Source organism: Mobula birostris, chromosome 7 (genome assembly GCF_030028105.1).
Source record: "Mobula birostris isolate sMobBir1 chromosome 7, sMobBir1.hap1, whole genome shotgun sequence".
Lineage (NCBI taxonomy): Eukaryota > Metazoa > Chordata > Chondrichthyes > Myliobatiformes > Myliobatidae > Mobula > Mobula birostris.
The window spans coordinates 55,319,028-55,435,332 of NC_092376.1; the positions used below are offsets into that span (position 1 = coordinate 55,319,028).

Sequence of the window (116,305 nt, forward strand, 5' to 3'; positions counted from 1 at the left end):
CGGAACCATAAGGGAGGTAGTAGGCAGCTGGGGGAGGGGACAGAGTGAAACTGGGATAGGGAAGGGGGAGGGAATTTACTGAAAGTTGGAGAATTCGATGTTCATACCAAGGTGCTGGAGACTACCCAGACGGTATATGAGGTGTTGCTCCTCCAACCTGAGTTTAGCCTCAACATGGCACTAGAGGAGGCCATGTATTGACATAACCAAATGGGATTGGGAAGCAGAGTTGGTGGCAACCGGGAGATCCTGTTTGTTATGGTGGACGGAGCAGAGGTGCTTGACGAAGCAGTCCCCCAATCTGCATCAGGTTTCACCGATGCAGAGAAGCGAAAAGATGTCATTTTATGGATGTGGCCTCTCACACTATGGTTGGAGACAGGGTCCTAGTAAGGGAGGAAGATGTGACAGTCACCCACCAAAACAGAGAGAAACCATGCCAGAGCCCTCTCTGTCTGATCTGATGGCCAAGCAGATCATAGGATTAGTGAAGACAGCATCCAGTTCAGAGAAACAGCTGGCAGCGGCCTCCATTGCAACAACCTTGCACTCAATGTCAGTAAGACTGAAGAGCTGATTGTGGACTTTAGGAAGGGTAAGACGAGGAAACACGAACCAATCCTCTAGAGGGATCGGAAGTGGAGAGAGTGAGCAACTTCAAGACCCTGGGTGTCAAGATCTCTGAGGATCTAATCTGGTCTCAAATATCGATGCTGCTATAAAGAAGGCAAGGCAGCAGCTATATTTCATCAGGAGTCTGGACAGATTTGGTTTGTCATCCAAAACACTTGAAAACTTCTATAGATCTACTGTGGAGAGTTTTCTGTCAGACTGCATGACTGTCTGGTACGGGGGGGCTACTGCACAAGACTGAAAGAAGCTACCGACAGTTGTAAAATTAGTCAGCTCCATCTTGGGTTCTAGCCTCTGTAGTACCAAAGACATCTTCAAGGAGCGGTGCCTCAGAAAGGTGACGTCCATTATTAAGGACCCCCATCACCCAGGACATGCTCTCTTCTCACTGTTACCATCAGGAAGGAGGTACAGAAGCCTGAAGGCACACACTCAGCGATTCAGGAACAGCTTCTTCCCCTTTGCCATATGATTCCTAAATTGACATAGAACCCGTAAACACTACCTCACACCTTTTAATATATATTATTTCTGTTTTTGCATTATTTGTAATCTATTTAATATACATATTTATACTTAAAGTAATTGATTTACTTTTTTTTTCTTTCTATATTATCACATATTCCATTGAACTGCTGCTGCTAAGTTAACAAATTTCACTACATATACTGGTGATAATAAACCTGATTCTGATTCTGATTCATTGCCAGCACTGGTCAGCCACAAATATACAAGAGATATATCAGCAGTGCGATATGTTAATGGACACAGTGTTGATAACTGATTTATTCTTGCACATGATTGGAAGGACTATTTACACTACTAATGCAGGAAGGGAAACAAGAGAGCAGAGAGAAGTAAGCTTCAGGTAGCTGAGTTGGAGGGAACTGCAGTTTTCAATAGGCTTCTGTGTATCCAGTCCAAGCAATGAGGCTACTGTCCTGGGACTGAAAATATACTGTGCAAGATAGACACTAACATAGGGAAAGGAGCAGACAACGTGCCCACAAAGAGACTGCAGTCCCAAGCAGGGACAGGAGAGAGGACAATGCATGTGAAACATGTGGTAATGTATCAGAGTAGGGAGCCACACCAACAAGAAATGCCAGAAGTTGTGCCTAACATACCACCTGCAGAGGTAGAAGGGATTCAAGATTCTAAGTACCTGTATTATCAAAGTCTGTATGCAGTATATAACCCTGAGATCATCTTCCCACAGACAGCCAAGAAACAAAGAAAGAAAAACAATAGTACCCATTCAGAGAAATTCATCAAACCCCAAACACACAAAAAAGAGCAAATTGTGCAAACAGCAAAAACAACACCAGTGAAAAACACAGAATATAAAACGCAAATCATCCAACTAGAACAGGCATATTCAGTTCAGCTCAGTTTAGTTCAATAGCTCTGTGTCCAGTCCACCCCAATCAAAGTCGCACAAAATAACAACAACAAAATGAGTGATCAGAAGCTAGAAATACATCACAGCATGAACTAGAGACTCCAAACTACAAATGGCATCGATTGAAACTTGCCCAAGTCTAGGACTCCGGCACCATTCTCCAGCAGCGTTAAGGGAGGGAGGGAAGGAGGTAGGGAGGGAGGAAGAGGGAGAGATAGGGAGGGAGAGGGAGAGGTAGTGGGAGGGGGAGGGATAGGGAGAGGGAGAGGGAGAGGGAGAGGGAGGGGGAGGGGGAGGGGGAGGGGGAGGGGGAGGGGGAAGGGGAAGGGGAAGGGGAAGGGGAAGGGGAAGGGGAAGGGGAAGGGGAAGGGGAAGGGAGAGGGAGAGGGAGAGGGAGAGGGAGTGGGGGACAGAGAGAGACTGTCACCTGTAGACAACTTTCTCTGACGGCAGCAAGCGAGAGACTGGTAGGCAGCACTGAACACCTGTTCGATTTCCACTCACTCCTTGATGATTTTAATCTTTCCCAGCACTTTAATTGGTGAGACTAGTGAGAAAAGGAGTCAATCATGGGTTCACACCCCATCTCCAGGCCGCACACTTTGCTCAAAACCTCTCACAACCCCCTCAGAGACAACAAAGCACCAGATCACTCAATCAGCCTGAAAACTGTAGATCACTGTATCCATTCCCAGCACGTCATTTCTTAGTGAGGTGATCAAAACTTCTCACAACTCTCCAAGTATGGTCTGACCAAAGCCTTATAAAGCCTCAACATTACATTGTTGCTTTTATATTCTAGTTCTCTGGAAATTAATGCGAAAATTGCATTTGCCTTCCTTACTATCGACTCAGTCTGTAAGTTAACCTTCAGGGAATCTTGTATGAGGACTCCCAAGCCACTATGCACCTCTGATTTCTGAATTTGCTCCCCGTTTAGAAAATAGTCTACGCCTTTATCCCTTCTACCAAAATGCATGACCAAACACTTGCCTACACTATATTCCATCTGCCTCTTCCTTGCCCATTCTCCTAATCTGTCCAAGTGATTCTCCAGACTCACTGCTTCCTCAAAACTACCTGCCCCTTTATCTGTCTTTGTACCATCCACAAAATTTATCGCAAAGCCATCAATTCCCTCACCCAAATCATTGACATGTAACATAAAAGGTAGTGGATCCAATACCATCCCCTATGGAACACAACTCATTCCAGCCAACCAGAAAAGCCCCCTTTATTCACACTCATTGCCTTCTGTAGTCAGCCAGTCTTCTGTACATGCTAGTATCTATCCTGTATTATCATGGGCTCTTACCTTGTTAGCAGGCTCCTGTGTAACAGCTTGTCAGAAGTCTCTGGAAATCCAAGAAACAACATCTACTGACTCTCCTTTGTCTATTCTGCCTGCTATTTCGTCAAAAAATTCCAACAGATTTGTCAGACAAGATTTCTCCCGAAGAAAACCATGCTGACTTCAACTTACTTTATTGTGTGCATCCAAGTAGCCCAAAACTCATCCTTAATAATGACAACATCTTGCCAACCACTGAAGTCAGGATAACTGGCCTATAGTTTCTTGCTTTTTCCCTCCCTCCCTCAGAAAGAGTGGAATATCTTTGTGATTTTCCAGTTGTCTGGAAATATTCAAGGATCTAGTGATTTTTGAAAGATCACTATTAATGCCTCCACAATCTCTTCAGCTACCCCTTTCAGAAACCCGGAGTGTAGTCCATATGGTCCAGATAACTTATCCACATTCAGACCTTTTAACTTTCCAAGCACCTTATCGTGTAACTTAGTGACTACACTCACTCCTGCCCCCTGATACTCTTGAATTTCTGGCATTTCTGGCTTGCCTCTCTTTTACTCCTTATGTCTTTGAAACAACTTTTGGTATCTCCTTTTGTATTATTGGCTAGCTTACTTTCAAAGAATCATAGAAAACTACAGCCCAGAAACAGGCCTTTCGGCTCATCCAGTCCATGCTGAACCATTTAAACTACCTACTCCCAACGATCTGCACCGGGACCATAGCCTTCCTTTCCCCTGCCATTCTTGTACCTATCCAAACTTCTCTTGAACATTGAAATCAAGCTTGCATGCACCACTTGTGCTGGCAGCTCATTCCACCCTTTAAGTGAAGAAGTTTTCTCTCATGTTCTTTTTAAACTTTCCGCTTTTCACCCTTAACCCATGACCTCTAGTTATAGTCCCAGGCGAACTCATTGGGAAAGGCCTACTTACATTTACCCTATCTATACCCTTCATAACTTTGTATACTTCCATCAAATCTCCTCTCGATCTTCTATGTTCCAAGGAATAAAGTTCTAACCTATTCAATTTTTCCTTATAACTCAGGTCCTCCAGACTTGACAACATCCTTGTAAGTTTTCTCTATATTCTTTCAACCTTATTTACATCTTTCCTATGGGTAGGTGCACATAATAGTCCAAATTAGGCCTCACAAATGACTTGTATAACTTCAACATAACATCCCATCTCCTGTACTCAATACTTTGATTTATGAAGGCCAATGTGCCAAAAGCATTACAACCCTATCTACCTGTGACACCACTTCCCATAAATAACGGACCTATATTCCCAGATCTGTTCACTGTGTAAGACCTACCCTGGCTGGCCCTACCAAAGTACAACATCTCGCACTTGTCTGCATTAAATTGCATCTACCATTTTTCAGTCCATTTTTCCACCTGGTCCAGATCCTGCTGCAAGCCATGATAGTCTTCCTCGCTGTCTACTACACCCCCAATCTCAGTGTTACCCACAAATTTGCTGATCTAGTTAACCACATTATCATCCAGATCATTGATATAGATCACAAAGAACAATGAACTCAGCATTGATCCCTGTGGCACGCCACTAGTCACAGACTTCCAGAGAGGCAACCACCTACCACCTCTCTCTGGTTTATCCCACTAAGCCAATGTCTAATCCAATTTACTACCTCATCTTGAATGCCAAATGACTGAACCATCTTAACCAACCTCCCATGCTGGACCTTGTCAAATGTCTTGCTAAAGTTCATGTAGACAACATCCTGCCTTGCCCTCATCGCCTTTTCTGGTAATTTTCTCGAAAAACTCTAAAAGGTTGGTTAGACATGACCTACTATGCACAAAGCCATGCTGACTATCCTTAATCAGTCCATGTCTACCCAAATACTTATATATCCAGTCCCTTAGAACACCTTCCAGTAACTTTCCCACAACTGATGTCAGGCTCACCAGCCTATAATTTCCTGGTTTATGTTTAAAACCTTTTTTAAGCAGTGGAACAACATTGGCTATCCTCCAATCATCTGGTGCCTCCCCTATCAGTCACTAAGGATGATTTAAATATCTCTGTTAGGGCCCCGGCAATTTCTGCACTTGCCTCCCGTAAGGTCCAAGGGAATACCTTGTCAGACCCTGGGGACTTATCCACCCTAAGTTGCCTCAGGACAGCAAACACCTTCTCCTCTGTTATCTGTATAGGGCCCATGAAGTTGATGCTGCTTTGCCTTACTTCTATAGACTCTGTGTCCATCTCCCGAGTAAACACAGATGCAAAAAACTAACTTAAGATCTCACCCATCTCTTTTAGCACTACACATGGATCTTCCAGAGAACCAATTTTATCCCTAGCAATCCTTTTGCATTTACCATATCTGTAGAAGCCCCTAGGATTCTCCTTCACCTTGCCTGCTAGGGCAACTTCATGCCTTCTTTTAGCCCTCCTGATTTCTTTCTTAAGTGTTCTTTTCCATTTCTTATATTCCATAGGCACCTCATTTGTTCCTACCTGTCTATTTTATCTTTTCTCTCAGTTGCCTTCTGTTGTTTTTTTTTACAATTTTCTAGCTTCCCAGTAGCTATGGGTATACTGTATATGCCTTTTAATATTTTTATGTTATCTTTGACTTCCCTTGTTAGCCACGTTTGCAGCATCCTCCCTTTAGAATGCTTCTTCTTCTTTGGTATGAACTAATCCTGCACCCTTCAAGTTGCTCCCAGAACTTAAGAAATGGGAGCATGAGTAGGCCATCTAGCCCATTGAGCCTGCTTCACTATGGTCCATGATCTGGCCATTGACTCATCTCCACCTGCTTGCCTTTCCCCCATACCCTTAATTCCCCTTCGATACAAAAATCTATCCAACCTTGTGTTAAATATGTTTACTGAGGTAGCCTCCACTGCTTCATTGGGTAGAGATTCACCAGCCTTTGGGAAAAGCAGTTCCTCCTCAGCCACATTCCTGCTCATATCCCCTTCCAATCGACTTTGGACAGCTCCTCTCTCATGCCTCTTTTATTCCCTTTACTTCATTGTAATACTGATACATCTGACCTTAGCTTCTCCCTCCCAGACTGCAGACTGAGTTCTATCATATTATAATCACTGCTTTCTAAGAGTTCCTTTACCTGAAGCTCCCTAATCAAATCTGGTTCATTACACAACACCCGATCTGAGTTGCCATTTCCCTCGTGGTCTCAACCACAAAGTGCTCTAAAAACCCATGGCATAGACATTTGGCAAATTCCTTCTCTTGGGATTCAGTGCCAACTCTGAATTTTCCAATCTACTTACATATTGAAATTCTTCCATGACCATTGTAACTTTGCCCATTTCTAACTCTGGTTGTAATCTGCACCCCATATCCTGGCTACTGTTTGGAGGTCTATGTTCAAGCCTCATCGGGGTCTTTTTACCCTTGCAGTTTCTTAACTCAACCCACAAGGATTCTACACCATCTGATCTTAAGTCACTTCTACATCCAGTATTACAAAAGTTCTGCTTCCATGTTGCACCTCTAATATACTGCCAAAAAAGGATAAAAATAAAATAAAATAAAATAAAAATCACAAAGCCAACTCAAGGATGGGTTGAATTTTAATGTACTTCTTCCAAAATAAAATCATCCTAACGTGGAATAATTTCTTACCAACGGTCATTGATCTCAACACAGTCGCTTAATCTTTCCATTGTTTTGTGATGTTATTATAATTCGAACGTGTTTGGCGTAATCATGGATCACCGTGTGAAAAAAAAAGTAAGAAGCATCATTCTTCATACATTTTGCTGCATTTTCGTTGATCGAAGTAGCGCTGACAAACTGGGAGGACCAATGCTATCCCACAATGCTGCCCGACCGCGTTTGAAGACGACTGCGCGGCAACTGTAGCAGTCTGAGCATGCGTACTGAGTTAGCCTGGGATGAGGAGACGCGGTCGGGCAGCAGAGGATGGTAAAGAAGCGTCTGGCAGCTCTGTTCAGTGGCATTAACCGAAGAACGATGAAATTATTGATTGCACTCGCACTGCTAGCCTACGTAGCTTGTGAGTTTGTCCTCTAGACTTCATCTCTGCACCTTACAGTCACCTACGTTGTGTGAGTGTGGGGGCAAAGTGAGAATTGACTCTGAGGGGATGGGAAAGGGGCTAGAGGGGAGCGGACAGGAGGACTGCTGGTGTGAAAAGTGCTGCAGGACAGCGACTAGGAGGAGGTGCGGAGTGTAACAGAGGGTTGGGATCGGAGGGTGAAGGGTGTGTGGGGGCACTGAGTACTGAAGTGGAGGTGAATGGGTCTTTTTTTCTGTAAGGTTAGACGCCAGGCTGGAATCTGGGGCCTGATGACTGGCACTTTGTGGGGAGGAGAGTGGTGCTGGGAATTCGGTAGATGCTGGAGGGGTTGGAGTGCTGGACTGTAGATGCTATGGAATTGGATGATAGAAAATGGAGCTGAAGGCTAAGTGGCGGGAGGCTGAGGTGAGATTTGATTCTTAATCTGTCCACCTTTTCTCCTGTTTTGTCATGATAAAAGTTGGTTTAATAACTCCTGTAAGCACTACTTTGTCTTGAATTGCGTGGGCCTCCGTCATTTTGAAGGGGCCACAAAGGTATGAGTTCAATATTGTAATGTTAGATGATATTATTACCAAAAGTATATTTTCAGAATAGTTTTTGATGTCTCCTGAGGGTTCCAGACTTTCTACAAAAACATGCTTCTTTGTGTTCCTTCATGAGATTTTAATATTGCTGACAATACCAGCATCAATTGTTCAATCCTAATCATCCCTAAACAGCAGAGGCAGTTCTGAGTCAACTACATTAGTAGGTTTACATATAGTGCCAGGTCCTGTGGGCCCTTAATGACCTGATCATTCCAAAGCATAGCTCCCCCTACTAGTCTCCGCACTCTTGGATAGCGAATTCAAGAGATCACACTTTGCAGAAGTTGTTTTAACACATTTCATTTTTAAATGACTGTCCCTAAATCTTGCAACTACGTCACCATATTGGAGATTATCCCACTAGTGGAAACGCTTCCCAGATCCTGTTGTGCCCTGTAAGGATCTTTAATGTTTCAGTAAGGTCATACTCATTCTTACAAATTCCAAAGAGGACTATGAATGTTTTATATATATGTAGTCCATTGGTGTCTTTGTTAGCTTTACTGAGGCTAGCTTTAATACCAAATTTATTTAATTACTTGAATTTAAATTCCTCAGCTGCCATGGAGGGATTTGAACTCGTGTCTCTGGATCAATGGTCCAGAACTCTTGCTGTTAGTCCAGTAAATTAACTGCTACACCACCATATCAGTAAGTTCTAAAATATCATAATTTAATTCATGTTTTCAGGAGCTTGGGTTACTAATGCTCTGACTTTGTGTGTTTAAAGACAAAGTATCCAATTTGAAACTCGCCTACTGTTTTCCCCTCAAAATCATGCAGATTTTTTTCTATTTTAATACTTTATACTCTGCAGGATTTTGAAGGAAACAACAATGATGACTTACTAAATAAGCTTTAACATCCCACATAGTTCTCTTGTCAGTTTGTCTTCTGCTTATATGAGAAAATAAATTGGAATAAGTCTAAGCCAGTTGGCACCTCAAGGCTGCTAGATAGGAGCGTGGCTGGTTGGAGTGAAATCTCAACTTTCTATTCCTTTCTACTTACAGTAATCTTTCACTCTTATGCTTATGAAGAAGCCACTTACCTTTGCCTTAAAAATATTCAAAGACTTTTCTTGCATGGCCTTTTGAAAAAGACAATTCCAAAGACAACATTATTAGAGAAAAAAAATGCCTACTCTGTAGTAAATGGACACCCTCTTATTTTTAAATGATAGCTCCTATTTCTAGATTTTCTTCAGAAAGAGAATATTCTCTGACATCCAAGACCCCCAGGATCTTGCATGTTTTAACAATTCTTCTCTCATTTGTCTGAACACCAGTGAAAATAAGCTTGTCCTTTCCAGCCTTTCCTCTTAAGGCTATCTTGCTGATTCTGACAGTGAAACATTATTTTCATTTGCTTAAACTAACAGCTCTTTAATTTGCTCACTTTTTAAGTTCAAAGTTCTGCTTAAAGGAAGTGACTTCTTCATATAACTAATTTCCATAAGATGAATTTTTATGTTGATAAATTTTTGCTTCTTCAAAATATTGACATTTTCCTTGGTGTGATGCTCCTAAATGGCTACGGTCCAAACCAGTAATTATTAAATACATAGCTTAGCCACCTTTCTTCTGTAAAACTGAGAAGCCATTACCTTCTCAACTATTTTGAAAGACTTGTATATATGAGAATCACTTTTGGATCTTTGGTTATACAACTCTTTTCATCGTTGATTGACCTTCAGATTGGATTATCATGTCTGCATTGTTTGTTGGTGAAACTAAATGGGGTTGCCAAGACCAACAGTGCAGGCATAATACTCAGTGACAGTGGGGCAGTGGAGAAGATATTGTGGCAGGTGCAGGCACAGGCCTTCTTTTGTCCTCTGCCTCTGATGACTTGATCCTTTAAAGTTGATGATAGACACTTTTGGTCAAAGTGCACCAGCCCATTTTGTCTTGGGCACAAGTGTCTACCTCTTTTGCAGGATTGGCTTTATATTTGAGGCTGTCTTTTATATCATTTTTGTATTGCTTTCTTGGATATCCCTAGTTTCAGTGACCCTATACAAGAACTCCATAAAGGAGATAGTGTGACATACAGGAGCTGTTCTTATGGATCATAGAACTTGTCCAATACAATTGAGTCCTCAGGATTACAGCTTCAATGCTGACCATGCCAGCCCTGTCCAGAACTTCCATGTTGGTCACCTTGCCTACGAGTAATTGCAAAGATCTCATGGAAACACTCGTGTTGTTTGATGTGTTTCCTCTACAAAATTCAAGTCTCTGCCGTACAAAAGGTTAGTGAGTATGACTATTTTTGTACACTTTGATCATGCTTGACATTTCTGAGGTTCGTCACGCAAGTGCAAGCAACCAAGTGACTGGCCTTGTTAATTTGAGCTGTATTTCCATGTCAAGAGAGCTGTCAGAAGATCTGCTGCTTTCCTGATAATTAAAGTGATCGATTACCATTGATGGTTGTGTTGAAAGGATACGTTGAAGATCCTGGAGCAGGCTGGTGCTGGACCTCGGTCTTGTTCAGTCTGATTGTAAGGCTGAAGAATTGTGAGGCTTTGTCAGACTTGTCACTAGTAATTTGAAGGTCAAATAGCAAATGTGTCATAAGGGTGCAATCGTTAGCAAACAGTGCCTCAAAGATTAGTTTCTCAGATGTCTTGGTTCTTGCCTTTAGTCTCTGGAGGAACCGAGATGATCATATTGGGAGTATTGATGCAACACTGAGGCTCTGGCAGCATTTCCTCTGAGACATAGAGAATCAAATGGTTAAGGATGACCCATTCAAAAAATTTTCCCAGCAATGGAAAAGTAGGAGATATCTCAATTGTCTGCTTTGTTGCCTTTAAACAGGGACAGAGCTGCAGCATCTTGAAAACACGGTGGCATTCCCTGCCTCTCAAGTGCTGTTAGGATGTCCTGGCTGGCTTGGAGGCCAGTTCTTTGCAAGGTTCAGCAGGAAGATCACTCATGACTAATGTCTGGCTGGGACTAGTTTAGTTGATTGATTTTTGAGGACCGCCCCTGTCTACAAATGGAGTAACAGTATTTTTGTGCTGCTCTTAGTTTTCTTTCTCTCCCCCTAGTTTAAGCTTTGAATTTAAAGTTTTTACTTGTTGATTCTTGAGGGGGATCAATATGTCTATGTCTACAAGAAGTGGGAAGAATTTACCTGAACCTAGTGATAAAGGTAATGGGAAAGGAAAGGTGCAAAAGGAAAGATCTGATGAAATGCCATCGTGGGCTGAAGATATCATTCGGACACTGAATTCAATTAAGGATCAGAATGGATCAATTAAAGACCAACTGGAAAAGAATAGTAATGAAGTGAAGTCATTTCTGGGAAAGCTTAAACACCTGGAAACTCAAGTTATTTCACACGAAGAGGAATTGAAGGTAACTAAACAAAAGTTGTCTGAAGCTACAACTCGTTTGGAAAGATATCAAAATAAGATTATAGACCTGGAAACTAGGTCTCGACAAAGGAATATAAGAATTGTTGGCCTGCAGGAAGGAGCTGAAGATGGAGATCTAACGGCATACTTTGGTAAGCTTTTCCACACTTTATTTCCTACCATTCTACCAAAGCCGCCTGCTATAGAAACGGCACACAGGGCGTTTATCTCGAAATTGAAGGATTCTATTAAACCAAGATCTGTTCTGATTTGCTTTCATCACTTTAAAATTAAAGATCAAATAATGTGACAGGCAAGAAAACAGTTTTTAGGTTTATGGAATCTGAGCTCCGCTTCTACGAAGATTATTCAAGAGAGATAGTGGAACAAAGATCAAATTTTGCCCTGGTAATGAAACAAGCATATGATTAAAAACTTTTTCCGTCTCTGAGGTACCCGACAAGAATTAAAATTTTCTCTGCTAATTCTCCTCCTCATACTTTTTTTGATCCAAAAGCTGCACTGGATTTTGTTCAGGCTTTATCTGCCGCTGTCACCGACGCCGCTGTTGAATGATCCATCTGAAAGGCTGTTTGGCTATTAGTATATTATTCGCATTTTGGAAAGAAGATTTATGAAGGTCACTTGTATATTTCATTGAGAGACTAATTAAAGAAGACAGAGAGTTGTTCTTTATTGCATATTATTGGTTTTCCTTTGGAAAGATTTATGATTTAAGTATCTCTGTTCAAATTATCTCTGGGCATTCTATGACTGAGGGAAGAAGATAAGGCGATTTGTTCCTTTAATACTTGGTAGCTAATTGGTAGTTTTTTCCTACTAATAGGATTTTTTATATATTTTTTTCTGTTTTATTATAACATTTTATAATTGAATTTAAAGCTTTTTTAGGGAATTAATATTAAACTGAAACATGGCGCTGGTTTTTCATAACATTTTGGTTCTTTCTTGTTTATTAGTCGATGGAATGTAAATACCTTTTTTTGCTGAGACTTTCTTGTTTTTTCACAAGGTCACTTCTTTCTTACTAACTGGGGGAAGGGAAAGAAAACAGACAGAGCAGTCAGCAGCTTTGAATTCTATCGTAGATCGCTTGCCTCTTTCGGGTTTCTGGGTGTGGGTGGGTGGGTTTAGAGTTAGGAGTTTTTTCCCATTAGGTGGTTCCGGAGCATGCATATTTTTTATTTGGTTGTATTCTTCCTCACCGCCATCTTTGATCATCCCATATTGGTATGTGCTCTGTGCATGTATAAAGTAGAATGAAATTATAGTATGCTGTTCAAACGGATTAATATAATAAGTTGGAATGTACGTGGTTGGAATCATCCTATTAAACGACAGAAGACTTTTAAAATTATTAACCGATTCCAACCTGATATAATTTTTGCTCAAGAGACACATATCAGGGCGGGAGATCAAAATAGATTTTTTAGATGGTGGAATGGTTTGCAATTCCACTCTACTTCTCAGAGTAAAACAAAAGGTGTGTCTATTTTCATTAAACCTTGTATATTTATTCAAGAGGATATTGAATCAGATTCTAATGGTAGATTTTTAATTGTTAAAGGAACAATCTGTAACGAAAAGTATTTTTGGTTAATTTGTATGGTCCTAACTTAGATGATCCTTTTTTTCAAAAGGTATTTGCTTTACTGCCTGACTTAAATGAATATATGCTCATAATGGGTGGGGATTTTAATTGCTGTTTAAGTCCTATAATTGATAAGAGCTCAACCAATCAGCGACTTCCAAATCGATCCATGTCACTTATTAATTCCTTTTTGATTGATTGTGGGTTGATTGATTTGTGGAGGTATCTTCATCCCGATAATAGAGAATATTCTTTCTTCTCACATGTTTATCAAAAATATTCGAGGATCGATTATATTATAATCGATCCCTGCTTCTTGCCTAGTGTTAAAACTTGCGAATATGACGCTGTTGCTATATCTGATCATGCACCTCTGAGTTTGTCTTTTGAATTTGATGATGTCATTCTTGCCCGCCCACCTTGGCGCACGTCTCAAACATTATTGCAAAACTCTGACTTTGTCAGTTTCATTGAAACCCAGATAAAAGAATTTTTGCTTTTTAATGATATAGGGGGTATGTCTAAATTAGTTATGTGGGATACATTTAAAGCATTTTTACGTGGTCAGATTATTTCTTATTCAGCTAAACTTAAAAAACAAACTAAAGCAGAATTAGATAGAATTTCAAAACAAATTAAAGATTTAGATAATATTTATGCAATTTCCCCCAATACTGATTTATTTAAACAAAGGGTGGAACTTCAATCACAATATAACCTGTTATTAACTCATCCCATGGAAGGTTATTTGCTAAGAGCCAATTTTATATGTCTGGAGATAAAAATAATAAACTGCTTGCATCTCAATTAAAAATGGCTGCAGCCAAAAGGCAAATCATGAAAATTCGTAGGAAAGATGGTACCTTAGCTCAGGAATATGAAGAAATTAATAAGATTTTTCAAGATTTTTATGCTGAGCTATATAAATCTCAATGTCTGTTAGATTCCTCTAAAATGAATGCTTTTTTATGAAAGATTGTTTTTTCCTAAAATCTCGGCTGAGGATGTTCAAATTATTGAAGCCGAAATTCATAAAGCTGTTTTTTCAATGTAATCTGGTAAGTCCCCAGGACTTGATGGCTATCCTGTAGAATTTTATAAAAAATTTGGAAAGTTGCTCTCTCTGTATATGTCGGAAATGTTTAAGGACTCTTTTGTGAAAGGTGATTTACCTCCTACTTTTTATGAGGCTTCTATTTCTTTAATTCTTAAAAAAGATAAAGATCCTACTGACTGTGCTTCATATAGACCTATTTCATTACTGAATGTTGACGCTAAGATTTTGTCAAAGATAATGGCCAGTCGGTTGGAGAATATTTTGGGTAAAATTATTAGTAAAGATCAAACAGGCTTTATAAAGGGTCGCTATTCTTTTTCAAATGTTCGGAGACTATTTAACATTATATATTCATCCTCTCCTAAAGCTCCACAATGTGTTGTATCTTTGGATGCTGAAAAAGCGTTCGACCGAGTCGAATGGAAATATTTATTCAATGTTTTAGAGAAATTTGGCTTTGGTGTTAATTTTAATAATTGGATTAAAATGATATATAAAGCCCCTATTGCTACTGTTGTCACTAACAATCGTAGGTCTCACTTTTTTTCAGCTTTCACGGGGGGCAAGGCAAGGCTGTCCATTAAGTCCTTTGTTGTTTAATTTAATATTAGAACCCCTTGCTATTGCTCTTCGTGAGGCTAAAAATATCCATGGGATCTTTGTGAATGAGACCATGCATAAGGTCTTTCTTTATGCTGATAATTTATTGGTTTATATATCTAACCCTGACGAATCCATTCCTGCCTTGCTAAAATTATTTAATGAATTTGGAGGTTTTTCAGGATATAAAATAAATTTTAGTAAAAGCGAATTGTTTCCTTTAGATGATTCTGTCTCTATATATGATAATACTCCTTTTAAAGTTTCAGACTCTTTCAGATATTTAGGTATTATAATTACTAAAAAATATAAGGATCTTTATAAAGCCAATTTTGTTCCCTTATTAGACTCTATGAAGTATTTAGCAGATGTCCACTTACATTTTCACTTGTTGGTCATATTCATATAGTTAAAATAATGATTTCACTGGAATTTTTATATTTATTTCAGAATATTCCTGTTTTTTTGACTAGAAAATTTTTTGATCGGATTGATTCTATTTTCTTTTATTTGGAATAATAAAAGACCAAGAATTAATAAATGTCATTTACAAAAATTGAAAAAGGGTGGAGGTCTTGCTTTGCCTAATTTTAGAATGTATTATTGGGCTGTTAATCTGATCTGCGATATATGTCTTTTTGGTTATACTGGGTTGATAAGAGTGATCAGCCAATTTGGGTAGACCTGGAACTGAAAGTTGGAAAACAGTTTTATTTAACCTCGTTATTGGGAGCTCCTTTACTTATGCAATTAGGTAAAATTGTTAATTTAAACCTATATCCTGTGATTAAGTATTCTTTACAAATTTGCCTCCAGTTCCGCAATTTTTTTAATCTTAAAAAATTTAAACTTTGTAGTTTAATTTACCGAAATTACTTTTTTAAGCCTTCTTTGAGTGATCCAATTTTGTTACTTTGGAAAAATAAAGGTATTAATTATTTTTTGGATTTATTTAAAGAAGATAGATTGATGTCTTTTGAACAATTAATAAATATTCTCTTTCATACTCACACTTTCTGCAATACCTTCAAGTTAGATATTTTTTACAAAAATATTTAAGTAATTTTCCTTACATATTGGAGGCTGACCTGTTAGATACTATTATGAGTATGAATCCTTTGATTAAGGGTTCTATTGGAAGAATTTATAATTTATTATTACAATGGGATAAGCGTCCTTTATCTAAGATTAAACAAGATTGGGAAAAGGAACTTAATTTGACTTTTATGACGGAGGATTGCATGTGGATATTGAAGTTGGTTAACTCTTCTTCAATTTGTGCTAGCCATTCATTGATTCAATTTAAAATTATACATCGTTATCACTTGACAAAGGAGAGACTTCCTAAAATCTTTCCTAATGTTGATAGTCATTGTGATAGATGTAAGTCTGAGATAGCTACACCGACACATATGTTTTGGTCTTGTTCTATATTGGAACAGTTCTGGAAGTCAGTTTTCTCAACAATTTCTAAAGCACTTAAAATTAATTTACAACCTAATAAATTAACTGTGCTCTTTGGAATAGTTCCTCAACATATTCATGGTATTTCTGTGTCTGACCAACATGTTATTGCATTTGTTACATTGATAGCTAGGAGGGCCATTTTGTTGAAGTGGAAGGATACATCAGCTCCCACTTTGTCACAATGGTTCTCTCAAGTGATGCTATGTCTTAGTTTGGAGAAAATTAGAAGTCGAACCTTTGAACCTTTATTTGATTTTGAGAAAAGATAGGGCTCATTTGCTCGTTATTATCATTTGAGTTAATTGATATAATTTTTCCACGATCTGATTGTAAATTTTTTTAGTATATTTTCTTGCTGGCGGTTTGATGTTTATTTTTAGAAGCTTTTTGTATGACACATGACTCCGGGGTTGTACACCTAATGGATTCTTTTTTTTTCTCACTTTTCTGCTTAGTAGGTTTTTTTTGTTATCACAATTTTTTTTCAATCTTTAAGATAATGTTTTTTTTGAGGCATTGTAAGTGTTGTTACTTCGATGTACTCGTGTTATTTTTCCTGTATATACAGTAAAAAGATTTGGAAAAAAAAAGAAAGAAAGAATTAATTGATTTTTTTTATTCCATTCAGAGCTGACAGTAGGTCAGTGCCATCCAGAGTGGGCTTCTGTAGGACTACGTCCAGGGATGCAGGGTCAAGAGTTGAGGAGCTTTTCAGGAGGTTGGATAAATGCTCTCTTTGTATTTGAGTGACATGCTGCTGTCAGAGGAGAGAAGCAGAGTAATGCTGGTCTTCTGGGTGCATAAGCAGTTTTTGACAAGCTGGAAAAGCTCCTTTGGGCCAGCATAATACTGGACCTCATCTGTGTTGTGGGTTGATAAATTGTCCTGCATTTTTTGGAGTGTTCTTTAGGTTTTTCTCTTCAGATGATTGAAGTAAACATTCTTTGACACAGAGGTAATATTGTTCTGCCACTCAGAGGCATTGAGGTTTTCTTCTAGAAGTTTATTATCTCATCATTATTGTCATTAAACCAATCCTGGTGAACTCTCTGCTGAGGTCCAAGGACAATCTTTGCAAACTCAGTAACCATCTGTTTGAACTGGTTCTGCTTCTCGTTTTTGTCTCCGGTAAGTGCTCAATGAGTAGCCAGCATGACATCAACTTAGAACTGGTATTTCTCCCTTGGATATGAATACTTCGGCTTCACACCGTTGAATGTGGCTTGAGTAAACTTTGACTGCCTACGGTGCATAGGGACAGTGTGGAGGTTAATGACTGGTCTGTGATCTGTTGACCACTCTGGTTTTTCTTGAGGCTTTGGTGTTGCATTGAGGATATCCCACCTACAAACTATACCAATCTATGTAAATGTTTCAGCTTGAAATCATCCAATTGTATTTGTTGGCTAGCCTGAAGGTATGGTGGTGGCAGTGGGGTTGTTCTTAGTGTACATGGTCATTAAGAGCAGTCTGTATCTGTTTGTCTTTCCAAGCCATTTTAAGCCCATTATGCCTTGTCAGCTTTCTCACTTCCAACTCTGGTGTTGAAGTCACTAAGTATAGCGATTGCAAGAGTGGATTTCACAAGGGAGTCAAGGTTCTCATATATAAAACAACTTCCTTATTGTCATTGCAGCTGATCAGGTTGGGGGTGTAGACTCTGATGATGGTAACATGTTGGGAACAGTTAAGGAGGAAATGAGGCATTTGTTGACACAAGAGGAGACCTGGAAGTCTGTGGGTGAGCATGATGTAGACGACAAATACTCATGTTGTCATTTTCAGTTTTGCCCTTCCATAAAACAGTGTAGTCTCCCGCTCCTTTGAGATATGCAATTGTATTGATATCCTTTCTCCCAAAATTTATGTCTTCTGCATTAAATGTTGTCTGCTCTGACTATGTCCTCCTGAAATTTGATACTTCGTTTCAGTATTTCTGAGTTTAGTGTCACTGTGGACTTAAAAATGATGGCCAAATTATCATTGTAACTGGGAATATTTTTCTTTTGTCTTGCATTGTACTGCTGCCTCAAAACAACAAATTTCATGATGTATGTCACTGTTAATAAGCCTGATTTGAAAATGCCAGATGTGGCACTTTAGCATTCAAATAATATTTTATGCAAATTGTAGTGTTTTTGGAGGTTGAATAGATGTGGGTGCTACCTTGTGCTTCATCCAAGCCTGTTGCAAGATCTTACAGTTTTGCTCTTTAGAGCAGGGGTCCCCCAACCTTTTTTGCATTGTGGACCAGTTTAATATTGGCAATATTCTTGCGGACCGGCCGACCCGGTAGGGGGGGGTGGTTGCCAACGGACAAGAGTAGCAGTCAAATACGTTGTGTTTACCCAGAGAAAGACTACAATGACCATGAAGCCTTGCGCGGGCACCAGTGCGCATGCGTGACCTGCCCATGCGTGTACCTGCCGATTTTTTTTTTTCCCCCCCTGCAAATTGTTTTTGGCGATTCTGCTCGGGGGAGTGGGGGGTTGTTAATCACGACCGGAATATAGGTGATAAGTGGCTAATACACTCAATTTCGTTTCTAAAAGGGCTTATCTAATGAATTTAATATTAAACACAGCACATATTTTCCTTGCATGATTATAGTGGTAAGTCAATTATCAGGGGAGGACAGGGGAGCTTGAAGTAAGTATTGAACGAACTTCCAGTAGAAGTGGCAGAAGCAGGTTCGATGTTATCATTTAAAGAAAAATTGGATAGGTATATGGACAGAAAAAGAATGGAGGGTTATGGGCTGAGTGCAGGTCGGTGGGACTAGGTGAGAGTAGCATTCGGCACGGACTAGAAGGGCAGAGATGGCCTGTTTCCGTGCTGTAATTGTTATATAGTTGTATAATTAAGTCAATAGCATCATAACATTTTAAGTCACGTTTGGATATTAAACACAGAGCGCATATTTTCCCCGTATGAACATATAAAATCATTGCAACACACCAATATTGCTGAATCAGTGCAAGCCCTAGGCTTGTTTCCCTGCAACAAGACGGTGCCATCGAGAGGTGATGGGAGACAGCGATACGCGATATGTCCAGTCTATTCCGCAATTTAGTTTTCGTTGCATTCATTGCAGAGATATGTTGGAAATGGAAGCAACGTTTTCAGTGCTTTCATGGCTATCTCAGGATATTTAGCCTTGACTTTGATCCAGAATACCGGCAGAGATGTTATGTCAAACATACTTTTCAGCCCACCGTCATTTGCAGGCTCGAGGAGTTGATCTTCCTTCCGCGCTGACATGGATGACGCGTGGGTAATGACCTCACGTGCGTAATGGCTCAACAGTGTGTGACAGGGAATGAAGAAAGGTTTCCTCGCGGCCCAGCAGGGAATGAGGAAAGGTGCCGCCCATGACAGGGAATGAGGAAAGGTGCAGCTGACTCATATCGCCAAATCATATTGTTTCCTCGCGGCCCGGTAGCAAATGCTTCGTGGCCCGGTGGTTGGGGACTGCTGCTTTAGAGTCAAAATCGGTCAGCAGACAGGCAAAAAATAACAATAGAATTATAAAAATGTTAACAGCAATAAACTTTCTCTCATCAGTTTTGGTCAGTTATTCAGCTGGATATTAATCATTTGCATCAATGCCACTTTCTCATGCTATGACTGTTTTTATGATTGTTCTAGTTCTCAAAAGTGTATCTGTTTTGAATGTACTCCCATGCAGAAAACTCCAAAGGTCCACAAGCCTCTTGAGTGAAGAAATCTCCGTTTTGTAAATTACAGACTTGTATGTGACTCTCTAGAATGGAGAAGCAGCTTTTGGAAAACATGCTGTAAGATCTTCAAGAGCTAGTCTGAATAACTGGAAATTGTAGGACCTAATTGCTGATTCAGTCTCTACCTGGGGAGCTACCTTCTCATTGCAGGAATCAACCTGCAGAACATTTTTGTTGCTTTCAGGGCAAGTTTATCCTTGATTGAGGTGATAAGGCTGTGCACTGTATTGCAGGTGTAGTCTTGTCAAAATCCTGAAAGCAAAGATTTGCTTTGCAAAGGGAATGTCTTGTAGTGTTAAAGATTAAACTGGAACCCTGATTATTTTCTCGGATGAACGCAAAAGATCTTGTGGCACAATTTTGTGAAGAGCCAGAAAGAGTTACCTCCATCTTGGTCAATATTTATCTCTCCATCAATATCAGTTAAACATGTTAGCTGCTAATCATCACATTGTAAAAGACCGTGTACAAATTAATTGTTGTGCTTCCTATATCATTGCAGTTACTCTGCTTGAAAAACTGTGTTTTGGCTTTAATGGCATAAGCTGGTGAAAGACATTGTAATCTCACTTTTTAATCTTATTCTTGTATTTTAACAACTTTGCAATAAAGTCTCATCTAACATTATTTTCTTAATTGTTTATTGAACAGACGTGAGGAATTTCTGACTTGTTTGGTAATCCACCAGTTCCCCTGAATAGCAACATTCACTAGCCTACCTCCATTTTAAAAAGGACCTTTTTGCTCTTATCAAAATAGACATTTTTACATTTCTGTTCCTTGTTATGCCACCTGCTACTTGCAACAATGGACTCGCAACATTTTCACTTTTTAAAAAATTGTCAGCTAACTTGATAAGTCATTTGATTTCTTCCTAAGTCATTGTATGTTTATAAATAACTGAGACCTAATCACTGATTTTTGCAGCTTCCCAATAATTGCAACTTCCTGATCCAAAAATGCCACCTTTACAAGGTGGAAGGTATCAATTTACAGGAGCAAAGATGCTACTGGAATCCTGAAATTCAAAGCAAGATGCTTGAAATGCGTAGGTTCAAATATATCATTGGCATCATCCTGTTTTATACTAAATATCGATTAGATTATTTACAAACCATTTTGCTCAAAATAGAAACATGCAAGAATGATGAATTATGACAACAGAAATGCACTGCTTCAGACTTTTGGCTCTTTAAGAGCAATTCTCTCTTCCAAGCTGCCTGATATAATCAACTAGCCAAGAAGATAAGTAAGCCAATGCAAACTGGAAAAACATGACTACTTGTATATTATTGAGGTATCAATACATCATAGTCAACTAGAGATTTGCTAGCTTAATCCATAAAATCATCAAATGAGTTTGAGATGGTTTGAGAGGAGGAATTGTTGATATCTTGGATGAAGCCTCTGCATCAGGACTTGTTCCTCCAGAGTGAGTGAGTGTGTGTGTGTGTGTCTTTTTGTTTGTTTTTCAGGATAATTGCTACAATTTCTGTCTGGGAAAGTGGAACTATTCAATCAGGACAGATTGCACTTGAATTAGAATGGATCTACCATTGTTGCTAAAGGGTTTGTTGATGCTATTGGGTGGGGTAAACTAATTTTGGAAGGGGAATGAAACAAAGGAGCATGGTAGGTGGTAATATTGAACTAAAACTCCCCTGTAGTGGATGGAACTAAAAATGGTCGGTGATGAATGTGCAGAGGAAGTGTGGGAGGAGAGAGAGGGAGAAAGAATGTGAAGTGGACAAAAGGGCTGGAGGGGAGGGTTATCTAAAACTGGTGTGGAGGGGGCATCTTGGAAGCACCAGATGCAGTAGATGAGGTTGGAGAAAGTGCTCATGAATTTTTACTTCACCTGATGACCTGTTCAGGTCCCTGGATGGTGGAGATGGAGAAGGTTGACACCTGCAATTGTTGTGGAAAGTCCCAAGTGTCATGGAGTCTGAAGGGACGAGGGGCCCAGGGAGTCATGGCAAGAGTGGTCCATGCAGAATACAGGGAGAGGTAAAGAGAAGAAAATGGTGATGGGTTCTTATTGCAACGAGCAGAAATGACATAGCATGGTATGGTGGATGCAGAGCTTTATAGGGTGAAAGATGGACCAGGGAGCTCTATCTATCTTATAATATTGATGTAAGTATGAATACAGGAAGTGCAATTGGTAATTTTGCAGATTACACAACAATTGTTACTGGTATTATTATTGAGGAGGATGGTCCCTCACTACAAAACCAATCTGAATAAATTGTGTGGGGAAAACTGGCAAATAAGTATTTGATCCTAAATACAGGCAGATGCTGTGTCATGTAAGGTGCTGTCCTTAAGCTGACTCTCTAAGTCCGAATCATCCACTTCTGTAGCTACCCATATCATATCACTCTAACTTGGAAAATTTAAGTGAGCTAAGGCTTTTCTCTTTTAAGTGAAGGAGGCCAAGAGGAGAATTGATAGAGGTGTATAAAATGATAAGAGGCATAGATAAAATAGACAGCCAGTGCGCTTTTTTTTCCCTATAGTGGCAATAGCTAATGTGAGAGGGTGACTTTTAAGGTGATTGGGAGAAAATGTAGGGGGCATTTCAGAGGTAGGTTTTTTACAGAGTGGTAAGTTTATGGAACACAGTTTTGAGGTTGGCAGATACATTAGGGACATTGAAGAGACTCTCAGGCACATGAATGAGAAAAAAAGGAGGGTTCTATGGGAGGGAAGTATTCAAATGATCTTCAAGTAAGTTTAAAAAGTTGCACAACGTCATGGGCAATGTTGTAATGTTCTACATGTATACAAAACTAGTCAGGCGGGAGCACAATATGCAGTTCTGATTGCAATACTATCAGAACGACATAATTGCATTGGTGTGCGGGTGTGCACTTGTTCAGCAGAAAGTAGTGATAAAGTTTAAGGGAAAGGAAGATTCTCAAGATTCCTGTAAACAATGGATTCAGTACTGACTACGTCTGTGACTGCAGTGTGTTTGAATGATGTCTCACAGCTGCCTTCTTTGGAGCAAGATAATTAGGGTTTGCCCAGATCCACATCAGATGTCTCTGGGCTTTTCACACCTTTTGATTTTGACAAAAGGCAGTGCCTGATGGAAATTGGACAGAACATTCCTTTCTTAATTAAAGCATAAATTTGACAGATGTTCTTATCTTTGTAATTAAGTTGTGGCTCCAGCAAACCAGGTAGGACATTCTTTTCTTTAATTAAGGTGGCTGGAGTGTCGAACAAATTGAATGTCCTTTTGTACAATAGTCCATTGACTTGGCCGGAATGGTTATCAAACTGATTGTTCTTTTGTATCAGTGGCCTTATAACTTCTGACAATTCTGACATCGGGCAGTGAACTTGTAGAACCGCTAGGGAGATGAGAAAAGTTCTTTCCCTGATGTTGGGTCCAAGTTCACTTGCCAGCTGAGCTCGAAGAAATAAATGGGTGAAAAGATAAGTAACGATCTTTTTGTGCTGTCGTTATTTGATCTAGCAAAGTTACGTTTACAGTAGACTAGGACTGAGATTTCATTTGTGAAGGGAAACTGATAAACCAGAATTATTTTCCATGGAACAGAGAAGGTGGGGGTGGGGGGAACTTGATAGAAATGTACAAAATCAAGGGATGAAGAGAGTGAGAATCGTATTCCTTAATAAAGTTGTATATAACAAGATGGTACAGGTTTTAGGTATATGGTTGGGAACTTGAGGATGACTCTTATTCACCCAGACAGTAGTTGAAATCTACCTGAGGTGGCAGTGGAGATAGATAGCCTCACAGCACTTAAAAAAGATTTAGATGGGCTCTTGAAATGCTAACTCTAGAAGGCTATATAATAAGGGCTGAAATTGGTATTAGTGTGATATACTTTAATATATTTGCTCTATTACACTATTAAAAATGTTACTGTCATATTTTGAAAGTCATCAGCATTGGAAATTGCACTACATGTTCCAGGCTACTCAAATTGACAACTAAAAACATGTACTTTTAGACTAGTGAGAAGTTCTGTGCATGTGCAGGTCTGTTTTGTGATTCTTGTATGACAATTAAATCTATTTATCTATTTGCATGGTTTGTTTGGTTTTGTGTTCAATCTTTGTGTTCCTTGCTGTAGAAAGTTCAGGATATTGAGCTGTTGAAAGATGTGATGCTCCTTTTCTTCAAGTGATTTCAGTAAAGACGCTTCTGCTTTGCCTTACCTTAATTCCAAATGATTTGACAAACAAGGATATAAACAAAACACTTTATTCCCAACATCTATGTCATTAAATTTTTTTTCAATATAACAGCCTGCCATTTTTAGTAAAAATATTAGTTTACTGTATTCCACCAAATTGCACAGAGAAATCTACCTAAGCAGTAAAAAAAATGTGTATATACAGTAGATTATTAGAAGTGAGAAAGTAAGAATTAAAATTTAAATGCCTAAAATATGAGATCTTTATTTTCTTCCAGCAGGTTATTTGATTTAGAATTATTATTGGGTTAAACATTACAGCACTCTTAACCTATTCTAAGATCAATCTAACCCTTCCCTCCCACATAGCCCTCCATTATTCTGTTAAGGTGGCGTCAAGTTGGATTTTTCATTAAACCTTTTAGATGCTTGATAGAAATCTTTTAACTTTGTAGTTTTGAATACAGCCAATTCCTCCTTCCTTAAGCTTTGAAAGAGAAAACAGATTCAAAAGGTCTTTTGTATAATTTTTGATTTTAATACTGGGAGGTTATTGGGTTATTTTGGCTGGGGGCCAAATAGATATCCCAATGTGGCCTCTGACATACAAATTGGTTGGTGTTGGTAATTTTTTGGAGTATAAATACTCTGTTTTTCTATTGCAGCTGTCTGGGGAAACTTTGTCACCATGAGGTAATGTACAGTTTGTAACTATTTTCCTACAGTTCTGCTGAATATGGTTAGTTTGGTCATTTGGAATGTAATTTATTCCAAATGTATTAGAACATGAAGTTTTGCAAACCATTTCTTTAAATTCATGAATTTAAAATTTGAGGCTTCAGTTATTATATTTGGTAAAGAAGTTAATTTAATTTAAGGCCTGGAATATGTCAAATTCCTCAAGTATGCTTCGGACAGCTTATGAACTACGCATTAAGATCACGGATGGTAGTAAGCTAGTATGAATTAACTCATATTTGCATTTTTATTAAACTATAAATTAGTAAAAACAACCAAAAGTTTTGAGTTAACCATCAGAAATCCTGGGTATTTTGCTTAATTCTGATTAATATTGTCCATTGCATTAGCCAAATTACAGTATTCCGGGAGGAACTCAGAAGGCCAAGAAGTATCTATAGAAAAAAGATGGCATCTATGCTGAGTCCTGCTGAAGGATCTTGGCCTGAAATGTCAACTATACCCTTTTCCACAGATGCTGCCAGACCTGCTGAGTTCCTCCGGCATTTGTGTATGTTGCTTGGATTTCCAGCATCTGCAGTTTTTCTCTTGTTTGTTACTGTATTCCAGGATTAGTTGGTGTGAGCAGTGGTATCTAATCTCTTGAAACTCCAGATACTTAAAATGAGAATTTTTTTTTAAAACTGCAGGTACTGGAAATATATAAAAAGCAGAAAGTGCTAAAAAACATATCGGTCAATAAGCACCTGTGGAATGAAAAACAGTTAATGTTTTGGATCCAGGACTGGGAAAGAGAAAAGCAGTTTGATAAATCAGGAAGAACAGTTTATCAGAAAGATAAAATAACATTAAAAATATGAAATGTACATCAGAGCTGAAGGAAGTGCCCATCAGGGCAGGCACGTGAGTAAAGAGAGGAAAACTGAACTATAAGGCCACAGACTTCCTATTTACTGCACTTCTATCCTTGCCAGTCCTCATTCCGGACAGGCCAAAAATAGTGTTTACCTGGTCCTGACTTTCTACCACACCAGCCTTCACATTCAGCAGATCATCCACTGCCAGCTTCACTTTCAGCACTCTAGGCATCATTCCTTTTGCCACTCTTTGGTCTGCTGTTGCTCCTCCCACCAGCCTTTCCCTGGCATTTTCCCACAAAACCTAAGAGATACAGTACTTACCCTCTTTTTACATCTTCTCTTATGACCACCCAGTTACCCTAACAACCATGCCCTATCAGATATTTTTGTTTTTTTCCCCATCCACCCCCTCTCAAACTGCCACTTAAAACTAATCTGTTTTGTCTTTTTCCCAGTTCTGATAAGACATAGGAACATTATTAGCCCATCTGACCCATCGAGTCTGCTCTGCCATTCAATCTCGACTGATACTTTTTTTCCCCTCCTCAACCCTATTCCCCAGCCTCTTCCCCGTAGTCTTTGATGCCTTGCCAATCAAGAACCTATCAATCTCGGCTTTAAATACACCAATGACCTGGCCTCCACAAATTCACCACCCTCTGGCTGAAGAAATTTCTCCGCATCTATGTTTTAAATGGACATCTATCTATCCTGAGAACATCCTTTCCACATCTACTCTGTCTAGGCCTTTCAACATTTGAAAGGTTTCAGTAAGATTCCCCCCTCCCCCTCCTAAGTTCCAGCGTGTATAGACCCATCGAACTTTCCTTGTATAATGACCCTTTCATTCCCGGAATCACCCTCCTCTGAACCCTCTGCAATGTCAGCACATCTTTTCTTAGATAAGGAGTCCAAAACTGTTCACAATACTCAAGGTGAGGCCTCACCAGTGCCTTATAAAGCCTCAGTATCACATCTCTCTTGATAAAGGGTCTTTAACCTGAAATTAAAATCCTGTTCCCTTTTCCACAAATGCTGCTTTTGATTTTTTTTTTAGCATTTTCTGTTTTTTCTTCTTTTTAACATTTATTCATTGTGGTACACTTGACTCAGTTACTGATCGAATGAGTTGTACTCTATTATTTTATGCATGAGCAGCATTCCATTGATGTGAAAGTTTAAATGTGTCATTAAATTAAATCTGGTAATTTACCATATACTATGTGAAGAAAGGATTAATATTGCACTATAGTTTGTATACAGAAGGTAAACAAATTTACAGGCAATGTTTGAGTGAACACGGGAGATGTTTCCATTGTTAGGAGAACTGAAAAGAAATCGGTCATCATTGAATGACAGAACAGACTCAATGAACCAAATGACCTAATTCTACTCTTAAATGTTATAGCCCCTGAGGTGTCCAGTTGTCTTGTCACTTAAATTTTCCATCTCACTTCCACTGTGAGTTCTGTGTTTGGTTCTTGTGTTGTTCAAATGTAACCCAACGTAAGCTCAGAGAAGAGCTTCTTGCCTTCATATTGGGTACATTACAGCCCTCAGGCTCAGCATTGAATTAAACCATTTCTGATAGCCAGCTTTTCTGGTTTGTCAGAACGAGCTGGTTTTGATATAGGTGCATCAACATAGTATTAACTTGGGTTTCTTTCCACTAATGCTCCTTAACCTGCTGAGTACAGTAGATTCTGGTTAATTGGGACACATCAGGTCCAGTAAATTTTTGTCCAGTTAATCAGCTGCACCAATCATGGAAATAGTTAAAATGGCATAAGAAGGTGTAACTGAGTAACAAATTGTATTTACATGAAATACAGAACAAATTAGAACACCACTAATATTACTACAACACTATAAAACTGTAAACACGAGGAAATTTGCAGATGCTGGAATTTCAAGCAACACATAAAAGTTGCTGGTGAACGCAATAGGCCAGGCAGCATCTATTGGAAGCGGTACAGTCGACGTTTCAGGCCGAAACTCTTCGTCAGGACTAAGAAGAGCTAGTAAGAGATTTGAGAGGGGGAGGGGGAGATCCGAAATAATAGGAGAAGACAGGAGGGGGAGGGATGGAGCCAAGAGCTGGACAGGTGATTGGCAAAGGGGATATGAGAGAATCACGGGACAGGAGGCCTAGGGAGAAAGAAAAGGGGAAGGGGGGAAAAAGCCCAGAGGATGGGCAAGGGGTATAGTAAGAGGGACAGAGGGAGAAAAAGGAGAGAGAGGAAAAGAATGTGTGTATATAAATAAATAACAGATTGGGTATGAGGGGGAGGTGGGGCATTAGCAGAAAGTTTGAGAAGTCAATGTTCATGCCATCAGGTTGGAGGCTACCCAGACGGAATATAAGGTGGTGTTCTTCCAACCTGAGTGTGGCTTCATCTTTACAGTAGAGGAGGCCATGGATTGACATATCAGAATGGGAATGGGACGTGGAATTAAAAAACTGTTCACTCTAAGCACGGTGTCTACTACCACACAAGTGCACGTGAACTAACACTAGTGATAAAATGCTTGGTAACAGTCTCCTGTCTCAATTAAGCAGCAGCAGTGTCCCAAGACAGCAAAGGGAATTGGGCTATTTTCTCGATTAGTTTTTATTCTCTAAGAGTTGTCCCAAATAAGTGGCTGCCCTGATTAACCAATGGCCCAATTAACCGGAATGCGTTATATTTTCTTTCATTACCTACATTTATATTATTGTGTTTTAATTTTTCTCTTGTGACAGATCATTGCAAGAAGAAGGAGAACAAAAAATTGAGAGGAAAATAGAAGAGGTCAGTTAATTGACTTTTAATCATGTTCTATTATTTTGTGAGTTGAAGTAGAACACTTTGTTCAAACTAAACTATACTGATCAAAGAAGATTGACCATTGTGCTCTGGTTTGTGACTCTGAAGGTCTTATTTTTAAAATGTACTCAATTAAATGTTGGTGGTGACATAATATGCCAGCCATTGTCTATCCCTGTTTCTTTTGAGGGTTTCTGGAAACTAGAGTAATTTGCAGATTGAAGTGCTGACTAGATTATTTTGAATTATTATGCTCCTAAAACAAATTGTTACTAAACTGGTAATTTTTAATTGTAATTTTAAAAAGAATAGTAGAATTCATTTCAGATTGCTTTAGCAAGAATGACGTGTCAAAACCTGAAATAAAAACAAAGAAAAAAGTTGAGAGCACTGTGTTGGTTGGACAGCATCTGCAGAAAGGGAAGCAGAGTTAACATTGCAGACCAAATACTCTGCTGGAGAACTGGGAAAGGGGAATAAGAGGAATAAGCTGATTTCAAGTTGTAGTGGTGGTAGGATGAATGTCGTATCTCTGCTGGGGTGAGGCTATGTAGATTAGCTATAGATGAAGTCATTTGGGTGATGGTGAAATTAGGGTGCTTACATGTGAACATTAACTAAAGAAATGAGGGAAAGAAGGTAGAGGAAAATAATGGAGGGCAATACTGAAATGCAGAGATGTAGGTGATGCACAGTACCAATTCAAAAAAAAAGGAGGCAATAGTTTGGCTGGATGACCTACAGCAGAATTGTCCATTTCTGATGCAAACTGGATTTTTTTATTGAGTCTAGAAGACTACCATACCCATATCCTCAAGTTTGCTTCTGACTTTGTTACAAGACAGGTCAGAATGGAAGTGTGATTCAAAGTGTGACACAAAATTTAATGTCAATGCTGTAGTCAGAACTTGGACATCCCACAAAGTATGTTGACCTTGCTGCATTAACTCTCCCTAATGCTTGATAGATTAACTGTACTCCAGTTGTTTATGTTAATTTGGAATTGGTGATTTGACAGACTTAAGCAACACACATCAAAGTTGCTGGTGAACGCAGCAGGCCAGGCAGCATCTCTAGGAAGAGGTACAGTCGGCGTTTCAGGCCGAGACCCTTCGTCAGGACTAACTGAAGGAAGAGTGAGTAAGGGATTTGAAAGTTGGAGGGGGAGGGGGAGATCCAAAATGATAGGAAAAGACAGGAGGGGGAGGGATAGAGCCAAGAGCTGGACAGGTGATAGGCAAAAGGGGATATGAGAGGATCATGGGACAGGAGGTCCGGGAAGAAAGACAAGGGGGGGGAACGACCCAGAGGATGGGCAAGAGGTATATTCAGAGGGACAGAGGGAGAAAAAGGAGAGTGAGAGAAAGAATGTGTGCATAAAAATAAGTAACAGATGGGGTACGAGGGGGAGGTGGGGCCTTAGCGGAAGTTAGAGAAGTCGATGTTCATGCCATCAGGTTGGAGGCTACCCAGACGGAATATAAGGTGTTGTTCCTCCAACCTGAGTGTGGCTTCATCTTTACAGTAGAGGAGGCCGTGAATAGACATGTCAGAATGGGAATGGGATGTGGAATTAAAATGTGTGGCTACTGGGAGATCCTGCTTTCTCTGGCGGACAGAGCGTAGATGTTCAGCAAAGCGGTCTCCCAGTCTGCGTCGGGTCTCGCCAATATATAAAAGGCCACATCGGGAGCACCGGACACAGTATATCACCCCAGTCGACTCACAGGTGAAGTGTTGCCTCACCTGGAAGGACTGTTTGGGGCCCTGAATGGTGGTAAGAGAGGAAGTGTAAGGGCATGTGTAGCACTTGTTCCGCTTACACGGATAAGTGCCAGGAGGGAGATCAGTGGGGAGGGATGGGGGGGACGAATGGACAAGGGAGTTGCATAGGGAGCGATCCCTGCGGAATGCAGGGAGACGGGGGGAGGGAAAGATGTGCTTAGTGGTGGGATCCCGTTGGAGGTGGCGGAAGTTACGGAGAATAATATGTTGGACCCGGAGGCTGGTGGGGTGGTAGGTGAGGACCAGGGGAACCCTATTCCTAGTGGGGTGGCGGGAGGATGGAGTGAGAGCAGATGTACGTGAAATGGGGGAGATGCGTTTAAGAGCGGAGTTGATAGTGGAGGAAGGGAAGCCCCTTTCTTTAAAAAAGGAAGACATCTCCCTCGTCCTAGAATGAAAAGCCTCATCCTGAGAGCAGATGCGGCGGAGACGGAGGAATTGCGAGAAGGGGATGGCGTTTTTGCAAGAGACAGGGTGAGAAGAGGAATAGTCCAGATAGCTGTGAGACTCAGTAGGCTTATAGTAGACATCAGTAGATAAGCTGTCTCCAGAGACAGAGACAGAAAGATCTAGAAAGGGGAGGGAGGTGACTGGGAGACCGCTTTGCTGAACATCTACGCTCTGTCCGCCAGAGAAAGCAGGATCTCCCAGTGGCCACACATTTTAATTCCACATCCCATTCCCATTCCCATTCTGACATGTCTATCCACGGCCTCCTCTACTGTAAAGATGAAGCCACACTCAGGTTGGAGGAACAACACCTTATATTCCATCTGGGTAGCCTCCAACCTGATGGCATGAACATCAACTTCTCTAACTTTCGCTGAGGCCCCACCTCCCCCTCGTACCCCATCTGTTACTTATTTTTATGCACACATTCTTTCTCTCACTCTCCTTTTTCTCCCTCTGTCCCTCTGAATATACCTCTTGCCCATCCTCTGGGTCTCCCCCACCTTGTCTTTCTTCCCGGACCTCCTGTCCCATGATCCTCTCGTATCCCCTTTTGCCTATCACCTGTCCAGGTCTTGGCTCTATCCCTCCCCCTCCTGTCTTCTCCTATCATTTTGGATCTCCCCCTCCCCCTCCAACTTTCAAATCCCTTACTCACTCTTCCTTCAGTTAGTCCTGACGAAGGGTCTCCGCCTGAAACGTCGACTGCACCTCTTCCTACAGATGCTGCCTGGCCTGCTGCGTTCACCAGCAACTTTGATGTGTATTGCTTGAATTTCCAGCATCTGCAGAATTCCTGTTGTTTGTTGTTGACAGACTTAATTTTTGATTATGCTATCCTGACAAAAAGCTAACATTTCATATTAATGCCCCCATTGGTGTCTATTTGCCTTTTATTTATTTTCCCTGCTTTGGCAATAAAACCAAAGAGCTTTCAAGGTGACCTTTTATCCGCTATACATGACTCATAGAATCCTGATGTGGCCATTTCCTCTTTGAGTGTGGTGCTGTTGGTTCTTCAGTTTGTTCTAGCCCATTTGTGACATATGCAGCTGTAGTCTTGGCCTGATATACTAGTAAGGATCACTCGAATTACTACCTGTAACTTTAAAGAAAGTGATCACTTAAAAGTTGAAATTTATGGCTTTTCTCTTCATAGTGATTTATCTAATCTTTGAGAGCTCCTAAATACGTTAAAAGAAGAGCTTCAGAATAAATCTTTCCTTCTAAAGCCCAGGATTATCATAGGAATAACTCATGAGTGCATGCAGTAGGAAATGCCATTATTGTTTGTGTGAAAATCAATATAAAATATTAGTGCATATGATTCTTAAAATATACAGTTGATTCCAGTTAGTTGAAGAGCAGTGTATTTTGGCCCAATTAAGCAGCTACTTCAATTAGCTGAAGTTGCATGGAAGTAGCTAAGGTGTAAAAAAAGACAAACTACCATTTAACTGAGTATTGAATTATGAATTTAAATGAAATACAGAATAAATTAGAACACTACCTATACTAATGTACATCAGTACTATAAAACTGTATTAGTTCCCAATAGTTATTATTGATGGAGGAATTCATCCAGTGTTCAGAGAGGGGTAGCACCTTAAGTGAAGGGCCCTGTTGTGTCCACCCTGGGCAGTTTGCTCATCTTTGGTCCCTACCGAACACTCAGCTCTCACTGAGGATCCAAGTAGGTGTTGCATGCGACAGTGATCACACTGGTACACTGCTTTGACAGATGGGCTAAACCAAGTGAGGGTAGCAGTGGGCCTCATACAGGTGTTTTTTGCAAATACATTTAGGTTCACAAACAGTGAAAGATTCTTGACTGTTGTGAAACTAGGACAAATGCGTTTGAAATATAAACACGAGAAAGTCTGCAGATACTAGAAATCCAAAGCAACACACACAAAATGCTGGAAGTACTCAGCGGGTCAGCCAGCATCTAAGGAAATGAATAGATAGTCAACAATTTGGGCTGAGACCCTTCTTCAGGACTGAGAAAGAAGGGCAAAGATGCTAGAATAGAAAGGTATGGGGAGGAGAAGGAAGCTAGCTGCTAGGTGGTAGGTAAAGTCATGTGGGTGGGAAAGGTCAAGGGCTGAAGGAGGAGGAATCAGGTAGGAGAGGAGAGTGAACCACAGGAAAAAGGGAAGGAGGAGGGGGGCCCGGGGGACTAATAGGCCAGTGAGAAGAGGTAAAAGGTCAGAATAAAGGATTGGGGGGAATTTGTTTATCAGAACAAAAAAATCAATATTCATGCCATCAGGTTGGAGGCTGCTCAGACGGAATATAAGGTGTTACTCCTCCATTTTGAGGGTGGCCTCATCTTGGCACAAAAGGAGGCCATGGACTGACATGTCAGAATGGGAATGTGAATTAAGATGTTTGGCCATTGGGAATTCACACTTGTGGCAGATGGTGCAGAGGTGCTCGACAAAGCGGTCCCCCACTTTACGATGGGTCCAACAATGTAGAGGAGGCCGCATCGGGAGCACTGGACACAATAATCTTTGAAATATGATTTTTTATAATACTGATTGTTAATTTTAGCCTAAAGTAAAGACTTACAGATTTCTCTTTAAATTATTACATTTCATACACTGGAATGAGCATAATTTTAAAAGTGATGTTGACATATTTTCACTTTTCAGGCTATGATGCCCTTGAAAGAAAAAATTAGGGAAATAGAAACAAGGTAAATAATGAATCCATTTACCTAAATGAGATTTTGTGTTTTCAACTGAAATCAAGTAATGAGGCTGAAAGCATTTTTGTGGAATATAAATTCTGGCAGAGATCATTTGTTCAGAAAGGCCTACTTCTAAAAAAAACCTCTGTAATTGGATTTTGTTAATCTAAGTTCCATTTTATACTGTTACCTGGAATGAAGCAAATTCACTTAACGTTAGAAGTAATGCTGATTGGAAATGGGAAGTATGACAGAGCTTATGTTGTTCTGAAATGATCCACCAGTGCTAATTCTATATTTATGCTAATTGTAACAGATTTTATTTTATCATGTGCTTTTGATGTCACTTCAAATTATCTTAAATTACTTTGAAAGTTAAATTTTTGAAAAATTCTGTTTGTTTGGATTGGTATTTTTTGACTGCTTGGTGCTTTTTTTGGTGTGTTTTTAGGCAAAATTTATTTTTGAATGTGATGTCTTTCTCATGATGTCTCAAATGTTTTGACTTCTAACATGAACTGTTTTTCATTTAGCCTACTATCTTTGAATGATTTGTTGCATTATTGACACTTAATTTCGCTGAGAGTTATGGACTAGTAGTATGTTTCTAATCTTTTGATTAATTTTGATGGGCTAAGTTTTGATTATTAGTGTCACATATGAAATTACTCCAAACTTGTCACCAATCCTTAGCAGTCCTCTGAACCAGGCATACCTATTTACAAGCAATGTTTTGCAGTTCTTTCATGCTGTATTGCAAAAAGCGTCAGTGTGATTTACAAATGTAAGGAAAATGAGTGATACTTTGGTGGATGTTTTAATTGATATCCTTAATGTAAATAAATTATTAAAAAGATTCAGAAATAAAATGGCTGATCTTTCATTTCTATGAATGGGAGTTCTTGTCTGATCTACTCATTCCATATGCTGTTGTTATTTTTAGTAAATTTTAATAGATGAGCTTCAATGTTGTCTGACAAAGATACTCAAACATAAAGTACAGGTACTTAATCAGAATGTAAAATTAATTGTTGGTAGTTGTTTTTGTATTAATTGAGTCAATCAGAAATATTTTTTGTTTCCAATAGTATGTTACAAAAATATCCTCCGGTAAAATTCCTTTCTGAAAAGGATCGCAAACGAATTCTCGTAAGTTGCCTTTTTTATTTCCTGTTTGTCCATCAAAGCAGTTGTTTATTTAATGAGTTATATTTAATAAAGTGGTTTATTAATTTTGCATTTCTTTAGTTGGGAACAAAGTACTATAAATATTTGCACTATACGGAGAGCAATTCATTTTTACAATTTATTCACTTTGCATGCTAAATTTAACTGACAGTCTGATTTGATTTGCATATCGCTCATAAATGTGTACTCATTAAATGGGGTTCAGTCACCAGTCTGCCAACCGCGCTTTGAACTTTTATTTTCTGTCATCTTATCTTTCAGTTAGGTCTCCCCCATGCCAGCATCCCATCATCAGAGAGCAGCCTTGACACCACGTCTTAATTTTGTGTGCAGGTAACAGCACATTTGATTTTTTACATTCATGTATTATGTTTTTTTTTATTGCAGATAACTGGAGGTGCTGGATTTGTAGGTTCTCATCTTGCTGATAAACTCATGATGGATGGCCATGAAGTAACTGTCGTTGACAACTTTTTCACAGGACGGAAAAGGAATGTTGAACATTGGATTGGTCATGAAAACTTTGAATTAATCAATCATGATGTGGTGGAACCATTATATATTGAAGGCAAGTTATGATCTATCCATGTTTGTGGGATTTCTTGTGGAAAAATGGCTAATCAAATCACTATTTTAGGGTAGTTCTTTCTGCAATATTTTAAGAGAAATTGGTGGAAAATGGAAGTAAAAATTGGGATATGAATAGTCAGGAGTATAGATGTATTTGATCTGTTTGTCAGATTCTGAATGTACATAGAACGTAGAATAGTATAGGTCCTTCGGCCCACAGTGTCGTATCAACCTCTTAACCTACTCCAAGATCAATCAGATGCTTCCCTCCTGCATAGTCCTCCATATTTCTTTCATCCATGTGCCTAACTGTGAGTATCTTAAATGCCCCTAACGTATCTGCTTCTGCTGCCAGCACGTTCCACATGCCAACCACTTTCTGTGTGTGTGGCGGGGGGGGGGGGGTGTAAAACATTACCACTGACTATACTTTCCTATACTTCCCTCCGATCAGCGTAAAATTATGCCCTCTTGTTTTAGTTATTTCCACCCCAGGGATAAAAAGATGCTGGCTATCCATTCTATTAATGCCTCTGATCATCTTATACAAATCTATTAAATCATCTCATCCTCTTTCTTTCCAATCTAGGTTGCATCTTGGTAAATCTCCTCTGCACCCTCTAAAGCTTCCATATCCTTCCTATAGTGTTGCGACAAGAACTAAACATTAAACTCCAAGTCTTCCACTTCACTTTGTCTACTGTCATAACAGATCAACAGCAGATGCTATATCATTAGCTCTTCACTCAATTCTGGAACATCTGGACAATGAAGATGCATTTGTCAGGATGCTCTTCATTGACTACAGCTCAGCATTCAACACTATTATGCTCCTGAAACTAATCACTAAGTTCCAAGAGCTAGGCCTTGATTCTCCTTGTGCAACTGGATTTTGATTTTTTTTTTGCAGTTTCCAGCCAGTATGAATTGGCAACCGCAGCTCCATAATCACCATCAGCAGATATGCACCACAGGGCTGTGTGTTTAGACCCCTTCTCAACTCACTTTATACTTAATGATGTAACTGGCTAAGTACAGTTTCAATGCCATCTTTAATTTTGCTGACATTACCACTGTTGTTGGCTAAATCAAAAGTGATGACAGATCGGCATCTAGGAGGTTGAAAATCTGGTTGAAGAGTGCCACAGCAACAAGTTCTTGCTTAATGTCAGCTAAACCAAAAAGCTGATTATTGACTATAGGAGGAGGAAACCAGAGGTCCATAAGCTAGTCCTCATTAGGAGATGGAGAGGGTCGATAACTTTAAATTCCTTGGCATTATCATATTGGAGGATCTGTCCTGGGACCAGCATGCAAGTGCCATCACAAAGAAGGCACGGCATTGCCTCTACTTAGAGATTTGTACAGATTTGACATGTCGTCTAAAACTTTGACAAACTTCTATAGGTACACAGTGGAGAGTATTCTTACTGGTTGTAGCAGGCCTAGTATGGAAACACCATGCCCAAGCATGGAAAAGCCTACAAAAAGTGATGGACACAGCCCAGCCCAGCCCATCACAGGCAAAGCCCTCCCCATTATTGAGCACATCTACAAGAAAAGCTGCCTCAAGAAAGCAGCTTCCATCATCAAGGACCCCACCATCTATACCGTGCTCTCTTCTCACTGCTGACGGTCGGAAGGAGGTTCAGGAGCCTTGGGTCCCACACCATCAGGTTCAGGAACGATTATTGCCCTTCAACTATCAGGCTCCTGAACCAGATTGGATAACTTCAGTCACTTCAACTCAGAACTGATTCCACAACCTTTGGACTCACTTTCAAGGACTCGACAACTCAAATGCTCAGTATTATTTATTTACTTATATTTTATATATTTGCACAGTTTTTCATCTTTTGGACATTAGTTGTTTGTCAGCCTTTCTTTGTGTGTAGTTTTTCATTGATTCTATTGTATTTCTTTGTTCTACTGTGAATGCCTGCAAGAAAATTAATCTCAAGATAGTATATGGTGACATGTGTACTTTGATAATAAATTTACTTCAGATTTTGACGTTTTAGAGCTGCAACATTACCTTGCAACTCATGAACTCAATCCAACTAGTGAGGTCATAACTAATTTGTTTTTTTAACCTTGGGCACTTACCTACCTATTCCCACATCTCTGAATCTTTTGGTGTCCAACAGTTCACCAGTCCTGATCTAGTATGAAAAGTGATTAAACATTCACAATATCAGGAATCTTTTCCTCCCACCAAGTCCCTCCTAATCGTGGGGCACTCATCCCAGACAATAAGCCTCGCATTTAGAAGTAAATTTGCAGTATTGGTGTTTTTATCGATGTTACAAAGGGCATCTTCATTGACTTTGAGGGAAATCTTGAATGCGCTGTCCTACCACCAGGCATCAATGTTGCTGCAATACCAGATGATGCTACAGCAATAGCAACACCTCCATCTCCCCTAACTTTAGCGAGGATCAAGTTGATGATAAATGTCTTGCCCGTTCCTCCTGGTGTATCAATGAAAATCATCGAAGAGAGATTCCTTTCCAAGCAATCGCACACATATTCATATACTTCTCTTTGCTCATTATTCAATAAGGGTTCCTGTGAAACAAATTCCTGCTATTTGTTGTATTGCCATTCATGCAATAATTCCAGATTGCCAGCACTTTGAGTAATTGTATCGTTTCTTGGTGTTGGCAAGTTATATTCTTCAAGTGTTTTGCCCAAGTTCTCAAGTTTCTCTTGGAATTACAGAAGAGCTTGTCCATGATGCCTCTCATCAATCAAGATATTAGGATCATTGATAGTTCTGCTGTCCATTTGTAAGAAATCTTCAGACATTGCCTTCTTGAACCGGTTCCATAATTGCTGTGGATTGTTGGTATCAGTGGTCGTTAGCAAGATGACAAACAATTCTCTCTGCTCTGGGCATTCTTGTTCTCTCTGCTTCTTCCATAGTTTGCTGCTAATGATCGTCAGCTTGCAACAATCCTCTCTCTCTGCAGACGTCTTTGAATGATGGAAGGATATCTCCATCTTGTGTTTTCAATGATTCGAAAGATACTGGCCCCTTTATGTGAAGAAGTCGTCGTCTCAAATAGTAGAGGTCACCACTTCGTGGAGAAACGGCATACACTCGACCCAGAACATTTGCTTCAAAAATCCCAGAATACTCCTCCACTCTTTTCCCCATTCTCCTTCTTTCTGTGTAGAATCTGGGAATATCCGCATAGTACAGGGTTCTTGCAAATGGATTGCGAGTGCAAAGATCCATGAATTCTGTTAAGGTGATCCTTGCCATATCATTATTCAGTTGCACAGCAGCATTATCTTGAAAGAATACTTGATGCTGTTGGGGAAGGTGCACTTGAAGGCAAACAACGGCTGGTTCCCTGTCGTGAACTGGAAACCCAAGTATCGATCCGACAGCTTCAGAGGGCCCGATATATCTGCCTGTCAAATACTGTGTGATTTCGTTTTCTCTATTCACTCCAAAAATTGTCCGATCGCTCCCCTTCGTGGTATACTTGATCACGTATTTAATGGACTTGACAGATGAGTCTATTTCTACCTTTAGATGACAATTGAACAGCCTCAATAGTTGGGCATTATAGGGGACCACGCATTCAGAAATTATAGTTTGACTTTGTCGTCCTATTTGATGATCTTCGAATCCTCCCATTTCCACAGACTGTCTCCTGTACGCAGGATATGAATCATCCCCACATCTTGTATGCTCAATGAATGGCTTTGGGTACCCCTTACTGCATGTACCATGTTGTCAACACGGTGATTTAGTGGTGCAATACGGACCATGTATCATGTGCTTCAAGACTAATCTATGCCAGTTGTTGTCATTTTGGAGACGTGCATGCCTCTCCTCCTCTGTCTCTTCTCTCATCTTTTTTGTCCTGACTCTTTGATCCTGGAGTCGTGCGGCCCTGGCCTCATCCGATTCTTGTTCTCTCCCTCTCCTTGCTGCTTCCCGACGACGTTTGGCATAATCTCTTGACCATAATGTCCCCCTTCTCTTTCCACGTGGCATAATTAGGCTGACCGTATTTTTTTTTACCTTAATGCTGGATAGAAGATATGAAGCAGTAACACCAAAGCCTCCAGGATGCTGATTTCTCTTGATGATGTGGTTGGTGCTGTCCTAAATGTACGTGATATAGTCACCGTTATCCTTTGACTGCAGCAAAGGGTTTGATGGGTGTTTCAAAGTACTTCATTACAATAAGGTTTAATTATCTCTCATTGATGGGTCGCAGTTTCATCTGTCCCAATCCTGCACATGCTGATAGTGATTAACAGAATGTGACCGCTTGAAATAGAGCTGCCCTGCCCTTTTGCTGCAGTTGATGTTGGTGTTGCTGCTATGAGCATCGTGAGGCGCTGCTGGGGCAGGCCGTGCGCATGTGTCGCGGTTTTCATGAAAGCTGGAATCGGGTGTGGAAAGCGGGGCCTGTTGACGAGTGAGCAACTTTTTACGAATGTAACTCTGACCTTTGCATGCATTCTGTAAGCGCATTTTAAGTCCGTTTAGTCAAATAAGTGCCACTTTAATGCACCATTTGGGCTAATTTGAGGGCACAAACAGATAAACAGAATGAGAATTTTAGTAATGTATAGATAGATATTATAAAATGTTAATACAGTTAACTTCCATTGTAATTCATTCAACTCAACAACGTGTGTATGTATGTATGCATATACATGACTTTCAACATGCTATACAAAGGAACTTAGTGGATGAATGATGTGTATGAAACTTGAGTTATGGGAAAGGTGGAAAATGAGATTTTAAAATTCTGAATGTTTTGAGAATGTAGATGAAGTGGGTATTTGCGGGAAGTTCACTTGCATAATCTGAATGTTCAGTTAAGTTGCAGTTGACACTTTGGTTTAAAAGAAGTTGACCTTAAAGTAGTTTGTGACAGATTGACATAAAATATATATTCTGTTCTGATGTTGCTGCTAATGCCAGGACTTAGTTGTGTATCTTTGCCGATGTCCCTGTTTCCACTGCTAGACTTAGTTATTATGAGCAGTGACATCTTCTGTTCTGACAGCTGCCCCTCTGCTTTTTCAGTGGCTCCTTATGGAGTCCAGTGGGACTACCCAACACCCAAACCGTAAAATCAGCTTGTGCTGGGTTAAATGGTGCAAGCTCAACAGCCCTTGGTCATGTGAATGGGACACTTTGACAACTGGGAGAAATATTAGTGGATATGTTTTTAATAATTTAAGGTCTTGGGATTTTAAGTGCTTTTGTGTGTATATGTGTATGTTTCTGTTTCTGCTTTTTAAATGTAAACCAAAAATTATCTTATTTTTAACACTTCTTCCCAAGTATCTGGGGGAACAAGGTCTCATTTATTAGATATGAAAGTCCAGCTGTCTGTCTGTGCTGAGACAATGTATCCACAGTGTTGGCCGTATTGAGGTGGTGAGCGCCAGACTTCCACTGGAAAATTTTTGCTGTGGTCAGGCTGGAGCAAAGGATACAGTGCAGAGGGAGGCAGTTAATAACTTTTGAGGTGGCATGTTTGGATTTATAATGCAAATTCTAAGAATAATTTGATGTTACTAGGGATTAGCTTACATTTTCCATCAGTTTTCAAAAATAGTTAACCTTATTTACAAACTTATTGGATTCGACTTCTTTACATTGCTACACAAGACTTGTTTGTTTTCTTGATGGGAAAAGTAATTATGATCATTGTTAGGAAAAGATCAGATGAGTAATTTACAACGTCAAATTAAATTGCTTTTGCAAATGAGGAAGGGGTATTGCTAAATATATCCCTGAGTTTACTTTCATAATTAATTAATTTATATTTAAAATAGTGGATCAGATTTATCATCTGGCTTCACCAGCATCTCCTCCAAATTATATGTATAATCCAATCAAGACACTGAAGACAAATACGATTGGGACATTAAACATGTTGGGTAAGATTGCTTGTTCACTTTTAATTCTTAAAACATCAAAATATATCAAATACTTTGTTTTATTTACACAGAAATGTCTTGCATATTATTGGATGAATTTTTCGTAGAATGGTGTAATAAAATGTGAAAATACTTTATTACTTTTAAGCAAGTGTCAATGTTTTGTTACCGATTTTAACATTTGTTTGCTGAACATAAGTTAAAAACTAAGTTGAGAGATAAAATATTTTTGTGTTCAGTTGAAAATTTTATCGAACTTAATGCAATAAACTTTTTTGTCAAACATAGGATAGCAAAACTGTCCTGGCACTAGATTTTGTGAAATAGGGGAAAAACAACACATCATAAGCAGTGTGCTTTTAAAGTATTGCTGTAATAATTCCAAAACTTCTGGTGTCCATATTATTACTCTAAGAAGAAATGAACTTCTGGTATTTACACATGTAAAAATAAACATGGAAATCTGGTGCTTTCAGTGGTAATTCAACTGCAGTCAATGTAGAATCAGGTATTTTGCATGCTCTTTTTGTAAATACATTATAAATGTTAAGTCATATTGAATGACTCAAGATTGAATTTTAATATCTAATCAAGACTTATTACCATTAAATAACAACCTCCCCAAAATTGAAAAGGTCATGAGCAGAGTCATTTCCTTCAACTAAAATGCTCTGGTTTCTTCACACAGTCCAAAGATGTACCAGTTGGTAGGTTGATTGTTCATTATCCTGAAAGAGCCTGTTCTTCTCTGTACCTCTAAATAGATAAATAAAAACAATGCTTCCAAATTCTCTAGTTTCAAATTTAATAAATCATTTCCTTATTTTTTTCATTTTCACCTTAATCTTGATTTTATGTTGTTCTATGTATACAATTTAAAAAGAAACTAAAATTAGGTTTTATTATTTGATTAGCTCTGTGCAAGTTGAAATAAAATTCACTTGTTAGTTTATCTCACGAAAAATATCCAGATTCCTCATTCTATTAATTAATTGATGATGATCATGATAATGGGCACACCACGACTAACAGTTGGGTCCTGAATTGGGAATGCAGAAATCTTCAGTGGAATCTGATGCCATTTGCTGTTAAGTAGCCTACTAGTTGTAAATCTGACATGACTGGGCAATCTGACCTCACTTGAAAGCAGTAAATTAGAGTTTTAAAAGAAGTTGGCTGGAATGCATGTATATTAGCATTAATTTTTTTTAAAAGACCACATGGTATAACTATACAGACCTTCCCGGCCTCAATGAAATAGTGAGCAAGGCCGGCTCATCCTGGTCTGTCCCTTGTAATTCGATCTTGTTGTTCAGACCAGCCACGACTGTGACTCATTGTGGAAATATTAAATTTCATATCGCAGCTTGCCTGTTTGGGCAGAGGACAAGAGGAATGCATAAATGTGAGAAGTAAATGACTTATGAAAAGGTGAGAGGAAAGGGGAAAAATGATTGAGGGGGGAAAAAAGAAATCCTAATATTTAATAATCAGATTTCTAGGTTTGAAACTTTAGAGTGGCCCACTTGGGGAGCAATGTCTGCTCCAGGCCCAACTAAAATTGAGCATTAGACTTATTTAAATTTGACCAAAGAGCTGTGGATCCCTGTGCAATCCAGACAAATGTTGCTTGTCACTTTCAAGAAGTGCACTGCTAATGGTGAGCCCCAGTATGTTCTCATTGAATTGAGGACATGATTTGAAAACCCACCTTAAGGCCAATCTGAAGTTGATCCATACTTGCATATACTTTCTTTTTTATTAATGAAAATTGTTTTTAGTCAGGTATGTGTAGTAATATTAAAACAAATCATTCGGATGTAAATGTACTGAATGCAACTGATGTCGCACAAGCTGACCTGATGTGACCTGCCTAACATCAAATGTAGTGAAATAGGTACTTTACCCAACTGAACTAGACACATATAATCAAGTTCCAGTGCTCTGGCAACACACATCAAAGTTGCTGGTGAACGCAGCAGGCCAGGCAGCATCTCTAGGAAGAGGTACAGTGGATGTTTCAGGCCAAGACCCTTCGTCAGGACTAGGGTGATGGGTTGGGTAAGGGGCGGAGGTGTTGATCAGTCTGACAACTTTGGTGAAGTAAGTGGATGCTGTGTAGCTTCTTCCCTGATGAGAGTGGGACAAACAGCTGGTACCAATTAATAATATACAATGGATTTCTGTTTGTTTGACAATTAAAGAAGTGTGAATTTCTTTTACAGGATTAGCAAAACGTGTTGGTGCACGCCTTCTATTAGCATCTACATCTGAAGTATATGGAGGTAAGTTTTAATTTACATTTGCACATTTACTGCTTTTTCACTAATGTAGTAATGTCTTTTTATGAAGTTGGGTTTCATTTAATTATGTGATAACAGTTTAAGTATCAGCAGCCTCAGGTTTTGAATGCTGAGGGTTGTTCAAATTTACTTTATGCATGTAGTAGTGAAATAATATTAAAAATATAACCAAATGAAAAGTAATCTTATTAGTACATGCGCCTAAAAGTGGACAAGTCCCTGGACCTGATGCGATGCATCCCAGTATACTGAAAGAAATGGCGGAGGTAGCAATAGATACGTTTCTGATAATGTACAAAAGTTAGCTGAACTCAGGGCAAGTTCCAGCAGGTTGGAAGACGATGACTATCATACCCCTGTTTTAAAACAAAATGAAGCAGCTAACTATAAGTCGGTTAGCTTAACATCTGTGTCTGGAAATTGCTTGAAGCTATCATTAATGTCAAGATTGTTGAATGTCATTTCCAGTACGTAAGTGTAAAGGAGAATGAATGAATTAATTGTTACTACGGATCTGATGCAACACAAAAAAAAGACACAATTTAAAAAACACAAATATAAATACATAAGATAATTTAAATTACATTGTATGTACATAAAGTAAAGCTGGGTACAGGCGTGTCTGTACGTAGTGACTGACACAAAACTGTAAAGTCGTTGGGGTGTGGTGAGGTGGGTTACTGCGTGGAGGTGTTGATCAGCCTTGCTGCTTGGAGATAGTAACTGTTTTTGATTCTGGTGGTCCTGGTGTGGATGCTACATAGCCTCCTCCCTGATGCGAGTGGGACAAACAGTGCATGAGCTGAGTGGGAAGGAATAAGTGAAGAATTAAGGAAGAAATAGTGATACATTTGGATAGAAGTAGTTCAATTAGGCAGACACAGCATGGATTCATGAAGGGCAAGTCTTGTTTGACAAACATACTTGTGTTCCTCGAGGATATAATGAGTGTAGTGGATAGATGGAAATGGGTAGATATGGCATACTTGGATTTCCAGAAGGCATTTGATGAAGTGCAACATAATAAACTATTCATAAAATAAAGATTCATGGAATTGAGGGTAATTATTAGCATGGGTAGAAGATTAACCAATAGGGGAGAGAGAGTGTGGATCTGTTTCCCTCTGTGTGTGTGTGTGTGTATACACAAAGTTAAACACCTCAAAAATTACCTGAGATGGAAGGTTCTTTCAAGGTTTTTCATGCGTTCTTATTTGTGAAACTGCAAAAAGTTAAGTAAAATACATATGAAATCAATACAGAATCTTTGCGAGCCTGAATGTACTAATACTATCGATTATCACACAATAAGTGTTAACCAAGGTAATACACACATGCAGCACTCCATAAGTATGCCCTATGGACAAGAGTAAACTCATGGTGCAACAATATCTTAATGATAAGCGATAAACATAATACTCCAAAATATAACTACTAAATGTTTAATGATGTTAACAAAACTGAAGACTCAAATATTGCTGTTTCAAGGGCAAATAAAGAGTAGGTGGAGCTGGATGCCTTTCCACTGGGTGCTTCTAGTTGAAATCCAAATTAATCCGCACAGGAAATATTAAAACAGCTTACATCAGGAAGTGATGTTCCTGCATATTGAACTGCATATAAAACGAACTGCCTCTCCAGAGACCAAAATACTTCCTGCCTGGGATCCATAGGATGTCAAGCTTAAGTACTGAAACTAAAATTCAAATGATCATCTCATTAAATCTTTAGCAAGAGAAGGAGAGTATCAGACTAGTCTTGAAAACAGTCTTACTACAAAATCTTTAACTGTCGTCACTTGGAAAATGTCATCCTTGATTACATGATCCTGATAATGTCTATGAGAAGATAGGTGAGATCTAGTTTGGGAGTAAGGTTTGCCTTGCCCAGGATGAATCCAACTTCACTATGTCCAGCAGCGTTTGTTGCCTTCAGGTACCTTTGTGCTTCAGTCCTGAATTCCTTCTCTCAATAGCTGTCGTCTTAAGGCCATAGATTGCCACAGCTGGTGAGGAACAGTTACCAAATATGTGAACTCTCATGCGGTACTCCAGAATCTTGTTGTCCAGTTGGTGGTCACAAGACCACAATAATCAAAGGTAGTCTTGATCTTTTCTCACTAAGAAGCTGTGGAACATTTGGTTGATGTCTGCCATTACTGCAATAGACTCAGTGCATGAGGACCCCAAGCAGACTGTTATTGAGCTCTGGACCCTACAGGAGCACATTATTCAGTGATACGCCTTTGAACTGTGCACTTGGATCAAAGACAGTTTGTATTTATGCAAGTTTCTGGAGGCGGTAAATACCAAAAATGGGTAAATAACAGTTTTCTTTGTTGGGATTTGGTGGAGGTGCAAACCTAGCATGAACTCCACATAATGACCTTTCGTTTCTGGTTTCTTTCTCAGTGTGAGACTGAGGAACATGAGGCGACTAAGAGCCTGTCCTGTTGTTTGCTAGGAGTTGTGGAGAGCGGAAAGGAAGGGTAACTACCCATTGTGACTCATCTTTGCTAAATTCTTCGTTCATGATTTGAAGCAAGACCTCATCTTTGATTGAGGTCCCAGCTTATAGTCATCTTCCGAGTGATAGAAGACCAGCTTGCCTAAATCTGGTTGAGCAAAAGTTAAGTACTGTATGTCAGGTGCTTACCTATAATCTTCTCTTTTGTACAGATTCCTCTCTCACGGCGTCTGAAATGACTTGGGTGCCATTTCTCCAGGATATTAATCTTAAATTTGCAGACAATGGGCTGATAAGCATCATTGAGGCAGACTTGAAACAGCATGACCCAACCCAGGTCCAATTGTTGGGTGTAGGGTGCGTCATGCTTACTGTCAGGCTGTTCACATAGCTTATGTGCACTTATGATATCCCTGCCAAGCAACAGGTGAATCTCCGCAGAAGAGTCAAGTGGGGGAATCTTGTCATCAATGTCCTTAAGATGTGAATGACCGCGTGCAGCTTTAGGAGTTGGGATTTCATCCCTGTTGTTGGGATTATGGTTGCACTCAATGAGGGTTGGCAAGGGTAAGCAGACTTGCCCTCCTATTGTCTCTGTGACAAATCCACTGGCTATTCTTCCAGAAACTTCTGATGTTCCAGAACATGTCCTTAGAGTGTATGGGGAAACAGAAATTTGAATACTGAATGTGTCACAGTATAGTCATTTTGCCAAGGACACATTGTTCTGATTATCTAATATCACATATGCCCTTAGATTTTGTTCAGGAGGTCCTTTCGGGTAGATGTTGACTAGGCATATTGAGAGCAAGATTTGGCTTGGAAGCCTTTCCTGCATACCTCTGTGCATGATGAAGTAGCTACATCTGATAGATGCTCAGCTAGCATCCCCCCATAGTCTGCTGTGGGTGTGCTGGAACCAGTAGTAGCCAAGCTGCTGGCCCTGAATGAATTTCTGGTATGAGCTGGATACTCTTGTACTTAGTTTAGTGTATGGTAGCTTTAGTCTTTAGCTTGGTGTGTTGTTGAAGCACAACATTTGAAACATATTGAGTGCTCAATTGGGGAGCGTCTTCCATCTGTAGGCATTTTTTCTCTGAATCCTCTACATTTCCTTAAAGGGTGAGGTTTCTTTTCCACAGGGATTTACCAGTCAGGGTTTTCTACTTCAGTTTTGTTGACTGTGATAGAGGTTCTTGTTTCCCAAGGTTTTGCTGAAGACTTCTCTCTGAATGACATGTTACTGGAAGTTGAGAACATAAAGCTAGGGTCATTTTATATTTCTGTATGGTGGCGGATGAATTCAACAAAAAATGAAAATGGTGGATAGTGGACATGATGCGTTGTTTTCTACTTGAAACCTTCAGCTATCCACTGTTCTTGCATGTTGCTTGGCGGTTTCTCCTCTATAGGGTTTGTTCTCTTGCAGCAATCCAAGAAACTCAGTCCCAGTAGGTAACCCTTTTTTTTTGTGGCCAGCAGTCCCAACAACAGATCTGCAAGCTCCAGTAGCTTCCGTGGTTCTTTGTGGAAGAGCTTTGGAGAAGTATTGAGTCTGCTGAACAGAGATTCTTCGATTGCCTCTCGAGAGCCATGACATTTGTCCAGCCTCTGCCCCAGCATTTGCAAACCCATAGCTGGATTACTTGCATTGCCCTAACCTTTTCAGCATGTTGCAATGACTCCCTATCAAGCCACTTATAGAGGAGGTCTAGCTCTTTGTTAGGTCTGAGACTTAGTCCTTCCATGGCATTGTGAAAGCTTGACTTCTAGGACAGATAACTTGCAGACTGGTTGTCGAACAACTCAACAAGCCAGATACCAAGCCAAATCTAATGCACCTGTGGCTCCTGATTGAGGACATTGTGGAAAATGATTTGCCAAATGTTCGTCCTGGGAGGGATGTAAGCTCAGCCTCTGCTGATAGGGTTGGCATCAGTAGCAACTTCTGATGTCTTTGCTGCGATGGAACTGCAAAACGGGAAGTTGTAGGTATTTGCTGTTGTAGACCTTGACTTTCAATACCTGCACGATGTAAAAGACATGTTCGCTGCGTGGTGTGGGCAGCTTCTTGAAGAGCTGGAACACTTTTATAGCCAAAATGTGTTTGGACTTGCTTGTTCTTTAGTAAGCTGCACTGGCTGTTGTGATGGCAAAGCATGACTGATTCTGGTTATAGACTTTTTTTATTAATTTTTTTATGTGTTTCTACAATAAAACTACAAAAAACAAATGACAAAATGGAGATTTATACAGTGCGAAACAAACAAATCCAATATATAATTCATAACAAAAAAACACCCAAAATAGAATTATGTAAAATTAGTATCCACCCCAACCTCCCACAGAGGGGAAAAAAAACCCAGGCCAACCATTTTTGTGTGTAAAAGAAAATAAAAAATTAATCGGAGCATTCAACCACAGAGAACTGTAAATATATACAGGTGTCCCCCACTTTTCGAACGTTCGCTTTATGAAACCTCACTGTTACAAAAGACCTACATTATTACCCTGTTTTCACTTTCAGAAGGTGTTTTCACTGTTACGAAAAACAAGATCAGCGCACGATAAAAAAATCAGTGCCCGATAAAAGGCAAGCGCGCGCCCCGAGCAGCCACTCTCCCCCGGATTCGGAACTGCATTCTTGCCGGCATTGCTTAAACGTGTGCCTGTGAGCAGCCGTTTGCAAGATGAGTTCTAAGGTATCGGAAAAGCCTAAAAGAGCTCGTAAGGGTGTTATACTTAGCGTAAAACTAGACATAATTAAGCGTTTCGATCGTGGTGAACGAAGTAAGGACAAAGTGAGTTTGGCTTGTGGAAGCTGACGAACATAACGTTGAAGAGGTTTTGGCATCCCATGACCAAGAACTGACAGATGAAGAGCTGATGCAATTGGAAGAAAAAAGGATACCAATCGAAACCAAATGAGTAATGATAAAGTACGACTTCAATTTTGAAAGGGTACATCAGTTTAGGGGATATTTGCAGGATGGTTTGAGTCCTTACAAAGAACTGTGTGATTGAAAAATGTGCGAGGCTCAGCAGTCAAGCAAGCCTTCCACATCAGCCACAGCAGACAACGAACCTCGACCTTCGACATCGAGGCGAGCAGTCATAGGAGAAGATGAGCTGCCTGCTCTAATGGAAACAGATGATGAGATGACACCCCAGTGTCCCACCACCCCAACACCCAGGCCACGGACAGATACCGTACCGATTCGCAGAGAATGCAACGGTAGCCGGGAGGTACACAGCACATTTTTAAGAAAAAAGCTGAAATAAACATTCTAATTAATTAGGTGCCGCTGACACATAATTGTCGGCCCAGATCAGAGACGATGCAATCGGCAATCGCCTCTGATCTGGGCTGACAATTACGTGTCGGTGGTACCTAATTTAATTAGCATGTTTATTTCAGCTTTTTTCAAGATGTGCTGTGTGCCTCCCGGCTACCACTGGACCCCTGTGTGCTTTGCGGCAATGTATCGGTCGGCGGCCTGGAGGGTGAGGACTACTGCACCACCCCAACCTGCGACGACTCGGCCTAACACACCATCATCAGTGTGCTCGGCAAGCTGTCTTCCCGATTCCGGTAAGTGATACTACACTGTATGTACATTATTTCTACGTAGTCATAGTCATACTTTATTAATCTCAGGGGAAATTGGTTTTCGTTACAGTTGCTCCATAAATAATAAATAGTAATAGAACCATAAATAGTTAAATAGTAGTATGTAAATTATGCCAGTAAATTATGAAATAAATCCAGGACCAGCCTATTGGCTCAGGGTGTCCGACCCTCCAAGGGAGGAGTTGTAAAGTTTGATGGCTGCAGGCAGGAATGACTTCCTATGACGCTCAGTGCTGCATCTCCGTGGAATGAGTCTCTGGCTAAATGTACTCCTGTGCCCACCCAGTACATTATGTAATGGATGGGAGACATTGACCAAGATGGCGTGCAACTTAGACAGCATCCTCTTTTCAGACACCACTGTGAGAGAGTCCCGTTCCATCCCCTACTTTATATAGGCTGTGTATTTTTACGTGTTATTTGGTATGATTTGACAGCTTCATAGCTTAAAGGTTACTGGAGCGCTTGCGCCGTGTTTTTGCCAACAGCGCTTGCGTGAAATTTTCGCTTCAGCAAACAGTGCAGTAATGATTGTGGAAAAGTATTTCTGCTTTATATAGGCTGTGTGTTTATCATATCATTCCTGCTTTTACTATATGTTACTTTTATTTTAGGTTTTATGTGTTATTTGGCATGAATTGGTAGGTTATTTTTGGGTCTGCGAACGCTCACAAAATTTTCCCATATAAATTAATGGTAATTGCTTCTTCGCTTTACGACACTTCGGCTTATGAACCGTTTCATAGGAACGCTCTACCTTCGGATGGCGGGGGAAACCTGTATAGGAAAAAAGAAACCAAACTGATTTCTGCATACCTCGACACTGTTATATCACCCCTTGTTCAATCCCTTCCGACCTATGTTCGTGACACTTCTCACGCTCTTAAACTTTTCGATGATTTGAAGTTCTCTGGCCCCCACCGCTTTATTTTCACCATGGAAGTCCAGTCCTTATATACTTCCATCCCTCATCAGGAAGGTCTCAAAGCTCTACGCTTCTTTTTGGATTCCAGACCTAATCAGTTCCCCTCTACCACCACTCTGCTCCGTCTAGCAGAATTAGTCCTTACTCTTAATAATTTCTCCTTTGGCTCCTCCCGCTTCCTCCAAACTAAAGGTGTAGCTATGGGCACCCGTATGGGTCCTAGCTATGCCTGCCTTTTTGTTGGGTTTGTGGAACAATCTATGTTCCGTGCCTATTCTAGTATCTGCCCCTCACTTTTCCTTCGCCACATCGACGACTGCATTGGTGCTGCTTCCTGCACGCATGCAGAACTGGTTGACTTTATTAACTTTGCCTCCAACTTTCACCCTGCCCTCAAGTTTACCTGGTCCATTTCCGACACCTCCCTCCCCTTTCTAGATCTTTCTGTCTCTGTCTCTGGAGACAGCTTATCCACTGATGTCTACTATAAGCCTACTGAGTCTCACAGCTATCTGGACTATTCCTCTTCTCACCCTGTCTCTTGCAAAAACGCCATCCCCTTCTCGCAATTCCTCCGTCTCCGCCGCATCTGCTCTCAGGATGAGGCTTTTCATTCTAGGACGAGGGAGATGTCTTCCTTTTTTAAAGAAAGGGGCTTCCCTTCCTCCACTATCAACTCCGCTCTTAAACGCATCTCCCCCATTTCACGTACATCTGCTCTCACTCCATCCTCCCGCCACCCCACTAGGAATAGGGTTCCCCTGGTCCTCACCTACCACCCCACCAGCCTCCGGGTCCAACATATTATTCTCCGTAACTTCCGCCACCTCCAACGGGATCCCACCACTAAGCACATCTTTCCCTCCCCCCTCTCTCGGCATTCCGCAGGGATCGCTCCCTACACAACTCCCTTGTCCATTCGTTCCCCCCATCCCTCCCCACTGATTTCTCTCCTGGCACTTATCCGTGTAAGCGGAACAAGTGCTACACATGCCCTTACACTTCCTCCCTTACCACCATTCAGGGCCCCAAACAGTCCTTCCAGGTGAGGCAACACTTCACCTGTGAGTCGACTGGGGTGATATACTGCGTCCGGTGCTCCCGATGTGGCCTTCTATATATTGGCGAGACCCGACGCAGACTGGGAGACCGCTTTGCTGAACATCTACGCTCTGTCCGCCAGAGAAAGCAGGATCTCCCAGTGGCCACACATTTTAATTCCACATCCCATTCCCATTCTGACATGCCTATCCACGGCCTCCTCTACTGTAAAGATGAAGCCACACTCAGGTTGGAGGAACAACACCTTATATTCCGTCTGGGTAGCCTCCAACCTGATGGCATGAACATCGACTTCTCTAACGTCCGCTAGGCCCCACCTCCCCCTCGTACCCCATCTGTTACTTATTTTTATGCACACATTCTTTCTCTCACTCTCCTTTTTCTCCCTCTGTCCCTCTGAATATACCTCTTGCCCATCCTCTGGGTCCCCCCCCCCCCCCCGTCTTTCTTCCCGGACCTCCTGTCCCATGATCCTCTCGTATCCCCTTTTGCCTATCACCTGTCCAGGTCTTGGCTCTATCCCTCCCCCTCCTGTCTTCTCCTATCATTTTGGATCTCCCCCTCCCCCTCCAACTTTCAAATCCCTTACTCACTCTTCCTTCAGTTAGTCCTGACGAAGGGTCTCGGCCTGAAACTTCGACTGCACCTCTTCCTACAGATGCTGCTTGGCCTGCTGCGTTCACCAGCAACTTTGATGTGTGTTTGCTTGAATTTCCAGCATCTGCAGAATTCCTGTTTAGGGAAAAAGAAAGTACAGTGCTGTCTACCAAAAGTATCGTGTAATTCACAACAAAAAACCGTATAACTTACAAAAAAAAAGCTGAAAATAAGGGATTGTAGCATACAGAAAAAAGGATAAACTTAACCTAAAGAAAAGTTACGAAAATATTCAAGAAAAGGTCCCCACACCTTATGAAATTTTATGTCTGAATTAAGAAGTGAATAATTAATCTTTTCAAGGTCTAAACAGGCCATAATATCACTAAGCAATTGAGCGTGAGTGGGTGGGACAGTATCTTTCCACCTAAGAAAAACCTACCATCTAGCCAAGAGAGAGGCAAAAGATAATGTTCGACATTTAGTCGGACTCAAATGCATATCTACTTCACCCAAGGTGCCAAAAACAGCAACCAGAGGGTTAGCAAACATGAGGAATTCTGCAGCTGCTGGAAATTCAAGCAACACGCATCAAAGTTGCTGGTGAATGCAGCAGGCCAGGCAGCATCTCTAGGAGGAGGTACAGTCGACGTTTCGGGCCGAGTCTCTTCGTCAGGACTAACTGAAAGAAGAGATAGTAAGAGATTTGAAAGGGGGAGGGGAAGATCCAAAATGATAGGAGAAGACAGGAAGGGGAGGGTGGAGCCAAGAGCTGGACAGTTGATTGGCAAAAGGGATATGAGAGGATCGTGGGACAGGAGGCCCTCTGTCCCTCTCACTATACCCCTTGCCCATCCTCTGGGTTTTCCCCCCTCCCCCTTTTCCCTCCTGTCTTCTCCTATCATTACTGTAATACCAAGATAAGTGAATTAATTGTTAACTACTTTAAAAGGGAGGTCATGGAATACTAAAGCTTGTGCCTCTGTTAATTGGAAAGAGTTCACTCTTATGTAAATTAAGTTTATAACCAGAAAGCTGACTAAATTTATTGAGAAGTGAAAACGTTAAGGGTAAGAAGGTAGTTGGGTTTGATATAAAAAGTAAAAGATTGTCAGCATAAAGGGAAACTTTATGCTCAACACCTCCCCTCCAAATCCCCATCAATTCAGCACAGCTACGAAACGCAATGGCAAGTGGCTCTATAGCTAAGTCGAAGAGTAAGGGACTTAAAGGGCATCCTTGACGAGTACCGCGTTTAAGGCTGAAAGACTGGGATAGCTGAGAGTTGGTCAAAACAGAAGCAGTGGGACATGAATATAGCAATTTAATCCATGTAGTAAAACTTTGTCCAAAGTCAGATTTTTCTAAAACCGCAAAAAGGTAATTCCATTCGACACGTTTGTGCGCTTTCTCTGCATCAAGAGAAATAACACATTCAGGAGTCCCAGTTGAGGGTGAATACAAGATATTAAATAAGTGCCATATATTAAAAAAGGAAGATGATCTTTGATAAAACTAGTTTGATCTTCAGAAATAATAGAGGGTATAATGTTCTCTAATCTATGAGCCAAAACTTTAGCCAAAGTTTTAACATGAACATTTAATAAAGAAATCGGCCTATACGAAGAACACTCTGTCAGATCTTTACCTTTTCTGGCTAAAAGAATGATACATGCCTCGTTAAATGATGCAGGCAGTTTACCATGCTTAAATGAATCAGATAGAACTAAAAATAATTGAAACGAAAGTGGTAAAGAAAATGATTTATAAAATTCTGCAGAAAAGCCACCAGGTCCAGGAGATTAACCCGACTGTAATACACAGATGGCAGATGATATTTCCTCTAATGATAATGGTTCATTGAGTTTTGCTTTAAAGTCAGGGGAGAGCAAAAGGGATATTTAAACTATTTAAAAAATGCTCAACCGAGATATTCTCATTTAAAGATTCAGAAGTATAAAGTCGAGAATAATAGTTCTTAAATGTGTCATTAATATCAGAATGATTCGAAGTGACGTTCCCGTTTCCCATTCGAATTCTTGTAATTTTTTAGCTTTAGAGCATCTTTAGTTCGTTAACTAAAAACTCACCGGACTTATCCCCATGAATATAAAAACGGCTCTTACTTTCAAGAAGTTGGCGTTCAACTGGCGAGTGGAGATGAGGTCAAACTTAATTTGAAGTTCTACTCTCTTCTTATACAATTCAGGATTTTTGGTCTGGGCATATAATTGGTCTGTTGCTTTAATTTGACCAATCAAGTCTAAACACTCTAAATAGGTCTTTCTTTTCGGATTCACAGTATATGAAATTATTTGACCCCTCAAATATGCTGTCATGGCATCCCAGCCAACCTGGGATGAGATTTCAGATGACACGTTAGTACTTTTAAAAAAAAGTTATCTGGTCCTTCATAAATTTTACAAAATCATTATCCGACAACAAGGTCAGATTAAAATGCCAATGTTTGTTCGTTTGAGGAAAACCAGGGAAATTTATGGACAGGGTAACTGGGGCGTGTTCCGAAATCACTATGATAATCGCAAGAGCGAACAGATGGAATCAGCTGATTATCCATTAAGAAACAATCAATTCTAGTAAAAGCATGATGGACATGTGAAAAAAAGGAATAATCTCTCTCAGTAGGATGGAAAAAACGCCACACATCAGAAATACCATAATTAGAAAGGAAAGAGTGAATAGATAGAGCAGATTTACTAGGGAGTCTAGGAACAGAGGAGGATCGATCCAATACTGGATCTAACCAACAATTAAAATCACCACCCAATAGGAGGGAATATAAACTCAAGTTAGGCAATAAAGGAAAAAAAACGATCAAAAAAGTCCACATCATCTGAATTGGGAGCATAGAGGTTAGCCAAGACTACCCTATTATACAATTTCCCAAAGACAATAATAAAATGACCATTTGTATCCGAAATTTTGTTGTGAAGCTCAAAGGGAACATTCTGATTAATAAGGATCAAAACCCCCCCCCTGGCTTTAGCCGGTAAAGCAGAATGGAAGTGCTGTCCCACCCACCTAGACATACGGCGAGAGTTATCAAAACTATGAATATGTGTTTCTTGCAAAAAAGCAATGTCAGCTTTGAGCTGCTTGAGATGTGAAAACATCTTCCTTCTTTTAACAGGATGGTTCAATCCCTTAACATTCCAATTTATAAGATTCAACGGGCTAACCATTGTCATATTTTAAAAAAGCATATAGGGTAGTAGGCATAAATATGAACAAACATTCTAATAGCAGCTCTGGGGCAAAAATATAAAACAAGAAAATCAGGACAAAAAGAAAGTCCTGAGTAACAAAGAATAACTAAGGGTTGTTTAAATAGTGTTGGCACTAGGAAACCCTCCCCCCTCCCCCCACCAGTCCCAAAGCAAGAAAGCTACCTAAGAACAGCAGCAAGTTCTTCAGAAAAAAACTACCCCTAAACCCAACTTCTAGTTTCTGAATATCTTCATGAGCTCTGTTTAATTAACAGTTCACAAAAAAAAGAGCTTATGCACTTTGAATTAAAATTTTACATAAAGAAAAAAAAAGAAAAAACAGTACTATCAAAAAGTATTAGATTTAACTTGAAATAATAATCCAGAGTACCATACCTGCGAAAAAAATAAAAAATAATTCAGTAATTAAAAATTAAGTTTAAAAAGAAAACAAAAAAAAACAAAGAAAGAAGAAAAAGTACCAATCGGCCATTTTAAATAATCAAATCGAGTCTGAAGGAGACGCCATAGCAAGGAGACTTTCAATAAATTTCTGAACCTCTTATAGCAGAGTTAAACCATTTTCAGTAGTTTAAAAATTAAATTTAAAAGGAAAACAAAACATAAAAAAAACAAAGAGAAAAAAAATAGTAATCGACCATTTTAAGTAATCAAATCGAGACTGAAGAAATCACAATGGCAAGGAAACTTTCGATAAATTTCTGATCTTCTTATACCAGAAATAAACCATTTTCAGTAATTTAAAAATTTAATTTAAAAGGAAAACAAAAAATAAAAAAACCAAGGAGAGAGGAAAAAAAAGTAATCAGCCATTTTAAATAATCAAATCGAGTCTGAAGAAATCGCAGTGGCAGGGAGACTTTCGATGAATTCCTGAGCTTCTGTAACAGAGTTGAACCATTTTTTTGTCCCCAGTACTAAAAGTTATTCGGAGATGGGCAGGGTAATGTAGTGAGGGCCTGAATCCACAATTGTAAAATTCTTTCATAACACTTTTGTATTCGGCACGCAGCCTCAAAACTTGAGGAGCATAATCTTCAACAATACGAATGGGATGGCCCTTGTAATGCAATTTTCCTCTCCGATGTGCTTCCATAATCAAAAGGTTTTTCACCTGATAGCGATGAAAACAGAGTATAACTGGGGGTGGCCGGTAGCCCAATTAAAATCTCACAAGGTAAAGAGGAAAAAAATTCAACAGGAGCTCTGTTTTTGATAGCCTCTGGCAGACCGAGGATTCGTAGATTATGCTTTCTGCTCGACCTTCGAGATCAGCTATTTTCGATGATAACTTGGTGTTGTTCTCACTCAAATTAGAGCAAACAGCTTCCAGCTGCTGAACACGACATTTTAAATCTTCAGTTTCTAAGTCAAAATGAGAGAGATGAACGGCATGATCCTTCACTTTGGAATTGATTTGATCCAATTTTGACTCCAACAAATTGAAGGAAGACTTACATTCAGACTTAAGTTCAGATATAATCTCTTGACGGTGCTGGTCCAGAATGGCGATAATGTCGGTGGAGGAGCCAGAGGCAGTCGCAGAGACTTCTTTTTTCCCAGCTTTAGAGGGCTTGAAGGCCATTGTAGGACAGATGTATTCACAGGCAGGTAGGAGAACCAAAAAAAAAAATTAGCAGTCTGGGGCAGAAAAAGGAAGATAAGAAGTGCGGAGGTAAGAAATGAAACGGAGCGACAAATTGAAGCAAATAACCTATCGCCCTCTTACCAGAAGTCCCATTCTGGTTATAGACTCGACAGTGCCTAAGTCAGCTACTGCTCCATATACCATTGCAGCTTCAGCTTCATGGTCTTCCTTGAGTGCACCTAACATAGCGTTTACAGGTGCTCTCGCCATGTCTATACAAGCTTTCTCCATTTGCATCTCAACATTGTGTTTAGAATAAGCTGCTCTCATTCTTGCCACTTTGGCTCTGGAGCAAGCTCGTGCTGTAGCTATGCTAATCGTGAATTTCTTTGAGCATTACAATGACACGATCGATCCGCCATATTCTGACCTGTCTTCCAGGTCTTGGTGATCAGCGCTACTCAGGTCGGAAGCTGACATTGTGTACAGCATTCAGATGCGTCTGACGTCTGGGCGATGCCTTTGAAGGGGAGTTATCTTTTCACTCTGTAGCCCTCAAAGCTATGCGGTGAGTTAAGGACTTTCTCAAAAATCACCCGAGATCGAAGCTTCCTTCAGGGTTTTTAATTAGATCTTGCTTGTGAAACTTGTTAAAAACTTATTAAATTCAATACAGAATCACCATGCACCTGAATTCTTGCAATCAGTGTTAACCAAGGTTATTCTCTCTTGCGTGCTCTCTCACTCACAACACTCCATAACTATGCTGTGTAACTGAGTTTAAACGCTTGACGCAGTGATATCAACAATCAGCAATAAACATAATACTTTAAAACATATAGATGCACCGTAAAAAGCATTCTTCTAGGGTGCATCACAACCTGGTATGGAATAAGCTGCAGAAGGTCGTGAACACAGCCCAGCACATTACACAAAGCAATCTCTGTCCTTGGACTCACTTTACACCGCACGCTGTCGGAGCAGTGCTGCCAGGATAATCAAGGACATGACCCACCCAGCCAACACACTTTTCATCCCTCTTCCCTCCAGGGGAAGGCTCAGGAGCTTGAAGACTCTTACGGCCAGATTTGGGAACAGCTTCTTTCCAACTGTGATAAGACTGCTGAACGGATCCTGACCCAGATCTGGGCCATACCCTGCAAATATCCGGACCTGCCTCTCGGTTTTTTTTGCACCACCTTACTTTCTCTTCTATTTTCTATTTATGATTTATAATTTAAATTTTTATTATATTTGCTATCAATTTGTACTCCAGGGAGCGTGAAGCACAGAATCAAATATCGCTGTGATGATTGTATGCTCCAGTATCAATTGTTTGGCGACAATAAAGTAATAAAGTAAAAGTGTTAAAGTACATTACTAAATGTTTATCAATAGTAACAAAACTGACTCAGATATTGCTGTTTCTAGGGCAAATAAAGAGTGGATTGAGGTGGGTGTCTTTCTATCATGTGCGTCAAGTTGAAATCCAATTAACCCATACTAGAAGTGATATAGAAAAATGTTTTATGTACAAGAAGTGATGTTCATGCAAAACAAACTGCATACAAAAAAATTGCACCTCCGGAGACTAGAGCAATGGATAAATAGGTGTTTCTCAGTGGTGAGTGGAGTGGCACTGGTGGCAATGCTGGGCCTGTCACTGTTCACGATATTCATTAATAATTTAGAAGAGGGGGCTGAGTGTAACGTATTTAAGTTTGCTGATAATACTATATTGAATGAAAAAGCAAATTGTGCAGAGGATGTGCAAAGTCTGCAGAGAGATATAGATAGGTTAAGTGAGTGGGCAAAGGTTGTCAGATGTAATGCAGCCTTGATAAATTTGAGGTTATCCACTTTGGAAGGAAAAATAGAAGTTCAGATTACTTAAATGTTGGAAAATTGCAGCATGCTTTTGTGAGGGACTTTGGAGTGCTTGTGCATGAATAGCAAAAGATTGTTTACAGATGCAACACATTATTAAGAAGGCAAATGGAATATTAATCTTCTTTGCTAGAGGGATTGAAATTAAGAACAGATTGGTTATGCTGCAAGTGTACATGGTACTGGTGAGGCCGCACCTGGAGTACTGAATGGAGTTCTGTCCTCCTTACTTGAGGAAAGACATCCTGCCTTTAGAGCAGTAGGTTCACAAGGTTGTTTCTGGAGATTGGGGATTACTTGTGAGGAGCGATTGAGTTGTCTGGGACTGTGTTGCTGCTATTCAGAAGTCTAAAGGGCATCTTATAGAAATATATAAAATTACGAAAAGGATGGAAAGATGTTTCCACTGATAAGTGAGACTAGAACCAGGGGACATAAGCCTCAAGATTTGGAGGAATAGATTTAGGACAGAGATGAAGTGAAATTACTTTTCCTAGAGAGTAGTGAATCTGTGGAATTCTCTGCCCATTGAAACATTTAGAGGCTACCTCATCAGATATGCTTAATGCATAGTTACATAGATTTTTAAATAGCAGGGTAATTAAAGATTATGGGGAAAAGGCAGATATGTGGAGCCGAGTCCATGACCAGATCAGACACAATTTTATTGAATAATGGAGAAGACTCAATGATCCAGGTGACCTAGTCCTGTTCCTATTTTTTATTCTTTTGTTTCTAATGTACATTACTAAGAGCTCAGCATGTTTTCCCAGGAACACAACACTAATGAAATCAAAAGCAACGCACACAAAACACTGGAGGAACTCAGCATCTATGGAAATGAATAGATAGACAACGCTTTGAGCCGAGACCCTTCTGCAGAACTGAGAAGGAAGGGGAAAGATGCCAGAATAAAAAGGAGGCTAGCTGGAAGGTGAAAGGTGAAGCTAGATGGGTGGGAAAAGTTGAGGTCTTACAGGGGAGGAGGGGACCCAGGGGAAGGTAATACAAAGCTGGAAAGAATTAAAAGGTCAGAGTGGGAAATAGAAGAAGATAGGGTGGGAGGATTTGTTTAATGGAAGGAGAAATCAATATTCATGCCATGAATTCATGAAATCAGTGTTAAGAGATCATAGTACTGCTGTTTTGCAAACTTGGTGTAAACATCTATTCTGGGGTGAATACATATTCTCTGCTAGTACTGCTTCAAAATGACTTGCCCAAAGCTAGGTGTGGAGACGCTACCTGTGAGAGCTAGCATTGGATAGACTGGGGGTGGGCAATGCAAACCTTTGGTGGTGAGATGAGGTCAGTTGATTGATGCATTTAGTGTGGGACTACTCCAACTTCTGTGACAATGTGTGTGGTAGCAGAGGGTTGGAATGGGCTGACTTTGCCAGCATATTTCAGTTGTCATTTATAAGGATTTTATGATTTAGGAATAATAGTACTATTAATGGCCCTTTTGTTTATGTTCCAATTTGTGGCAATTTTGGGTCACCTTGGAAATAGATGATATGAAGCTATAATACTTAGAGAGCTGCAGATGATCTTTCATTCAACATATTGAAAACTGAAGGGATCTGGAAGATGTGGGTTAAGATGGCAAAATGGACTGGGCATAGAATTGATCTGATTGAGTGGTGGCACAGTTTAAGGAACTAGAATTTCTACTACTAATATTCCTTTTTTAAGGAAAGTTAATGCAGCGAGTTGACTTTCCTCTGAGGCAGTGTGCCACAAGGAAGCAAGTCTACAGAGTCTATAGATTTTGCATGTTGCAAACAATTCTTGTGCCAATCAAGGGTGTACTGTATTCTCAGACATAAAAACAAGAAAGACTGGAAACACCGAGTAGGTCAGGTAAAATACATGGAAAGAAACTATTTTTAACCCGAAACATTCATTCTTTTCTTCCGTCCTATAGATATTGCCTCCCCTCCTGAGTCTTTTGGTTAAGATTTTCAGCATTTGCAATTTCTTGGGCTTGCAGCTCTTCTTGTGAAAGTCGTTATTACTTAGTTTTTTGGAGTAAATATCTTTCAAAATTATATGGGAAATCAGCCAATCTATAGTGCAATATTACAAACATCTGAAACCCTGTTTTTGTCAGCAATCGAGATTAAAGCAATTTTCCCTTTTATCAGGCTTTGCCCTGTTTTTACCTAAATGACAAAGATAGGATGGTTGGCCAAGAGGTATTGCAATAACAACTTTACATTCAACGTCAGCAAAACCAAAGTTCAGATTGTGTACTTGACATAAGGAAGGTCGGGGAAACACGCACCAGTCCTCATTAAAGAGTGTTGGATTCTGATGTTTTTATCTAAGGTTGTTTCAGAAGACAGGAAGGAGGCACAAAACTTGTTGCTTTGCAATTGCTTTGTTACACGTTAATAGAACCATAAAAATTGAAAAACGGACAGTGATGGAGGTCTGGTCTCGTAAGTGAAGGGAGAAAGAAAAGAAGATGACATTGTCACATGGTCAACTTTTTTTATACTCCATAGATGAGAAACATTCCACTCAAATTTGCAAATAAAAGCCAATCACATAACCCCTATCCAAATAATGAAGCACCAGAGAAGCTTTCAGAGTTTTCCAGAATGATACAAACGTAACCACTAGGGAACACACCAAACTACTGCACATAAATATTGTGACCAGTAGGAAAATAATCAAGAACTACCTAAGTTATGGAAATATCAAAGGCTATATGTTCTTCAAAGTATTTACTGGATTATATCATTGTTAGATAGATTAGTAGGCACATTTGCAGGAGTTTGAACTATTTTATAATTATGACTGATGTAAGTAAAATGGATGGAAGCTATGATAAAGCATATCAGTATGAATATTTGTACTCATTGTAAGTCAGGGGAATTGGCAAAAACATAACCGCAACAAATAATACGAGAATAAACTTCATAATGAACAATAGTTGTCAACTTGTTCTAAGCCTTCTGGTTGGTTCATGATTTGCTCACTGTAGCCAGCAATTACTGTGTCAGAAATTACTAGCATGTTAACCACCGTGCTTATTGTCCTCATGAGGTACCACTTTTGCTCACCTGCAGTGGCTGGCATGTATCCAATTACTTTTGCCTTCTACCTTCACTGAGCCCGATATTAATTTCAGTGCTCGTCTTGGTTTTTTCAGATCTGGTTTTTTTAATTAGCAGTGTTGTAGTTCCTCACTCCTAACTTCCATCCAATGATGTACTGATGCCAGAACTAGGTGTCCTCTCAGACAATTTGAAATTAGAGAAGAAGCATTTACCTTTCAGTTAGTTTAGGCCCCAAAAATTTCCACTTCATTTGTGATTCTTCCATGTCCTTAAATTTCACAACCATTGTTTTGTTAACTATGCCAAAATTGTTGGATTCTGTTTTTAATCAAAAGTTTCTTTTGGAAGGCAGAAAGGTGGTACAAATCTTGTTGCTTCACTATTGTTTTATTAAGCATTAATAGAACAAAGAAAATTTTAAAAGCTAGGTCTAGTCTAGTAAATGAAGGGCAAGAGAAACAAAAGAATGAAAGATGATGGTGTCGCCACATGGTCAGCTTTGTTTATACTCCATGGAAAATAAACCTTCCATTCAAATTTGCAGGTAAGAGTCAGCCAATCAGATAGCCCCTATTCAAATAACGCAGCACCAGAGAAGCTCTAGAGCTTTCCAGAATGATGTAGATGTAACCACAAAGGGGGTTACAGCTGCATACACATACTGTGACCACTAGGAAACTTACTAAACAGTTATATGTATATAAGTAGTTTAAAAAAAGACCAGCAGTAATTGGTTAAACTGCAAGGAAGATAACAATTAAATAGCCTAATCCATTAGGAGTCAGCAGTGGAAAGGGTGCAAGTACCTGGGCATCAACATCTTAGAGGATCTATCCTGGCCCAACACAGCGATCATAAAGAAGGCATGCTGTCTACTTTGTTAGGTTTTTGAGGAAATTTGGTATGTCACCAAAGACTTAGAAATTTCTAAAGATGCATGGTGGAGAGATGGTTGCATAACAGCCTGGTATGGAGACTTCAATGCACAGAATCACAAGAGGCTGCAGAGAGTTGTTACCCTCAGCTGGCTCCATCATGAGCATGGCCTTCCCCATCATTGAAGACATCTTTAAGAGCCGTTCGCTCAAGAAGGCGATGCCTATCACTAAGAACCCTCGCCATCTGTGATATGACCTCTTCTCTTTACTATCGGGGAGAAGGTACAGGAACTTGAAGACCCACATTCAGCAATTGAGAAACAACACATTACCCCTCCGCCATCAGATTTCTGAACACTATCTCATTACTCCTTTTTCTTTACACTGTTCATTTTTGTAATTTGTGATAATTTTGTCTTGCCTGTGCCACTGCTGCAGAACAGCAAATTCTACAACATATAAGTCAGTGATACAAAATCTGATCTGAGGTAGCACAGTGTCCATGGAGCCATTGAGGCCTTTGACTCTCTTCCATCTTAAGTGGAATATTCAATTATCTTAAAAATCATACATTATTATCATTGCATATGAGTGGAAGGTAGTTGCATGTTACCTTATATTTACTTGCATTATTATTTAACATGAAAATGATCCTAACAGATCCTTTAGATCAGTGATAATATCTTGGACAATGATTGGGAGTGTCAGGTATAAAACCAGTCAACTACATATCAAGCTTAAGCGTAGGTTCTAAATTTAAAACATCCAATTAATTGCAGACTGAAACTAAGAATTCTGCCACCTGTGTGGTTTTGCAGTGTTGATTATTGCATGATGATTGAGTCCTGAAGAAAGGTCTCAGTCTGAAACGTCGACTGTTTACTCATTTCCATAGATGTTGACTGACCTCCTGAGTTCCTCCAGCATTTTGTGTGTGTTGCTGACGATTGCATGGTTTTGTTATCAGAGGAGGCACTATGGAATAAGTGGGAATGAACTGTCCTAAATAAATGATAAGTAATGAGAGGTGCAGCAAAGGACAGGAATCTTGGAATTAAATGTCAGTTTACTTGCATAAGGATTGCAGCAAGCACATTCCCAATGAGCCGGGTACCCATGCACAATTTCTAACAATGTATTCCTCTTGACCCCACCTATCAATTATTCATCTGCATTAATCTGTGTCAGTGAAAATGAATTCTTCGATAACAGTGGAAATGAAAAAATAAATTATTGTCCAGGTTCTGATTTTGTGTAAATTTGTTCTCTTCCCCCCCCCCCCACCAATATCTGAATTTTTTTGTGGCTATGATGAGTATTTAATCTACAGGTTAAAGTAGTACTCCCTTATGAATGCAAATCCCAATGGTAATAGGCAATGGGATGGATTTATAATATATGATTTTAGAGCAGAGATGATCCTTATCTCCACCAGACGAGAATTTAGTCATGCACCTGCTGGCTCCAAGGTAGTTAGTGTGAAATGTTAAGATTTATCATCATCCTGGCTTGGAATGGGTGAATGCTTCTGGTTTTATTCCTGTTCTGTGCATAATTGGTGCTCTATCCTTAAAAGTTTAAATTGAATTCCCACCTCTTTTGGTACCTAATTTGGTAGCTGGGTTGTTTCTTTAGAACAATAGAGGAAGATTTGGTTTGATATGACTTTGGCCCTTGTATTATAGACCACAATGTGTGTAAAAGTTTTGTAGGTAGAATAAGTGCAGTTCTTTCCTCTGTGACCATTACAGATGTATTGCACATTGTATGTAAAGGTAGCTTGTTTGAATTTAGCTCAGGACTATGAGTTTAATGTTGCCCAAATATGTGCTTTTGCTAGTGTCCAATTCAAATTGAAAATTATTGTAATACGTGTTGACAAAAATTACAGCTCTTACAACCTCTTTCTTAGTATCTGGACTAGTCAAGTAGAAAAATACATTTTAATGTCCCTGACAGAATTTTATAAAATGTAATGGTTAATCTAATTTCAGCTAATAGTATTTTTTTTAATCAATAAAGATCCAGAAGTTCATCCACAACGCGAAGATTACTGGGGTCATGTAAATCCAATTGGACCAAGAGCCTGCTATGATGAGGGGAAAAGAGTGGCTGAAACAATGTGTTACGCCTATATGAAGCAGGTTAGTATATAGCTTGGGTATACATTGATTACTTTTGCTAAACTTTACAATTTAGGTAGTCCTGGAACTTAGAAATGTGACACATTGTGAATGATACTTTGAGAATCTTTTATGTATTTGGAGTCCATACTTGGTGTATGTAGATATTCTGATGTATGTGTTCTATGATTTGAAACGTCACTTTGATCTATGTTAATTGTGCAGAGGTCTGTATGGTCTGTTAATTGCATGTTTCATTTTTATAACATTTTAAATATTGTTTAAGGACACCAGTTTCAGTTAGTTATATAATATCCTTCAACCCTTCATGTTTAGATGAGTGGCAGTTTTGCAATGCTGTATAATTAATAATATGATATGTTTAGATTAATATAGCTTTAAATATTTTTGGCCAATATGTACATTTATATTTTTTATTTCTTGATAATATTAAGGCATGTTTTCCATATCAATATTGCAGGAAGGAGTAGAAGTTCGGGTTGCTCGAATATTCAATACATTTGGTCCACGCATGCATATGAATGATGGCAGGGTAGTGAGTAACTTTATTCTACAGGCTCTCCAAGGAGAAGGTCTGACAGTGAGTACAATTTGTCAGTTTTGCAATGGCTTGTGCATGCAATTTGGTATATTATCCAAAGCTCATGGGGCTTATACAGCAGTTCTTTTCCAGACATTGGTTTTTTCATAGTATAAAGATATATAGGAGATACCAATTTTGTTGCATTTTATCTGTTTAGATTAGAATTGAGCTACATTTAACTGAATTATTAATCTTTATAATTTGACAAACCCATGTTATTGGCCACGTGTAACAATATAGTTTCTTGTCAATGTTGAGCCCTTGAAAGGTGGAAATAGATTTATATATTTAATGTCATAGGTATTAAAGGTGAATCATGAGCTTTTAAGGAGATTCAGAGTAATATACTAAGCAATCTTTTGAAAGTACAGGAGATTTTGGAGAGCCTTCTATTTTCAAATTTTCATTTTAGGAAAATGGATGATATTTTACCCAGCTTTTTAAACAAAGGCATCACTAGAATTCATAAATCAATCTTTTTTTCTATTTTTCTGCAAAAAAATTCCCTTTATATTTGCGATTCATCTTGCTCATTACCACAATTATGTGTTGAATAATCCAGTTTTCGCTAAGTTCTGCCCATTCAAATATAAACACATTTTTCCCACTTACTGTCTAGGTGGCCACCACCTCTCTTTTCAGCCTCTGTCTCCTGTACCTTCCAGACAAGGGAAGTTAATTTTGATACTATGGGCATAGGTGCCAAGCCTAAGTACAGCTTTGGGGGAGCAGGACCTAGGCGCCATCATAACTGGCGGGTAAGTGTCAATGGCAGTTATCCCCATCGCCTCTGTTTCTGTGATTTTTGCAACATGACAGTGAGATTAGTTTCACAGCACTGATTGATGGCTCAGGTGCTGAAATAGAAATATAAACAAGTTGCTCATTTGGTTATCTCCCAACACAACCATGAATTCATTGCATTCAGCAGGGCAACAGTGCTACAGGGTCACTAGGAAGGCTGTCACCGGATCATTGTTACTGCACAGGTATCCAGACTTGCCTATTGTTCTGAAAGCACAAGGTTAAGCCCCACTACAGCAGCTGGGGAAATTAAGTTCATATAATTAAATAAATTTAGAGAGGAAGATATGGCACCGGTGAAGGTGATCATGAAGTTTAGTGGCTTGTTATAAAAACTCGTCGGATTCATTAATGTGTGCCTTGCCTGTATTTGATTCAAGACATGCGGTTGCAAAAAAAGGTTTGTGAACCCTTTGCAATTACCTGGTTTTCTGCATTAATTACTCATAAAATGTAGTCTGATCTTCATCTCAGTTAAAATAATAGACAAACACAATAATGCTTAAACTAATAACACACTAACAGTTCTACTTCTTGTCAATACTGAGTACACCATTTAAATAATCAGTCTAGGTTCAAAAGAGTATGTGAACCTCTGGGGTAATGCTTTCTACAAAATCTATTTGGAGTCGGGTGCTCCACTCAATGCAGTGAGATTAGAGGTGTGGGTTGTAGAGGTGCCCTGCCCTATAAAAAAGACACACAAAGTCGGGTTACTGACAGAGCAAGCTCTTGTCAAGAAAGATCTGTTTATGTGCACCATGCCTTGATCAAAACTACTTTCAGAGGACCTTAGTAGAAGAACTGTAAAGATGCACGAAGCTGGAAAGGGCTTCTAAATTGTCTACAAATGGAGGAAATTCAGTACTGCTGCTACCCTACCTAGGAGTGGGTGTCCTGCAGTGATCACACCAAGAGCACAATGAGCAATGCTGAAGGAGGTGAAAAAGAAGCCAAAGGTTAACAGCAAAAGACCTGCAGAAATCTCTAGAATTTTCTAAAGTCCCTGTTCATGTGTCCACAATAAGAAAAACACTGAACAGGAATGGTGGTCATGGAAGGACACCATGGAGGAAAAACATTGCTGCACATCTCAGGTTTGCAGAAGACCACCTGGATGCTCTACAATGTTCTGTGGACAGATGAGACAAAAGTTAAACATCTTGGCAGAAATGCACATTGCTATGTTCGGAGGAAAAAGGCAATGCATACCAACACCAAACCTCATCGTAACTGTGATGCAACATGGTGGAAGGAGCATTGTGGTTTGGGGCTGCGTTTCTGCCTCAGGGCCTGGACAGCTTCCTGTTGTTGATATCAAGACATTTTACAAGAGGATGTCGGGATAGCAGTCCTACACGTGAAGATTAATAGAAGTTGGATGATGCAGCATGGCAATGATCAGAAACACAAAAGTAAATCACAGCAGGATAGTTTAAAAAGAAGAAAATTCGCGTTTTGCAATGGCCAGGTTAGAGTCTGGACCTTAGTCCAATTGAGATGCAGTGTCGTTACCTGAAGACCTACCTGTTCATGCAAGGTATCCCAGAAATATTGATGAGCTGAAAGTGATTTATATGGATGAATGGTCAAAATTTTCTCCTCGCCTCTACGCAAGTCTGATCAGCAGCTACAGGAAATATTTGGTAGAGGTTATTGCTGTTAAAGGAAGTTCTACTGGTTATTAAATACAAGAGGTTTTTCCAGCCTGGACTGTGAATGATTATACAATGTGTTCAGTGAAGACATGCAAAGTACAATTGCTTGTGTATTATTAGTTTAGGCAGATTGTGTTTGCCTATTATTGTGACTCATAAAATGTGGTCTGATCTTCATCTGAGTAATTAATGCAGAAAACAAGGTAACTGCAAAGGGTTCACAAACTTTTTCTTGCAACTGTACCAATGTGAATGTCACTTAACTGTTTTCTGTAGTAGCCTACTAGCCATTCAGTTCAGGGGCAATGTATGATGGCTTGGCCAATGATATCTTTATCCTTTATAAGATTAGGTTAAAATGTTGAGCCAAGACTAGAAATGACAACTATTATTCTAAAAGATAGCTGAAAAAACTGTAAATTCTACAGTGAAGTAATCCAGTCCTTTAATGCGTTTTGGAGGAAATGTAATATACAGTGCTTATAAAAAGTATTCCAACCCTTGGAAGTTTTTATGTTTTTTTTTGTTTTACAACATTGATTCACAGTGCATTAAGTTTGGCTTTTTTGACACTGATCCACAGAAAAGGCTCTTGTGTCAAAGTGAAAACAAATTTCTACAAATTGGTCTAAAACTCAAAAGAATTGATTGCATAATTACTCACCTTTGGCAGCAGTTACAGCCTTGAGTCTGTGTGTATAGGTCTTTATCAGCTTCGCATATCTGGACACTGCAATTTTCCCCCATTCTTCATTACAAGACTGCTCAATCTCTGTCAGATTGCATGGGGATAATGAATGAACTGTCCTTTACAGGTCCAGCCACAAATTCTCAATTGGATTGATGTTTGGATTCTGACTTGGCCACTCCAAGACTTTAAATTTGTTGCTTTTAAGCCATTCTTCTATATGCTTGGGGTCATTATCTTGCTTGGAAAACAAATCTTCTCCCAAGTTGCAGTTCTCTTGCAGACTGCATCAGGTTTTCCTCGAGGATTTCCCTATATTTTGCTGCATTCATCTTACCCTCTTCCATCACAAGCATTCCAGGGCCTGCTGCAGTGAAACATCCCTACAACATGATGCAGCCACCACCATGCTTCACTGTAGGAATGGTGTGTTTTTGATGATGTACAATATTTGGTTTATGCCAAACATAACATTTAGTCTGATGGCCAAAGAGCTCAATTTTGCTTTCACAGACCATAGAACCTCCTTCCAGCTGACTTAAGAGTCTCCCACATGTCTTCTGGCAAACTCTAGCTGAGATTTCATGTGAGCCTTTTTCAACAGTGGCTTTCTCTTTGGCACGCTCCCATAAAGCTGCAACTGGTGAAGCACCTGAGCAGCATTTATTGTATGCGCAGTGTCTTCCATCATAGCCACTGAAGCTTGCGACTTCTCCAGAGTTGTCATAAGTCTCTTGGTGGTCTCCCCTCACTAGTCCCCTTCTTGCACAGTCACTCAGTTTTTGAGGATGGCCTGCTGTAGGCAGATTTACAACTGTGCCATATTCTTTCCATTTCTTGATGATTGACTTAACTGTGCTCCAAGGGATATTCAGTGACTTGCAAATCTTCTTGTATCCATCTCCTGACTTGTACTTTTCAATAGTCTTTTTGCAGAGTTGCTTGGAACTTTCTTTTGTTTTCATAGTATAGTTTTTGCCAGGATACTGACTCACCAGCAGTTGGACCTTTGTGTATTTTTACTACAATCAATTGAAACACCTTGACTGCACACGTGATCTCCATTTAACTAATTGTGTGACTTCTAAAACCCAACTGGCTACACCAGTGACTTGGTGTGTTATATTAAAGGGGTTGAATACTTATGCAATCAGTTATTTGGTATTCTATACTTGTAATTAATTTGGATCACTTTGTAGAGATCTGTTTTCACTTTGACATGAAAGAATCTTTTTCAGTTGATCAGTGTCAAAAAAAAGCCAAATTGTGATTCAATTATGTAAAACAATAAAACACTGAAAATTTCCAAGGGGAGGTGTTTTATAGGCACCGTTGGGGAAAATGGGAGGTATTTGAAAATCTTCTGTTAGTACAGGAGTGAGATAGATTGGCTGGATGGGTGGTGTTGCAACAACAACCTTCCACTCAACATCAACAAGACCGAGGAACTGATGGTGGACTTCAGGAAGAGAAAATAGAGGGGACACCAGTGCTTATTGAGTGTCAGGAAAAAAGAGTGAGCAGTTTCAAGTTCCTGGATGTTAACATCGCTGAAGACCTATCCAGGGCCTTAACATATTGATGCAATTACAAAGATAGCATACCAGCAGCTATATTTCATGAAGAGTTTGAGGAGATTTGTATTTCACCAAGCTCTAACAAATTAGTACAGATGTATCATGAACAGCATTTTAGCTGGTTGCATCACCCTCTGGTTACGGAAGAGCCACTGCACAGGATCAGGTAAAGCTGCAGAGGGTTTTAAACTCAGCCAGATCCATCAATTGGCACATGCCTCCCCACCATCAAGTGCATCTTCAAAAGTCGATGCCTCTAAAAGGCAGCATCCATCATCAAGGACTTCCAGTACCTAGGACATGCCCTCTTTTCATTACGACCATCTGAGAGGAGGTACAGGAGCCTTGAAGGCACATACTCAAAGTTTTAAGAACAGCTTCTTCCTCTCGATCCGAATGGACTATGAACCCACACACCTCACTATTTTTGCACTACTTATGTTTCTCTTTATAATGTGAAAGCCCTCTGTTTCCTTGGCCTGCATAAGTCTAGGGAATACACCCTCCGGTCCCGCCAAATCCATGTTTGTGTGAATGCTGCACCTTACTCCATTGAATCATGGTCCCCAATGGGTCGAACCCTACGAACAGTTCTCTCTAGCATCCTATCTCTTCATCTCCAGCTGAACAAAGACCCCAGCTCACACCAATGAGAGGCACACAAAAGAAACCCGCTTCCCAGATTGGACGGCTCACATTCCAAAGCACCCATTATCTTTAACCATAACCCAAACACTACTGCTACAGAAAGCAGTGTTAGCAGTGAAACCTTTACCAGAGCATTTCAAATGTATAGTATTGCACTGTACTGCTGCCACAAAACAATAAATTTCATGACATATTTTAGTGATAATGAACCTGATTCTGGTGTAAAGCTTGATAATATCTTTCCCGGCAGAAGAGATTGAAACTTGAGTGATACTGAAAGTTGTAAGCTTGATGAATTGCTAGAGACAAACTACATATTAAACCAAGGGCAGTAATGCCAATTCACCAACACACCTACTATTGGTTGTGCTAACTTTATTAAATGTTATGGTTATATCTCTCTGGCAACCAGGGGGTATTCAATTATCATCCTGTCTTGAGCCTTGCAGACAGTAAGGGAGCCTTCGGGGTCAAGAGGTGAACAGCTCTCGGAATATTCAAGAGATCTCTTGCTCTTTCCAGTATTTTGATACAGCTGGCTTAGTTAATGTTTTGGTTGTGACTGTAAAAGTTGTGGGCGTTTTAGTGATGTTGGCCTTTTTTGATCAAGCCAGAAGTGGGTGGCAGGGAGTACCTATGCGATATTACAGTTTGAGCACCCATCATCTAAAATGCTTGTTGTCAGAAGTGTTTCGTATCTTGGAATATTTGCTTCTATATAATGAGATACCTTGAGGATGGAACCCAAGTCTAAATACAAAATCCATTTAATTTCAAGTTTAATTATCATTCAACCATACATGATTTCCCATGAATGCAGGCAAGTGAAACAGCATTACTCTGCGGCCAAGGTGAAAAACACAATAGCAATAGTCATACATAGCACATATATGGCAGTGTAAAACAGTCACACTAAAAAACTATAGCCTAAGTCCCTGAGTGACATGTCCTGTTAATTGATGGTGCGTGATATGTACAGCCTTTAATATACCATGAAGGTATTTTGATATAATGTTTTAATAATTTTGTGTAAGAAAGAATAATGTGTACATTGAAATCATCAGAATGGTAAGTTAGCACTACCTTGGCTGCCCAGGTGGACAGTCATTGGCTACTTGGCATTTCCATCATTTCCAGCTCTGAATTTATGTGCTACTGGTAAGCAGTCTTTGTCTTACACTTGTTCATCACATGTATGTACTGATGCACCCGTTTAGCCTGTTAGATCTTCATTAGTGACTTCGTGATTTTCATTCCTGTTTTGTCATCAGTGGATGCTTTATCACCATAAATCTCTTCCTTTAAAAAAAAATGCTGTGCTTTTTCTTAAATTTCTGCAATCAGCCTTCTGAATATTCACTATTACTTTCAATTTTTAATTTGTTGTGATAGGTCTTTGCTTGCTTCATGATCAGCATACCATTAAAGTGGTATATTTTCATTCTGATACTGAGGAATCCACTCTTTCAATACATAATCAAGATCTTAATTTTTTACTTTATGCTGAATTTTTCTGTTTTTCATTAACTTCTGTTCATTACATGTGAGGTCACTTCTTGGAACTCTCTGTTGTGCGCAGAGATCCAGGCATCACCTGGTACCTTCCCAATGCCTTATGGAATTTTCCATTTGTGAAGTCATGTGAGTGGTCAAAAAATTTTTGGATTTTGGACTTTCAAACAAGGGGTGCTCAAACTATATTGTGATATGGTATAACTGCTTATTTGTCCCTTGTTAAAGCAAGCCTAAATGTTGCCAAAGCCAAGATCTTAAGTTCTCTAAAATCAGAGAAAGTTATCTAGCCGAGTAGTAGGACTCCATCAAACAGTTCTAGTCCTAATTTTGTAACAACAGGCCTTTTACAGAATAAATGAAGAAACTTGTACTTTGAGCTATATTTCACTGTATGTTTCAATATACATGTACATTAAATGAATCCAAGAAGTATGCAGGCTTAAAGTTCAAATTGATTGCTTTCAGATAATTGAAATTCAGTCATTAGTGCGAGAACACAGTCTATGGAGCAAAATGGTATAACATCCTAGGATTGTTTTGTGTAGCTCTAAACATTTCATAAATATTTTAAAAGGATTCATATATGTAAACATTTTTATTAATGTTCATAACGCATGGCCAAGTGGTTAAAGCGTCGGTCTAGTGATCTGAAGGTCGCTAGTTCGAGCCTCAGCTGAGGCAGTATGTTGTGTCCTTGAGCAAGGCACTTAACCACGCATTGCTCTGCGACGACACCGGTACCAAGCTGTATGGGTCCTAATGCCCTTCCCTTGGACAACGTTGGTGGCGTGGAGAAGGGAGACTTGCAGCATGGGCAACTGCCGGTCTTCCATACAATCTTGCCCAGGCCTGCGCCCTGGAAATCTTCTAAGGCGCAAATCCATGGTCTCACGAGACTAACGGATGCCTATTCATAACCTTGTAAATTGCTAGTGATGTTAAAACAAACAAAACCTCTGAATTAGTAGGAAGTCATCAGTGCCATCCTTGGAATGTTGGTTTCTTTATCTCACCATATTCTAAATAAGCTTTTGGCTTGAACTTGATGAATGCCCTGTTCCTAACGAGCATATTGTTATATCAGCATAAAGGAAGAAAACGCAGGAAATACTTAGCTGATTGGGCCACATCATCGGGAAGAGAAATTGTGTTGTGATGAAGGGTCTCATCCCAAACTATTGGCTCTTTATTCCTGTCCATTGATGCTGCCTGACCTGCTGAGTTCCTCCAGCATTTTGTATGTTAATCTAAATTGTGATCAGGTTAAGTTTCTGAATTTTTATTTGTTCTGTCAGGTGAAATCAACCTTGGCAGACAATGCAAAGGTTTTGGCAATCTATCCTGGACTTTATTACCATCACTCTAGAACATATTGAACTATTCTATCGCGCAGTGTGCTTCAGATTGTTCAGTATGTTGAAAAAATATGCTGAAATCTCACAGGTATTTTGGTGCATGGGTATTATAGGAGATTGGGGAACACAATGTCCATTCATTTGGATTATTAGAACAAAAAATACTGTAGGAATTATTTTTATGAAAAACTTGATTCATTTTAATTTCCCACTCATTGGAGTGGAAGAATATTTGCTGCATCCTCATGACTTGTATGTAATCCTTTAAGGTTTTTGGGTAGACTTTTAGGTAATATCAACTTGTTTCAGGGAACTTGATCATCAGACCTTTGTGTCTCCGGGCTTTCTTTGTCCATTCATCTTAGACTACTTGCACATGCTTCTTTATCCCAAATATAGAAAGATTCATCAGAGTACCAGAACAACTGGTTATATAATTTTACTTAGAATTTGATATCTCTCATCCAAATGTGTGAAAACTTGTGCATGTGTTATGTGATAAAATACATCACTGTTGAAGTTAGTAATTACTAAACTTCCCCAAATATTCTTTAGAAGGTGGTGGTGAGCCACCTCCTGGAACTGCTGCAATTCTTACGATAACAGTACTCCCACATTGCTAATAGGGAGCTCCAAAATATCAACCTTGCAGTAGCAAAGCAGAAATACTTTTGTAAATCATGATAATGAGACACTTGGTGACGATATTTAAATCGATGTTCCCACCATATGTCATAGACTTGTAAAATGCCATCAAGAATGGAATACTAATCAAGTGGTTGATTTGTCCTTGATGTTAGCTGTTGATGTTACTTATCCAGACAAGTGGAAAGTATTTAACTGTAATGCCCTGGTTCATATCTTTCCTGTTATGCTGTAGGTATTTCACTTAGCAGCTCTGTAAGAGAGGCTGTTCTGCTTTCAGCCTGTTTGGGTTACTGTTGAACATGAGGGATGGTAATGGAATGTGTGCCATCCAATTAGCTGGAGGTTTTCTTGGTCAGGGATAATAAGGTTGAGCTTGAGGTTTTGTTTTGTTTGAGAGGAGATGAGGAGAGAAGATGCTGGGGAAAACTGGTTGTAGCATACGATCAGTGGGAGACCTGTTTATTTGAGATGGATTGCAAGTGAAGTTCAGAAGGTGGTGTGTGCTTTCACGTAGACCGAGGGTCCAGTGCGTGAGTGACAACGAAGTTCAAGATGAGCTCCAACTTGTGGGTATTTGACTGTTTAATTAGAATGGACCCTTTTCTTTTTGTTATTCATTACTAACCTTTCAGTTAAGATTGATAAATATAATTCCTTTAATTGTATGCAGTGTACTGTCTGTTATTTTGTGGCATTAATTGTAACAGGGTAGCAAATGACACAGCATCCACACAAACAGGTTTGGGATAGGATCAAGCACGGCTCAATCTCATGAGTTTGGAGGGGCCGGAGGTTGTCTTTCCTAGACTTACACAGCCAAGGAAACCGGGGTGTTTCATTACCAAACTCCTGACTCGCCATTTGTAGAAAATCTTTCTGTAGTTGGGAGGTGAATTACCATGCTGCATGGGCATTAGGTTCTTCTTAGCCTATTCAATATATTTTAAATGTGTGCCATTTCCTGTTAGAAATAGCAGCTGACAAAAGGGGCACCTGTGACCTTTGTGATTGATGGGATTTTTCCTTGGGTGAATGGTGAATTTCAGTCAGAGCAAGTACTGTCAGAGAATGAAAGAGGGAGCAAAACGGGTAGAGCATGAAAATAAATATTAACTTTTAATTTTGAAGTTTAAAGAATGATTGAAACTTAGTTTAAATAGTTAATGTATTTATGCCAGAGAGATTGATTTGCATTGTGATAAGAGGGATATTTTTGTTAGTAATTATAAGCCCTTGCTTTTTGCAGCATGATTAATGGGCAATGAATGTGCAAGTCCAGTCATTTTTTTTATAAATAATAGGAAGGTTAGTAATAATAAGCATTTGTGGAAAGAATGAGCAGAGCAGCATAGATTAGTCAACAAGTTTGAAAGATTTACAGCTGCTATATCTCATCCCTTCAAAATGCCAACCAGTTTGAACATTTATATGGCTTAATGTTTTAAACTAGGCATTTTTTTTCCAACAAGATGTAGTCGATTATTCTCACATATTCATAGGGAGGTTGCATTGTGGGTACAAATGCTTAATAAATATAATACATCGTCTTGAGTTTTTGTTCGTTCAAGGGATGAGAGCTTGGCGGGCTAAAGCAGCATTTAATTGCCAATTCCTAATCAGTCCAACATATAATTCTCCATAACTTCCGCCACCTACAATGGGATCCCACCACTAAGCACATCTTTCCCTCCCCTCCCCCCCCACCCCCGGCTTTCCGCAGGGATCGCTCCCTACGCGACTCCCTCGTCCATTCATTCCCCCCATCCCTCCCCACCGATCTCCCTCCTGGCACTTATCCTTGTAAGTGGAACAAGTGCTACACACACCCTTACACTTCCTCCCTCACTACCATTCGGGGCCCCAGACAGTCCTTCCAGGTGAGGCGACACTTCACCTGTGAGTCGGCTGGGGTGATATACTGCGTCCGGTGCTCCTGATACGGCCTTCTATATATTGACGAGACCCGACGCAGACTGGGAGATCGTTTTGCTGAACACTTACGCTCTGCCCACCAGAGAAAGCAGAATCTCCCAGTGGCCACACATTTTAATTCCACGTCCCATTCCCATTCTGATATGTCTATCCACGGCCTCCTCTGCTGTAAAGATGAAACCACACTCAGGTTGGAGGAACAGCAGCTTATATTCTGTCTGGGTAGCCTCCAACCTGGTGGCATGAACATTGACTTCTCAAACTTTCGCTAATGCCCCACCTCCCCCTCGTACCCCATCCGTTATTTATTTATTTATCTACACACATTCTTTCTCTCTCTCTCTCTCTCTCTATCTCTCTCTCTCTTCCTCTCTTCCTCTCCCTCTCTCCTATCTCTCCTATCTCTCTCTATCTCTATCTCTCTCCCCTCTCATATCCCTTTTGCCAATCAACTGCCCAGCTCTTGGCTCCATCCCCCCACCCCCCGTCTTCTCCTTTCATATTGGATCTCCCCCTCCCCCTCCCACTTTCAAATCTCTTACTAGCTCTTCCTTCAGTTAGTCCTGACGAAGGGTCTCGGCCCAAAACATCGACTGTACCTCCTCCTAGAGATGCTGCCTGACCTGCTGCATTCACCAGCAACTTTTATGTGTGTTCCTAATCAGTCTTGATGGTTTATTATTATCACGTACTACGATACAGTGCTTGTCTTGCATACTGTTCATACAGATGAAATCATTGCACAATGCATTGAGAGAAAATGAATAAAACAATAACAATCCAGAATAGACAATTGGATCATATGACATGTGAGCAGAGTTAGACCATTCGACCATTGAGTCTGCTTTGTCATTCGATCATGGCTGATTTATTATCCTTCTCAATACCATTCATCTGCCTTCACCCCCTAACCTTTGATGCCCTTACTAGTCAATAACCTGTCAATCTCCTCTTTTTAAATATACCAATGACTTGCTCTCCACAGCTTTTTGTGGCAATGAATTCCACAGATTCACCACTGTTTTGCGAAAGAAATAATGAATCAAGTGTAAAAGCTACAGAGAAAGTGCAGTGCAGGTGAATGATAAAATGCATGAGGTCAAGTCCATCTTATTGTACAAGGTGGCAAGCTGTCACCTTGAACTGTTACAATTCTTGAGGTGTGTGTATATCCAGAATGGTCTTAAGTTCTAAGATTTTGACTCCGCAACAGTGATATATTTCCAAGTCAGGATGGCGTGTGGCTTGGGATACATTTCCATGCTTTTACTGCTCCTGTCCAACTAGCTCTTAGAGATTGTAGATTCAGAAGATGCTGTCCAAAGAGTCTGGTGTGTTGTTGTGGTGGTGATGGTATAACCTGCTGCTACTGTGCATTGCTGGTGAAGTAAGTGAATGATTGTTGATGGGATGCCTAACAAACAGGCTCCTATATTTTCTATGGTACCTAGCTTCTTGAGTGTTGTTGAAGCTGCACTCGTGCAGGCACGTGGAGAATATTCCATCATACACCTGATTTGAGCTTGGGAGATGGTGGACAGGCTTTGTAATTTGGGAAGTGAGTTATTTGTCACAGGATTTTTGTTTAGACTCTGACCTGTGTTGTTTTATTTTGCAGTCATATTGTGTAACCAGAATAATGATTGTGAGGAACTTGGTAATACCATTGAATGTCATGGAGTGATAGCTGGATTTTACCTTATTCAATACTTCTAAGCCTGGCCTTTGTGTAATCTGAATGTTACTCATTGCCTATCAGGCCAGGCATGGATATTGTCCAGGTCTTGCTGCATTTGATAGGGGACTGCATTACCTGAGGAGTTGCAAATAATCGTGAATATTCTGCATGCATCAATGAATCATTATTTCTGACCTTTTGATTGAAGAAGCAGCTGAAGATAGTTGAGCCTAGGACACAACTCAGAGGAATTTCTGCAGAAGTGTCCTGTAGCTGAGATGATTGGCTACCAGCCATCATATGCCGTGGTAGCGTAGCGGTTACTGCAGCACTATTACAGCTCAGGCTGTCGGAGCTTGCAGTTCAATTTCTATGTTATTTGCAAGGAGTCCTTACATCCTCTGCATGGAATGAGTAGGTTTTCTCCGGGTGCACTGGTTTAGCCAGAGCACCTTGATGCCATACTCAAACAAATGCGGCCTTGAAGTTCCTGGATATAAATTGTATGTAAAAGGTCTAATAGCCAATTATTTCTGTTCAATGTCCTATGAAAAATCTATAAATTTGTTTTAAAAAATTCTAGTATCCAATTAAACATCGGCATTACAATAAACTTTTAATTCCCAATTTTCAAACTAAATAACAGAAATGCTAATAAAAATGAAAATATTTAAATGTATAGCTTAATTGCGAGATTGACTTAAAGGCATTAGTTGTTTCACTATCAGTTACTTTTATCACAATTTCCATTTTCCTCACTTTTTTGTTTATTTGTAATGTATTTCCAACATTTTGTATGTGTTGATGTATTCTTTTATTTGAAAAACTCAGTAGATCAGGCAGCATTTGTGGAAATGAAAAAACAGTCATGATGAAGGGTCTCGGCCCAAAACATCAATTCTTTTTCTTACGCAAACAACAGGAATTCTGCAGATGCTGAAAATTCAAGCAACACACATCAAAGTTGCTGATGAACGCAGCAGGCCAGGCAGCATCTCTAGGAAGAGGTACAATCGACGTTTCAGGCCGAGACCCTTCGTCAGGACTAACTGAAGGAAGAGTTAGTAAGAGATTTGAAAGTGGGAAAAAATTCTTTTTCTTAGATGCTGCTGGACCTGCTGAGTTTTTCCAGCATCTTGTATGTGTTGATGTATTCCTTATATTTGTACAAATATAAAGCCACTAACCATTTTTTTTTTCTAGTAAAGTTTTCTGGTAATAACTTATGAGTGTTGAAGCACTTCAGTAGGTACATTTAATGTCAGAGAAACACAGAAACATAGAAAACCTACAGCACAATACAGGCCCTTTAGCCCACAAAGCTGCACCGAACATGTCCTTACCTTAGATATTACCTAGGGTTACCCATAGCCCTCTATTTTTCTGAGCTCCATGTACCTGTCCAGAAGTCTCTTAAAAGACCCTATCGTATCTGCCTCCACCACTGTCGCCAGCAACCCATTCCATGCACTCACCACTCTCTGCGTTTTAAAAAAAAAAATACTCCTGACATCTCCTCTGTACCTACTTCCAAGCACCTTAAAACTGAGCTCTCTCGTGTTAGTCATCCCAGCCCTGGGAAAAAATCTTAAGAAAGAAATTAGAAAAGCTAAAAGAAAGTACGAGGTTGCTTTGGCAAGTAAGGTGAAAATAAATCCAAAGGGTTTCTACAGTTATACTAATAGCAAAAGGATAGTGAGGGATAAAATTGGTCCCTTAGAGAATCAGAGTGGACAGCTATGTGTGGAACCAAAAGAGATGGGGAGACTTTGAACAATTTCTTTTCTTTGGTATTCTCTAAGGAGAAGGATATTGAATTGTGTAAGGTAAGGGAAACAGGTAGCGAAGTTATGGAAACTATGATGATTAAAGAAGAGGAAGTATTGCTGCTTTTAAGGAATATAAAAGTGGATAAGTCTCCGGGTCCTGACAGGATATTCCCTGGGACCTTGAGGGAAGTTAATGTAGAAATAACAGGGGCTCTGACAGAAATATTTAAAATGTCTTTAGAAACGGGGATGGTGCCAGAGGATTGGCGTATTGCTCATGTTGTTCCATTGTTTAAAAAGGGTTCTAAGAGTAAACCTATCAATTATCGGCCTGCAAGTTTGACGTCAGTGGTGGGTAAGTTAATGGAAAATATTCTTCAAGATTGAATTTTTTGAAGAGGTTACTAGGAAAGTTGACGAGGGTAAAGCGGTGGATGTTGTCTATATGGACTTCAGTAAGACCTCTGACAAGGTTCCACATGGAAGGTTAGTTAGGAAGGTTCAATCGTTAGCTATTAATATTGAAGTAGTAAAATAGATTCAACAGTGGCTGGATGGGAGACGCCAGAGAGTAGTAGTGGATAACTGTTTGTCAGGTTCGAGGCCGGTGACTAGTGGTGTGCCTCAGAGATCTGTACTAGGTCCAATGTTGTTTGTCATGTACATTAATGGTCTGGATGATGGGGTGGCAAATTGGATTAATAAGTATGCAGATGATACTAAGATAGGTGGAGTTGTGGATAATGAAATAGGTTTTCAAAGCTTGCAGAGAGATTTAGGCCAGTTAGAAGACTGGGCTGAAAGACAGCAGATGGAGTTTAATGCTGATAAGTGTAAGGTGCTACATTTTGGTAAGACTAATCAAAATAGGACATACATGGTAAATGGTAGGGCATTGAAGAATGCAGTAGAACAGAGGGATCTAGGAATAATGGTGCATAGTTCCCTGAAGGTGAAATCTCATGTGGATAGGGTGGTGAAGAAAGCTTTTGGTATGCTGGCCTTTATAAATCAGAGCATTGAGTATAGGAGTTGGGATGTAATGTTGAAATTGTACAAGGCATTGGTAAGGCCAAATTTGGAGTTTTGTGTACAGTTCTGGTCACTGAGTTATAGGAAAGATGTCAACAAAATAGAGTACAGAGAAGATTTACTAGAATGTTACCTGGATGTCAGCACCTAAGTTACAGAGAAAGGTTGAACAAGTTGGGTCTTTATTCTTTGGAGCATAGAAGGTTGAGGGGGGCTTGATAGAGGTATTTAAAATTATGAGGGGGATAGATAGAGTTGACATGGATAAGCTATTTTTCCATTGAGAGTAGTGGAGATTCAAATAAGAGGACATGAGTTGAGAGTTAGGGGGCAAAAGTTTAGGGGTAACACGAGGGGGAAATTTACTCAGAGAGTGGTAGCTGTGTGGAACGAGCTTCCAGTAGAAGTAGTAGAGGCAGGTTCAATATTGTCATTTAAAGTAAAATTGGATAGGTATATGGACAGGAAAGGAATGGAGGGTTATGGGCTGAGTGCAGGTCAGTGGGACTAGGTGAGAGTATGCATTCGGCACAGACTAGAAGGGCCGAGATGGCCTGTTTCCGTGCTGTAATTGTTATATGATTATATGGTTAAAAAGCCTCTGACTATCCACACGATTAATGCCTCTCATCATCTTATACACCTCTATCAGGTCACCTCTCATCCTCCGTCACTCCAAGCAGAAAAGGCTGAGTTTTCTCAATCTATTCTCATAAGGCATGCTCCCCAATCCAGGCAACATCCCTGTAAATCTCCTCTACGCCCTTTTTATGGTTTCCACATCCTTCCTGTAGTGAGGTGACCAGAACTGAGCACAGTACTCCAAGTGGGGTCTGACCAGGGTCCTATCTAGCTGCAACTTTACCTCTTGGCTCCTAAACTCAGTGCCATGATTGATGAAGGACAATTCACCGTATGCTTTCTTAACTACAGAGTCCTTTGAGTGTCCAGTGGACTCGGATCCCAAGATCCCTCTGATCCTCCATACTGCCAAGAGTCTTACCATTAATACTATATTCTACCATCATATTTGACCTACCAAAATGAACCATCTCACACTTATCCAGGTTGAACTCCATCTGCCACGTCTCAGCCCAGTTTTACATCCTATCCATGTCCCGCTATAACCTCTGACAGCCCTCCACACTATCCACAACATCCCCAACCTTTGTGTCATCAGCAAATTTACTAACCCATCCCTCCACTTCCTCATCCAGGTCATTTATAAAAAATCACCAAGAGAAGGGGTCAGAGAACAGATCCCTGAGGCACACCACTGGTGACCGACCTCCATGCAGAATATGACCCATCTACAACAACTCTTTGCCTTCTGTGGGCAAGCCAGTTCTGGATCCACAAAGCAATGTCCCCTTGGATCCCATGCCTCCTTACTTTCTCAATAAGCTTTACATAGGGTACCTTGTCAAATGCCTTGCTGAAATTCATATACACTACATCTACTGCTCTACCTTCATCAATGTGTTTAGTCACATCCTTAAAGAATTCAGTCAGGCTTGTAAGGCACAACCTGCCTTTGACAAAGCCACACTGACTATTCCTAATCATATTATACCTCTCCAAATGTTCATAAATCCTGCTTTTCAGGATCTTCTCCATCAACTTACCAACCACTGAAGTAAGACTCACTGGTTTATAATTTTCTGGGCTATCCCAATTCCCTTTCTTGAATAATGGAACAACATCCGCAACCCTCCAATCCTCAGGAACAACTCCCATCCCCATTGATAAAGCAAAGATCATCACCAGAGGCTCAGCAATGTATATAATCTACATCCTGCAATTCTTTTTCTTTGCAAACATCCAGGAAAACAGAGGAGTGCCCCAAAGAATGAATTACAGTTAAATGTTAGAACCCCAAACCCCCCCCAACTCCCCACTCCCATGCATAAGCAGCAGCAAAGCAACAACCACCCCTCCCTCCCCACCAGCAAAAAAAGCATCAGTGCTCCCCCACTGAGCACTCAAGTGTGCAGCAAAGCATCAATAAAGACACAGACTTGCAGTACCCCAAAGTCTACTCATTCATCCAGTATTCGACATACCACATTCCCTCTCCCTCTCCCTCTCCCTCTCCCTCTCCCTCTCCCTCTCCCTCTCCCTCTCCCTCTCCCTCTCCCTCTCCCTCTCCCACCCCCTCCCCCTCCCCCTCCCCCTCCCCCTCCCCCTCCCCCTCCCCCTCCCCTCCCCTCCCCCTCCCCTCCCCCTCCCCCCCTCCCCCCCTCCCCCCCTCCCCCCCTCCCCCCCCTCCCCCCCTCCCCCCCTCCCCCCCCTCCCCCCCTCCCCCCCCTCCCCCCCCTCCCCCCTCTCCCCCCCTCCCCCCCTCCCCCCCTCCCCCCCCTCCCCCCTCCCCCCCCTCTCCCCCTCCCCTCTCTCCCTCTCTCCCTCTCTCCCTCTTTTATTTATATATATATATATATATAAAAGGGGAAAAGGTGTTGCTGTGAGGGGAGACATAACAAAACATCTCGCTTATTTATGGTATTAAAAGTCTGTTGCGTCGCTTCTTCCGAGCTCTGGGCACACAACCGGCAGCAAGCTCGCTGCTTTCAATCTACCGTCTCCCACAACAAAATAGTTTTTGCAGCGGCACCGACCTCGAGTCCGCCCACCTCCAGAGCCACGAATTCCCTGAACCCTGGAGGCACGCTAGTCTCCTAGGCCGTGACCTTGGCATATCGAATACGGCCTGTCGTGAGACCCCTGAGAGCAGGTCCCATTTCTGCTAAGAACCGAAGGCAGCATGTAACTCCAGGTCAGGGTCTTCAAAGGAACCCTGAAAGGGAAAAATAGAAATATTAAATGAAGATACTAAAGCATTTGATTAGAATGTCAACATTCCATTAATCTGTTTGTGAGTTTATGTGAAACTATCTATTAACTTTAAAAGATTTTACACCATTTTCTTGGTCATTTAAAAAAATGAAGATCTTATTTAGTTCAAAGTAGATGACTTGATCACATTGAGTTCCATTGGACAAAGTTTTACTTGTTTATTTAATTAAGGTTGTCCATCTGCAGCATTCACCACCCACTTTGTAGCAGTGTAATGTCAGTTGAAGCTATTGATATAATCACTATTCTGGTTTCCAGATTATTAAATAGAGAAAAATAGAAGTCCCGTTAATCTTGCTTACATCCTGAATAATTTCTAACCCAATATCCATCCACGCTCATAATTTGCCAGAATTCATAGACATCGTGGTTTTCCATATTACAGAGAATTATTAAATAAAAGGTGGGTTACATTAGTTGATATGGGAACAAAATGGCAAAAATTGAGGATTATCTGAAGTATGAAGAGAATATTTTAATTTGCATCAAAGTTATTTAAACAATGTGCTAAGATAGAGATTAGAAATTCAGAAGAAATTCTGGTAAGTTTTTGAAGCCAAAGGCAGAGGGATGCAGCAAAAAGGTTCAAAACAAGAGTTTGATGTTTCCTAGAACAAGCACGGAGGAGATATATTTAATGCTGACCTTTCTATTGTAACTGCCGTGACTCATACCTATCTCTTTGGTAACATAAGATATAGTTGAATACTGTATAAATAACCAGATGTATCTAGAGTGCAATCAATTACAGAAGTTTAAAATTTTTTAAAGCTTGTACATCCTTGTTTACAGGTGACACTAGTTAACATTCATTGAAAAATATTGAAATCTATTTGCTCTTATTCCCTGCCTTTTTAATCATCATTCTACCTGTATTTGGTTTACATATTTGTTTAAAATTACTTTGTAATGTTTTGTGTAGTTAAATAATTGACTACTTTCCAGAAGTCCCATTTATTCAGTTCGTTTATTCTTGAAGAAATAGCTTTGATGCATTTTTACATGGACTAGATAGCTCTTTTATTTAAATGTAACAATTGACTGAATAGAATTGCGATGTCCAGTAAATCCAGTAGAAAAGAATGTACCAGACATCTGCCATCCAGTGTATAGAAACATAAAATATTTCCCAATTTCGTTTCTGAAAGACCCTGAGGTCAAAGTTCAAAGTAAATTTATTATCAAAGTATGTGTATGTCACCATATACAACCCTGAGATTTGTTGACCATGGATGTCACGTCCTAGCTGTCTACATGATACATAAGCCAGGATGTCCCTATGGAGAGCAGCTGTTGCCCATGTAATAAACATGAGAAAGTCTGCAGATGCTAGATAGCAGGCTTCCCCTCTCCTCAGCAGCTGATAAAACCAAAGGAACAGCAGAGATGAATACAGTTTAGCACCAGCTGTGTTGCAGGATTTGCCATTCAGCATTGAATTCAATGTAGAGACTCCAGCTCTGGATTTTTCCTCAAGGTGTACTCCCAAAATCTTCCCCATGGGTGGGTATAGCTGCAAGGCAGTGGCGGTTTGAGATCAGAGTTTTCCTTCTCCTAGGTGAGCTGCCAACCACAGCTAATGAGCTCCATCTTCCCAAAGTGACTGGTTTTAAGACACCAGTAACCCGTCTTTGCCCCTTTTCCTGTCAGTAGAAACTGTTCAACCAGGCTTAGTGGCTAAGCCATTCTTGAAGGCCAGGAGCTGGAACTGGTTGTCAGAGGCTAATTGAGACGCACACCACTGGGAGCATTTAATAAGTAGTGGGAGCTTATGCCCACTACCACCCCTGGCTATAACAACCTCAAGGAACCTTTTTTAAACCCCCCCCCCCCCCACACACACACACCTTTTTAGATAGAATGCCCCCACCTACCCCAACGTCCTTGGTTTCCTAACTTATGGAAACACTTCACTTCTATCTAACCTAGTATTGTTCCTCAATGTTTGGGAAAACTTGGATAAATTACCCCTTAACATTTGAATTTTCAGAGAAGGCCAATTGGTGTATTCTGTCCTTGGCATTTAGCTCTTGCAGCCTAGGTTATCATTCTGGTAAAACTGCTCGGCTTATCTAAGGCTAATTTGTTCTCCTAAGGTGTGGTGGCTCAGTATGCTCCAGTAGTGCATGTCTAACCACAACTTAAATTCTCCTGCTTTGCATTCTATTGCCCTTTTGATTATTGCCTGTACCCCTCATGAATGTAATATGGATGAGCTTTTGTTTTTTAAACCATCTATTAATAATTATGATATGTCCTTTTAAATTCCAAAGTGGATGACCTATCATTTGAGTACTTCAGAAAAACATTTTCCACAATTTTGCCATTTCACTCTTTAAAATATATCTCTTCCATCTATGCTGTTTACTGTGCAACTTTTGTGACATTGGTGAACGCTGGTATTTGCCCTTCCTTCTGTCCCATCCTCCAAACAGTTTTTTAAAAAGTGCATCGATGCAACATGATAGATTCAGCTGATATCCATTAATCCTCTATCCAGCTGCCTATTAGATGGAATCTGAAATTTCAGTCATAAACAGTCATATTTTTGGATAGCAAGAAAGCTCTTAGAATAAGATGGATTTTAAAATGTTACTCATTGTTAGAATGCCTTCAATTTATAAACTACTTTGTGTGCTTGGTTTTATTTTTTAAGTAAATTTGTAGGCAATAGGATTTTTTTGTGTTATTGTTCACAGGTTTATGGTTCAGGCTCTCAGACTAGATCTTTCCAATATGTGAGGTAAGCTATGTTTCATGTGTAGCATGTCCTTATTTTGATAGATAAATGAGATTAATTTATCAAACATTTATGCATATTAAATTTGCATTTGTTAGAATAATAAAACACACTTGGGTCAAGAAAGGTCAAAAGAAAGTTTGGAAGAATAATTAACGTGGGGAAAAAGTGGGAACTTCTATACACACGAGATTATCACAGTGAGCTGGAGATTTGGGAGTTGAGACAGAGTTGTGTTTGAGGTGGGAGTCATCCTTATGTGAAGAGATTTGTGGAAGCATGCCATTCATGTTCTTTGTCAGTGAAAATGGAAACAAGTACACTCTTCAAGTTTCATACGTTAGTGTGAGGGGAAGTTCAAGTCTTGATAGTAAAAGGGCCGGGAAAGGCCCACCAATTCTTCAAAAGAAATGCCCAGGGCCAATTAATTGCAGGAAAATACTGCAACTCCTGTGACAACGGGTTTCATTGTAAATTAATCAGGAGCAAATAATGAAGCACTGTGGTGTCAGATGGTCACAGTATTAAGGTTGTGAACTAGATATTTTTTTCCTTCAATAGAGTAGGGGATTGTAGGCTTTGCAGTTTCTTTACCATAACACTTGGATTTCCTTAAAGATCAACAAAGTTAGTTAAGGTTCTGTTTGAAGCTGTTGTTTAACATTGAATAGCTTTTCAGGGTTATGCTCACACTGACTGCTTGCACACAACCATCAGAACCTCGTTCGCTCAAAATTTTACATATAATATATGGATTAACATAATGTAAGACTTGACATCTTTTTACGATTTTGTCATACTTCACATTTTCTCAGTAAATTGCTATTGGGCATAATTATTATAATTTGCCAAAGAGTTATTTAATGGAATTTTGAAGTCTTCATACTTTACAGAAAGCTGGGTTTGAACTTAATTTATTTTATACTAAATGTGCGGTACATTTGATTGTATGTTTTTAGAACAAAATTATGTGCATTTGAGCTATAATAGTTAAGGATTATTAAGTAAAATGATTTAATAGAATTTAAACAACATATTGTCTCATTAGCTTTTAATGCACCAGAGATATGTTTATTGCAAATGTAATTAGCAGATTCTTTGTGGCACTGTTCATGAGTCAGAATTTTGTACATTCATTTTATTGATACCAATTGAGAGCTGTTATAGAAAGTAAGAGTGGCAAGTAACAGGATGTACATTACTAAAGGCAATGTTTCCTGAGTCAGATTTGTTATCACTGGCATATATGACTTGAATACCAAGCTGTAATATTGCAAATTTGAAAATTCCTTCCAATTTATTAAAACCCAAAATGTTCTATGAAATATTAACCATAAATATATTTGGTACTTATATGAATATTAAATTACCTTTTCTACATGAAGTTAAATATGGATTGAAACTTGAAGTAAATGTCAGAAAATTTTGTTTACGTTGAGTTAAAAAGCTATAAAAGCTGTTAAATTGTCCAGTGTTATCTAATTTTATTTCAAATTACAATGTTTTCATGTTCACTTTAACTACATGTTTAGATTGTTGATAAGCCACATGAAAATGCAACAAATTTCATTTTAATATTTAAAATTTGTTTATAGCGACCTTGTGAATGGATTAGTGGTTTTGATGAACAGCAATGTCAGCAGTCCCGTTAATGTGGTATGTAAAGCTTCAGTAAATCATAGTCCAAGTGTTCATTTGAAATCATGGATTTGACAGTGCTATAACTAAAACTGGATAAATCCTATGATAGTTTTGTCATCCTAAATGTTAAAACCTTATGTTCCTAATTGTATTCTATCAGCAAATAATAATGTAACTTACCAACTTGCAGTAAAGGGACATAAGAATGCAGTTGCTCAGTTCTTTAAAAGGGACAGATTCATGAATCTGTTTATGTCTTTTACAATGTTTATGCTCTAAAGTATTATACATGTTGTTCAAGTGCAGAATACATAGGAAAAGGAAAGATTAAGCTGCATTTGGTGTGCAGTAGGGTTTTCATATGTTTATTTTGGGACAATTGACAAGATTTAAGGAGAGGATGCACACAACATTAGAAACTTTTATAAGGAGAGACTGGAACAGTGACAGAGACACCTCTCTAAATTAGACTTGGGGATTAAGGATGAATTAGATTGATGTTCATACAAATAGAAAAGTGGTACTTGGCCTACTTTATCCCAACAAATATCTGAATAGGGAGTTGAAACCATTACAGGGAACTGTGTTTGGCAGTGGGCGAAACTGAGAATTTGGCACTGCAAGTCCATTGCGCATTTTGTTTTTCAAATAAGCATTTAATTATATGCATACTATTCTACTGAGAGCAGCACCATTTAATTCATGTGCATGTATGTGGCAAATGATTCAGCATGGATTCATATTTGTTCTAATAATGTGTGAAGTATTTTTGTAATTTAATTAAAGTGTATATTGCTATTAAATTCATTCATAGCAAGTGTGCAAATAAAGTTGTTGTTTAAGTTGGCAGTTGTCTTCAAATGCAAACTGTTTTCTTTTCACAGGGAAACCCAGAAGAACACACCATTCTGGAATTTGCCAAATTAATTCGGAGCCTTGTTGGTAATTTCATTCTGCTTATTTGGGTATCTGGTGAGGAAAGGAATGTCATTCCAGGGGAATAAATCATTTGATCCATCTAATCAACTACAGTCTTTTGGCTAATAATATAACATACTTTGTCTTCTAATCCTTGCAATCAGCCTGTGCATATACTGAGTTTTCAGAAATTACAATGATTGCTTTCAGAATTTTCTCATCTATTTTCTTTGGATTTATAAGGCTCCAAAGCCATCTTAATCATTCTATATCCACTGAATATCTATAGGTTTTTCCACCACTAATTGCTTGTCTTTAGCCATTGTCTTAATTTCCATTTAAATATTTTCTTGTCTATTTTTTTTAATGTCACAGTTTTTTCATTTTGTCTTTACCACCATCAGACACGTTCAGCTTTTGATGGTTGGTTCTCTGGGGAAAACCTTACTTCAGGAAAAGTCCAACCAGGCTTTGCATGTTCCTGTAGGCAACGCTCAGCTGAAGTCAACCTGTTCTGGATTTGTCAATGGATCCATCAAATGTCCCAGTGGAAGGTTTATCTCATTTAATAGGGTACCTTAAAATGCAAGATTTTCCAAAGGAATAGTTTGGGGAGAAACAACCTATATCTGTATCCATTGGATATTTGGATAAATATTTAAAATTGAGGATATTCAAAATACTGCAGAGAGATCAGGCTGGTAAGCAGAGAATTGACACATATATTGGAACAAAAGGCCATCAGGTAGTGCACATTCTCTTCTCTAGTATTACTTCATAATTAATAGGGGAATAATATTACTAACATTTTCTGTGTTACTCTGTCTTTGTAAGCATTTTGCTGAGGCTTGTGGCTGATGAAATTTTCCCCTTCTTTAGGACTCTTGGCTGCAATGGAAAGCTATGATCACTGTCATCTTTATTAGCTTAGATTTGGTTCTATGTCCCTGATGGATTAAGATTTGTACTATTGAGGTCTTTAAGCAATTGGAAATTTTGTGTAATGACTGGTGATTTTCCCAAGATATTGTGAGTAGGGCAAAAATTTACTTCCTTTTCAGAATATGTTTTTATATATCTTTCAAATGCCTGCAAATTTAACTGCCTTATTCTTATCTAAAACAAAGCCAGGGACACCTGCAGTGAGGTCACTTCCAATCCCACACTGGTGCCTCTGGATTCTTTTAAAGACTGGTCTTTAGCTGCTTTTGATTTCTTATCTGCATCCTACAGCATAATTCAAAAATATCAGGTTCCATACAAACACTGACTAAATACAGCTCTACCTTAGCATCACTTCTCTTGACCCTCTATAACTGCACTTTGCCAGGCATCCAGTATCAGAAGAGCAGAATTATTTAATAATTAAATATTGGGGGTGCGGGGCGGGATTGAACGCCATTATCTTCAATCCCATCAGTTACTGTCTACGTTTTTCTGAAGCTCAGTCAGAGTTTTTCGGTTGTAGAGCCAAGTTATGCTTTTGCCTCCATAATATCTCCATCACCAAAATACCCCTCTCAGCAATACTTTCGTTCTCTCTGGACATGATTCCAGTATTCTGCTGGCTGGCATTCTTTCCTCCAGACTGCTTATTTTTTTCACTTGTGCATCTGCCATTCACCTGTCTGATAGTACCTGAAACATGAAATTCTCACCCAGTGCTTTGTACACACAACCCATGTCTCTTTAACTCTGGCCTTTAACTCTGTTTTTGTTGTCCACCTTTAATTCTAGCCTATTGCACATTCCTAATTAATATTGCCTCATCTGTAACTGCTTGAATACTCTCCTCCTCCCCCCCCCCCGTCCTCCTTGTATAAAAAAGACACATCATCTCACTGTTTTTTGGATACAAAAAGTAATTGTAAAAAAGTGTGAATGAGACTCCCAGTGAGAATGTAAATGAATCGAGAAATTTGAACTTAGAGGTGTTGATAACTCATGGGTTCACTCTATTCAAAAACTATCACTTAACCAAGTTTTACTTTGTATGTCACCTTTAATCTGATAGCACTCCTGTCAAGCATCATAGGGAATTTTGCAGTGCTAAAAACTTCCAAGTGCAAATGTTGATGAGCTATCAATGCCACTGCAAATGTTATTTTGACTATAGATTCAGAGTGGTATGTGGAAACCAGCCCTTTAGCCTATCAAGTCCACGCCAAACAATACCCCACACATTTTCACTAATCCTCTACATTATTCCTTTTTTTTATCTCCCATATTCTCATCATTCCTCTCCCACTCACTTACAGCTAGGTGCAATTTAAAGTGGTCACATGTCTTTAGGAACTAGAGGAAGCCCACACGATTGCAGAGAAAATGTGCAAACTCGACACAGGTAGCACTTGATGTCAGATTGAAACCAGATCTCTGCTATGTGGAGTAGCTGCACAACTGTGTTGCCCTATATATTTTTTATGAGATATGCAAATCAAAGGTTGATTTCACCACTGGTGCCAGCAAAGTAAAAGTGCCTCAGTACTAATTAAAGCGAATCAAAGTACCTGGCTCTCAAGGAACTGTACGAGACCATCAACACGCTGGAGACTGCACACCCAGAGGCTGCCTTCATCGTTGCCGGTGACTTTAATCGAGTGTCACTGAGGAAAATCTCTCCAAAGTTTTGTCAGCACACCCAGGTGAGCACTCATGGAGATAACACACTTGATCACTGCTACACTGTCTTCTGCAATGCTTACAAAGCTCTCCTTCGCCCAGCTTTTGGAAAATCAGATCACTCTTCAATCCTGCTTCTGCCGACATACAGGCAGAATCTGAAACAAGAGGCGGCCATAGTTAAAACTGTCCACTGTTGGTCTGACCAATCGGCCTCCATGCTGCAGGACTGCTTCGATGATGTCAACTGGAATGTCTTCCATGATGATGATGCCTCCGAGTTCACTGATGGAGTCATGTGCTTCATCCAGAAGTGCATCGACGATGTTGTCCCCCAGAAGTCTGTCAGGGTCTTCCGAACCAGAAACCCTGGATCAGTAGTTCCGTGCGAGCAGCACTTACAGAGTGACATCGCTGGCGATCAACTAGAGCTCAAGAAAACTTGCTTTGATCTGTGCAAGCTATTGAGGCTGCAAGACAACAATATAGGGAGATTGAGTCAAGATTCACAACGAATAGCACACGTGACTTGCGGTGAGGGCTGCGTACCATTGCAAACTTCAAACCCAAACGTTGTGGTGCCACCAGCGTTGTGGCCTCTCTCCCAGATGAACTCAATCGTTTTAATGCTAGGTTCAATGTTGCTAACTCTGAGCCTCTGAGAAAAGCCACCACTACAACCTGCAACCTGGTCATCTCTAAGGCTGAGGTACGCAGATGTTTCCAATACGTGGACAGTCACAAGACTGCAGGATCGGACGGCATCCCGGGGCAAGTACTTGGGGTGTGTGCAGCACAACTGGCACGTGTGTCTACGTGCCTGTCACACTCACCTCAATAATACGCAAATACTTTGAGAGGCTGGGCAAGGATTACACCTGCAGCATGCTACCACTCAAACTGGACCCCCTACAATTCGCCTACCAACACAACCGATCGACAGATGACGCAATAGCCACTGCTCTACATACTGTCCTTACGCATCTGGATGCTTATGTGAGAATGCTGTTCTTGGACTACAGTTCAGCATTCAACACCATAATTCTATCCAGGCTCAACAAGAAGCTCAGAGACTTCGGCCTTAACCCTGCCTTCGGCAGCTGGATCCTGGACTTCCTGTCAGATCGCCAGCAGGTTGTAAAAGTGGGCTCCCTCACCTCCAAACCTCTGACTCTCAGTACAGGAGCCCCTCAGAGCTGAGTACTGAGTCTCCTCTTTTACTCCCTGTATACCCATGACTGTATTGCCACCCACAGCTCCAATCTGCTAATTAAATTTGCCCCAACGACACTACATTGATTGGCCTTATCTCAAACAATAACGATGTGGCCGACAGGGAAGAAGTCATCTCTCTGACACAGTGGTGTCAACAAAAAAAATCTCTCCCTCATGCCGCAAAAACAAAGAAGCTGGTTGTGGATTATAGGAGGAATGGAGATGGGCTAACCCCTATTGACATCAATGGATCTGGGGTTGAGAGGGTAAACAGCTTCAAGTTCCTTGGCATCCACATCACAGAGGACCTCACGTGGTCTGTACACGCCAGCTGCGCGGTGAAAAAGGCACAACTTTCACTTCAGACGTTTGAGGAAGTTTGGTATGGGCCCCAATATCGTAGGAACTTTCGACAGGGGCACAATTGAGAGCATCCTGACTGGCTGCATCACTGCCTGGTATGGGAACTGTACCTCTCTTAATCGCAGGACTCTGCAGAAAGTGGTGCGGGCAGCCCAGCACATCTGTGGATGTGAACTTCCCATGATTCAGGACATTTACAAGGACAGGTGTGTAAAAAGGGCCTGTAGGATCATTGGGCACTCAAGCCATCCCGACCATAATCTATTCCAGCTGCTACCATCCTGGAAACGGTACCACAGTATAAAAGCCAGGACCAACAAGATCGGGGACAGCTTCTCCACCAGGCCATCACACTGATGAACTCATGCTGACTTGAGTGTACTCTACATTACATTGACTGTTCTACTTATTATAAATTACTATGATTGCACATTTAGATGGAGACGTAACAAAAATATTTTTACTCATGTATGAAGGTTTGAAATGATTTAGAAGGAATTACAAATTCCCATGGGTCTGGTCCATGGGTTGAGATTCTGAATTGGAGAAAGGCCAATTTTGATGGTATCAGAAAGGATCTGATAAGTATGAATTGGAACAGGCTGTTTTCTGGCTCAGATGTACTTGGTAAGTGGGAGGCTGTCAAAAGTGAAATTTTGTGTACAAAGCTTGTGTGTGCCTTGCAGGATAAAAGTTGAAGATAACAGGTTTAGGGAACCTCGGTTTTCACAAGATATTGAGGCTATGGTTAAGAAAAAAAAGATGCATGGCAGATAGTAATAAATGAGGTACTTATGTACTTATGGAGTATAAGAAACGCAAGAGAACACTTAAGAAAGGAATCAGGAGGACTAAAAGAAGGCACGTGGCCAAGTGGTTAAGGCATTGGTCTAGTGATCGGAAGGTCGCTAGTTCGAGCCTCAGCTGAGGTGGCGTGTTGTGTCCTTGAGCAAGGCACTTAACCACACATTACTCTGCGACGACACCGGTGCCAAGCTGTATCGGCCCTAGTGCCCTTCCCTTGGACAACATTGGTGGCGTGGAGAGGAGAGACTTGCAGCATGGGCCAGTCTTCCATACAACCTTGCCCAGGCCTTTGCCCTGGAAACCTTCCAAGGTGCAAATCTTGAGGTTTCCTGGTGGACTAGGTGTAGGAGAATCCTGAGGATTCTACAGAAATGTTAGGAGCAAAAGGATTGCAAGGGACAAAATTGGTCCTCTGGAAGATCAGAATTGTAATCTATGCGTGGAGCCAAAAAACATGGGGGAGATCTTAAATGGATTTTTTGCATCTGTATTTATTCAGGAGACAGACACAGAGTCCAAAGAAGTGAGGCAAAGCAACAGCAAAGTCATGGACCCTATGCAGATTACAGAGGAGGAGGTGTTGCTATCTTGAGGCAAATTAGGGTGGATAAATCCCCAGGGTCAGACAAGGTGTTCCCTTGGACTCTGTGGGAGGCAAGTGCAGAAATTGCTGGGGCCCTGGCAGAGATTTAATCATCCTTAGTGACAGGTGAGGTACCAGAAGATTGGAGGATAGCTAATGTTTTTCCACTGTTTAAGAAAGGCTTTAAAAATAGACGAGGATATTATAGGCTGGTGAGCCTGACGTCAGTAATGGGAAAGATATTCCATGATCAAATATGAGTATTTGGATAGATGGGGTCTGTTCAAGGATAGTTGGTATTGCTTTGTGCATGATAGGTCGTGTCTGACCAATCTTCTAGCGATTTTTGAGGAAGTTACCAGGAAAGTTGATGAAGCCAAGGCGGTGGATGTTGTCTACATGGACTTTAACATGGCACTTGACAAGATCCTACGTGGGAGGTTGATCAATAAGGTTCAGTTGCTTGGCATTCAGGTTGAGATAGTAAATTGGATTAGACACTGGCTTTGTGGAAGAAGTCAGAGAGTGGTAGTAGATGGTTGCTTCTGATACCAGAGGCCTTTGACTAGTGGAATGCTGCAAGGATTGGTGCTGGGTCCATTGTTTGTTATCTATATCTATGATCTGGATGTTAATTTCGTTAACTGAATCAGCAAATTTGCAGAAGGCACCAAGCTTGGGGGTGCAGTGAAGAGTGAAGAAGACTATCAGAGTTTGCAGTGGGATCTGGACCAACTGGAAAAATGGCAGAGTGAATTTAATGCAGACAAATGTGAGGTGTTGCACTTCAGTAGGACCAACTAGGGTAGGTCTTGCACAGTGAACGGTAGGGCACCGAGGAGTGTGGTAGACAAAAGGATCTGAGAATACAGTTCCATAAATCATTGAAAGTGGTGGCATAGGTAGATAGGGTCATAAAGAAAGCTTTTGGCACATTGGCCTTCATAAATAAAAATATTGAGTACAGGAGATGGGATGTTATGTTGAAGTTGTATAAGACATTAGTGAGGCCTAATTTGAAATTTTATGAACAGACTTGGTCACCTACTTACAGGAAAGATGTAAATAAGATTGAAGTGGCGAGAGTGAGCAGGTTCAAGTTCCAGGTGTCAAGATCTCTGAGGAACTAACCTGGTCCCAACATATCGATGCAGTTATAAAGAAGGCAAGCCAGCGACTATACTTCATTAGGAGTTTGAAGAGATTTGGTATGTCAACAAATACATTCTAAAACGTCTGTAAATGTACTGTGAAGCACATTCTGACAGGCTACATCACTGTCTAGTATGGGGGGACTACTGCACAGGACTGAAAGAAGCTGTAGAGGGTTGTAAATTTAGTCAGCTCCATCTTGGGTACTAGCCTACAAAGTACCCAGGATATCTTCAAGGAGCGGTGTCTCAGAAAGGCAGCGTCCATTATTAACGACCTCCAATACCCAGGGCATGCTCTTTTCTCACTGTTACCATTGGGTAGGAGGTACAGAAGCCTGAAGGCACACACTCAGTGATTCAGGAACAGCTTCTTCCCTTCTGCCATCTGATTCCTAAATGTATACTGTAATTGATTTACTTATTTATTATTATTATTTTATTTTTTCTTCTGTATTATGTACTGCATTGAACTGCTGCTAGGTTAACAAATTTCATGACACATGCCGGTGATAGTAAACCTGATTCTGATTCTGAAAGAGCACAGAGAAAATTTGCAAGGATGTTGTTGGGTCTGGAGGACCTGGGTTACAAAGAAAGATTGAATAGGTTAAGGCTTTATTCCTTGGAACATGGAAGATTGAGGGGAGATTTGATAGAGGTATATAAAATTCAGGGGTATTAATAGGGTAAATACAGGCAGTTTTTTCCCTCTGAGGTTGCGTGGACCTGCAACTAGAGGTCAAGGTGAGAAATTTAAGGGGAATGTAAGGGGAGACATTTTCACTCAGAGGGTCATGAAAGGATGGAACTAGCTGCCAATGCAAGTGAGGTTGATTTCAACGTTTAAGAGAAGTTTGGATAGGTACATGGATGGCAGGGCTATGGTCCGGGTGCAGGTTAAATGGTTCAGCATGGACTAGATGGGCCAAAGGGCCTGTTTCTGTTCTGTACTTTTCTATGACTCTGACCCTATCTCCTAATCTGGTAACTCACCTGTAGCTAATGAAGAGCCCTAGCAATATGCTCTGTTTGTCATAGTATTCTGGGATAGCTTCCAGTAGGCGCTAGGGATTTATCCATGTTAATCAATGCCAAGTGTCTCGAACACTTTCTCCTTCCTGGCACAGATATATTCCAGAATATTAATGTATCCCTCCCCATATTCCCCATCTTCCTTATTGGTATTGTCTATGGAGAATGAGATGTATTCACTTGGAATCCTACTCTTATCTAGTGGCTCCTCACATGGATTTCCTTTTTGGCCCCTGAAGGAACTCTTTCCATAAGCAGCAAGATAGTACTTATCGATTTTTAGGATTCTCCTTAATTTAATCCTGCTTGCCAAAGTCTTGGCCCTAAATGAGACCCTTGTGGAACTAGTTATGTTTGATTTACATCAGTTTTGATTACCATGGTACTTCAGGTTACGAATGCAAGAGTGCAGTTATTTTCAGTGCTTTCTGTAAATGTGATATGAAATATTTGGAGATGCAAGTTAAAGCCATTTTCACAGCTTTAACTCATCCTCATTGTACCAGAAAAAGTAAGCCACTTGGTTATTCAGTCTTTCTTTTTAGTTCAAACTTAATAGCGTTATGTTGGAGTTGAGGTGTATTATTTTTTTCTCTCCAGCAGGGAGCAGAAGTGAAATTTTGTCACTTCCAGAAGCACAAGATGATCCCCAACGAAGAAATCCAGATATCAGAAAAGCTAAATTATTGCTGGGATGGGAGCCTGTGGTAAGGATATATTGATTCCTCTATTTACATGACAAATCATGTAATTGAAAGTGTGTAATCATGAAGGAGGTACAGAAACCTGAAGGCACACACCCAGCGATTCAGGAACAGCTTCTTCTCTTCTGCCATCGATTCTTAAATGGATATTGAACCCATGAATGCTACCTCACTTTCTTAAAATAATAATTTCTTTTTTTCCACTTTTTAATTTATCTATTTAATATATATACATTTACAGTAATTGACTTATTTATTTTTTCAATATCGTGTTTTACATTTTGCTGCTGCTGCTAAGTTAACAAATTTTATGACATTATGCTGGTGATATTAAATCTGATTCTGAATTGAAATCATATTATTGAGAACTTTTTTTCCTAAGTGTTCTAAATCATTTTTGCTGGTTTACATCTAGTTGGCTGGATTTGCCATGACACTATTATTTTTATCTAGAAATGTGCTAAATGACAGTCAATGCTGAACTTAAATTCTACAATCAGTTTCTTGAGATGTGGTCCACAGAAGTTAAGCAGGAGTAATTGGCAGGTGCAAATTGGGAAAGGTGCAATCATTTTGTAGCCAGATTATCCTTCCTTGGGTAAGGAGGCCAAAGCCACACTGTTCTCCAGATGTGCTGTCAACAGGGCTGTGAATTACTGTAATAAGACATCCTTGCTTCTGCACTAAAAAAAATCTATCACAATAAGTTTCCCTTCTTTACTGCTTGTTGGTGGCAGGAATGCTTAGGTCCCTTTTGTACATCAGTATTTAAATCTGTTACCATTTAAGTTATTTGCCTTTCTGTTTTCTTGTAATTAATGGATGTCTTCACATCTACCTACATTTCTTCAATTTTTTCTAAATTATCTTAAAGTCTGTTTCTATCCTGCTTGCAATTCAGTTTCATGTTGTCGGCAAATTTAATTATGTTAGCTTTGTTTCCTTTATATACTGTATTAATAATGTTATATATAATATTACATATATTATTAGTATATACTGTATATAAAATGAATTTCAGGGATTTAACCCACAATCATTGCCTGCCATTGTGTAAAAGGCCCATTAATTTATATTATGTGGAACAAATTTCAGTTCATGCAAGCAGATAACTTCTGATCCCATGTACTTTAATTTTGCACACTAATCTCTTGTATAGGGCTTTATCAAATTCATCCTTATTACAGTCAGTTGGCTTCTATAGGCAGGCCATATTGTTCACATGCCCAACCTTAGCCTCCTTAAAGTGATTCCAAGCTCAATCACAAAAAGTAGATGTATACCCGGAAAGAAAGGTCCCTCTCACAGCAAGAATCATGGGCACCACAGTTAGCGTAGTGGTTAATGTGATGCTATGTACAGCTGGGACGTGGAAGTTTGGAGTTCAATCCTAGAGTCCACTGTAAGGAGTTTCTGTACCTTCTCCCTGTGGAATGCGTGGATTTTCACCAGGTCTTCCAGTTCCTGCTCACAGTCCAAAAACGTACCAGGTAGGTTAATTGGTCATTGTAAATTGTCCCATGAAGAGGTTTGGGTTAAATTGGCGTTGCTGAGCAGTGTGGTCAAAGAACTGAAAGGGCATTTTCTGTGCTGTATTTCTAAATAAGTAAAAATAAGAGTTAGGAAGGGGATGAGGACACTGGGCCCCCAGTCACAACTGCCACACTTCATTTGCAGAAGCACAAGGACCAGAGGTGAGAAGTGCTTTGTTCAGAAATCCTCCTTGAAATGTAGTTTCTTCACTGACTCCGAAAATCCCTAAACCGCTATCATTCAGAGTAGAGGAGGAGTCATTTGCTTTGGTGCACATAGAAAACCCATGTAAACAGCACAAGGCATGCATGATCTACAAATTACTTGCCTAATTACTACAGTCTATCCTTACAAGACCCTCAATTCTAGGCAATATCGTGAATCTCCTTTGCATTTTTTCTAATATTACCTCATCCTTCCTGTAGTGTAGTGACCAGAACTGTATACAATATTCTCTGTGTAGCCTGGCTATTGTTTTGTGCAGCTGCAAAATGCCACCCAAGTCTTTTTTTTTAACAAAATGCTTTGGCCAGTGAAGGCAAGTATATGGAATGCTGTTTTCAGAGAGCTATGAACTCACACCCCAAGCTTCACCTATATTGCAACACTTCTGAAACCCCACCCATTTACTGCATATATCTCATTAATACATGATATCTGAAAAATGATGTTTGGTAACACTGAATATGGCATAGGCAATAGGATTAGAGCAGTTCAACTGTTGTACTGGAAAACCAGAGCTAGCTGCATCTACTGTACAACATAATGCTGGCCTTTGCATGGCAATGTAGAAAATTGCAATCCAAGCTACCTATTTAGCACCAGATTGGTTTACTCTGTTATAGTAAAAATGATTAAAGCTGTTTTTAACAGTAGTTTCAAAAGTGCCACTGTTCGCCATTTGCGGGTTTCAGGTAGCAGGAGCTGTTGCTTTTTGCAAGAACAGGAGACATAGAAAGCGATACCTGTTGGGATTCTGTTGTAATTTGAATGGGTAATTAGTCAATTAGCAAAGGATAATAAAAAGAGGTTAGGTTTAAATGGAGGGGCCATTGTGTGAGCGGAGAGGATTAGAGTGAGGAACTGGGACATTGGCTGTAGAGGTATAAACTAGGGTGAGGATTTCTGTTAAATTTCTTTTGTCTTTCTTTATTATTGCATAGGTAGAGCAGTGTTATGCTCCTCTTGCATGATGTGGAAGGTCAGAGAGATCACCAGTGTCCCTGATGACTACACCTGTGAGAAGTGCATGTGGCTGCACCCCTTTACAAACAGCGTTAGGGAACTGGAGTTAGAGCTAGATGATCTACGGATCATTCAGGAGAATGAGGAGTTGATAGGCAGGAACTACAGCAAGGCAGTCACACCCAAGTCACAGGAGGCAGGTAACAACTGGATGACTATCAGCAGAGGGAAAGAGAATAGGTAGAGAGTGCAGAACTACCCCTGTAGAAGTTCCCCTCAATAACAAATATACAGTCGGCCCTCCATATCTGCGGGTTTCTCATCTATGAATTCAACTAACCGTGGATCGAAACTATTTGGAAAAAAATTCCAAAACATTCCAAAAAGCGAAACTTGAATTTGCCACGCACCGAGCACTACGCTGAATCAACGCGAATGAACTGATATGTAGGCATACCCCGCTGTAGCCTCCCGCCATTTCACAGATCCTCAGTCTCTGTCCAGCACTCGTTCCTTGAGCATTGTTCGCCTCGCATCTCGTTCGTTCGCTACTTGTACTGTGAGCGAGAGGAAGTAGTTTAAGGTTAGTAAGGGATGGCTGGCTAGCTATGTAAAGCGCTACAGCTCAAGAACTTAAAAGATCACGGGAGAATCGGCATCAGCTGATGCCGAGGCAGCATCAGCGTTCCCAGAAGAGCTACGGTGGTTGCGTCTGTACTGAGCATGTACAGACTTTATTTCTTGTCATTATTCTCTAAACAATACAGTATAACAACTATTTACATAGCATCTCCATTGTATTAGGTATTATAAGTAATCTAGAGATGATTTAAAGTATACGGGAGGATGTGTGTAGGTTATATGCAAATACTATGCCATTTTATATAAGGGACTTGAGCATCCACAGGTTTTGATGTCCACGGTGGTCCTGGAACCAATCCCCTGCGGATACCGAGGGACGACTGTAGTGCTTTGGATACTGTTGAAGGGACTACCAGCGGACAGCCGTTGTGACCAGGTCTTTGGCCTAAATCTCTCATTGTGGCTCAGAAGGGAAAGAAGAAGGGGAAAGCAGTGGTGATGAGGGATTCCATAGGTTGGGTAACAGACAGGAGATTCTTTGGACGTGAAAGAGACTCCCAGATGGTATGATGTCTCCCAGGTGCCAGGGACAGGAATGTCTCGGATCGATTCCGTGGTATTCTTAAGGGGAAAGTTGAGCAGCCTAAGTTGTGGTACGTAGTGTTACCAATGATATAGGTAGGAAAAAGGACGAAGTCCTGAAGAGCAAATTCAGGCTGGCGTGGTACCATAGTGATTAGCGTAATGCTCTTACAGTGGCAGCGACCCAGGTTCAGTTCTGCTGCTGTCCATGTAAGGAGTTTGTACATTCTTCCCATGAGTTGGTTTCTCTAGGTGCTTTGGTTTCCTCCCACATTCCAAAAAGTGTATGGGTTACATAGGCTTGTTGGGCCAGAAGGACCTTTTACTGTGCTGTATCTCTAAATAAATTTTTTAGAAGGGTACTAAGAAGGAAGCTAAAAAGCAGGACTTCAGGGAGAAATCTCTAGATTGCTACTTATGCCATGTGCCAGTGAAGGTGAAAATAGAATATGGTAGATGAATGTATGTCTGAGGAATTGGTGCAGGGGATACTGTTTCAGATTTGTGGATCATTAGGATCTCTTCTGGGGAAGGTATGACATTCACACAAAGGACGGGTTACACCTGAAGTTGAGAGGATCTCCTTCATGCAAAAGGCTTAGGTGGGGGAGAATCTGTTAGGTGTGTCCAGGAAGGATTCCTGACACAATAGATGAACAGGCTGACTAGAGGAGAGGGCATATGGATCTAGTACTAATCAATGAGCCTGGTCATGTGAGAGATCTCAGTGGGTGAACATTTCAGAGATGACCACAACTAGAACTGTAGAGGTTATTTAGGGAGCACTTGCATGGAGTCCTGGATTCATTTGTCCCTTTGAGGCAGGGAAATGATGGTAGAGTGTGGGAACCATGGTTGACAAAAGTGGTAGAACGTTGATTGGCACTAAGGAGAAATAAGCATACTTCTTATGAAGCAAAGATCACACAGGGCTCTGAGAGTTACAGCATTATGAGAAGGAGCTTAAGGAGGGACTGAGGAGAGATAGAAGCGGACATGAGGAGGCCTTGGTGAGTAGGATTAAGGAAAACGCCAAGGTGTTTTACACGTGTGTGGAGAACAGGAGGATAACTAAACTGAAGGTAGGGACTGATCAGGAATGAAGAAAGAAGTGTGTGCCTTGAATTGGAGGAGGTAAAGGGGATCCTTAATTAATTTTTCAGTATTCATCACTGAGAGGCACCTTAATGAACATGTGGACAGTATAGAAAAGTCTTAATGTGCTAGAACCACACTCACATCCCCATCTACATCAACGGAGCTGTAGTGGAGTGTGTATCAAGCTTCAAATTCCTTGGTGTCCACATTTCTGAGGATCTCACCTGGTCCCTGAACTCCTCCATCCTGATCAAAAAGGCGCAACAGTGCCTTTATTTCCTGCGGAGCATCAAGAAAGCTCACCTCTGTCCCAGGATACTGATGGACTTTTACCGCTGTACCATTGAGAACATACTCACCAACTGCATCTCAGTGTGGTATGGCAATTGTCCCGTATCGGACCGCAAAGCACTCCAGTGTGTGGTGAAAACTGCCCAGCGGATTATCGGCACCCAATTGCCCACCATTGAGAACAGCTACCATAAACGCTGCCTGGGCAGGGCGAAAAGCATTATCATGGATGCATCTCACCCTAACCATGGACTTTTTACTCTCCTCCCATCCGGTAGGTGCTACAGGAGCCTCCGCTCCTGCACCAGCAGGCACAGGAAGAGCTTCTTCCCTGAGGCTGTGACCCTGCTGAACCTCATATCACAGCGCTAAGCAGTATTGCACCCATATTTTACTGTCTCAGTACTTTTATATTTGTGTGCTGTAACACTTACTTTTTATTCGCAGTTATTTTGTAAATAACACTATTCTTTGCATTTCTGGTCAGATGCTAACTGCATTTCAATGGCTTATATCTGTACTCGGCACAATGACAAAGTTGAATCTAATCTAATCTAAATCTAAACAAGTTAATGTTAAGAAAGAGGATGCACTGGAAATTTTGAAAAGCTTTAGGGTAGATAAGTCCCTATGACCGGATGGGATATACCCAAGGGTACTCTGGGAAGCAAGAGAAGACATTGCTGCAACATTGGTAATGATCTTTGCGTCCTCACTGGCCATGACTAGTACCAGAAGATCAGAGAATGGCAAAAATTATTCAATTGTTCAAGTAAAGGAATAAGGATTATCCTGGGAATTGTAGACCAGTGAATCTACAAAGTGATAGGCAAACTTGGGGAGGATTCTAAAGACAGGATTTACAAGCATTGGGACTAGTGTTCCTCCGGGATCTATTCTGGGACCACAGCTCTTTGTGACTTCTATAATGACTTAGAGAAGGAAGTGGAAGTGTGGATTAGTAAGTTTGCAGATGGCACAAAGTTTGATGGTGTTGTAGATAGTGTAGAAGGTTGTCCTTGGTTACAAATGGACATCGATAGGATGCAGAGCTGGGCTGAGAAGTGGCAGATGGAGTTCAGTCTGGAAAAATGTGACATGGTACACTCTGAAAGTTGGACATGAAGGAAGAGTACAAGGTTAAAGGCAGAATTCTTAGCAGTGTGGTGGAATAGAGTGACCTTGGGGTCCACGTTCATTGATCCCTTGAAGTTGTCATGCAAGTTGATAGAGTGGTTAAGAAAGCATATGGTCTGTTGGCTTCATTAGCTGGAAGATTGATTTCTAGAGCCATGTGGTACCATCCAGTTCTATAATATTGTTAGGCAACACTTGTGTTCAGTTGTGGTTGCATCATTATAGGAAGGATGTGGAAGGTATAGAGAGGGTGTAGTGGAGATTTACCAGGACATCTGGATTAGAGGAAGTGTCTAATAGGAAAAAGGTTGAGTGACCTAGGACTTTTCTCTTTGGAGTTAAGTAGAATGAGAGGAAACTTGATACTGCCTTCCCAGAAGGGCAGCAGCTAATGCAAGAGGGTGTACTGTTAAGTGTTAAGGTGATTAGAGCAACCTATAGGGGTTTATTAGAAATAGGTTTTTTTTTGCACAGAGAGCGGTAAGTGCATGGAATGCACTGCCAGGGTTGGTAGAAGCATATACATTAGGAGCATTTAAGAGACTCTAGATAGGCACTGAATAAGAGAAAAATGAAGGTTTTGATTGAGCTTGGAGTCGGTTAAAATGTCAGCACAACATAGTGGGCCTGTACTGTTCTGTGTCCAATGCACCTACCTGATCCTGGTTTGCATTCTGCTCGGATTACTTGGCTCCAGGTTTCATTGCACCCTTAGTACAATGAGCTTGTGTTTCAGAGGTGAAGTGAGAATCACTGCCACAATGATTGACTTGAATATGGCATGAAGATCTCTTGGTGGAACTGTGCTAACATTCAGCATGCATTAATAAGTGGCAAGTAATAAAGTCCCACAACAATGTAAGCCAATAATCATCACTAGGGGGAGTGTCTAACCTTTACCTTTAACTTGCAGTGGCATTGTTACTAACGCCAAGTGCATACCATCATTAATCAGGTTACCATTGAGTAATTACACCTTATTGGACCTGGGGGGCGGGGGGAGGAATATTTTCACAGGCAGGTTTGTTAGGTCTCTCGGGGAGGGTTTAAACTAATTTGGCACAGGGGTGGGAACTGGAATGAAAGGACTCAGGATGGGATAGGATGGATGGTAAAAACACAAAAATGGCATGCAGTCAGACCGTCAGGAAGGGCAGGCAGATGATAGGATAAAATTGTAGCCAGCAGGGTGAATATCAGTGCATTAGGGATGCAAAATCAAAAGAGTAGCAAACACAGCACTCAATGTGTTGTATATTAATTTTGGAATATAAGAAATAAGGTGGATGATCTTCTTGCATTATTACAGATTGTCAGGTATGATGTTGTGGCCATCACTGAATCACGACGGAAGGATAGTTGAGGTTGGGAGCCGAATGTCCAAGGTTACACGTATTGGAGAGATAGGAAGGTAGGCATAGGGAGTGGCGTGGCTCTGCTGGTAAAGAATGGCATCAAATCAGTAGAAAGATGTGACATAGGATCAGAAGATGTTGAATCCTTGTGGGTTGAGTTAAGAAACTGCGAGAGTACAAGGACCCTGATGGCAGTTATATACTGGCCTCCCAACACTAGCTGGGATATGAACCACGGATTACAATAGGAAATAGAAAAGGCATGTCAAAAGGGCAACATTATGATAGTCGTGGGAGATTTTAACATGCAAGTCAATGGGAAAAATCAGATTGGTAATGGATCCCAAGAGAGTGAGTTTGTTGAATGCCGACAAGTGGCTTTTTAGAGCAGTTTGTCATTGAACCTACTAGGGCTTCAGCTATACTAGCTTAGTTGTTACATAATGAACCGAAGGCGATTAGGGAGCTTAAGGTAAAAGAGCCCTTAGGAGCCAGTGATCACAATATGATTGAGTTCAACTTGAAATTTGATAGGGAGGAAGTAAAGTCTGACATAGTAGTATTTTAGTGGAGTAAAGGAAATTACAGTGGTATGAGAGAGAAGTTGGCCAAAGTAAGGTGGAAGGAGCTGCTGGCAGGGTTGACAGCAGAGCAGCAATGGTGTGAGTTTCTGCGAAAGATGTAGTTCGCAAACAAAGAAATACTCAAATGGCAAAACAGTACAATCGTGGCTGACAAGGGAAGTCAAAACTAATGTAAAAAACAAAAGACAATGCATACAGCAAAACAAAAATCAGCAGGAAGATATAGGATTGGGAAGCTTTTAAAAACTTAGCAACTGAAAGAATCATTAGGAGGGAAAAGATGAAACATGAAAGCAAGCTAGTAAACAATGTCAAAGCAGATAGTAAAAGCTTTTTCAAGTAGGTAAAAAAAAAAGAGATGAGAGTGGATATGGGACAAGCTAGAAAATGAGGCTGGGGGGCAAGGAGATGGCAGATGAACTAAATGATTATTTTGCATCAGTCTTCACTGTGGAAGACACTAACAGTGTGCCAGATGTTGTAGTTTGTGAAGGAAGAGAAGTGAGTGCAGTTACTATTACAAAGGAGAAGGTGCTCAAAGGCTGAAAGACCTAAGGGTACGTAAGTCACCCAGACCAGATGAACTGCATCCTAGGGTTCTGAAAGAGGTAGCGTTAGAAACTGTGGAGACATTAAAAATGATCTTTCAAAAATCATTGGACTCCAGCATGGTGCCCAAGGACTGGAAAATTGCAAATATCACTTCACTCTTTAAGAAAGGAGGAAAGCAGCAGAAAGGAAATAATAGACCAGTTAGCCTGACCTCAGTGGTTGGGAAGATGTTGCAGTCAGTTGTTAAGGATGATGTTATGGAAAAGTGTGTATGGAACTGGGAGAGATAGCAGAGGTGCTTAATGAATACTTTGCTTCAGTATTCACTATGGAAAAGGATCTTGGCAATTGTTGGGATGACTTCCAGCGGATTGAAAAGCTTGAGCATATAGATATTAAGAAAGAGGTTGTGCTGGAGCGTCTGGAAAGCATCAAGTTGGATAAGTCTCAGGGACCGGACGAGGTGCACCCCAGGCTACTGTGGGAGGCAAGGGAGGAGATTGCTGAGCCTCTAGCAATGGTCTTTGCATCATCAATGGGGACGGAAGAGGTTCCAGAGGATTGGAGGGTTGCAGGTGTTGTTCCCTTATTCAAGAAAGGGAGTAGAGATAGCCCAGGAAATTATAAACCAGTGAGTCTTACTTCAGTGGTTGGCAAGTTGATGAAAAAGATCCTGAGAGGCAGGATTTATGAACATTTAGAGAGGCATAATATGATTAGGAATAGTCAGCATGGCTTTGTCAAAGGCAGGTCGTACCTTATGAGCCTGATTGAATTTTTTGAAGATGTGACTAAACAAGTTGATGAAGGTAGAGCAGTAGATGTAGTGTATATGGATTTCAGCAAGGCATTTGATAAGGTACCCCATGCAAGGCTTATTGAGAAAATAAGGAGGCATGGGATCCAAGGCGACCTTGCTTTATGGATCCAGAATTGGCTTGCCCACAGAAGGCAAAGAGTGGTTGTAGACGGGTCATATTCTGCATGGAAGTTGGTGACCAGTGGTGTGCCTCAGGGATCTGTTCTGGGACCCCTCTTCTTCGTGATTTTTATAAATGACCTGGATGAAGAAGTGGGGGGATGGATTAGTAAATTTGTTGATGACACAAAGGTTGAGGATAGTGTGGAGGGCTGTCAGAAGTTACAGCGGGACCTTGATAGGATGCAAAACTGGGCTGAGAAGTGGCAGATGGAGTTCGACCTGGATAAGTGTGAGATGGTTCATTTTGGTAGGTCAAATATGATGACAGAATATAGTATTAATGGTAAGACTCTAGGCAGTGGGGAGGATCAGAGGGATCTTGGGGTCTGAGTCCATCAGAGACTTAAAGCTGCTGTGCAGCTTGACTCTGTGGTTAAGAAGGCATATGGTGCATTGGCCTTCATCAACCGTGGGACTGAGTTTAAGAGCTGAGAAGTAATGTTACAACTATATAGGACCCTGGTCAGACCCCACTTGGAGTACTGTGCTCAGTTCTGGTCACCTCACTATAGGAAGGATGTGGAAACTATAGAAAGGGTGCAGAGGAGATTTACAAGGATGTTGCCTAGACTGGGGAGCATGCCTTATGAGAATAGGTTGAGTGAACTCTGCCTTTTCTCCTTGGAGCGACGGAGGATGAGAGGTGACCTGATAGAGGTGTTTAAGATGATGAGAGGCATGGATAGTCAGAGGCTTTTTCCCAGGGCTGAAATGGCTAACACGAGAGGGCACAGTTTTAAGGTGCTTGGAAGTAGGTACAGAGGAGATGATAGGGGTAAGTTTTTTTTTACGCAGAGAGTGGTGAGTGTGTGGAATGGGCTGCCAGCGACAGTGGTGGAAGTGGATACGATAGGGTTTTTTAAGAGACTCCTGGATAGGTACGTGGAGCTTAGGAAAATAGAGGGCTATGGGTTACCCTAGGTAATTTCTAAAGTAAGGGCATGTTCGGCACAGCATTGTGAGCTGAAGGGCCTGTATTGTGCTGTAGGTTTTCTATGTTCTATGTACTTGATGAGACAGGACAAGATAGGACAAAGTCAGCATGGTTTCCTTAAGGAAAAATCTTGCCTGATGAACTTGTTGAATTTGTTGAGATTACTAGTAGGCTAGATAAAGGGGATGCAGGGAATGTTGTATATTTGGACTTTCTGAAGGCCTTTGTCAAGGTGCCACGCATGAGGCTGCTTACCAAGTTAAGAGCTCATGGTATTAAAGGAAAGTTACTAACATGGTTGGAGCATTGGATGATTAGTAGGAGGCAGCAAGTGGGAATAAAAGGATCCTTGGCTGGTTGGCTGCCAGTGACTGTTGGTGTTCCGCAGGGGTCAGTGTTGGGACTGCTTTTTATGCTGCATGTCAATGATTTAGATGATGAAATAGATGGCTTTGTAACTAAGTTTGCTGATGATATGAAGATTGTTGGAGGGCCAGGTAGTGTTGAGGAAACAGGCAGGCTGCAGAAAGACTTAGACGGATTACGAGAATGGGCAAGAAAGTGGCAAGTGAAATACAATGTTGGAAGATGCATGGTCTACTTCGGTAGTAGAAATAAATGTGCAGACTATTTTCTAAATGAGGTGAAAATCCAAAAATCTGAGATGCAAAGGGATTTGGGAGCCGTTGTGCCGGACACCCTAAAGGTTAACTTACAGGTTGAGTTGGTGGTGAGGAAGGCAAATTCAATGTTACCATTCATTTCATGAGGTCTAGAATACAAGAGTAAGGATGTGATGCTGAGGCTTTACAAGCACTGGTGAGGCCTCACCTTGAGTATTGTGAACAGTTTTGGGCTCCTCATCTGAGAAAAGATGTGCTGGCATTGGAGAGGGTTCACAAGGATGATTCAGGGAATGAAAAGGTTATCATACGAGGAACGGTTGATCGCTCTGGGTCTGTACTTGCTGGAATTCAGAAGGATGAAGGGAGAATCTCATTGAAACCTTTCGAATGTTGAAAGGCCTAGACAGTGTAGATGTGGAAAGGATGTTTCCCCATGATGGGGGAGGCTAGGACAAGAAGGCACAGCCTTAAGATAGGGGGGTATTCATTTAAAACAGGTGCAGAGGGTGGTAAAGCCAAAGGGTGGTGAATTTGTGGAATTTGTTACCCCAGGCAGCTGTGTGGCCAGGTCATTGGGTGTATTTAAGGCAGAGATTGGTATGTTCTTGATTGGACACAGCATCAAAGGTTAGGGGGAGGAGGCCAGGGAATGGGATTGAGGAGGGAAAAAATGATCAGCCATGATTGAATGGTAGAGCAGACTCGATGGGCCAAATGGCTTAATTCTGCTCCTACGTCTTAAGGTCAGGGAGCAGGGATGTGATGTTGAGGCTCTATAAGGCGCTGGTGAGACCTCACTTGGAGTACTGTGGGCAGTTTTGGTCTCCTTATTTAAGAAAGGATGTGCTACGTTGGAGAGGGTACAGAGAAGATTCACTAGAATGATTCCGGGAATGAGAGGGTTAACATATGAGGAACGTTTGTCCGCTCTTGGACTGTATTCCTTGGAGTTTAGAAGAATGAGGGGAGACCTCATAGAAACATTTCGAATGTTGAAAGGCATGGACAGAGTGGATGTGGCAAAAGTTGTTTCCCATGATGGAGGAGTCTAGTACGAGAGGGCATGACTTAAGAATTGAAGGGCGCCCATTCAGAGCAGAAATGCAAAGAAATTTTTTTAGTCAGAGGGTGGTGAATCTATGGAATTTGTTGCCACGGGCAGCAGTGGAGGCCAAGTCATTGGGTGTATTTAAGGCAGAGATTGATAGGTATCTGAGTAGCCAGGGCGTTAAAGGTTATGGTGAGAAGGCGGGGGAGTGGGACTAGATGTGAGAATGGATCAGCTCATGATAAAATGGCGGAGCACACTTGATGGGCCAAATGGCCGACTTCTGCTCCTTTGTCTTATGGTCTTATGGTTTTATCTTGGTTACCAGAACAGGTTAGAGCTGGATTTCCTGAGGAATGTGGCCCACCTGACCCCCAAGCACTTCCCAATATTTAAGGGAGACAAATCAGAAGTGTGATGGAATCCTCTAATTGCCTAGATGTGTACTGTACCAAACTCTCAAGAAATACAACATCCAGGACGGGCAGTCTGTTTGGTTCATGCCCCATCTAAGAAACTAAGTATTTATTGTCTGCTCCACTGGTATACAACAGCTGCTGGGTGACCCTTACCGTCCAAGATGTGTCACCTTCTTGTTGCCTCCATTGGGTAGGAAGTACAGGAACCTGAAGACACACACTCAATTCATTCAGAAATAGCTTCCTTCCTTTTGGATTCTGAATTCTGAATGGTCTCTGTGCACTGTCTTGTTATTTCTTTCTTTTTGCTTTATTTTTATAATTTATAGTAATTTATTGTTTGTTCCCTGTACTACTGCTGTAGAACAACAAATTTCATGTCATCTAAGTCAATGACAATAATTCTGATTCATCTATAAAATAGACTGTGGTTACTTACCCAGATTACCTTGACTGCACCACTTACATCCACAGCCTCTGCCACCAAAAGTGATAGTGGGTGCGTCGGAAGACCTCTGCCTGCAGGTTTTCTAACACAACATCGTACACCATACTGACTTAGAGGTGTATTTCCTCTCCTTCATCTTTGTGAGATCAAAAGCCTGAAACTCCTTCTCTAACAGTAGTGCGAGTGTACCTTCAAACAAAGATATGCATTTGGGCATAAGCAGTTCCCTGATATTTTAAAAAATTGTACCTTTAGTTTCAATGAGGGGATGCAGCATTTGTCTATAAAGCATTCCTATATTAATGTGATAAAACGCAAGAGATGCGTGGGGTTTAATACTACACATTTTACATTTTCTGTGGTTTCATTACAAGACGTAAAGAAGTAACAATATTTTTACTTATTTCCCACTTTCTCTACATAGGTTCCCCTGGAAGAAGGCCTAAACAAAACAATTGACTACTTCCGTAAAGAACTAGAATATCAGGCAAATAATCAATATATCCCAAAACCGAAACCTGCTAAAACAAAGAAAGCCAGAGTGAGACATGCCTAATGGACTGGAGGAGATTAAGCCATCAACACCCCAGGGAATAGAATGAAAAATTAGTTATTAAAGAACCTTTGAAAAATAATTAAAATTGAACTCTAATTTGTAGTTTGAGCTTGCTTCTACAGATGGATGTGCCTACAAAAAAAAGAAGAAAATTCAGATCTTGCCTTGCACTTTTTAATCTATTTTATTTAAAGTGGCATTGCATTCTTGGGTAGCTTTATGTGTACTTAGTTTATTTTGTTTGTCTTTGAACTATTTTTTTCATTGATGTGAAGGATTTTGCATTTTAAAAAAACCTGTTTGAAGTAGGCTTACCTAAAACAAGAGGTACTGCTTTATTTTTACCATGATCATGTGCAATGATTTTCAATCAATCTAACAGTGTGGTTAGGTGCAATCAGTAGTTGATCTTGACATCTAAGTGGTTCCTCATTCACAAACTTTTGCTTGTTCATTTTTAAGAGTTGTAAAAATGTTCTAAAATTAGGGAATATATTTCTTTTTGTAAGATCTATTTGTTATATAAGAGTTTAAAAAGAAAGTAGTTGTCTCAATCACTGCTACATGGTATATGTGCTTGGAGGGAGAAGTGTGTGAATATACGTACGTATGTATTTTAAGTGTTGATTTAAAATATGTTGGTGGGATATCATATTTAAGCTATTTTTTACATGTAGAATTACAAAAAATTGTTATTTGTATGTCTTGTTTTGTGAGATGTTTATATCGTCTTAAAGTTGTTAAAATTGGAAATGTCAATTTACTTTTGCCTAAGTAGTTCCCAATTTAAATGAAAATTTAAAAACTCATTGGTGATTGTTGTCATTCTTCTATTTTTTTTTCAACCAGTAAATAAAACTGGGAAGAGATGGCCTGGTCTCAAATTTACAACCAAACAGATGATGAAGGCAACTTTTCATGGGATCCTCCACTTTCTTAATTGGTTTAATGTTCACAGTAGCTTGGAGTGCAGGGACTGATCTACCTGGGTGTCTTTCATCTTCCTGAAACCAAATCTGTTTATTCTAGTTCTAACTGTCAGAAAAATGGTCGAACAGAGCTTCAATCCTTAGAGAAACTGGATTTATTAAAACATGCTTAAAGTCACCTAATTCAAATTCCCATCATGAGATCTGGTCATTGTCAGAATGCCTTTCAGGTCCAAAGTGATTAAGCTCACTGTATTAAACTCCTATCTTGTTTATATTTCACTTGTAACCTCTGTCTCCCATTTATACAACTAACGGTCCCTCCAAACTTAATATTATATCAAAACTTAGTTGTTTATCTCTCACTTCCTTTCCCTTTTGACCAGCTTCCAAAGAGAAAGAAAAATACTTTGTGCAAGTCCTTTGAAACACTAGTTTCATCCAGACCATTGTAGAATGTTCTCTTTATTTCTGCCATCTTTTATCCCTATTGGCCAATGATGCACAGAATCCTTGCAATCTTGTATATTTGTGGTTTAAGTTCTTTTTAGGTATTTGGAAATCATATCTATAAACACATGCTGTAGTCAGCTAAAATCAAAAATTCCTCCAGGTTAGATAGTATGACTTGCTCTTTGTTAATCTATGCTAACTTTCTAATCAGATGGTAATTTATAAAATGGCACTATCCATTGGATACATTTGATATCCCCCACAATTTGTATGAAATACAGGTCAAACTGTTGTTTTCCAAGAACTTCAGCCTAAATTTTTTCAAATCTCAAAGTATATTCCCCAAAGTAATAACTAAGACAGCTGTAGTTTTCATGGTTCAGATTATTGTGACATGGAAGCTGTATATCCTTGTGTTAAAAGTTTGTAGCCTATCTATTGGACATACCAGAATGCTATTTTAATCATTCAGAAACTCTTGGCCAAAATATCTTGAAAGGATTGAGTCTGAATATTTTCTTTTTACACTGTGTTTCAATCATTCTCCTTCGTATGCTCAGTTAGAAATTGTTTCAATGTATGAGGGAAGACTATATTGCTCATTGTTTTGTTTATCTAACACTTGTCAAAGCAAGGTTTATTCATGTTTTGGCATGTTCAGTAGAAGCGCAGAAGCTGAAATTTATCACTGCAGATTTCTGGATAAGATAAGTACAGTAAAACTGAAACACTAATGCCTCAGGATTTTAGTAGTGTTGGCAGCAGCAGCAGCTTCTGGATTATTGGTCGTTACTTTTATTTTCACTTTACATGTTTCATCATAGAGTAATCAATTTTCTGTCAAACTTAGTGAATTTTAGACAATAAAAGATGTACAGTAAACACTAGACCCCAACTCTGGCTGCACAGTCTTTCTGCTGTTTGTGCTTTGGACTATTAAGTGAATATTAAGCCAAACCATCAGGATTTCTGAACAATTAGATGGTGGATTATCAGAGCTATACTATATTGTGGAAAAAATGGCTTTCTTAATCACTTCAAAGTGGTGAATACTTTGAGAGCGACTACTGGCATGAAAGATTTATGGCAATATATAAACATTAATATTTACACTACACGTGAAATTGCTGTCTTGAATTGGATGCGGGGTAATGTTACAATTGATTGTTTGACATTTATACTTGGGTATGATATGTTGGTGTCTAAGTTGAAGGGGTCTATGTTGGTAAGATGAATGATTTGAGTGTAGGTTGACTGAGACTTGTTTTCAATCCATAGTGCCCCAAATAATGTGCCTTAACTGTATTTTGAAAGTATTAATGTGATTTTTTAAAATTATTTCACATTTGTGCTGCCTCTTTGAGTGATATTGGCAGGTTAGTGGCAGATGGTGATCATACATACACACACACAATTGCTAAAAGTAAATTTTATGGGACTTGTACAACCAAAGGCACGTTTTTGTAAGTTTTGCCTAGACTTGAACACAAGTCCACAATCAAAAGATTGCTGTGTAGGTTTGTTGATATAAGCGTTTAATATACTATATTAAACTCCTATTGTTTGAGTCACTATTTGATGTGACAATTTTAAGTACTTAATCCAATTAATGTCTTGTCTAATATAATCTATTGTGAACAAGTCCCTGCCATGCCTTTTACAAGGTAAATAATGGAAAGTTAGTGCTTGAATTTTCTGTACCTGATTTTTTGGAGTAGTTAATATTCCAATTCTGTTTGGTTGTAAATAAATAAAGGTTTTGAAATTTGTGGAAACTGACTTTGAGTTTTCTGTGAACATTATAATAGGAAAATCATGAAGCAACCAGAGTTGACTATCACAGACCAGTTTAGCTACAGGAAAGCATCTTGACTGTGTATGTGTGTGTACATGGATGACTGCATTGGTGCAGCTTCCTGCACCCGTGCTGAACTCATGGATTTCATCCACTTTGCCTCCAACTTCCACCCTGCCCTCAAATCCACCTGGTCCATTTCCAACACTTCCTTGATTTTGCTGTCTCTATCTCTGGAGACAGCCTATCCACCAATGTCAATTATAAACCAACGGACTCTCACAGATACCTGGACTATACCTGTCCCACCCTGCTACTTGTAAAAACGCCATTCCCTTCTCTCAATTCCTCCGTCTTCACTGCATCTGCTCTCAGGATGAGGCTTTTCATTCTAGAATGAAGATGTCCTCCTTTTTCAAAGAAAGGGGCTTCCCTTCATCCACCATCAATGCTGCCCTCAACAGCGTCTGTTCTTATCCCATCCTCCTGCCACCCTACCAGGGACAAGGTTCCTCTTGTCTTCACCTACCACCCCACCAGCCTTCGTGTACAGCACATAATTCTCCAAAACTTCTGCCACCTCCAACTGGATCCCACCATCAAACATCTTTCTTTCCCTCTCCCCTCCCCCACCACTTTCTGCTTTCCGCAGGGATCGCTCCCTTGTCCATTCGTCCCTCCCCACTGATCTCCCTCCTGGCACTTATCCTTGCAAGCGGAACAAGTGCTACACTTCCCTCTACCATACAGGGCCTCAAACAATCCTTCCAGGTGAGGCAACACTTCACCTGCGAGTCTGTTGGGATCATGTACTATGTTCGGTGCTCCAGTGTGGCCTCCTGTATATTGGTGAGACCCGACAGATTGGGAGACTGCTTCGCCGAGTATCTATGCTCTGTCTGCCAGAACAAGTGGGATCTCCCAGTGACCACCCACTTTAATTCCACTTCCCATTCCAATATGCCCATCCATGGCCTCCTCCACTGTCGTGATAAGGCCACACCTGGGTTGGAGGAACAACACTTTGTATTCCATTTGGATAGCCTCCAACCTGATGAACCTTGATTTCTCAAACTTCCAGTGATGCCTCCCCCATTCCTTCACCATTTCCCATCCCTTTGTCCCTCTCTTATGTTACCTCCTTGCCTGCCTATCACCTCCCTCTGGTGCTCCTCCCCCCCACCCTTTTTTTCTTTCTTCCATGGCCTTCTGTCTCTTTCACCAATCAATTTCCTAGCTCTTTCCTTCATCCCTCCCCCTACAATTTTCATCTATCACCTGGTGTTTCTCTCCTCCTCCCCCGCCCCCAACCTTTCAGATCTACTCAGCATTTTTTCTCCAGTCCTGCCGAAAGGTTTCAGCCTGAAACGTTGACTGCTTTTTCCATTATTGCTGCCCAGCCTGCTGAGTTCCTCCAGCATTTAGTGTGTGTTGCTCATATTTCCAGCATCTACATCTTTTCTCTTGTTTGTGAGTCGATGTTTCAGGCTAGGTCTCCTCTCACTCTTCAAATCTCTTCCTTGTCCTCTGCAGAGGTATATCATATTGCCAGCATTGAGAACTAGCTCCTCTTGCAAATTTCTGCAAGCTGCAATAGAGTTCTCAAATTTTTGAAATTCAGAGTTATATATTAGATACATACGTATATGTAGGAGTATGGAGCAGTGTGATTAGAGAAAGGGCATTCCCATTGTCGAAGGGATCCTGAAGAAAGGGTCATAAATAATACAGGTGGACCAACATCAATAGAAGGAACTTAATATTGTCATGAGTCTGTTAACATTTAATGTTAGATTGAAATTGGGAGGCGGGTAATAAACAGCCTCTCTCACTAATAAGAGTGTGGTGCCTGACTGTCATCAGAAAATTCTATAAACACTATTCATGATGACTGTACAGCTGGCACTTGCTTCAGACTTGAC

General features: G+C 40.2%; 1 protein-coding gene across 5 annotated transcripts; it reads left to right on the top strand.

The window, feature by feature from the left end:
• Positions 1–7,238: 7,238 nt before the first annotated feature.
• Positions 7,239–114,357, top strand: uxs1 (UDP-glucuronate decarboxylase 1). Of its 5 annotated transcripts, none has more exons than XM_072263199.1 (15): positions 7,239–7,370; positions 24,668–24,695; positions 28,305–28,353; positions 33,261–33,304; positions 34,387–34,447; positions 34,874–35,054; positions 40,874–40,978; positions 43,204–43,263; positions 64,654–64,775; positions 65,236–65,355; positions 86,215–86,258; positions 87,851–87,911; positions 88,781–88,838; positions 97,191–97,297; positions 111,075–114,357. In XM_072263199.1, exons 1-15 carry the CDS (start codon positions 7,277–7,279, stop codon positions 111,204–111,206), a joined length of 1,266 nt encoding a protein of 421 aa, XP_072119300.1. In that variant the 5' UTR covers positions 7,239–7,276; the 3' UTR covers positions 111,207–114,357. The 5 variants fall into 5 exon arrangements, with proteins under 5 accessions (XP_072119300.1, XP_072119301.1, XP_072119303.1 ...); XM_072263200.1 differs by having other exon boundaries at positions 97,194–97,297; XM_072263202.1 differs by having other exon boundaries at positions 7,368–7,422.
• The last annotated feature ends 1,948 nt before the right edge of the window (positions 114,358–116,305 follow it).

Bases quoted from the DNA above. Each gene is read 5' to 3' on its own strand.
- uxs1 (XM_072263199.1), top strand. From the start codon at position 7,277: ATGGTAAAGAAGCGTCTGGCAGCTCTGTTCAGTGGCATTAACCGAAGA. The intron at 40,979-43,203 runs GTAAGATTGCTT...TTTCTTTTACAG, and splicing joins TGGGACATTAAACATGTTGG to GATTAGCAAAACGTGTTGGT. The intron at 64,776-65,235 runs GTTAGTATATAG...TCAATATTGCAG, and splicing joins GTTACGCCTATATGAAGCAG to GAAGGAGTAGAAGTTCGGGT.